At 41.3% G+C, this 129,542-nt stretch overlaps 7 protein-coding genes across 11 annotated transcripts; 3 read left to right on the top strand and 4 right to left on the bottom strand.

Annotated features, from left to right (window-relative positions):
* Positions 1-8,558: 8,558 nt before the first annotated feature.
* NFATC4 (nuclear factor of activated T cells 4) lies at positions 8,559-20,847 on the bottom strand. The gene is made up of 10 exons (XM_031955104.1): positions 20,592-20,847; positions 18,260-19,358; positions 16,392-16,554; positions 15,572-15,771; positions 14,414-14,586; positions 13,873-14,013; positions 11,360-11,415; positions 10,970-11,096; positions 10,101-10,676; positions 8,559-9,150 (listed from the first exon to the last, which is right to left on the bottom strand). Exons 1-10 carry the CDS (start codon positions 20,695-20,697, stop codon positions 9,083-9,085), a joined length of 2,709 nt encoding a protein of 902 aa, XP_031810964.1. The 5' UTR covers positions 20,698-20,847; the 3' UTR covers positions 8,559-9,082.
* Positions 20,848-39,330: 18,483 nt separating this feature from the next.
* ADCY4 (adenylate cyclase 4) lies at positions 39,331-61,376 on the top strand. Of its 4 annotated transcripts, XM_031955100.1 has the most exons (27): positions 39,331-39,566; positions 40,262-40,345; positions 41,621-41,844; positions 43,553-43,750; positions 43,976-44,137; positions 44,314-44,463; positions 44,787-44,935; positions 45,113-45,224; positions 45,522-45,649; positions 45,903-46,061; positions 46,729-46,861; positions 47,254-47,430; positions 52,641-52,684; positions 52,880-52,966; positions 53,153-53,222; positions 53,809-53,906; positions 55,079-55,163; positions 55,987-56,124; positions 56,929-57,036; positions 57,484-57,668; positions 57,874-57,958; positions 58,638-58,796; positions 59,063-59,209; positions 59,566-59,673; positions 59,966-60,080; positions 60,604-60,728; positions 60,837-61,376. In XM_031955100.1, the coding sequence occupies exons 3-27, from the start codon at positions 41,686-41,688 to the stop codon at positions 60,975-60,977; spliced, it is 3,222 nt and encodes a 1,073-aa protein (XP_031810960.1). In that variant the 5' UTR covers positions 39,331-39,566; positions 40,262-40,345; positions 41,621-41,685; the 3' UTR covers positions 60,978-61,376. The 4 variants fall into 4 exon arrangements, with proteins under 4 accessions (XP_031810960.1, XP_031810961.1, XP_003755950.1 ...); XM_031955101.1 differs by lacking the exon at positions 40,262-40,345; XM_003755902.4 differs by lacking the exons at positions 39,331-39,566; positions 40,262-40,345 and adding an exon at positions 40,884-41,092.
* Positions 61,377-62,177: 801 nt separating this feature from the next.
* LTB4R (leukotriene B4 receptor) lies at positions 62,178-64,464 on the bottom strand. Its single transcript, XM_003755901.4, has 2 exons — positions 64,284-64,464; positions 62,178-63,534 (listed from the first exon to the last, which is right to left on the bottom strand). The coding sequence occupies exon 2, from the start codon at positions 63,523-63,525 to the stop codon at positions 62,476-62,478; it is 1,050 nt and encodes a 349-aa protein (XP_003755949.1). The 5' UTR covers positions 63,526-63,534; positions 64,284-64,464; the 3' UTR covers positions 62,178-62,475.
* Positions 64,465-70,540: 6,076 nt separating this feature from the next.
* Positions 70,541-72,820, bottom strand: LTB4R2 (leukotriene B4 receptor 2). Its single transcript, XM_031955099.1, has 2 exons — positions 72,657-72,820; positions 70,541-72,213 (listed from the first exon to the last, which is right to left on the bottom strand). Exon 2 carries the CDS (start codon positions 72,210-72,212, stop codon positions 71,133-71,135), a length of 1,080 nt encoding a protein of 359 aa, XP_031810959.1. The 5' UTR covers position 72,213; positions 72,657-72,820; the 3' UTR covers positions 70,541-71,132.
* Positions 72,821-75,940: 3,120 nt separating this feature from the next.
* On the top strand, positions 75,941-82,288 carry CIDEB (cell death inducing DFFA like effector b). Its single transcript, XM_003755899.3, has 5 exons — positions 75,941-76,185; positions 76,586-76,730; positions 81,233-81,382; positions 81,670-81,860; positions 81,967-82,288. The coding sequence occupies exons 1-5, from the start codon at positions 76,127-76,129 to the stop codon at positions 82,097-82,099; spliced, it is 678 nt and encodes a 225-aa protein (XP_003755947.1). The 5' UTR covers positions 75,941-76,126; the 3' UTR covers positions 82,100-82,288.
* A 172-nt stretch (positions 82,289-82,460) lies between these two features.
* On the bottom strand, positions 82,461-92,270 carry NOP9 (NOP9 nucleolar protein). Its single transcript, XM_012545202.3, has 10 exons — positions 91,934-92,270; positions 91,268-91,708; positions 90,910-91,020; positions 90,549-90,690; positions 90,254-90,446; positions 89,982-90,122; positions 83,743-83,862; positions 83,322-83,558; positions 83,027-83,132; positions 82,461-82,721 (listed from the first exon to the last, which is right to left on the bottom strand). The coding sequence occupies exons 1-10, from the start codon at positions 92,139-92,141 to the stop codon at positions 82,564-82,566; spliced, it is 1,857 nt and encodes a 618-aa protein (XP_012400656.1). The 5' UTR covers positions 92,142-92,270; the 3' UTR covers positions 82,461-82,563.
* A 196-nt stretch (positions 92,271-92,466) lies between these two features.
* Positions 92,467-108,843, top strand: DHRS1 (dehydrogenase/reductase 1). Of its 2 annotated transcripts, none has more exons than XM_012545185.3 (9): positions 92,467-92,573; positions 93,080-93,248; positions 97,816-97,959; positions 98,204-98,283; positions 99,733-99,865; positions 100,267-100,410; positions 101,209-101,278; positions 101,607-101,687; positions 107,723-108,843. In XM_012545185.3, the coding sequence occupies exons 2-9, from the start codon at positions 93,099-93,101 to the stop codon at positions 107,752-107,754; spliced, it is 834 nt and encodes a 277-aa protein (XP_012400639.1). In that variant the 5' UTR covers positions 92,467-92,573; positions 93,080-93,098; the 3' UTR covers positions 107,755-108,843. The 2 variants fall into 2 exon arrangements, with proteins under 2 accessions (XP_012400639.1, XP_003755933.1); XM_003755885.4 differs by lacking the exon at positions 107,723-108,843 and adding an exon at positions 102,092-102,673.
* Positions 108,844-129,542: the final 20,699 nt, after the last annotated feature.

Here is a 129,542-nt window from a genome sequence, read left to right as displayed (position 1 = left end):
GCTCATGGCTCATTTTTTAAAAATAAGAGCCATTAATATAAGCACCTCTAATTGTGGGGTGGCCAGATAGTGCTTCAAGCTTCCCTTCAGCTCTCCCCTCTGACCAGGAACCCCAAGCCAAGAGCTCCAGCCTTCTCCAAGTGCCCACAGCCACAGCTTCCCTGACCCACTGCTTCTGCACTCCTGGATGTGCTGGTTCTTTCTCACTAGGGGCGGGGCATTCTCAGTCAGCTGAGGTTCACTTGGTCTTCCAGGACTCAAAACCCAGACTTCACAAACAGTCCAGGCTGTAAACATCTATATGGTTCCTGTTGAGGCTTCAGTCACACCTAGTTAACCCAAGGGATCCGCACTTGATGTTTCTGCTAAGGTAACCGTCAGGTATTTACACTTCACACAGGTTAATCACCAGTCCCAGACTTTCTTCAGAGAAAAAAAAATTTTTTTAAGGTGGGGAAGGACAAGGATCTATATGTACAAAAAAATACTTATAATAGCTCTTTTTTGTGGTGGCAAAAAAATTAGAAATTCGGGAGAAGAGTTAAACAAGTTATGGTATATGATTGTAATGGAATACTATTGTGACTTAAAAAAATGATGAGTAGGATGATTTCAGAAAAACCTGGGAAGAGTTATATGAATTGATACAAAGTGAAGAACCAGATGACCGTTGTATACAGTAATAGCAATGTAAAATGATCAACTTTGAATGACTTAGCTATTCTCAGTAGTACAATGTTCTAATTCAATTCTAAAGGACTTAATGATTAAAAAAAAAAAATGCTATCCACCTCCAAAGAAAGAGCTGATGTTGTCTGAATATAGATTAAAGTAAACTTTTTTAAACTTTATTTTTCTTAAAACGTTTATTTTTTGGTCTGTAGATTTTTTTCAATACATGAATAATATGGAAATATGTTTTATATGATTGTGCATGTATAATCTATGTCAAATTGCTTGTCTTCTTAGTAAAGATGGGGAGGGAGAATTTGGAATTCAAAAAAATTTTTAAATGAATGTAAAAACTGTTTTTTTAATATGTAACTGAAAAAAATAAAATGTTAAATGAAAACTATCTATATCCTTTGTTTCTCAATGGGAAATTACTCTTGTTCTTGAAATTTTGAATCAGTTTCTTATGCATTTTTGCATAAAAATGTTAGCAGAGAGAGTAGATTTAAATTTTTTTCCCAGTAAACTGTTTTCTTTCTAATTTCAATTGCATTGGTTTTGTTTGTATAACTTTTATAAACTTTAGGAATCTTTATGCCAATTCCCTAGGTGGTCGCTAATTATATCACCCCACCAGAACCTATAAAACAACTCCAAAATATTCGGGTATTTTTCTTGTTGGATCTGTATGTAATCTAAATTTTACTTTGATATATATGATGCATACTTATAAATATAAATGGATAGTTCTCACTTTACATAAGTGAACCCTTCTGCAGATCTCTAAGTAAAACAATTTTTACATAATGTAACTATGTGTCTGCAGACATAGTAAAGGGAGGGAGGGTCAGAGAGATGTAGGAATAGGGCCATGTATCCATGGAAAGAGGGACCAGCACTCAGTTTAAGTACACTTGGGGCCAGGGACAAAGAATGGAGAGCAGGAGGAGGAACTTGATGGATCTGAGGCAGTCCTGGTAGAGAAATGTAGGCAAAGAAATGTCAAATTAAGCTCCCTTCCTGCATGGTGCAGTGGTGATCTTTCTGGATATCCATTCCTCTGTTTCCAACTAGGGGGGTTTCTTTAGGTTTTTCTTTTTGATGGGGGTTGGACAGTGGCAGTATGTTCAGAGTCCTGAACCAAGGGTCAGGAACAAAGAGAGAGAGCATAGCACTAGACAGTAAAATTAATATAGTTGGGTATTTTTTAAATTTTATTTCTTTCAGAATTCTTTACTTAAAGTAGAATTTGTGTAATATGAATTTACATAAAATGAGAACTATTTTGTGTATATCAATATGTGTATATGTATATATTTATATCTATATATGGGGGAAGAAATAAGTCCAATGTGGGGAAATTTTAGGGAGAGAGTGGCATTCCTATCAATTAGAGTCTGGATGTTTACCAGTCAAAGATTTTCTTAGAATATATTCATGCTTCATCTAGTGCTTGGACTAAATGATCTCAAAGATTCTTCCCAATTCTGAGATTCTATGATTCTAAAAAGTGAAAAATATATCAGTAATTCTTGACAGCTTTTGAAAATGCAGGACCATAGTGCAAGGGAGAGGTTGAAGCTGGTGATTTGAATATAAGAATTATCCACACATAACAGAAGACATGGAAGTAGACCAGGTTACCAAAAGAGAATTTAAAAAAGAACAAAGAAGCAAAAATAGATACTTGGAAGAAGCTCACAATTAGAAACAATAATTGGAGAAGTGGGAGAGGAGGACTAAAGAAAAGAGTACCATCATGGAAGAGGAATGATCAATGGTGTCAAATGAAAAATTTTCTAAAGAATTCACTTTTATTGTCTTAATAAAAACAGAAACAAATAACTATACTCTCAGCAAAAAAAAAAAAAAAAATAGGGCTGGATTTGGTAAAAAGATCATTGGTCACATTTGATAATGGTCTTTCCTTAGACACAAAGAGTTGTAGACCCATCACATCAGAACAAAGACAAATGTCTCATTGCGTTGTAAGATACCTTCTAAAACTCCATCCTTTCCAGACTGAGTTATAGGATCATTTGTTAGTCTTTGGACAAGGATCTCACACTTAGAATAATAATAGTCAAGTGATAGTTTATTGATGGTCTAAAATCTGTGTGATCCTTAGTATTTTCTTTTTTTTTTTTTTTCTTTAAATTTTTTTTTTGGACCCTTAGTATTTTCTTCCCATCTTTACACTACACTATCTCCAACTCTTCAGAAGAAAAAGAAGGTTGAACAAGACTGAAGGGAACTTTTTTCTTGGGTTGTTGTTGCCAAATATATATATTATCACTTAGTGGCTAACCTGGTCCATATAAAATTTCTTCACTAAGTTCTATCTAAACTGATCTACTAGCTGTTTCCTTTAAAAGATACCTCTTCTTCTGACTCTTTGCCTTTTCCCCAGACTTCCCCTGCCACCCATACCTAACATGAATGCGCTTCTTTCCTCACCTCTACCTTTTGAAATCCTTAGCTTCAGTCATGTCTCTCTGCTCAGTACCAGATTCTGAGTTGCTAGAGAACAAAGACTAGTTCTTTTTGTTTCTTGTTTTTTGTTGCTGTCTTTCTTTATATCCCTAGTACTTAGCACAGTCCTGGCACTTAGAAAGCATTTAATAAAAGCTAAATTCAATGACTAATTAACAGACTTTTTTTGATGCCCCCTTCACCTGATTGCCTCCCTAATTATTCTCCTTTGCCCCATATATTTTATCTCTATTTAGCTGCATATGTTTTCCCCCTTTTCTCCAGAAAAGAGATTATTTTATTTTTGGTTTTATAACCCCTAATACTTAACACAGTACCTTGCACATAATAGGTGCTTAAGAATTTTGTATAATTGAAAGACAATTGAGTGAGAAGAAAACTAAAGCCAAAAAAGTTAATAGAACCAACAAAGGTGGCCCAGGTAAGTGGCAGAATCCCCAGTAGACCTGCCTTTGACTGTTATAATTCCCTTTCATTATAATAGTATGTTTCTCTAATATCTAAGACTTTTCATAATTTTTCTCCTTTATCTCTATTTCTTCTTCCTTTTCCTATACCCTGAATGTCAGTTTTATCCAAGGCATTACTGTCATGCCTCTTCTCTTATCTCTAATCCAATATGAAATTCTCCCATAGCTTCAATTATCACCCCAGTGATGATGATGTTTATACCCATATCTGAACCCCACATCTCTTCTCTGGGTTTGGAACACATAGTTTTAACTTCCTGCTAAATCTCTCCATCTGAGTGTTCCCAGGGCATACCAAACTCAACGTCTCCAAAGCTGAGATAATATCTCTGTAGCCCTCCTAACTTACCTACATCTGACCTCAGTCAGCTTCAACTCTTCTCACATCCATATCTTATCCACTTTTTTACCATAAGGTTTCTGGCACATGAGCCCTTTTTCTGCTTCCACTGCTGCTGTCCTAACTCAAGACCTCATTGCTTCTTACTTGTTCAATTCCAATGCCCTCCAATGGGACTTACCTGACTCAGTCTCTCCTGTCTCCAATCAATCCTTCTCACCACTGCCACATTGATCTGTCCAATGCACATCTGTAATCATACAATCCCCCTGCTCAAAAACTTTCAGCCTCATTGCCTACCAGAGTTGACATTCCTTAGCCTGACACTTAGGGGTCTCCAAAAGCAAACTCAAACCTCCCTTTCCAGATTTGGGTGAAAAGTAGTCAAAAGTGGAAAGTTTAAGGAGTCCAAGACTCTAGACAAGTCATTATACTCTGCCTCAGTTTCTTCATCTACAAAATGAGCTAGAGAAGGAAATGGCAAACCACTTCAGTACCTTTGTCAAGAAAACCTCAAATGGGGTCACAGAGTTAGAAATCACTGAAAAATAACAACAAAAGTCCAACCCTTTCTTTTATAGATAAAGAAACTAAAGCCCCCCTCCCCCAAAATCAAATAATTTGTTCAAGGTGACAGGCCAGATTATGAACCCAATTCCTCTGACTCCAAACACCACAATCTGTCCACTCAACGTGCTTCTTAAGTCTGTTCCCTCTCCCAAGACTGCCTAACTTCCTGATGAAATTATGTGAATCCCTCAAAGCCTAAACAATCCTACTTCTTCCATGCAACCTTCCTCTAGCCAGAATGATCTCTCCTGAACTGCTACTACATTTTGTTTTAACCTCTCATTCCACCTGGTGATCTCATCATCTCTACTAGATCAAGAGCTTCCTGGCAGTAGGGTGGTAGGATAGGTGGTAGAGTAGGTCATAGGTGGGTAAGTCAAGCATATTTTATTTATCGTGGTGTTGCTCTGGTCCAGTACCTAACATAATGTCTTACACACAGGACACATTAAATAAAAGTTCTTGAATAGTCAGAGGGGGTTTCCAAAGATTACCCAGAAAGAGAACATTAGAGTAATTATCCAAACTCTATATTAATTGTTTCTTGGGCACACCAGTGTTTAGGACCTAAAGAAGGGAAATAGGCATCCCAACCACCTCTAACCCACCAGTCACATAAATTTACATTACAGAAAACCAGGAAAGTGAGATGGGCAGAATTTTACAGACCACTGGCTTCCCAGACAAAAGTTATCCTACAAACACTTCACCCAGCTCTTGTCATATTCTCTCTCCAGCTGTTAGTGATTTCCTTCCAAAAACCACCATGTAATCATTTTGCATATACTTCTATATGCAATAAGTCCCCATCCTTATCAGTTGACCAATAAGCTCGGTCTTTATGAGCACATGTAGAATGTTCTGCTGATGCAATTTCCATATAAATCAACTAGTTCAAGCCTAGTAACTAAGTTAAAGAAGAGCTTTTTTGTCTACATAAGCTGAAACAAGGATGAATTCAAAAGGCACCAGTTACCCAATCCTAAGTCTCTTAATTTTTATCCTGTTTGGTTGAGTTCAGGTGAGAGAGACAATGCTGCAAGGCAAGAAAGCAAGGGTCTTCCCCATTGGAGGTCTCATAAATATAAACCTTTTTGCATTTATTCTTTATCATTTCAGGACAAGGAGATCTGAGATGGTTATGATCTTATCAGCTTCAAAAGTCAAGAGTGAAAACTACCAGATTCTCATAACTGGAGTTTGTGTCAGAATTTGCCAGAAGTATTATGATAAAAAGAGACATCCCAAACAACTTACCTGTCCCAGTATATTAGTAGCAGAGATCCACACTCATCCATCCATCAAGCTTGCCACCATTTGGAAATCAACTTGATGGGTAAATGCTATATAGAAATTGTGTTTAGTATAAGTCCACTGTTTCCAGGGAAAGCAATGACATAGGGGAAAGTATTACAAGAGAAATGTTTGTTACTTCAGTTCTTGCTTTTTATCTTTGAAGTAAATATATCTTTGTAAAAGTTAATTGCTGACAAAACCAATGCAACCAAGATTAGAAGGGAAACAGAAATCTGATAAACAATTTATATAGCCAGTGTTTCTAATAAAGGTCTCATTTCTAAAATATGTAATTGACTCAAATTTATAAGAATACAAGTTATTCTCCAATTGATAAATAATCAAAGAATATGAATAGACAATTTTCAGATGAAGAAATTAAAGTCATTTCTAGTAATATGAAAAAATTCTCTAAATCACTATTGATTAGAGAAATGCACATTTAGATGACTCTGAGATATCCCTTCACCTCTCAGACTGGCTAAGATGACAGGAAAAGATAATAATAAATGTTGAAGGGGATATGGGGAAACTGGGACACTTATGCATTATTGGTGGAATTGTGAACCAATCCAACCATTCTGGAGAGCAATTTGGAACTATGCCCAAAGGGCTATAAAATTGTGCATATAGTTTCATTCAGCAATGTCACTACTGGTTCTGTATCAAAAGGATCAACAAGAAAAAAAGGACCCATTTGTAGCAGCTCTTTTTGTAGTGGCAAGAAATTGAATGGATGTCCATCCATTGGGGAATGGCTGAATAAGTTATGGTATATAAATGTAATGAATTATTATTGTTCTATAAGAAAGGAGTAGGCTGATTTCAGAAAAGCCTAGAAAGACTTATATGAACTCATGCTAAGTGAAGTGAATAGAACTAGGAGAACATTGTATACAATAACAGCAAGATTATGTGATAAACAATGTGATAGACTTGGTTCTTCTTAGCAATGTGCTGATTCAAGACAATTCCAGTAGAATTGGGATGGAAAATGCCATCTGCATCCAGAGAGAGAACTATGGAGACTGAATATGAATCAAAGGATAGTATTTTTTACCTTTTCTGTTTGCTTTTTTTTTCCTCATGGTTTTTTTTTTTTTTTTCTCTCTTTTGGTCTGATTTTTCTTGCACACTATGAGAAATATGGAAATATCTTTAAAAGAACTGCACGTTTAACCTAAAAATAGCTAATTGATGTTAAATGGTTAAATAGAACTGGAGTACTATCACTGATCACTAATGATAGAGCAGGCTGAAATATACTAGGACGGGGATTTGAGCAATAGCTTTAGAAAAGAAATACCCATACACCCCATCAACACCTCAGAGAGTAACTTACCCCTAAAACTGTGAGAAAGCAACCTAGCTAACTGTTCTAAGAGAATAGGGCCAGAGTCAATTATCATATGGATATGTTTCCCAGTAAAAATGCAAATTTAAGGAGGACAAGGATTCCATTTTTATTGTTGTATCCCTCAAGCTTAGAACAGTGCTTAGCATATGGCAGTCATTTCATTAGATTGATAAGGGTAAAACCATTAATGCTATTTTTTACAGCCCAGGATCCTAGCCTCCACCTGAGAATATCATGTAACTTTTTGATGATAAGAATTTGTAAGGATCCCTCCCCTTCCCCAAATCAGCCCTGGAAATAAAATCACAAGATTAGCACATCTAATTATAGGAGAAGATATTCAAAATGGTAATTGAGGCTTAGCACTGATTAATATATAAGATATATTATATCTTATATATAACTAAGGTTATAACTTAGGTCTTCTAATGCTCCTATGCAACCAATGGGAGGTATCAATGCTGCTGACAAAGAAATTCTTGCATTAATTAAGCTTGCCAGAGTATAATACCAAGGAGTGCAGTGCTGGACTAGTAGCTTCTCTCTTTGATTTCCAGCTGTAGTCTATTTCTCTAATTCTGCGTGTGTGTGTGTGTGTGTGTGTGTGTGTGTGTGTGTGTATGTGTGTTTTCACTAGGAATTGGGATGAGGAGCCAGGAATATTAGAGCAAATATATGGACATTCCTAGGAAGTCAGTTCAAAGAACACAGATTTCACTGACCACAGACTGAGTAGCATCACAGCTTCAAATGTTCAGAGAATTGGACTGAATTATGAAAGATCCCTGGGTTTGGTTCTAGTCCCAGTTCCATCACTGATCATGTGAGCATGATCAACTTATTTTGCCACTCTTATCTTGCTTCCTTGTCTATAAAATGACAAGGTTGGGCTTGAAAATGATCTCTGAGATTGGAAGGGACATTGGTCTAGAGCCTACCATTAAGTGATGAAATGCCCCTTGTCTAGATGAATCTTTGGGGACTCTCCCTCAAGTGGGAGACAGATAGTAAAGCTAAACCTTGAAGGTTCACCTCTTTCAAGAACCTTCTATCTGGTAGTAGAGCTGTAGGAGCTGTAGTTCTGATCGAATAGTGCTTTAAAGAGAAACATTCCTTCAACCAACAACCCCACCCCTTACTCCCTTTCCCACTCCCAAACTCTATGAGTTTCAACAAAGCAGATCTCCAGTTCCTTCCCTCACCAAGTTCACTTCCTCCCAGAAACCCTCGAGTTCAAGCCAGTAGTTGGAGACCCACCCAACCTTCCTCTTTTTCCTCCACACAACTGGCTTCCTGAAATCAGGGTTAGAAAACAACCTATCCCAATCTCCCCTTCCCCCAAATAACTCTGAGTCAATCATGCTAACCAATGAGCAGTTTATTATTAATACAGAATCTCCCCTGCCATCCAATATACCATATCCTGTACATATGATCTATATACACCCCTTAGCCAGAATCCCAGGGGCCCCCTCTATCAGGACCAGGAGTCATTTCACTCTCTAGTCAAGGAGACCATCCCCCAGAAGCTCCCTGTATCTTCCCAAGCCTCCTTCTCTCCCACCACTTGTTCCATCTTCCCACCCCAGTCTATTCCCTCTCCCCATACCAAATCTTGTCCTCACTGCCTCCAGGGCTTCCTAAGTAGCACCACTTGGTGGGGTGAGACCATAGGCTAGAGTTGGGGCCAGGAACCCAAAGGTAGAATTAAGAAGCACCAGAGGAGGACTCTACCCCAAAACTATAGAGGGGGAAGGAGGGCAGGGAAGGGAAGGGAGGAAGGAAGAAGGGCAGTGAGGGTGTGAGAGAGGGAGGGGAGGGAGAAGCCACCATCCAGGCAGAGGGAGCTTGGGGGCAGGTGGAGCACACCACCACAGCAACAATTCAGGCAGGAGGCTCTTCTCCAGGGGGTACAGGGAAGCCACTCAGGTCTCGGCCAATGATCTCACTCACTGGAAGGGAGAGGTGGGATGAGGAGCAAAAGGAAGTTGGAATAGGTCCCCTCTCTCCCCAAAGGCCTCAGACCCTTCTAGGCAGGCCATAACCTAAAGACTCTTAGGTCCTATGCTTAACTCAAGGTATTCCCACTATGTCTAAGTTTCTCCAACAGATAATTGAAGTAGATCCTAGTCCCTCTTTTCTCAAAGCTATCCCACTTTTACCAGTGAAGTTCTCCAACCCCCAAACCCTATCACATCTCCACTACTGCAGAGAACACCATCCTTGTTCTCTAATCCAGGATCTCTAATCCCCTTCCCACACCCTTAGCCATAGAATAGAGTCCTGTGCATGCTACTTCACTCAGGGGTGAGGATAATCTGAATGGCTCATAGGTGGCGAATTCAGATCTTCACCACCATGTGTGAAAAAGGAGAGAGAGATTTTCATGCAGCCATTTGTGGGGAAAGGGGAAATCTCAGCCAAAAACAATAGCAAAGTATAATCACTTAATCCCCCCTTCTCCATCCTGCTGGCCATTAGCATGAGAAAAGCAGAGTTTTAATAGTTGCAATAGGGCTGGGGTGGGATGGACAGAGCATCACATATACCCCTGAGTTTGGAACCACCCCATACTTCCCCTAGGGCAGGTACACTCAAGAGACCAAAAGAATCTCATTGTACACATTCTCTGAGAGTATCCCAGAATCTGCCTAGTCCCAACTTGACAAATAGGCCGATAATATCTAGAGGAGATCCCCAAAGCCCATTATAACCTCCCTCCCTATAGCACCCTCATCCAAGTCCATTCTCAAATATTAGCAGGATCAATTCCCTGGAAGCCATATCTTTGTCACTAAAAAAAAAAAAAAAAGACTAAGTCCCATTCTATTTGGATAAGGCCTCCTCCCAACTGTAAGACAGACACAGAGATATGTATCCCACCCAGACCCCACCTACCCACCTTCTTCCAATGTGATGCCCTGGATGGGGACGCTCTCTCGGAAGCCACTGCCATAGCTGCCCCTGTCTTTCTCCTGTTCTGGGGCTCCCTCCCCTGTGCCATATCCTGACCCCACTTCATCATAGCCCTCAGCAGCAGGGTGGGCACCCTGGGGTGAGAAGGGCCCCTCAGGTTGGGGAGAGGAGGGCAGTGGAGGTTGGTAGGCAGCCGTTGGTGGGAAAGGCAGCCCCAGGGAGAAGGGTGCCCCACCTCCTCCATAGGGGTCAGCAGAGAAAGGTCGAGGAACAAAGCTATTAGGGGGAGGAGGACGGGGGCAACCAGGACTCCCAGTAGGCTCTGGAAATAACCTCAGGCCAGGCCTGTAAGAAGGAGGGCCTGTCTGGGGATAGAGTGGGGGCGTCCCAAAGTTGAACCCCTCAGACAAATATGGGGGTTCATAGGAAGAATCATCAGGGGGATAAGAAGAATAGGGGGGTCGGGGTGGTGAGAAGTCCATGTCGGTACCAAAAGGAGGGCCAGGAGCTGAAGGAAAACCACGGATTGATGAATCTGGGAGTGGCTCTTCTTTGAAGATCACTGGGAATGGTGAGAAGGAAGCAGGAAGGACACAAATATAACAATGAAAAGGGGTTCTAGGTGAGGGGCCTTCTGCTTTAGTTTCTCCCCCTCCCTGCTACTCCTTTAACTCTCCTTCACTTCTCCCTGGAGTGGGTGGAGGTCATTTCTCTGGGAGGTAGGGGGAGGAAGGAAGCCCAGTCAAGAGGCAGGCACCCCAGGGCTCATTCTTTGAATCAGGAGTCAGTGTTACTTCTCTCATCAAGCGCCCACTGAGCCTCCCCATCAGACCTCGTGCCCTCCTGGCATCATACCAGGCAGGAACTTGAAGCTCTGGGTAGGACTTCTTTTCCTCCTTCCATTGGAGACGTAGAAATAGACCTGGACAGGTCGTGAAACTCTTTTATTGCTATACTCAGGTACAGCCAAAGTCAATGTCACCTGGGAGGGGGGGGCAGGAAAAGAAATGAGAAACAGAGAACAGCCCAAAAATCCTTTCCTAGGACACTAACCCCAGGCTCCAGCTTTTTTTTCATCTCCTGTAGAATTCATTTCCAAGGGAGATACCCAATTCCAGGGTTCCCAGGCTGCCCTCTTGTGGAGAGAATGTAGCCCACACGGCATAGTGGGCTGGAGCAGTGGGGAATTTCCGGGCTATCCACTTCCCCCAAGCAAGTGGGAGTCCCCCAAGAATACCATATTACCTCATTGCTTTTCAGCCTGTTCACAGTGGCCTCCTCCTCCCACTGCAGCTTTCCATCTGTGAAAAGGGGACATGGAACTCAAGCTCTACTCAGGGCCCCCTACTCCCCACTCCAGAGAGAAGAGAAAGGTAAAACATACAAAAGGGAACCCCCACAATGTTATTGGATTATCTCAATTGGAGGGGAATTTGGACTGCTCATGACCAGAGAAACCAAGAATTAGCTCAGTGTATCCCAAACTCAAATAATCATATTTCATTGAATCACAGCTTTGGATGGGACTTTTGAGTTTATTTAATCCAATCTATAACTGAACAGGCAGATAGGTGGACAGAGGGCTGAGCCAGGGCTCAGAATGACTCATCTTCCTGAGCTGAAATCTGGCCTCAGACACTTCTTAGTCATGAGACCCTAGGCAAGTCACTGTACTATGTTTGCCTCAGTTTCCTCATTTGTAAAATGAACTGGAAGAGGAAATGGCAAAGCACTTCAGTATCTTTGCCAAGAAAACCCCAAATGGGAGCATGAAGAGTCAGACTTGATGGAAATGAATGAATAACAATACCTGAACAGAAATCTCTTTTACAACATGCCTGATGAGTAATCATTCACTCTATTTGAAGGCCTCCTCTAATGAGGACTAATAGCTCTTTTGGACCATTATAAAGTTAAATATTTAACTTCAAACCTAAATCTTACTCTTTTCAACATACACTGATCTGTATCAGTCTTAATTCTTTTTTACCTCCAAGGTCAAGTATAAAATCTAACCAATGACAATCCTTAAAATACTTGAAAGCAGATAATATGTCCTATTCCCCCCTGACCATTTCTTCTCAAGGAAAGATATCCCACTGCTTTGAGTTCTTTAATCATTTGGTAACTGTCCTCTATATATTCTTTTGACAATGTACTTCCTGATATGTAGCATCCAGACCCAACATTGTCCAACTGTGGTCTGACCAGAATAGAGTGAAAAAAAGCTTATCACCACTCTCATTCTGATCACTTATCTTCCATTTATACATTCATCTATTTGAATCTAAATTTATAATTCTCTTTGTAAAGACTTAGTGATCTCATTTGATATTTGTTTTAATGAAGGGACAACTACACAGTATGACTTTGAGGTACAGAAAAGTATCGAACTACAATCAGACCCGATCAGGTCTACAGGTCTGAGATCAAGAGCTAGACTAGTGATTTTTAAGGTGCCTTGCCAATTTAAAATATTGTATACTAGGAATCAAATTCAATTTTATTACTATGATACAGAAAATTAAACTAAGGATAATCAAGGGAAAGAACCAATGTAGGATCAGTGGTAGATCCAGATACAGAACTCATCAACCTTAATATGATTCTATAACTTGCACAATGCTTTGCCTTTTGGTAGAAACCAGATTATTCCCCAATATCAAAAACATCACTTCGAGGGGGAGGGGCACTGGAATCTCCTTTTCTGGACTACAGGACAAATGGGAAAGAAAGAGCTGTCTCAACCTAAATGAGCGCCTTTTCCCTTTTCACAGGTCTACCTACATGTACTCTCTAGATTTCATTCTAGCTAGGCTTTAGGATTAAGCAGAGCCTGTCTTTCACTAATGATAGAAATAGGGTTCTTGGGAAACTAAAATAAGTAGAAGCAGATGTCTAGGCCTTCAAAGTTTCAGAATGGAAAGCATGGTCCTTAGAAATCCTTCTATTTTCCTTCTTCAGATGTGTCTTACCATCCTAGCCCAGAAATACTTTCTCATTCCACCCACCACCAACAACCTGAGCAGGTTTCATCTTTGGGAACCATATGAGGCAATCTCTGTTTCATAGCATGTTTTGTGCTATTGAAGCTACAATGTAGGATGGAAAAGGTATCTAAAATTTGGAAGATGGGGGTTAAGAGGCCCTCGATCATCCCCTTCATTCAATCTTATCCCACCTCCCACAATCCCATGGAAGCCAATCATCCTCAGGTTGGCTCTCTCTTAATTATAGTAAATAAGTCCTTGTAGAGAAAAATAAAAAATTAGAGAGTAAAATTCAAATAGATGAATGATATAAACTTTAAACAAATCCCCAGAAATGACAGTAGTGCTATCTTTCCTTTATTTCAATATCATCTGGAATAGTGGGTGCCATTATTATATATATATATATATATATACATATATAATTTACATATTATATATATAGAATTAGACTATAATATAAATTATTTCTAACTTTTGCATTTTATTCAGCTTTCCCAAATATTCTTGCACATACTATCTTATTTTATCCATTTGGGGGGGTGGGGGTGGAAGGAGTCATGTAACCCTCCAAGTACTAAATTTTCCTATCTCTAGAACTGAGTACTTGGAGGGGTAGTTGACTCATCCCCTCCCCCCACCCAGTCACACAGATAATTTGTTCCAGAATCCTAACACTTCCCTTAGTCCTAGCTTTTCTCCCATATACTAGACTTTTCCTCCCATGCTTCTCTAGCATGGGTTCTACTCACTCCCTTGAATACTCACCAGGGCCCCTCTCAATGAAAACCACCTTGGAGTCCGGCAAAAAATTGGCTCCTGACAGTACCAGCTCCTCACCCCCACGGACAGAACAGGCACTCAGGTTATAGGCTTCTACCTGGGGCAGCTCCTGTGCTGAACGCTGGGCTGCAATCAGAAGGGGTGAGGGGCTGGGCAAGGATGTGGATAATGTGAAGCAACCTCCCCTTTCCCTCACCACTACCTGATTCTAGAGTTGGGCCATGACAGGAAATCCTACCCTTCACCCTCATGCTAGGGCAAAGCAAGCATAGGCATCCCAGCAGATCTGTGGACATGCAGACGGGGGATTCCAGGAAAATGGACTATTGGACCCCAGCAGGGTGGAGGGGATCCACAGGCAAGTAGGTGAGTTGGAAAGCCTTCTGCAAACAGGCAGAAAGACTAACGGAGAAGCAGGTGGGAAGGTGGGACAATAGGAATGGCATAAGCAGGAGAACATGGAAGCATAGAAAAGCCTAGCTATTCTTCCAGAGTTCCCCTGACCCAGCCCTCTCTCTTTGCTCACAGCACTCAATGGGCACTGAAGCCACCTGCACCGACACGACCTTTCCGCCACCCTGTGGCACGTGTACACGGAACACTAGCCGGACCCTTGTATTCTTGCGGCCAATATCTGTCTCCCCCTTGCGTAGCTCTATGTCTGAGTTCCGAAGCTTCAAGATTCCAGCGCAGTCAATGCTGTCCACGTGGGGTCAGGGGAAAACGTTAAGAACCACTTTACTCTTTCCTTCCTGGGGCAAGATGAACTTCTCCAAGGGAACACATTCATGACCCTTCCCATTTCAATCCATGCCCCACTTAATCGCCAAAGTGATTTTCCAACAACCTCCAGGTTTGACCATGTCACTTCCCTCTCCCTCCCATCCACCCATTTAATAAATTCCAGTTACCTCCCTATAGGTAATAACCTCTAGAATCAAATGAAAACCCCTCTGTTTGGCAATTAAAGTCCATAATCTGTCCTCTTCCCAGTTTGCTTAGGGTTCTTATATTTTGTTCTTCTGCATAAACTCCCAAACCAATGACATGGCGCTTTTTTGCTGGTCCCTCATACCATCCCCCTGAATGTTGCTTTTGCCTGGATTATCCTCCATACTTGGAATACTCCCTCTTCTCACTTCTACATTTAAGGCTTAGCTCAAATCCCACCTTCTATGGGATGCTTTTCCCAGCCCCTCCCTTTTCCTACTAACTTTCAGAGATAATCATCCATTTTATGTGCATCTAGTTATTAGACCAGGAACTCCTTAAAAGCAGGAAGTTGCCTTTCTTTATGTCTAGCATTTAGTAAGTGCTTAATAAATGCTTATTCATTGACAAATATACTCCCCTTTTAATTTCCTGACTTATTTGAAGGACTGGAAACTAGAAACCCTAATTCAGAAATGAACTCCTCAAAAGCAAAAGTGATATCCCCACCCCAATTGCACCTCATCTCATCCCCAAATAGACTTCGCTAAGGGATTTGATGACCTAGAACAAAGATACTTGTCCCACCTCCTAGAAATAGTCTTGCAGGAACACATTCTTAACCCTTTTTGGAGGAAGGGAGTAAGGAGAAAAAAGAAGAGGAATGGATGACCTGATCCTGGATGCTGGGCCCCCTTGAAGGCTCCTGGTCCCCAGGCCCTGCTGGCACTAAAGAGTGTAAGTGAAGACTCACTTGGCAGCCATGTTGTTCTCAGGGAGCAGAGTCATCTCTAGCACCTTAGTACCACTGACCACAGCCTCATAGCTAGCTGTGGCTACCATCTTGCCAGTGATGCGGTGGACTTGATAGAAGGCGTGGGGCCTCAAGTTCCGCTCATCTGCTGTACCAATGAACATCTGCAGAGTTAATGGCTTCTCATTGTAGCCTAGTAGCTAGTGGAGGAAAACAGGCAGCATGAGTTAGAGCTTACTACAGTAACATCCGTAATATATCCCAAGATTTTCAGGGATTGAGGTTGAGGGTGAAGAATAAAAGAAAAACTGGAATATATTTCTCAGGGGAGGTAGAGCATGGGCTATTGGGAAAAGATGGCCTGGAGTAAGAGTGTTGCTCTTGGAGAAGGGCCCAGACTTGGATGGGGAGATGGCAGAAGAAAGCTGAAGGAGACATTGGACTCAATGTAGTGACAATCTAATTCCCAGTGACCTCTGACTTCACTCTAACCTTACCCCCTGACATCTAGCTGACCATCCTTCTTTAGAGCAAATCGTAAAGACTCCCAGGGGATGAAATGAGGGGGAAATGGCATGGGGGGAGAAGGGGGAATGGGGAGGGGTTAGTATCAGAGAATCTGAAAGAAAGAGTACCCACTCTTATTCTCCTCCTTGAAGCAGTCTAGCCCCTCCTCCAGTCTGCTAGCCAGGCAGGTCAGAACTGCCAGGGATCGTGGGAAAGGGCATGGTTATGGGGCTACACAGCTGGAGCCCATCTGTCCTAAGGGCTGAGAGTAGAGAAGAGACAGAATGCTTCTTTCAATAAAGCCTCTGGTTACCTTGACCACAGGATGTCCCCCTGGTGTGGCTTTGACAGCACCTCTGCTGCCCTCTGTCTCATAGTGGGCACGGTGATGGGCTCTAGGTTGTACTTCAATTCTCAGCTCCAGTTGTTCAAATTGGCTGGGCAGGGGCCAGTCCAGGGGGGGTAGTGCTGAGGCCCTGGTAGGGGAGGGGAAAAGGAAAATTGATATCCCTCTTCTCCTGGTTTTAAAACCAGGATAACCTTGACCTAAACAGCCTTACCCCTACTCCCACCCCTGAGCTCCCTAAGAATTAAGACAGAAATAGCTATGGAGGAACACAGGAGACAGAACACCTGGATCCACTCAGAGCTCTGGAAGAAGTAGCAACATGACAGGAACAAGTGTTTTCTCTGCTTCTTCAAAGACCCAGAAATTAGAGCTCTAGAACATTGTGGATTAGAAAGTTAGGAAGGAAAGTTGGACTTTTCATTTTCTTACATATGTAATTGTTTCTCTAATCCTTCTACATTTCAGTATGAGACAGAGAAAATAAAAGTATAAATCAATTTTTTAGAGTGAGAAGAGACCTTGCAGGTCATATAATTGAAATAACTTTATTTTGCAAATGAAGAAATTTAGGAGTCACATGGGCTAAGTGACTTGACTAAAGTCATTGAGTTAATAGAAGAATACAGGTCTCCTGATTCACAGTCTAAAGCTCTTTCCAATAATAATAAGAATAACAATAAAAGCAATAATATGCTTATATAATCATTTAAAGTTTCCTGGGAAACTTTATGAGATAGGTGGTATATTATTATTGCCATTTCAAGATAAGAAAACTGAGTCTCAGCAGAAATTACATAGCTAATGTTAAAAGTTCAAATCCGGCTTCAGATACCTTCTAGATGCATGACCCTGGGCTAGTGACTTAGCTCTGCCTCAGTTGCTTCATCTGTAAAAGGAGAGGGACAAGGAAATGGAAAACCACTCCAGGATCTTTGCCAAAAAGACCCCCTGTGGGGTCACAGAGAGTTGGACATGACCAAAGAACCATAACAACTAATGTCACAGCTGAAATTCAAACCCAGGATTCTGATTCCAGGTACAACATTCTTCTCACTCTGAGATGTCCCTTCTTACTACTCTGAGAGCTCTAAAAACAGAGTCCTTTGTATCACCCTAACTGCCCAGAATGAAGGCTTGTGAAATGATAGGTTCTTATAGAGCTCATGAGAAGGAATCTCCTTCAAACTTTCATCTAGATGAGACAGCCAGCAGCAAGTCCAACTGTTTCGTCCAGTTTGGACCAACTCAATCACACGTGGTAGAAATTAAAAACAATTATTAGCATTTATTTAGCACTTTATGGTTTACAATTTATATATATAATTTGATTTTGTTCTTATAACAACCTTGAGAGATAGGTGTTATTATCAGACTTATTTTACAGATGAGGAAACTGAGATTAAATAATTTGCTCTCGTTCATATAGCAACCAAGTTATCTGAGGTAGGATTTGAACTCTGTTCTTTCTGTCTTCAGCTTCTACACACAATCTACTCTGCTATCTAGCTATTTCTAGATAAGTATGGAAGTAAACAAGGGTCTTGACAGGCAGAAGGATTGAGGAAAACAGCATTTTTAAAAGTCAAAATAAAGTAGCATGAAATTAAGTTGCAAAGTTGTATGCATTCATAAATATCCATTTTTGTCACCAAGTTAGTTCTAGCCTAACATGTAGGAAGCAGGGAGAGAAAAAAAATCTCTTGATGTAGGATGGAAGGAGTCTTCTCCAGCCCCATCCCCTTCTCCCTGCCAGTCCACTCAGCAGAAACAGACAGCAGATGGCTTGCCTCCCCTTCCCCAGGCTTACAGAAAGGGGACTCTGGTACCCTCACCTGAAGATGGGGCTATGTCCTCCAATACGGGCCTTGGACCAGGACAGTGGGGAGGGCACAGCCAGGTAGTCCATGCCAGGTACATCTTTTCGAAGAGGTCCAGGAGGGGCCACAGCTTCCTCCCCACCTGGCACAGGTTTTCCATTACATGGAGTAGAGTCTTCAGGTCGGGCTAATGCCACTGCCTGTTCACTGGATGTCCGTCGGGTCTTCTGGGGGATACTCTCAGCTGGTGGGGCCCCTACATAGTCGAAGGGGCCAGGGGAGCCAGGATCCCGGGCCAGAGGTGGTGGTGGTGGGGGAGTTGGCTCAGGCCCTTCATCCCCCAGACTTCCTCTGCGGGACAGGGCAGGGGAGGCTGAGGATGGTGTGCCAGAGCTGGAATAACGCCTTTTGCCACAAGGAGAGGCTGGTCGGGGGGAAGCTGGGGCTGGGCCTGGGGCACTAAGGAGCAGCCAGCTGTCCTCAGGCCCCCGACCTCCAGGACTGGGACCATATACACCCCAGGGATCATCAGGAGTCCAAGGCCGAGGGGAGGCTCGAGGTGAGGGCAGTGGGGACCCCAGGCCAAATCTTGAAGCTGCCTCATTCAGTTCTGACTCTACTTCATCACAGGCAGCATACAAGGCTGCCTCATCAGAGGCATCTGAGAAGAAACTCCAGGAGGACAAACTACTGCTCCCAGGACTGGGACTAAAGAAGGAGCCTCCACTGCCAGGACCTCCAGCCTCTCGGTAGCCTCCAAAGCCATCAGGTGGTGGATAATCACGGGGAGAGCCATCACCCCAGTTGTCTGGGGCATCCTCTAGTGAGGGTGGAGGTTCAGGTGTGGGGGAGATTGAGGTGATGCGAATGCTTGGGCACTCCAAGATTCTGCCCCCTCCAGCCCCTCCAGGTCCCCCACCAGGTCCCCCCAACCTCACCAATCGGGCTGGCTGACTCTCCCAGGTACCAGGTGGTGGTGCAGGCCTCGGGGGTGGGGAGTGCATGCCCGGCCGAGATGGTGGGGGCCGAGGGATGCCAATAGGAGAGGCACCATAGGGAGGAGGTTCACCCAGAGCCAAACTGCAGCAAGAGGGAGAATCTTCTGTGTCCAGCTCTGTGAAAGAGAAGGAAAGAAAAGGGGTGGGGGTGGGGAGCAGGAGATGGAATCTTTGTCCCAGAGAGGCTTCTGACTACCCAAGTTCTCTCTATCCAACAGGCTCCACAACATGGAAAGGTTCCTGTGGCATCCCCAGACATGACAATAAAGGAGATGTGCCCTCCAGTTACAGGTGTCCCTGTAGCTCTGGAAGCCATCCTGCCAACCAGACTATCTCCTTGAACCCTGAAGGGGTACCAGGGAACAAGATATCTTCAATTTCAAGGTGGGCTTCGAGAGGGTGGGGCCACGAGGAAGGGGGTTGGACTTAGGCTTCGGGGGCGTGACTAAGAGGGGTTGGGTTGGGGTGAGGCTTGTTAAGAGCAGAGGAGGGTTTAGGGCGGTGTTGGGCGGGGCCGGGGGCGACACACACATGAACCCAATTAGCAGCGGTTCCCAAACCCCCAAACTGCGCTGGCAGGCTCCTCGGTTACCATCGTAACCGTGGCCTGGCCCCGGGGGCCCAGGGAAGAAGGGGGGGCACCAGGACTGTGGTGACTGGGGGTGGGCGGAGAGGGCGGGGTCTCCCCTCTTCCCCTTCCCCCAAATCCGGAGGAGGAGAGAAGGTGGTTGCGTGCCGGGACGAGGAGGGGGATCGAGGGGGGCCGCGGATTCCGTGCAAGCATCGGCCGCCGCCCCCGGCTCTTCCCAGCCATCTGCCTCTCATTGCGGCCAGACGAAGGGGGGCATCCTCGAAACTCGGAGGGGGAGCTCCGGCGGGACCTGAGGTTCCCTCTCCACCCTAGTTTTGTTCCGTCCCATCCTGCCCCATCTCCCGGGCCTAGAGACTTTCTGGTAGGAAGCATGGGATAGGACGAGACCCAAAGCAGGACTTCATCTTCTCCGGCGGATGTCCCAGGTCCCCCAGATCTCAACCCGGTTGTGTCCGTTTGTCAGTCCCTCCCTTCTTCCCTCCAGTTCCCCGTCCTAGTGACAGCCGGCGCTGGAGGCGGTGCGCCGCGGACCAGCCGGCCCCCACCCCCCACCCGAGCCGCGACCTAAAAAGGAAAAAGCAGTGCCCATGCCCCCAGCCCCAACTCTACGACCCCCAAGCCCCACGGAATCCCTCTCATAGCTTCCTCAAATCTTTTATCCTCCCGCCCCAACATCCGCAAGCCCCTAGACTCACAGACCCCAGCCCCTCCAACCCCCCTCCCTGGACCCCAAAACCCTTTTCGACCCCGCACTAACCTTCCCCAGGCCCAGGCCCCCCTGGCCCCAGCGGGGGGGCTTCTTTCTCCTCCCCGAACACCAGTTTAAATTCCAGCTCCTCATCCTCGCAGCTTGCAGCCCCCATAGATCTGGCCAGAGCCCCTAGGCCTGTACTCGGGGCTGGAGGGGGGGGGGCTTCTGCGTCCTCACCCGGGGCTTGCCCCCGCCGCCGCCGCCTCCACCCTCCCGACGCCCCCTCTTTATTATAGAAACTTTTCCAAACTTTTTCCCCCAAACTTCTTCAAAGCGGCCCCCCCTCAGCTTGTCTCTGATTGGCTGTCCGGGATGCTCCAGCTCCTCCTCCTGGGATGAGATGGGAAAACCACGCGCCCCTCGTCCCAGCCCACCCCCCCCCCCCCCCCCCCCACTAGTTTTCTCCCCCTCCCTCTCCTACCAAAAAAAATGAATTGGAAAATGGTCCCTCCTGCACTCCTCCGCGTGGTACAATCTTATTGACGCCTATTGGCCAAAAGCCCTGACAATTACAGCCCAACCTGACCTCCTGCTTCCCTCAGCCCCTTCCCCTAGTGGTTTAGATTTTTAGGTCGGAACCTCTTAAAGTCTCCAAATCACTTTGCCCCTGGAGACTGGATACTCCAGGATTCTCCTAGTCCCCCCACAACTATGTTGTTTTGTTTTGTTTTCTCCCTCGGGGTCTCCCTAGGACTTAAGTGTAATACAGGCAGTCCCACTCTCTTTTCTGCAGACCCAAGGCCCTAGGAATGCTACAGGGAAAAAGCCATTCGGTTCTAGGGATTATCTAGGGAATAAACGTCCTGCTCCGAAGCTTGAGCCCAGACTAAAAGCCCTTACAACAGTCAGCCCCTCCATCTCTACTAATCATTTCTCCCCTCCCTAGTAAAGTGAGGAGATCAATCTCATAAAGCTCCCCCAGGAAAAGTTAGAGCTGAAGGGACCAGAGCCTATGGCAATTGGCCGTTTAACAGCGCTCCAGACTGGCTTTCCTGTTGTTTTTGCAGCCCCCATCAAGAGAATGGCGTTAATTAACCTCATCAGCAAGCTGTTTCCCCATTACCCACTCCGAGCAGAGCCTGGCCTGGACTCTCCAACTTGGGGGAGGGAGGAGTTGAGCTTTTCTGAAGCCTTCTCTTTTTTCATCCTGTAATCTTGACTGGTTTACTGAACGTCCCTAGCCACTGGTGCTTAGGGTGGCCCCCAAAACCACCACCTGTCATCTGGACTCTAGGAGAAGGCAAAAAATCACATATTGGCGCGTCCAAGAAGCGTTGTAATAAAGTAGCTCAAATTTAGGCATTGGAACTTGGGAACAGAAAAGTTAAAAATGAGATCTGTGGCTTGGGCTAGGAAACACTTAGCTTCCTCCACAACTGGTTGCTAAAGCCTCTCCAACAAGTTCAAGTTTCCTCTATTCCCCAATTCAATAGTGCTCCCAGACCAGTCCGGGTCCTCAGTCTTGAACGGGTTAAGTGACTAAGGCCCCCAGGTCAGACATTTACAAACACTCTAGCGCCGGGCGGGGGCCGAGCTCATTACACTAATGAGAACCAGGCTTCGAGTGTGGGAGGGGGGAATGGGAGGGGGAAAGGAGGAGAAGAAAAAAAGCGGGGGGGGGGGGGGGGGGGGGACGAGGGAAGACAATTAAAGGGGGGAGAAGATGAACTGGACAGGCTTGGGGTTGTCGGGTCCAGGCTCAGAAACTCCATAGGAGACTCACGCTTCCTCCTTCCCAGTCTTCCAATGGACCCGCCCAGGGGGACCTTCCCCCTCCCCAGCCCCGGGGGACCCCTCAGTGACGTCGGGAGAGGCCCAGGCTCCGAGCCCAGGACCGCGGTGCGCTGGCTGGGGGCGGGGCAAAAAAATGTTCTGAGTAGAGCGAGGCCGAAGGGGGAGGCGGTCTGGTTTGACTTTTTCGCAGTCCTCCTCAAGTTACATTTCCCTTCCAGGCTCATCTTGAAATAACGGAGGAGGGAGGAGGGGAGATGGAGGAGGGCAGTTTAGGGGAGGTGGAGAGCGAAAGACAACACAGACAGACATAGGACAGATACACATTGAGGAGAGACTCAAAAGACAGTCCTGAAAAAACGAAGCTAGCAGACAGGGAGCAGAGGGAGACAAAGACCTAGGAAGACAGAGAAGAGAACCAGTCCCCTCCTGCCCCTCACCTCCCCCCTCCTTCTAACACACGTACTCTCACATTCTTTTCAAATGTCACTATTTCCTTTGATCCTGGGCAGCATTTCTCCATGTGTCTGGCTTTACTCCCTGCCCAGTCTATCCTCCCCCTTCTTCCCTCCCTCCTAACTTAGTCGATTTTTCCCTTTTGAGCTTTTGCCCTGTGCCTTCACTCCCTGCATCTGGGAGGTGATCCTGCCTGCTCTGTTCCTACTGGTCTAATCCTTCGCAGAGAGCAGTTTCCTTTTCCAAAATCAGGACTTCCACCTAGTATCTCTACATTTGGGGGGAAGGGAGGCCGGGGGCCGAAGCTGAGTACAAAAACAAAAACCGTTTAAAAGAAAGGACTTCCATAATACTAAGCTATCGGAGGTTAGCTGAAGATATTCTTTCCTTGAAGTTTCATTAACATGAAATAAAACCTGGGTTCAAGAAGAAGCAATCTTGAAGGAAATGGACTAAATGACCTTTGGAAAACTGTGGGGGTTTGGGAAGAGAGGAAACTGGATCTCTATCTTCCCACTCCCTGCTGCCTCCTGGTGATCCTAGTTATTAGTCATCCTTTTCCTCCTCTCAAACTCTCCATAACTTCTCTTTCCTAGTATTTTCTTCTCTCTACTGCCACATAGTGTCCATTTCTGAATTTAGCTCATTTCTCCTCCCCCGCCCCCCACTTCCCCATGGTAGTAAGTACTAAGGGAGGTACAAAGTTGAAATATGAAATGGTCCTTTCGCTTTTGGAAATTATAATCTAAGAAGGATGAGACAACCGCAATTCACAATAAATACACACCCAAGAAATGTGATAAGTACATGAACAATGAAACAAAATATTGTGTATGATCCAAGCAGGTAGATTGTTACCAGTGCAGGTAATTAGGGGAAGCTTCACGGAAACAGTAGCATTTGAATTAAACTTTAAAAGGTAGATAGAAAGTCAATTAGTGAAGCAGGAGAGGAACCAGGGAACATTATGAGCAAAATTACAGGCAGGAAAGCACAGAGCATTATTGGAGGAACAGAGTCCCATTTGGTTAGAATGTAATAATAATAGCTGGCATTTATATTACTAAGTGCCAGGCGCTTTACAAATGTAAAGCAATTGTGCTAAGTACTTTACAATTATTATTTCATTTTACATGCCTTTATATGTATAATCAATATCCAATTGCTTGTCTTCTGGAGAAGATAGGAAGGGTATGACAGAGGGAGAGAATTTTTAAAAGATGAATGTTAATATATATATATATATATACGTAATTGGGAAATATTTGATGAAATAAATAAAAAATATTAATTTTTTTTAAAAGTAAAAAGAAATTATTATCTCATTTAAGCCTAATAACCATCTTGAAAGATCAAGCAAATTTCTCAGAGCCACACAGCTAATAATTTGAGCCTGAATTTGAACTGGGGTCTTCCTTATCTCATATCCTACTATTTACTCACTGTGTCACCTACCTGTATAAATTTTAGGAAGGAGAGAGAAATGAGTTTAGGCTGAAGGACTGGGCAAGAAGACTCTAATTTAGGTTTAATAAAAATTTTATTAAGAACTTGCTATGTGCAAAAAGCAAAGCAGTTTTTGGAACTGAAAGGCTTAGAGTCAGAAGATCTATGTTTGAATTCTGATTCTGACACTATAATAATTGTATGGCTTTGGGCAAAGCAATCCATTTTCTGGAGGCTCAGTTTTTACACTTATAAAATGAAGAAGTTGAACTAGATAGTCTTTAAGGTCTCCTGCAGTTCTAGAATTATATGATCTGATCTGATCTGTTAGGCTCATCTGATGAGAGTGACTGGATCAGGGATGTTGAAAGTAATCAGTCGGGAGATATTGAGATTTGTTGAGTTTAAGATATCAGATGAACTTCTAAGTAGAAATATCCATTACACAATTTAGACATATAACACAGCTTGGAAGAGAAGTCAAAACTGGAGATATTTGTAAGAGAGGTGGTAGTTTCTGTTTTGCCAGTGGATAAATTCTCTCAGAGGGACTTGAGACAAAAACCTTTATGGTCAGTGCAGTGGTGTCAAATGAAGACTCCACAAAATACTGGAAGCAGTAAAGACTAATATTATTCCAAAAAAAAAAAAAAAAAGGTCTAATGTTAGGGGCAGCTAAGTGGCTGCTCTGTGACTCTGGACAAATCATTTAACCCTGTTTGCCTCGGTTTCCTCATCTGTAAAATTAATTGGAGTAGTAAATGGCAAATACTTTAATATCTTTGCCAAGAAAACGCCAAATGGAGTGCCAAAGAGTTAATTCAATATCAAAAGAAATGATAAATTTCATTTAGAAATCAGTGGAAATAAAGATGTAATTTTTTCCCCATCTAAATTCTTGGGTATCAATGAAATATATCCATTTGCTCCTTTGTCTATAGTATACAGACAAACTTTTTAGTCTGGGATTTAAAGCCATCCATACTTCTTCTCAACTTCATTCATACTACTCTCCTGAGAAAATTCTATGTTCTAGGCAAACTACTGGTGAGTATTACCCAAACCCAACCTGTCACCTCCATTCATTCACACAAGTCTTGTTTCCTTCTTTGTCTGAATCTCTTAAAATCATTGTTTTCCTTTGGGGTAAGCTCAGTTGACACCTTTTCCATGAATCGATCAATGCCTGATCATCTTCTAGTTGTTTGTGTCCTCTGTGTCTTCAGTTTTCTATGTAATGTACTTATTTGTGTATGTCCCAACTTAATGCACTCTCCTTAAAGGCAGAAATTGTTTCATTTGAATCTTTACTTCTCAACTACCTAAAACAGTGCCTTTTACATAGTAAAGATTTGTTGAACTTACTTTAAAGAAGTTAAGAAGAGCAGGAGGGATGAAGGATGAACCTTAAAGAATATTTCTGTTTAGAAGATGGAAAGAAGAAAGGGATCCAGTGAAGGAGACAGAGAAGGTATAGTCAGAGAAACATTGGAAGAAAATCAAAATTGTGAGTCCTCATAGGAGCCAAGTAATGGGAGAGTTTCAAGGAGGATGCATTCAATGATATAAAATGCTTCAAACAGGTAGTCAAGAAAGAAAAAGACTAAGAAAAAATTAGATTTATTGACTTTAGAGGTCATTGGTGGTATTAAGCGAGTGGAATCTATTGAGAGTTAAAATCATATTCCTGGATTTCAAATGAGCACTAGGTTTAGCACAGTCTTTGACTTTCTCTTCCTTCACCCTTCATATTCAACTAGTTTTCAACTCTTACTAATTCTTTCTTTGAAACAGTTCTTATATCCTTCTTCTCCTTTCCTTTTTTTAGGCCCTCCTTACCTCTTGTATTTGAAATGGCCTCCTAACCAGTTTTTCCACCTCCAGTTTTGTCTCCTCCTCTCCAATGAATCTATCCTTCAAACTCAGAGCCAGGGCAAGGAATTTTAGTGCCACAGTAAGAGTTTTTATTTATTTTAAAATATTTAAATTTCATTTATTTATCTATAAAATATTTTATTATTTAAGAGATCTTTACATACATTTTATCATCATAAAAAAATCTTCTGAGGTGAGTTGTATAAGGGCTATTATCACCATTTTGCTTATTTACTCCAGCTCCATGAGTGAAAGTCCCTTGAAACAAAGCATACCTAGGAGGAGGGGAAGATAGGGAGACATGATTGACTGAGTGACTTCTGAGAGCAAAGTATCAAAAAAAGAATGATGTAGAGTCAAAGTATAATTATTCTCCCAGGGGGGAAGAATTCATCCCTCCACACAGCTGGCACATAAGTAAGGCATAGATCTGATTGCATTCCTTCCCTGATCAAAAGTCTTCAGTGGCACATAGTGATTATTCTTAATTTTTTATAGTAATGAACTCTTTTGGTAATCTGGTAAAGCCTGGAGTAATATGGAATATGGAGTAATATTAATCCCTGCTGGAGTGACCAAGGAGATTGGTTTCATCTCAAATCTCAAAATAGCATTATATCCTTTGACTACAAAATCTAATATTACCACCAATACTCCTCCTGAAGTTATGAGAGTAAAAGAGTGATTTGCCAATCATAGCCATCTTCCAACTCTCAACAAAGGTGGAAATTGAAGATACCTTCAGAGATATGGAATGGGCCATTCCAAATCACTTCTAGCTAAAAGTTTCTACATTGGCTATCCAAGGTCCCTGTGGCCAGGTCAAAACATACAAACAAGAAAATTGTGATTCAATGACTTGTCCATGGTCACACTAATGAGTGAATAGAAAAGCCAGGACTATAATTCACATCTTCAGACCAAAAATTCAATGCTCTTTCCACTCTATTATAATCTATTCCGGGCCAAGTTTGAAAAAGGTATTCCTTGAAAAAGGTACTTAGTAGATGTTAGAGACTTTGAACATTCATTCAAACATACCTTACTCATGGAGTACAGAACATTCTAACATTTAAAAGTGAGCCTTCATTTACTTCTTTTTGTCCAATTCAATTTTATTTTATTTTTATTTCCAAATTCTATCTCTCTTCCTCTTCTTTCCAACCCATTGAGAAGGTGGGGATGAGGGTGGAGAGAAGCTTGATAAAAATATGTACAAAACACAAATATGAATTCTCATAATTTTAATCATGGAAAGAAGGAACAAAAGAGAGAAAGACAAAGAATAGAGGAAGAGAAGAAGAAAGGGAAGAAGGGGGAAAGGAGAGAAGAAAAAAGGAAAGGAAAGGATAGAAGAAAAGGAAAGAGGAAGGAAAGGGAAGCGGAAAAGGAAAGGGACTGGAAGGAAAAGGGAAGGGAAGGAAATATGCATTGATCCGCACTGAGTCCATCCCTTTTCCATCTAGAAGTGAATAGCATTTTTCATCATGAGTATTTTGTTATTATAGTTAATTATTGTGTTGATCAGAGAAACCCAAAGGTTTTCCTTTACATTATTTTTATCTTTACATTATTGTTATTGTATATCTTATTCTCTCAGTTCTGCTCACTTCACTATATATCAGTTCATATAAAACTACCCAGGTTTTTCTGAAATCCCCTCTTCATCATTTTTCATAGCACAATGGTATTCCATCACATTAATATAACATAACTTGTACAATCATTTCCTAATTGATGGACAGCCCTTCAGTTTCCAATTCTTGGCTATCCCCCCAAAAAGACCTTTTAAATATTGTGTGTGTGTATACAGATGGATCCTTTCCCTTTTTCTTTGATCTCTCTTGGATATAGATGTAGTGGTAATATTGCTGGATCAAGGGGTATGCACAGTTTAGTCACTTTTGAAGCATAATTCCACACTGCTTTCTAAAATGGTTGGGCCAGTTTACAATTCCATTAATATTGCACCAAAGTACCTGTTTTCCCAAAACCCTTACAGCATTTGCCATTTCCTTTTTTGTCAACTTAGTCAATAGTGTGCATATATGTTTTAAAACACATTTAAAGCTATCTTTCTGAATACCCTTAAATATTGAAATATTCAATATTCTTACTTTGCCCACTCTCAGATGCTGTTCTTCAGATGCTGGGTGGGAGATATGGTTATGTATTACTGAGGCCTTTCTTAAATTCGATCAATGTGAGATGACCTCTATCCATGTCAAGGAATTCATGTTTCTTAAAATTCACCATAGATTCTAGTATACAAGAGGATGTAGCCTACAGCTCTTACTCAGGGTTTAGTTCCCTTTTTTGGTAATCCACATACAAAAGCCACCTACAATTTAGTGATTGAGAACCTGCTAGGAGTGATAAGGAACAATGTCTATACATGACTATCCCAACCAAAGACACCAAGATTTATGTAATTCTCATGAGTGAGACTTATTGGCAGAAATTCAAACTGAGAGAAATAGTACTATCTGGAATGAATGTGAGTTTTGCTGGTATTCATGGAAGTCAAGAGCCCAGGCATATTTCCTAACTGTTCCTATTTCCTAACACTTTGATTATGCAGTGTGTAATTTAATTCCTAGAGGGAAATGGATTCTGTTAGCTCAGGCATGTAGGGCTATTTCTTCTTCACTTCAACCTCCAACCTGCCCTTTCTCTCACTTCACTATTTCTACCATTGGCAGCACTATTCACCTAATTTCCCAGATTCAAAATCTCAGTCATGTTTGATCCAAGCAGTTACCAAGTCCACCAGTTCTACTTCTATAACATCTCTCAGTTCATCCCTTCTCTCTTTTCCTATGGCTATCATCTTATATTAGCCTTTATTACCATCAGCCTGAACCATTCTAGGAATGTTCTCGCCTGACTGTCCACCTCCACTTTGTTTTCTCTAATCCAGGCTCTTACCAAATTACCTTCCTTATTTAAAGAACTTGTCAAGCTATTGTAACTCACCTTGTAATACTCACAAGAAATGACCACATAAACTGAGCTTTCATAAAGCAATGTCTATAGGTATGGCAAGGCAGGTTATATTGGCTTTGCTGACCAGGAGGTGGACTCAGAATACAGCATACTACACACACACACACACACACACACACACACACACAAAATGAATTTATTCTTAGAGTACTTTGACTTCAGATCTGAGTTTTAACTTATGCTTAATCACTTAACCTAAAATCTCAGTTTCATCTTCTGTAAAAAAAAAAAAAAGGGGGGGGTGATTATTAATATTACTTGAATTACCTTATATTTTTCATTATGAGGAAAGTCATTTGTCAACCTTTAAGCATCATACACCGTCATGTTATTGTTATGATTAAAGTCACATTTTCCTACTTCTTCACTTAGACTGTAAGCTCCTTTGGGCAGAAAGATGCCACTTTTTAAAAGTTCTATTGCCAATACCTTATCCTCAATAATAACTTTGCTTAAAATAAGCTTGAGTAAGTATTTCTTTAACAAATCAATGACTCAATCTGTCAATCCTATGACAATTACACAGATATTATATACTCTTTTTGTTGATGAAGACACTGAGACTCAGAAAAATTGTTACTATCCCAAAACTAGTTAAGTGGTAGAGCTGGGACTCTTAATTTAAGTGTGTGATTCTAGTCCAGTTCCTCCTCCCTTCCAAGTCCAAATCCATTTTTCTGTCTATTATATCATTCTGAAATTCTTCTGCATAGTGAAAAATTAATCTGGAGATAAGGTGTAGAAATTGTATTTTGTAGAAATTGATTTAAAATAAAACATTTCTAAAATCATCTTCTATCTTTAAAAAAAAAAAAAAAAAACTTAGAAACTCCTGGCTTTATATCTTCTCTCTCTAAAAAGGCTTCTAGAATGTTTGCTCTAAAAGTACCTTCCCACTTTTTTCCAGAAATGGGGTACTATTATAGATGTGGAACAGAGCCTATAATGTAATCAAACTTTTTCAATGTGTTAGTTGATTTGGGTGAACTTATTTTCCTCTTTTTTATTCTTTATATAAGGAACATCTTTCTAGAAATGAGGAGTGAGAGATAAATTGAAAAATGTGGGTAATATAAAAACAAAATATATAAAAAATATTTTAAAATTCTTTAAGATAGGCATTCTTTACCTGGTTGGAAGAACTAAATGGATTAATGAAATGTTGCTAGAATTAAAGTCCCAGATCAGGCCTTCCTTCCAAGGGGAAAGAATTTTGGGATCTGTATGCGAAAGTATCATCTAGGAATATAAAGATATATAAATATATAAAGAGGCCAACAGACTTGACAAAGCAGAGATCATTTTTTGGTTTTGGTGCTATAGGGAGGAGAGAATAGGGGGAAGGAATCAAGAATGTGAGATCACAACATAGAGAATGCAGCATCTAAGCTCCCTCTGAAGAAGAATAAAAATGCCAAGAAAGATGAACATAGATTGAGATGGGAAAGGAGGGGGGATTTGAGATGAAGTTTGCCTTTTTCCTTCCCTCTTCTTCCTTCCCCACACCTCCTCTCTTCCTACCTTCCTCCTGTTCTCCCTCCCTCCTTCCTTCCTTTCTTCCTTCCTAACTTTCTTCCTTTTTTTTTTTTTTTTTTTTGGGATTGAGGGTGAGTATGTAATTCCTACCTTCCTCCTGTTCTCCCTCCCTCCTTCCCTTCCCTTCCTTTCATCCTTACTTTCTTCCTTTTTTTTTTTTTTTGATTGAGGGTGAGTATATAATTCCTACCTTCCTCCTATTCTCCCTCCCTCCTTCCCTTCCCTTCCTTTCTTCCTTCCTAACTTTCTTCTTTTTTTTTTTTTTTTTTTTTTTTTTTGATTGAGGATGAGTATATAATTCGGGCATGAAGAAAAAGCAAATGCAAAGACACAGAACCTGGGACAACGAGGCAAGATGATATTTCATTTTCTTGGAATTTATTCCTATTTTATGAAAAAAAAAAAAAACCTCTTTCTCCCAGCCCTTATCTTAGAGATCACAAAAATGGTTAGGCTCATGGTTATAGATCTGGAAAATATCTCTTAAAGGACATCCCATTTAAACCTCTTATTTTGCACATGTTATCAGTGAGGCCCACAAAGATAAATATCCAAAGTCACACAGGAAGTTACTAGCAAAGACAAGATACAAGTCAGCTTCTCTGACTCCAAATTCAGTATTGTCCTAGTTTTTTAATTCATGTGCAGAGTTGAGATGACATGGCACAATTGAAGTCCTGAGCTCAGGGATGGCCTCCAGCTCAGGTTAGCAACTCTGCTGGTTTGGCAAATGACTTTTGATGTCCCATCCTTTTTTTGACTCCAGTGCATTATTGTCCAGAATCCTATTGTTGCAATATAATAATATTAAAGCACTTCCAACATATAATATTTGTCCTCACACAGAAGAGCTTAGTGCAAATAGTATCAGGCTTAAGGAAGCATGGGTTCAAATCTTGACTATCCCAACTGAGTTGTACAACCTGGGATGAATCCTTTTGCCTGTTTAGATTTCTATTTCTTCATCTGCAAAGTGATGGGATTAAACAAGTAACTTCTTATCATTCTAGCTCTAGAACTTTTGCAATTAATGAGTCCCAATCACAGAAGACCTTGTGGAAGAAGCATCTGGACCACAGTGGTATAGACTGTTGCCCCACAAAAAGGAAGTAGCCGTAGTACTCTTACTTCACACTGTGCCCCCACTATCTCCTGTTTTCTTTAGTTACTCTCTTTGGCCTCCCTTTCCCCTAACTCTTGCCTTAATTGCATAGGAGCAGGATCTCTTCTCCTATTGGATGAGAACCCTGTTGTATAATCACAAATTGGAGTGAGTAGATAACCATGTCTAGGCCCCTGCTTCTAAAATCTGCTTTCCACAAATCCCTCTCACTCTTCCCTCCCCTATATCACTGCCCTAACATCTCAAGCAAGGCTAATATGTACAAGGCAGGAATACACTGGGGAAGTTTCAGGCCTGCAGAAGAATAGAATGGTGCAGTGGTGAATCCAGGTTCAAATCACAATATCCTCCTCTATCATGTGGAGGAGATGAATTAATGATTTTTAAGGTTTCTGCCAACTCTGGAATTCTATGTATTGTTACTACTCAGTTGAGCTTCACTGTTTCGGGCCCCTGTGAGGAAGCAAAAGGTGAAAAACTATGGGTCTTGAAAATTAAGGAGCACTTTCAAACACAGAGAGGCATTAAGTCTTCTATGTTAATGTATTGAAATTCAATTTTATGTAAGATTCACATTCTCTCCCTTATCCCTTTTAGAAAACAAGAAACACAAAATTCCTGTTACAAATATTAATGTTCAAGCAAAATATTCCAAAGTCAAGTCCGAAAAAAAAAAAGTATCAATCTGTGCACTGCTCTATCAAGAAGTGGATAGCATGTTTTATCTTGAGTCTTCTGGAATCCAAGGTTGCTCAATAAGTTGATTAGAATTCCTACATTCGTCAAAATTGTTTTTTGTTGCTATGATATTGTTATTATTGTGTAAATTGTTCTCCTGATTCTGCTTACTTCATACATGTTTTTCAGCTTCTCTGAAACCATCCTCTTCATCATGTCTCAAAGCACAATGAACTTCATCACAGATATATACTGCAACTTGTTCAGTAATTCCCCAATTGATGGGCAATCCCTCAGTTTCCAATTCTTTATCATCATACACACACACAAAAAAGCTGCTATAAATATTTACATACATATGGATCAATCCTGGTACATTTAAGCTGCTAGTCCCCTGCCTGTCTCCTGTGAAGGCTAGCTGTAGATTCAAGTACTGAGCCTTGAGCAATACAGTTATAGACAGGAGAAAACTAACTATAAGAAAGGAGTTAGAGAGGAGGAGCTGACTCAACCAGTTCAGCACAAAACCATTTCCATCTTCTAGAGCCAGATAATACTCCATTCTTTCATGTTGGAGAAGCTGTGGCTGAGCCCAGAGAATGTCTGCAGAGTAGTGTCATATGTGTTCCAGGGGCTTCACAGGAGCTTTGACTGTGACTTGGTGGTCAAGATCATCCAAGTGTGAATGGCACTTCCAGGCAGACTGGGAAAAGAAAAAACCAAGCAACATAAAAAGTGGGCAACATGGAAGAATCCTCCTGAGTCATCTGGATGGGCTGGGGTTTTTGTCTGACAATTCTCATCCTCTCCTCCCTTACTTACTCCTACCATCCCTTAGGGCAGGAAGATTATTATTGCATTAACAATTTAGGTCCTTGCTGAGCTTCAATACCTCTTCCTCCTGAGACAGCTGGGTGAGCAAAGAACTGGAATAGGTATGTTTCACATATCTCAAGTCCAGCTCCTGATCTCAAAGTCCCACTGTCCTTCCTGTTCATAGAACTGCCATTTTCAAAGATGACAGAGACAGAAGGGATGGCCCAAAATCTGAAACCATTGCACAAATACTTCAAATCCACCCATCTGTGGCTTGAACTCTCTACCTTGGGCCAACCCTGGACCTGCCTTACTAACCAATTATAGCAAACATTTATAAATGTGTGATTGATAGGGGAAATACAAAGGTTAGGGAGGAAAAAGAGTCCTAATCTTATAGGGATTGTAATCTAAAACAGATTAGAAAACATCACCAAAGGTAGCTACAAGTACATTAGAAATTTCTCATATCAAAGGATCTCAAGATAAGAGTCAATAAGAAGACTCAGTGTGAAAGAGCAAGTTAACTGGATTATGGAATCAGAAATGTAAGGAACCCTGGGGATCATGACAAAGGAAGATGTTATGGTTAATAGGCCATCACTCTCCTTTCTCTCCCTTCTCCACAGACTGTTAGGTTTCAGTTTGTCCTTGTTGTGGACAGAGATACAATCAGAGTCAGATCTAGAAGCCCAAAATAGGGGATGAGGGGTGTACACAAAGTAGGCCAATAAACTACCTGGCTTCTACGATACTGAAGGATGTGAATCAGAGGGTGAATTTTCCCACCAGTGTCTATAATTGTGTATAATGAGATTGACCAATATCCACCCCAATACATATGCAAATGAAAACCCTATGTTCTCATTCCCCACCTCAATTTCTCAATACTCTGTTTTCAAGTAAGTCCTCAATAAGCCACAAACTCTCTCACTACCCTTTCTTAGATTCCCTCTCCTTCAAAGTTTGGAATAGAGCTTCCTTTTTCCTTCCCAGTGACCAAATTGGAGGAAAGAAGAGCATCTAGGGGGAAAGAGACATTATTCTGAGCTGCAACTCCTGGCTTCAATTTCAGGATCCTGATGTGAACAGAGCTGGCAAAGAAGGAATTATTTGAAAGTGAGTGCCAGGATCTAACTAAAGTCCTTAGGCCTGAGTGCCCCCTCCCTTACATCAATCCCTTGTTTTTCCCTCTTCCCAAAGTCTCCAGAATCTTCTACTTTAACCCCTTTTTCTCCTCAACCCACCTAGCCAAAATTAAATCTTATCTACACTAACTTCCTATGCCCAGGATGACTGGGCCCCACCTTTCCTAGCCACCCTCCACTTCCAACTCCCAAATGTGTTCCACATCTGCATGTTCAAGTTTAAGATATATGAAGAGGACTAGCCCTCCAGGGAAGAACTGCCTTATAAATCCTAGCTACCTAGGCTGGAAGAACTAAAGAATTAGTGTTAACAGAATTCTGCTGGAACTAAGATGTCTACTATTCCAGGGTGCAAAAGGAGAAAAGAGACCTGATTACAAAGGTATTATCCAGGTATATGAAGATTCTATCTGGCGAAATGTCTGCCTGACAAGAAAAGATTTGCTTTAACCTACATTCCATTGTGGTAGAAACCACTAAAGTGTTCTTGCTACACAAGAAAGAGGAAGTTGGTGAAATAAAGATACAAGTTAGAACATCCTGGGGATCGTAGCTGACACCAATCTGAGATGGAAGGAACTCATATATCACCTACTCTGGACCCTCTTATCTTATAGATGAAAAAGCTAACAAAGCCCAGAAATTTCGCCACGTCTTCCAATTCCACAATTCCATCCACCACATGCTTCCCCCAAAATTCTCTGACATCCAGTGATCCACATCTATAAATGTTTCTCCACATGTGGGAGAGTGACCTCTCCTCACCTACTGACTCTCTTCCATACATAGTGACCCTCACACACTAGCTTCCATAAATATCCATGAAAATTATCCCCAAACTGTAATCCCCCACTTGCAAATATCACATATAAGGAGCTAACCTAACCTAGGCGTATTTGCCCACGAAATAATTCCCCTATCCCATCACACATACATGCCACATACAGACTGACTCCAACCGACTAACATTCTCCTTTCAGATCCAGATCTGGATCCAGATCCAGTACAGATACCCAAAGTAGTAGACACTCACTCATTCTATCCTAGACCTTCTTCTATTTGATTCCAACAGAATTTTTTCTTTCCCTAAAAAATAAAGTTAATGTCTAATCAGGTTATAAAGAATTCAACTGCCAAAAATCTAGTTCCTCTGAGATTTCTGAATCCTTGAAGATTCTGCATATATTAGTGCATTAAAAACAGTAAGAGTGGATAAGACAAAGGGCTATCAGACTGTGCATATCCTTTGATTCAGTAGTGCCTCTACTGGGTCTGTATTCTAAAGAGATTATAAAAATGGGAAAAGGACCCACATGTGCAAAAATATTTGTAGCAGCACTTTTTGTAATGGCAAATACCTGGGAACTGAGTGGATGCCCATCAGTTGGAGAATGGCTGAATGAGTTATGTTATATGAATGTTTTGGAATATTATTGTTCTATAAGAAATAATGAGCAGGACACTCCTAGAGAGACTTATATGAACTGATGCTAAGTGAACTGAGTAGAACCAATGGCAATGGCAAGATTATACAATAATTGATTCTGATGGATGTGACTCTTTTTAATAGTGAGGTAATTCAGGCCAGTTCCAATGTACTTGTGATGAAGAGAGCCATCTACATCCAGAGAGAGGACTGTGGGAACTGAGTATAGATCACAACATAGTATTTTCACTTGTTTTGCTGTTGTTTGCTTGCATTTTGTTTTCCTTCTCATTTTTTTTTCCTTTGTGGTATGATTTTTCTTGTGCAGCATGATAATTGTAGAAATATGTAATTGCACATGTTTAACATTTTTGGATTACTTGCCATCTAGGGAAAGGATGGGAGGAAGGAAGAGGAAAAAATTTTGGAACACAAAATTTTGCAAGAGAGAATGTTGAAATCTATCTATGCATGTGTTTTGAAAATACAAAGCTTCATATAACAACAACAACAAAAAAAAAAAAAAAAAAAAAGAGTGGGACAGAGCCAAGATGCCAGAGAAAACACAGAAACTTGACTGAGATCTTCTAAATTCCCTTCCAAACAACTTTAAATAACACCTCAAAATTAATTCTAGAGTGGCAGAACCCACAAAGAGATGGGATGAAAACATTTTTCAATCCAAGCCTTCTAAGAAGATTGTCAGGAAAGATATGTCATAGCAGGGTGAGAGTAGAACATAGTCCAGTTCAGACCACTCTCCAGCAAACCAGCCACAGGACTTAGGCTCACTGAATCAGTTTCAGCAGTTATGGATTCCAGATCTCTCAGTCCACAGACAGTAAAGGAATCAGTAAACAGGTTAGAAATTAATTACAGGAGACCCTTTGCTGGCACTAGATGCTAGACTCCATTGCATTGCCCATACTTGCTTTTGAGTCCCAGGACAAAAAGAAGCACTAGCACACCAGAGCTTACAGCTATAGAGAAGCAGGAACTTGGTCACAGTTTTAGGGTAGAAAAGAGCATAGACTACAACAGAGGCCAGGAGAGTAGCAAACACACCTCTCCTTAGATCATACTTGGGAAATAGTACTTTATTGGGAAAACTGTAAATTTACAGACCTGTATAACTATCTCTGAAAACAACTGCACAAAAACACTAAAGCTCAGGACAGTACACCCTCTTTCCAGAGAGCACTGTCCAACTTAAATATAAAGTTAAAAGTTAAGAAATAGAAAAGAGCAGCATAGAAATAGAAAATAGCAGATAACAACAAAACTGCTACATCCAAACATACAAAGAAAAATGTGAATTGGTCTGAGGTACCAAAAAAAGAATTCCTGAAAGAGCTCAAAAAGGATTTTTAAAATCAAGTAAAAAAAAAAAAAAAAAAAAAAAAAGACAAATTGGGTAAAGAAATGAAAGTGATGCAAGAAAATGAAAAAAGTCAACAGTTTCTTTAAGGAGAAACAAAAAATATACTAAAGAAAATAACACCCCCCAAAGCAGAATAGGTCAAGTGTTAAAAGAAGTACAAAAATCCACCAAGAAGAATTTCTTAAAAAACAGAATTGGACAAATAAGAAAATATGTACCAAAATTCACTGAAGGAAAGAATTCCCTAAATAGTAAAACTGGTCAAATGAGAAAGGAAGCATTAAAAAAAAACTCACTGAAGAAATTTTATAAGAATACAAGTCATGCCCCAGTTGATAAATGGTCAAAAGATAATGAATAGGCAGTTTTCAACCAAAGTGGTCAAAGCTATTTATATATGAAAAAATATTCTAAATCTTTTCTGATTAGAGAAATGTAAATTAAAACAACTCCAAGATACCAACCACTCCACACCTGTCAGATGAGCTAAAATAACAGAAAAGTACATTGACATATGTTGGAAGGCATAGAATTTTAAATTGATCCAACTATTCTGGAGAGCAAGTTGGAACTATGCTTAAAGTATTATAAAATCTCACAAACCCTTTGACCCAGTAGTATAGGTATTAGGTCTATATTTCAAAGAAAGGAAAATCAAAAAGGAAAAGGATATGTATACATAATATACAAAATTATTTATAGCAGCTCTTTTAATGATGAAAGAACTGGAAATTGAGGCAATGCCTATCAATTGGGGAATGGCTGAACAAGTTGTGGTATATGATTGTGATAGAACACAATTGTCCTATAAGAAATAATGAGCAGGATTCTTTCAGAAAATCCTGGAAAGACTTATATGAACTGATACAAAATGTGGTGAGCAGAACAAGAGAACATTGTACGCAGTAACAGCAATATTCAAGAGAATTAAGTTTCAATCAATAGCTAGACTTAGCTTTTCTCAGAAATACAATAACCTAGCACTATTTCAAAGGATTTATGCTTTAAAAAAAATTGTTAACCATCTCCAAAGAAAGAATTGAGGACGTCTGAATGAAGATCTAAGCATACTTTTTAAAAAAACTTTCTTTTACTTGGTTGGGTTGGAGGGGGAGGAGGTATCTATGTTTTCTTTCACAACAAAGACTAATATGAAGATGTTTTACATTATTGAACATGTATAATCTATATCAAGTTGTTTGCCTTCTCAAAGGAAGAGGAGAAAGGAGAGGAGAGAATTTGAACTTAAAATGTTTTAAATGAATGTTTAAAATTGTTTTTACTTGTAATTGGGGAAATAAGACCCCACTCACAGCTCAAGCAGAGAAGGGAGAAAAAAAAGTGAAAGTAAAGATGACCAAAAGAAAGGAGAGAAACACTAGGAGTGGTCATGCATCTGGTTCACTGCTAATCAACATACTATGATTTTCTTTACTAAAGGCAGCACCTATCAGGATGCAGAGCCTAAACCTCCATGCCCTTTACCCAGAGGAGTTTCCTAAAGGGAGCCAGATATGGCACTTTAAGTATAGGCTAAGGCAGAATGGGGGGAATTTGTAGGGTCTCTAGAGCTTCCAGTGTATCTCAGTTGCTATGAAATTTGGACAGATTAGCCCCAGGATGGGTGCCTGAGATCTCTGGGCTTTCAGGAAGCAGCTATTTGTAGTAGTAATACCCCATGAGGATCTTCTCTTTCCATATTTTTTTTTCACGTTCCTTTATTCGTTTTTGTTTCCCAACCCCCTCCAGTCTCCTGTATCCCTTCAAGAATTCTTTATTTTACCCAGAGATGTTGCCTTTCATTGGGGAATGAAGAGGTGGTTGGAATAGAAGAAGCCTCAAGGTGTGTCTCACTAGCCCTCCGTCTAGGCTTCCAGAGCCCTCACCACTTCTGAGCTTCTTGCCCAGAGCTTCTCTTAAAAGCCCTTCTTAGGCAAGCTGGAACTCAGATATTTTTTACCCTCTGCACTGGAGGTAGGAACCAGCACCTGCATTTCTCTCTAGTGGACACAAGGGGCCCTTATTCTTCTGCGTAAAGAGGCTTCTCCACCTCCGACCTTCCAATCACTACATAACCATCCTCGTACGTATACACTCCCCAGGCTTTTTCCACGCTTTCATTCTGAGGGATCGTCTGATAGGGAACAATAACATAGTGATGATTCAGAGGAACTACAACTGGCGCCGGTGACAGGCTCTACCGAGCTGAACTGGTAATGAGTCAAGTCAACAAGCATTTATTAAGCGCCTACTAATGTACCAGGCACTGTGTTAGGCGCGGGGCACAAAAATGGGCAATAAACGTGTCCAGATGACCGACTGTATGCTCTCTTCGCTGCTCACTCATGAAGCCATCTGGGTAAGGGGATTGGAACTGGCATTATCCTAGGCTAGGGAGGGACATGCAGTGCAGAAAGGTGGGAGTGGATGAGTGCGTGGGGAGGGTGATATGATGAAATGGGAGCTCTAGGAAGCTTGCGGTGAAATGGGATTGGGAATAGCCTGGGGTCCCGTTCCTGTCCCAGGGGACCCTCCGGGCAACAACCTCTAGTGCTCCAATCTGGAGTGGTGAGATCTGGAAAGGAGGGAGAGAGAGAGGCTGGGGAGAAGAGAGAGAGAACAGAAAAGGGGGTGGGGGACGTTGTAAGAAACAGCCTTCCCTTTGTGGAGGTCAGGAAATGGAGGGTAATGCCGGGGGCTTAGAGCCTGTGGGGGTGGGTAAAGTGGCACCAGGTCAACTCCCAGCCGGCGGCAGGAAGGAATCCGGGAGGCCTGATTCCCCAGCCTCACTCGTAGGGCTCCTCTTATCTGAGGGAGGAGCTCTTCCTCTGAAGTAGTACGGCAGGGACCCCACCCTGATACCTCCAGGGAATGGACTAAGGGAAAAAGGGAGGAGGGGAGGAGGACCTTTTGTGTCCAGGTCCCCGAAACAAAGAACTGGGGGTGGGGAGAGGACTTGGGGAGATATCTGACAGGCTACGACTGGGGCACTTGGGAGACCCTTCTGTAGGATTTTTCAGACCACAAATTCTTGCTTCATTCCCATTCACTTAGTCTCCTAGGGTCCCTTCTCTACACCAGCGTTCCTCTCTGAGACATGAATCACTTTGACTCTCAGCTGACGTCTTTTTTTACAAGGTATCCCAAAAGTCTTGGTGCAGTTTTAATCTTTAAAAGCTTAAGTCTTTTGATTAGGGGATTGATTGATTGAGCCTGTACTTAGGGTGTTATTTCCATATAGCTGTATTAGACGCAAACTCATTTTATAAACTATATGCCTTTAATCTCCTGCCGTCACCATTCTTTCCCCAGAATCCCTTAGCCCTCCCCACAAACAGGAGCATCAATAATGCAGTTGCGGTTGCAAGTGCTAGGAAGCTGAGATGAGGCAGGGTAACTGGCCTCCTCATACCTGAAACCAACATTCTTAATTCTATGTGTATCCTAAATCCAACTTGGACTCAAGACTCCAATCCTTCTCCAGATTCCCACACAGACTCTAAGCCTCAGTGTCCAGACGCACATCCTGGTTCCCAGTTCCAGTCACACCAGCCCCGCCCCAGCAGCTTCTCCAGCTGCCCCGCATCTCTCTTAGCTAAAAGAACGGAAGGGGAGGAGGGGGACAGGCGAGAAGGAGATGATTGTGTGTTAGGGGTAACAACTCAAAGGTGTATGGGGGGGTGGGGGGTGGAAGAAGGGTAAAATTCAGAGACTGGGAGGGGCTCAGCTATCCCGTTGGGGAAGTGGGAGGCGGCTGCGGCACTGGAAAGCTCTTGTAGCCCCTGGAGCCTGGCCACTACCATCCCAGCTTCGTTTTCCCTGCTGTAGAACTGCCCAAGTCTTTTCCTGAGTCCTCAGCACTAACCCCAATAGGGGCACCACGCAGTGAGTATCAGAGATGTATAAGAGGGAAACTCAGAGACCACCTCCTATTTTGCCCCACTCTTCATCCTCTTTTCTTTGACCTGCCCCTCTCTAAGCTGATCTGACATCGTGGAGACCGAATTGTGAGGTAGAACCCTAAAAAGGAGAGGAGCAGGAGGCTTGGGAGGGAAGGAAGGCCAAAGTGACCAAGAAACTCTGGGACTGAGAGAAGGGCAGGATTGAGATTAGAAAAGATGAGGATCTGCGGGAGAGTAGCCACGATAGAAATGAGAGAGATATTAGAAAGTGAAATAAAGAAATAAACTAGGGAAAGGAAAGATGGGGCAAAAAGGAACTGGACTAAGGAGAGAGATGTGCTAAGAAAGAAAATTGATGGGAATACTGGAGAGGGCTGGGAAAGGGGCTACAGTATGGTTGAGAAGCAAGGGAAAGAGAGCAAAGAGCAGTAAGAGATGGGGGGAGGTCTATTTTTCTCTCTGGAGGAAGTAAACTATCAATTTCTTCCCCCTACTCTTCCCCAACTTCCAGCGGTTCCCTCGGAATCCCACCGTGACTTTGGGCCAGTTAGAGCAGGGGGTGAGGGTGAAGAAATCATGCCCCGGCTCTTCAGTCCCCGGCCTCCCCCCAGCGAAGATCTCTTCTACGAGACTTATTACAGCCTGAGCCAGCAGTACCCGCTGTTGCTACTACTGCTAGTCATCGTGCTTTCTACACTTCTGGCTCTGCTTACGGTCACATGGGCCAGCGGTCGGGTGAGGAGGGACCCCTTTGCCCAGTTAAGGGAGATAAGATTCCAGGTTTTCTCTCCTTTTTGCCTCCAATAGAGAAAAAAGTGACGGGTAATCTTGTGTTTGGGTGAAGATGACTAAGAGGAAAAGGTTGATTATGGGTTTAGGATTGTGTTGGGGTTGGATGACTATGAATCCAGGATCAATCTTTTCCCGGGTTTTACATTTTTCCAGGAGGGGAATTCTACTCTGGCCCCTGGGAAATCCATTTCCTGATTTTCTTTCCCTCTTAAGGAACTTTTGGGGGCAGTTGTATCCACAGCCTGGCTCAAAAGGCAAATGTATCTAATGGATTTTTCTTTCACACAGCTCCTAAACCCATCCCAACTCTATTCCAAAGAAACAATCATCTTGCATCTCCAAATCCAAATACTAATCTTTTATTTTCTTCATCCTGGTTTGAGGCCAATCATTTTGGAGCAGAGATAATCAGTAAATATTTATTAAGCACCTCTTATTAGCCAGGTTCAGCACTAAGGATTAGGGATAAAAATAATAATAGAAAAAAGACAAAAGAGTGCTTGCTCTAGCTTACAATCTAAGCGAGGACACAACTTGCAAACAACTATGTACAAATATATACTGGATTAATTGGAGAAAATCAATGGAGGGAAGGTACTAGGAACGGGAAGAACTTTAGGGACCTTCCCTAAAGGTGTCCTTTGAGCAAGGCTTTGTGACAAAGTGACAAAATTCATACTGGAATCTGGGTTCCTCTGAGTATTAGATCTTTTTTCAATATGCTATACCATGGTAGGACAATAGAAAAGGCAACTGCCTCTGGAGTCAAAGAAATTAGGTCTTGACACATGAAGATAAGTCTTCATTACTTTGTATAATTTGGACAAATCAGTTAACCTCCAGAGACCTTGAATTCCTCATCTATAAAATATTAGTATTGGACTTGATGGCTTCTGATATCTCTTCCAGCTAGATCAATAGATCCTAATCTTTGGATTAGACTGGGAAGCCTTGGAGGGGGAGGAAGAAGAGGGCAGGAGAAGGGAGGAAGAACAAGATTTCAAGACAAGTAAAATTAGAGTCCAAGTTGAGTAGTCAGGTGGCACAATGGATAAAGTATCAGACCTGGAGGTAGGAAAATCATCTCAGTGAGTTCAAATACAGCTTCAGACATTTGCTAGTTGTGTGACCCTGGGACTTAATCTTGTTTACCTCAGTTCCTCATTTGTAAAATGAGTTGGAGGAGAAAGATAGAAAAACATTCCAGTATTTTTGACAAGAAAACTCCAAACAGGGTCACAAAAACTCAAGACAGGGAACACCAACAAAAGTCCAATCAGAGCCCAAGCAGGGTTCATTAAAACTACAGAAAAGTGCTACCAGTCAGTATCCTTTCCAACCACACCTGGTGTTTGCCCTAAGCAAATTTCAAGACCCACCACATCTCCCTAATTCTTGCTCAGAAGTTAATGGGAAGCCAGGAAGAGAGGAAATAAGTAAAGGCTTTGGGGGAAAATCTGCATTTAAAATGAGATGTGAATAACACTCAAAGTTGTCCTGCCTACTTTTTCGTTCTGTTTACTTTTTTTGAGCATCCCTCTCATTCATCCAAGGTTTTTCTACCCAATTCCTTACATCCCCAGTTCCAACTAATTTCTTTTTCTCTAGTCTATATCTTCCACATGTCTTAGGCCCTATTATCTCCCTATAGGCGCTGGGCTCAGACCCAGCCTTCCTAGCTGGAGTGCTCTGCGCACTAGGGGGCTTTGCGCTCCTGCTCTGCTTGGCTTCCCGGGAGCAGAGACTGCAGCGTTGGACCCGCCCGGTATCAGGGCTCGTGTGGGCCGCCCTACTGGCCCTGGGCCACAGTTTCCTGTTCACTGGCGGTGTGGTCAGCGCCTGGGACCAGGTCAGAGGGAAGTGAGCCCTTAATGAGGGAGGGGAAGCTGTGGAACAAAATTAAGCCAGGAGATCAGCTGGGGTGGTATGAAGGAAGGTTGAAAGTAAATCATTGAGACAGGGAGAAACTACTCCTACAGGTAAAAGGAAATAAGTATGTTAGATGCCCAGGGATTCTAGGGACATCATCGGAACACCTGGGAGAAATTCCTCTTCCTATTTTCATCCCTTTCAGGTGTCCTTTTTCCTCTTCATCATCTTTACGGTGTACACCATGCTGCCTCTGGGTATGCGGGACGCAGCTGTGGCCGGCTTTGCCTCTTCTCTGTCCCACCTTCTGGTCCTTGGGCTGTACCTTGGGCCACAGCCTGTCTCGCGGCCCCCGCTTCTCCCTCAGGTGAGCCATCAGGAACATAGAAAATACTAGGCTCTGGACAGCTTCAGCCCAAGGAACAGGTTCCCTCGGATTTGATTGATGATTGCGCCCTCTCAGACAGTACCCAGTATCTAATCTTTGACCCCATCCTACACACAGATGTAGTACATCTACACATCCTTTCATTTCACTTGTAGCTGGCTGCCAACGCGGTCCTGTTCTTATGCGGGAATGCGGCAGGAGCCTATCACAAAGCGCTAATGGAGCGCGCACTTCGGGCCACATTCCGAGAGGCTCTGAGCTCCCTGCACTCTAGGAGGCGATTGGATTCTGAGAAGAGACACCAGGTCAGACCCGGAGCCTGGGACAGGGACCTGGCCCTGGGAGAGACAGATCAGTGTTGGGATAGTTATGTGGGAAGAACAGGATCAGGGGAACTGGGGACAGCGATTACTTACTACTGAATGTGGTGAGGAGTGATGGATGAAAAGAGTACTGGTTTTGGAGCCTAAGGTTGGAAGGCTTTGCCACTGAGACTTTGAATGAGTCACTCTGACTTTCTTGCATTATAAAAAGAAAATAAGTTTTCAAAGAGCTAGCCCGCAGGCTTGTTGCAAGTCTCAAGTTTTATAAACAGCACCTACCCTCAAAGAACTCCATTCTATTCTAGGAACATCTCTTGCTGTCCATATTGCCGGCTTACTTGGCCAGAGAAATGAAGGCCGAGATCATGGCTCGGCTTCAGGCTGGGCAAGGCCCCCGACCTGAAGGCACCAACAACTTTCACAGTTTGTACGTGAAGAGGCACCAGGGGGTCAGGTATGCTCAGAGACAGAGACAGAGACAGACTGACAAAGACAGGGAGCAGATAATTAAGACAGGCTAGGGTGAGGGGGAGTGCAAAAAGGGAAAAAAAGAAGGGAGCCGAGGGAACGCGGGCAGCCTGTTCCGTGGGTTGGTAGGGTTCTAATTTTCTTCCTTCACGTCCTACCTCAGCGTGCTGTATGCTGACATTGTTGGCTTCACTCGACTGGCCAGCGAATGCTCTCCCAAGGAACTGGTGCTAATGCTAAACGAACTCTTTGGCAAATTCGATCAGATCGCCAAGGTCAGAGCTGTTGAGGGACTATCGCTTTAGAAAAACCTCTTTGCCTTCTGAGACCCCATTTCAACCACGTCCAGGCCCCCAGGAGCTCACTACTTCAGAGAACCTCAATTCTGGGAGATTTCCTGATATTTGAGATCCGCAGTCCGCCCAGCTTCCCAACCAAGACAGTTCGAATCAATCCTCGTTAATCTCTTTGCTCTCTTTCCTCGTGTTGCCTCTAATCTGGTGCTCTTTTTTTTTCTTTTTCTTTTTTTTTTTTTTTTGCGTTTCCCTTCCCCTCCCTTGTTCCTTCCCCAGGAGCACGAGTGCATGCGGATTAAGATTCTGGGAGACTGTTACTATTGTGTGTCTGGTTTGCCACTCTCTCTACCGGACCACGCACTCAACTGTGTGCGCATGGGGCTGGACATGTGCCGTGCCATCCGGTCAGCGCTCGGGAGACACCCTGGGGTGAACCGAAGGATGGAGAGAACAGGAAAATCAGAGATCTGGGGAGCTGGGGTCCAGGGAGGGAAGTCGGGCGGACGGGAACGCTGGGTTTACCCTAGGGTAACGCTAAAGTACACAGTGTCTGTAGGTGGCGGGCTTTAGGCAAAATCAGAATTGACGCCTCAAGCAGAGAACCTAGGTGCCGATTAAGCCCCATATGGAGCCCGCCCTCTTTCTGCCCTTCCCCAGGAAGCTGCGGGCAGCCACTGGAGTGGATATCAACATGCGGGTGGGCGTGCACTCGGGCAGCGTGCTCTGCGGTGTCATCGGACTTCAGAAGTGGCAATATGACGTCTGGTCCCATGATGTCACCCTGGCCAACCACATGGAGGCAGGAGGAGTGCCTGGGTGAGTGGGTCTGCTCCATTCCAGACTCAGGCTCAAAGTAGCCGGGCTGTGCCCAGAAAGTTTTAAGCTTAGGGCAAGTCACTGTCTCCCTCTCCCCACCTCCCAACCAATATATCTCCTTTAAGGACCTGGCCTGGGGCCAAGCCTAAACATGGATGTGTGTGCATATACACACAGATATGTGCATATAGAGAGTATATATGTGTACAGTATGTGTGCATATGTTTATGGCTTATGTAACTATATAATATAAATGTGTATATATTTATATGTATGAATATGTGTCCAGTGCAGACTGAGCCCCCATGATCGGGGGAAGACACTTCTTACTGGAATGAATTAACTGCAGAATGGAGTGAGAGGAATGGCAGGCAGGATGGTTGGAGGCCTGGGCACAGAGTTCTTAAACCAAATGCAAGTACTTTGTATATCACAAGTGCTCAGGATGAACATTTCAGGTGGAAATTGGTCAAGATGATCTGGAAAGGAAGGGAGTTGGATTTGATGGCTTCTGAGGTCCTTTCCAGTTCTAGATTTGGGAAACTATGATCTCTTGGGTCTCTTCCAATTCTTAATATTCTATTATTTTTGTAGTGGATAAATAAGAAGCCTGGGGCTACTGACAATCCACTTTCCCTTCTTGTCTCCCCTCTCCCTCCTCCCCAAGTCGAGTGCACATCACAGGGGCAACCTTGGCCCTGTTGGGAGGGGCTTATGCTGTGGAAGATGCAGCCCCGGGGCATCGGGACCCTTATCTTCGGGAGCTTGGGGAGCCCACTTACCTGGTCATTGACCCAAGGGTGAGATCCCCCACCCCAGCCATTAGCACAGTTGATAAAACCTAGATTGACTGAACCCCTGAAGCATGATAGTCTAATTTGGAATTAAATAACCTAGGTCAAATTCCTGTTCCTCCACTTACTATCATATGTGTCCATGAGCAAATAATTTCTCTTTCTAAGACTTCAGCTTTCTCATTGTACTACAGAGAGCACCAAATCCAATTAAGGCCCCTTCTCTTGACTTCCATTGGAGATACATGGTCAGAGTCTGAAGTAGAATGCAGAAAAAATTTAGAACTGGGCTTCTTCAATTTCCTGAGGAATTTGAATAAGAGGGGAGGGGGGAAGAGGTGGTGTCATAATAGTGACGAGGTCTTGCCATCAGCCCACCTTCCTCTGAAATCTTTCAGGCAGAAGAGGAAGAAGAAGAGGAAGTAACTGCAGGAGGCCCATTGTCTCCTCCTGAAGGACCCAAAATGCGTCCATCACTTCTGATGACCCGATACTTGGAGTCCTGGGGTGCAGCGAAGCCTTTTGCCCATCTCAGCCACCCAGACAGCCCTGTGCCCGTTTCACCCCCTCTTCCGGTACGTCCCTTATAACCCTACTTATTTCATAATACTCCAAGATTCTGAGTCCATCCTCTAACTGGATTAACCAGAGCTTAATCTGCTCTTCCAGGGAAAGAGCAGAGTTCCCAGCTTTCTAAGTACCTGGCTTCTAAGATCACCTCAACAAAGATTCCCAATCCTAAACCTCCAAAGGTGCCGGGTTCCTCAGGCATGATATCAATTCCCTTCCAGTTCCACTTTCACCTCCAATTACAATATTCCTTTCCCTAGACTAGACAAATGTACAGAGACAGAGATGCCAGTGTTTGTCAAGGTCGTCAGTTCCAGTATTACACACCTCTTCCTATCAGGAAATGTTTCTGCTTAATTAGAATACAGTCTGTTGCAGCTTTAAAAAAAAACACACAAAAAAACTAGGAGCCTATTCAGTCTTTCTTGGAGGAGAAAAGATTTTCACAGCAATCTCCTTAGGAGAGGAAAAAAAGAATGATGAGGCTACTACATATAATATTATCTCAATATATTAACAAAGGTGAAATCAACTTAAAAACAATATCTTTTTAAAGCTATTTTTTCTTCCTCTTCCCCATTAAAAAAAAAAAAAAGAAAACAAAACCATTTACACACATACACACACACACACACACACACACACACATGTACTCACACGCAGCCAAGCAAAACAAATTCTCACGTTGCCATGTCCAAAAAATATGTCTCAATTTGCATCCTGAGTCTATCACCTCTCTCAGGAGATAAGTAGCAAGTTTCATTATACTTCCTCTAGAATCATGATTAATCACTGAGTTGATCAATTTCCTCACCTCTTTTTTATAAAGAAGACATCTGGCATGAGAGAATGCTCAGCAGCATTGCTCTAGATTTGATACAATATGCTTCTGCTCTCCTGCCCCCTTTCTCTTTCTGTCACTCAGAGCCCAGTCACAGTTTTAGCCATTATTTCTTTTGTCATAAATTCCTATTTGAGATCCAATCTACTTAGTTAGAGAGTTCCTTTGTTTAGGAGTAGTTCTTCCCTCAATCTATGTTCCCACTAACTGAACTTTCTTTTCTTTCTTTTCACTCATTTCCTGTTGAGTGAAATGTCTTTTTGCACACAAATTATCTATGGTATTTTCCCCTCATTTGACCAAGGCAGATAAAAGTGAGATTTAAATGTCACCTTTTCCCTTCTTTTCTTCTTCCTTGTTTGAAGAGTCTTCTCTACTTGTTCACACAAATTATGAGATAATTTCCCCCACCCTCTCCCTTCCTTCCCCCCATTCTGTTCTTTTTCTCCTCCCTTTCCTTTTTTTCTTTTAAGATCATCAAACTATAAATAAAAAACACACCCATGCCCCTGTCTTGTTAGATTTCCTTTATGATTCCTAGTGATGTTAGAGTTTGGAGGGAGTACGTGTATCATGTCCCCAAATAAGAGTGTAAACAGTTCATTCTTGTTTAGTCTAATAGGATTGGTCCTTTGTTTTTCTTGACTTCTGTACATATTTTTAAGTTTTTGTACAGTTCTACTGTTTTATCAGGAATGTTTAAAAGATCTCTATTTCTTTGAAAATATATCTACCCCTCCCCATAGGATTATATTCAAATTTACTTGGTAAGTTATTACTCTCAGCCTGATGCAAAAGACCTTTTGCTGACCTTCTAGTTGTCTTAAGCTGAAAAATTGTTTCACTCCATTTGTGGGTTCTGCTGCTCTGGAATTTGTTTTGAGGCATTATTTAAAGGTATTTGGAAGTGTTTTGAGAAGACCTCAGGCTAGTTCCTGCCTTTTCTCTATCATCTTGGTTCTGCCTCTCCTTTCATTTATGAAATAATGTAAAAAATTAAAAAAAAAAACACACCTTGAAAACCCTTTTTAAAAATCTTGCTTTATCTCTTTCAGGAATTCTAATTGAACTCCTTCACAAATTTTTTTTTTTCTTCTCTTGTATATGTTTTAGAATTACATTTTTCTTCTAGGATTCCATCTTGAACATTCTCATTTCTGTAACATATTTTTTGGTAGTATTATTTTGTTTGTTTGTTTCTTTGTTAATTCTTCCAATGTTACTTCCTGACTCTGGACTTTGTTTTGTCTGAGCTCTGCTGTACTTCTGAAGGGAATGACTTGGCATGTTTCATGTCCTCTTGACAATCCTAATTAGTCATAAGAGGCCAAATGTACTCTAGATTTGGGTTTGGGTAAAAATTAGGGGGCTATTATTTTGCTCTCATAATGAGGAAAGGGAGTATTAGAGGTATAATAATAATAATGTCACATTCATGCAATTGTTTAAGTGTTCCAAATGTTTTCATGTTAGCACCATCAGATAATTATCTCTATTTTATACATGAATAAAGAGTGGCTCAGAAAGGTTAAATTACTTGTCCAAAGTCACACAACTAGTGAGTATCAGAACAAGGGTTTGAACCTAAATCTCTTGAGCACAGGACTGGAGCTTCTTTTACAATATCAAGCATATATGCCTTGTTCTTTTTCTTAATAAAAGGTAATAGAGCTATGTTCTCCTCACCCAATTGCCTTCTGGACTGTAATCCAGTGTCAAAACCAAAGAGATCAGGGTGTTTTTTAATTTTAATTTACCAAATATTAGAAAAATTTCAACCCTTATATCATTACCTCTAAACATCTTTAGTCCTGAATTCAATTCTCACTGAATCCTCAAACTTTTTCATATTTTATGATTTTCTTTTTTTTTTAATTGTGTTATATAGCACATGCATCTTAGTAATGCAATGATTTAAATCCTGTATGCTTAACACATTATTTTTTTCAATAAGTACCAATCATACATTTCCAATAACAGTAATAGCAATAGCAGTACTATCCCATTAAGATAAGTACATTGAAATATATGTGTGTGTGTGTGTATACACATATATGTATGTTAGTCGCAAGATGATATAATGTATTTTCATCATTCTCCTTTGGCAACATTGGTTTAGTGCCTGAGTTTTAATTCAAAACACCACCACTGTACAAAAGCCAATTATATTAAAATAAAATAAATTAAAATAACGATTAATTCTTTGGGCTTTTTCTTTTATTATACTCTCCCTTCTACTATTTCCCTCCTTTAGCAAATAAAATATATAGAACTTTTATTTGTATATATTTATGTATATATTTACAAAATATATACAAGCTGCATAGTCCAACATAAACATATTCCTACATTGGTCATATCTGAAAATGTGTATTTCTTTCTGCATTTTAAGTTTGGTGAGCTTTCTATCAAAAAGCAAGTTGCATGTTCATCTTTACTCTTAAGACCCTTAATCATTGCATTGTTCAAAGTTCTAAAGTCTTTCAAAGTTGTTTTCCTTTATAATATTGTTATTGAATAAATTATTCTAGTTCTGCTCACTTTGATCAGTTTATAGAGGTCTTCCTGGCATCTGGATAGATTATTCGACCAGGAGTAGGGAAATCTGAGTTCCAATTTAGTCTCAGACACTTATTAGCTGTATTACTCTAGCCAAATCTTAACCTCTGTTCACCTTAGTTTCCTCAACTGTAATAATAAGGATAATAACTTTCTCACAGGGTTATCAAGAGGATCAAATACCTGAAAGATAGGAGATACTATATAAATGCTTATTCTGTTCCTCCTTCCTTCCCTTCCCAGGTGTCTTTGAAACTATCAGTTTCTTCATTTCTATGTCACAACAACATTGCATTGCATTCATATACCACAACTTATTAGCCATTTCCCAATAGGAAGACATCCCTTAATTTCCATTGTTTAGCTGCTATGAAAAGAGCTGCTATATAAATAAATACTTTTTCTCTTTTATTTCTTTGGAGTATATTGACCTAAAAGTAGAATTGGTAGGTTAAAGGGTTTGTACAATTTTGTGACTTTGGAAGTGTAATTCCAAGTTACTTTCTAGAATGGTTGAACCAATCTCAGCTCTAACAGTAGAATATTAGTGTGCCTGTTTTCCTGCATCCACTCCAACATTTGTCATTTTTCTGTTTTGTAAATTTTTGCCAGTCTGATGGATGTGAAGAACATCAAAGTTTCTTTAATTTGTATTTCTTTATTAGTGATTTGGAGCATTTTTTGTATATAGTTACTGGTAGCTTAGATCTTTTTCTTTGAAAATTCCTTTCATATCTTTTAGTCATTTATCATCTATTCTAGAATGACTCTTTAATGTTATCAATTTTAATTTGTTTTACATGTATCTTGGATACAAGACCTTTATCAGAGAAACTTATCATAAAGATTTTTTTCTAGTTACCTGTTTTCCTTCTTATTTTAACCACCTTAAATCTGTTCAAAATAAAAATACTTTTTTTTTTATACGAAAAGCTAATAAAAGCCCTAAATTAGAGTGGTGGCAATGAACATGAAAATGAAAGGATGGGTATGGGAGATATTAGAAAGAAGATTTGTTGGGATTTGGCAACTAAGTGGATATGGAGGAAGAGGGTGAAGATGATATTGATGGTCTTGAATTTAGGAGACTGGATGAAAGATGATAGCATTGAGAGGATGGAAAAGTTTGAGAATAGTGATAGGTGTTGAGAGAAAGAGAAGGAATTCAGTTTGGAGCATGCTACTTTTGAAATGCTGGTGGAATATGTGGATAAAGATATTCTAAGGCTGCAACTTGAAAAAAATGATCAAGCCAGGAGCTAAAACTATCCCTGTTCATCTTAGTTTTACTACTAAACTCTGTCTCTCTCCCTCAATTACCTATTTTGGAAAAGGCAATCTTCTGGGATTTACTTTCTGACACAGTTAGGCATCCAAACTCCTGGAAACTTTGAAAACCCAATGACTTAAAAGTAAAACAAACTATGCAAACCAACAAACATGTATTAAATACTGTGCTAGATGCTGGAGATACAAAAACAAAATGAAAAATTCTCCCTTTCCTTGAAGATCTTATGCTGTAGTAGAGCAACTCCAGGGTAGCAGCAGGGCAAATAAAGATCTGCCATCAAAAAGGACTTCCTTAGGTGTGAGACACTGTAATAAGGAGGGGCTTGCAGACATTCTTTTCTCAAGAAGTCCTCATCAGTCTGGCAGTGGGAAAAGGTAACAAAAAAGTGAAGGGGAGTAGGACAGCTTGATTGGAGACATTAGTGATTGTTTTTAACTTAAAATTTCCAGCTTATGTTGCTGCAAAAAGAATTGAGGTACACTTGCTAGCAGAGTTTCCTCATTTACTTTATTTTACCCTAACAGGAAAATGCCTTGGCCTCCCTGGGCCCTCAGAGGAGCCTGGATCGGTGAGAAGAAGCCCAATACACATTAACTTAACTGACCTTGGGAGCTGGGATAAGGATAGAGGTAGCTTAAAGGGCAAAAAGTTGAAACAAATCTCCATGATCCTATGTTCTTACCACACAATAGCACCAGTTTAGCCCAAAGACATGAGGGAAACAAGACAGTTTCTCTGGTGATGGTCTGAGGTCTCCCAACAGGACCAGAACTCCTAGAGGACTTGAGGATGAACTGGACACTGGGGATGAGAAATTCTTTCAAGTCATCGAGCAGCTTAATTCCCAGAAGTAAGTAGAAATCAGAGTCCATATCTCAGGACTCCCAATATTGAGGGACCAGGGGATGAGGGGATTGGGAAAGAATGGGGATAATGGCATGGTGCATTTCTATATGGGCTAGAGTGAGTGAGAGAAAGTAGGGCATCTAACCATTAAAAAACTAATGCTGTGCCTTATCCCCATCTGCTTCTCCAGACAGTGGAAACGATCCAAGGACTTCAGCCCATTCACCTTGTACTTTCGAGAGAAAGAGATGGAGAAGGAGGTATGGAAGGACTGAATCTAAAGAAGGAGTGGAGGGGAATACTAAGGGGATGACTCAAAGACTCTTAAAGAACTCCCTAGCCAGTTGACCCAAAGTCCTTGCCCATGCCCAGTCATGGACTAGTCAGCCAACCAGGATTAAATCCCTCCTGTGTACTGACTACAGAAGACAGTTTGGGGGTTGGGTTGGGAACATTTTATCAGGTATGTTTAATAATTCATACTTTGATATCACTTAATTAAAACCTGATTTGGAATTTTAATGTACCTCTTTGTGTGAATGCACATACACACACACACACACACACACACACACACACACACACCTTTGCTCAGAAGGAGCCTTTTTTCTCTTTTCACCAATTTATATACCCAGATGTGGCATATATATATTCCTTCTTGGCCTAAGTTTCTACTCCAATAGAGGGGATATTTTGAGAACTGAATTGAGGGTATGTTAAGGTGGGGGAAGGATTACCCTGTGAGTGGTGGAGCTAAGAGAACTTAGGTTAAATTGACTCCTTCAGAGTGATGGACAGCATTGATCCCTTGGTCTGAATCTCCACATCCAATCCCTTTTCCCTTAGTATCGGCTCTCAGCTCTCCCTGCCTTCAAGTATTACGCAGCTTGTACCTTTCTGGTTTTCCTCTCCAATTTCACCATTCAGATGCTGGTGGCCAACAGGTGAGCTACCCCTGCCCTTGCCCCAGGCCTCTTTGGAGGAACCTGAGCAAGAAAAGATGTTGTTCTCTCCCACTGAGACATTGTAGTGAAAAAAAATACTGAACCTAGACTCAGAAGAACTACACCACTAAAATTTATGTCCCCAGGGAAATCACTTAAACTCTCCAAACCTTAGATTCCTTCTTTGTCAAATGAGTTCCTCCCTCAGAAGATTGTTATAAAAATGTTTTGTAATTGTAAAGTCCAATGTAAATGGAAATTATAATTATTGTTGATTCTCCTAGCTCTTCCCTCTTTCTCCTCTTTTTAATTCATCCTTCTCATTCCCCATGGTGACAGGTACCAAGAGGTGGGAAACAGGTAGCTGAGATGGTAATATTGAGGTGGCTTGGGAACTTATCATAATTATTATCCTCACATTTCATATACTTTCAAGAACCTTGTAAACACACTGTAACAAAGAGCTGAGATTTCATCAAGATAGATCACAGTCTCTTCATCTTTTAGGGGATCTGCATGAGTTGCCCTGACTTGATAATTTCCCACATATGGTGGCCAAGTCTCTGACAATGTTTCTTTTAATGTAACTAGGTTGACCCTTAGGTGCCAGGACTATACCTGTAGCCTTTAAAACTTCATGAGATTTGCCAGAGATCCCTATTTTCAAGAACCCAGTGTCCCCTCCAACCATAATATAATAATTGCTGGTATTATATAGAATTTTAAGGTTTATAAGGTGCTTTATAAATATTATCTCATTTTACCCTCACAACAACCTTCCCTCCTCTCCACTCTCCTAGACAACAAGCAATCTGTATTATTCCCATTTTACAAGTAAGGAAATTGATATAGACAGAGGTTGGTGAACTTGCACAAAATCACAGCTAGTAAGTGCCAGATTTGAATTTGGATCTTCTTAACTCCAAATTCAATGTTCTCTTCATTTTGATAGAAAATAACTACCTTTCCAGCTCTAGTCTTTCCCTAATCTCTTTTTCACTTCTAGCCTTGATTTGATAGCTATTTCATCTGGTCCTCCTGGACACAGAATTCAACAATGCAAGATTGTATTCCAGAATCTTCTCCCAGGCAGAAAGCTCCATCCAGACAGCCCATCAGAATATTTGTCCAGGAGAATCATATGAGTGGTTTTTTTTCCCTATCTCTGGTAGGCCCCCAGCTCTGACTGTCACTTATGGCATCATCTTCATCCTCTTTTGCCTTCTCCTCTTCATCTGCTTCTCAGAACACATGACGGTAAGAGAAGACTACAGAACCCCAGGCCAGATTATTATTATTATTTTTTATTTAATAGCCTTTTATTTACAGGTTATATGCATGGATAACTTTACAGTGTTAACAATTGCCACAAACATTCGTGCACATACAGGTCCCTTTCCCTTCTTTATAATCTCTTTGGGATATAATCCCAGTAGTAACACTGCTGGATCAAAGGGTATGCACAGTTTGATAACTTTTTGAGCATAGTTCCAAACTACTCTCCAAAATGGTTGGATTCGTTCACAACTCCACCAACAATGCCAGATTATTATTATTTAAACTGCCCCAGTAACCTGGGGAAAGCTGGTCTTTTTGTTTCAGATTTACCTGCAGCTTGGGGCTTTGTTTTTGGGGAGCCATATCCACTTTTTTAATTCATGGACTGGGAAAGGGCAGAGAAAAGGAATAATAGGAGAAGAAGAATGAAAAGAAAGAAAAATGACTGTAAAAACTCTTGGACTTGGGACTCATTTTAATTTTTCTTAACTAAGTGAGACTTAGACCAGGGTATGAAGCATTGATTCTACCTAAGGGAATCTGTCTAGAGTTTTTGCTCCTATTCTGGATCTATGAGACTAAGCACCCTAGAGATATTCCAGAAACCTACTCAGATCCTGCCAGCCTGGGAACAGCCTGGAACATAGATTATCCCAAGGGAGTGGGATCAGGACTTCCTACTTCATTTAAGAGAGGCCATCAGTACATGTGGGATTTGGAGAACCTGAGCAATCCTAGTCATAAACTTTCCTGCAGACAAAGCCTCCACCTTATATCTAACTCAGTTTTTTCTCTACCCCAGAGATGTGTCCTGAAAGGTCCCAAGTTTCTGCACTGGCTTCCAGCTCTCTCAGGAACAGTAGCCACAAGACCCGGTCTTCGAGTTGCCCTCGGCACCACCACCATCCTTATTGTCCTCACCATGGCTATTGTCAACCTGGTGAGTGAACCTGAGCTGCTGGGAAAAAACAGCTGGCTGTGAAAGTGTGGTATAAAGAAAAAAAAAAAAAGAAATGGGGGTGGGGATGAATAGGAGGGTAGCTAGGTGGGACAATGGACAGAGTACCAGTCCCAAGTATCATGAGAATCTGAATTCAAATTCAACCTCAGACACTTACTAGCTGTGTAACAAATCATTTAACCATGATACACACACACACACACACACACACACACACACACACACAACTATACCTAAGTGCAAAACCCAGAAGCCTATAAAAGGTTAAAGGGGACTGTATCATTGTGGTGGGTCAGTTCTCTGAAAGCCCCCACAACTGTGAATAATAACACCCTTAAAGGAATTGCAAATCAGCCTTTACTGACTCAGATGCTGTTTGTGAATTGGGAATGAAATAAATGAGAGGCAAGAGGGAAGAGGAAAGAGGTCAGAGAACACAACTGCCTCTTGGTCTCCTTATTTTATCATCTTCTCACATGAAGGGATTTTTTCTGCTGGTCAAAATTAGATCCCAAGAAGAGCAGAAGTAGAGAATCAGGGTCTGGGAACAAGCTGATTGATAACTGGGAATTTGCTAGTACTCTTATTAGATCCTTAATTTTATTATTTCTTTTCCCCTAGCCATCCCTAACCCCAACTAAAAACAGTGAACTGTTTAACTAGGACCTGACCCAATATAACAAACATAACATCATTACTCCAGGACAATTAAGGGTCAATCCCAGCCCATTTTTGTGCTCAAAAAAATTTCTTGCTCTTTCTCAGCTCTCTCTCTTTTAACAGTTCTTTCAGCCAGTGTCCGACTGCTCCTTCCCAGCCCACAATTCCTCTGCTGCTGCTCTCAATAGCTCCTGGGAAATCTCTGGTTCCTTGCCTCTCATCAGCATCCCGGTGAGTCTTCTGCCTGACTCCACCTAGTAAGCACTGTCCCAGGCTCTGCTTAAAGACCACCTAACCTTGGACGCGATATAATCAGGACAGAGGAATACAAATTTGGCCTCAAAGCTTCATCCTGTTTGGGGAGGGACACTAGAGAAACCCAAACTTTCTGAGTTCTCTCTTGGTTCACAGAAATAGGAACTGGGAAAAGGAGGGGGACAGGAGGAGGGAAAATGGCAACCTTAGGAGTCAGAAAGGAATGGAACTAGAAAGGGGCACACACACACACACACACACACACGCCATTTGGCATAAAGGTCATAGGGTCTAGAGAAGACTTTATCAATCATCTCATGCCATGCCCTTTTATAGATAAGGTGATTTCTTCCCCTGACCCCTGCCTCTGATTCTTTTCCCTTTCTCTGATACCACCACCTCCATCTGCCTCTATGTCTCCAGTACTCCATGCATTGCTGTGTGCTGGGTTTCCTCTCCTGCTCCCTCTTTCTGCATATGAACTTCGAACTGAAGCTGCTGCTGCTACTGCTCTGGTTGCTGGCCTCCTGCAGCCTCTTCTTGCATTCCCATGCCTGGCTATCTGACTGCCTCGTTGCCCACCTCTACCCGACTCACAATGCTCAAAGGTACCCAACCCTGAGGAGTGAGCCCAGATGGTAGCCAACAGCTTTCTGATGGGTGAGGGGGAAGGGCAAACTTGGGCTGGTTGGATCTGTCCCTAGTGCTGACTGTTAATTGGGGGGAAATGAAAAGAGGATGGAGAGGACTTGGAAAATGGGGGAGGCTGGGGGAAGAAGTGTGATGAGAAACTCTAATGTGTGGCTTCCCCAGGCCTGGGGTGCTAAAGGAGCCCAAACTGATGGGTGCCATCTCCTTCTTCGTCTTTTTTTTCACCCTTCTGGCTCTGGCTCGACAGGTCAGTTTACCAGTTTCAAGTCTCTGTACTACCCAATTCCATGGGGGGAGAGGAGAAAGAGGGAGGGAGTATATACAGTACTCTGGGTCTACCTAGAAATGGATGATGTTGAGTTTCCCATATCTGTAATTTGGTATGCACCTTGCCCTTGGCTATATCCCTCACTTTCCCCTCAATAAAGTCTCTGTTCAATCTCTATATCCATATTCATTCCATAAGGTTAGTCCCAGAGCAAAATTTCAAAGAAAGTAAAGTTTGTCTTCTGGGTGACTTCAAGTTCACCCTTCTTCATCTTCACCCCACTGTTGATTTTCTTTCTGCTCACAATCTCCAGGAGTCCAGTGTCCTTAAACTCTTTCTTCCCTTCTCCAGACCAAAAAGGAAAGAATGTGGTAGCAGTCACATCTCAGTGTAAATTTTAAGTCCCTTGGTTATCTGCTCTGGGAAGTACTTGTACTCTAAGATTTCCCTATTATTATGAAATATAAATTTAAGCATCATGAAGAAAAGGGAGATATGTTTTAGGATGTGTGTGTGAGATGAGGAGGTATTCCTCCTTTGAGGAATGAGACGACTTCCTTTGTCTACCTACATGGAAAGTCAACCCTACCCTGACCCCTGGGTTCTTTACATTGATACTTCTCTTCCCCCACGTCCTATGGTGGCAAACTCCTCCCAGAATGAGTATTATTGCCGATTGGATTTCCTGTGGAAAAAAAAGCTTCGTCAAGAGCGAGAGGAGACAGAGACAATGGAGAACCTGACTCGACTGCTGCTGGAAAATGTGTTGCCTGCACATGTTGCCCCCCAGTTCATTGGTCAGAACCGGCGAAATGAGGTGACCTTGATAACTGCCACTATAGAGCAGCTCTTCTTTCCTGCAATAAATTGACCTTTTCCTTGTTCACAATGAGTATCCCAGTCTTTACTTTCCCCAAACTACTTCACCAAATTGACCTGTTTCCCTTCTCCAGTATTTACAAAAAGTTAATGGACTGGGATAATTCCATGTAGTACATAAATAAGGGGAGGAAACCATCCCACATAGACAAGGAATTTGAGGTGGGCATGTGCCTCATCTTTCTGATTCTTCCACTCACTCAGGACCTCTACCACCAATCCTATGAGTGTGTCTGTGTCCTCTTTGCTTCTGTCCCTGACTTCAAGGAATTTTACTCTGAGTCCAACATTAACCGCGAGGGGCTAGAATGTCTTCGGCTGCTGAATGAGATCATTGCAGATTTTGATGAGGTAAAAAAAAAAAAAAAAACAACTTCCCATCTTTGTGCTTCAAGCCCCATTCCCCAATGTTTCCCAGTGATTCCCTTCTGAATCTTCCTGATCTCTACTATTACCTGACCAAAAACTAGCAAACTTGTTTTTCCCCAACCCAAGACTTCCCCATTTGGGTCTTCTACTTTCTTCTCTCACAAGTATCTTAGTCATCCAGTACTCATCATCTTCCCAAACCCTTTACTTCCTTCCTATTGCACCTCTGCTCCATTCCAGTTTCCCTTTCGAAAAGTTAAGTTTTTAATTGTTGGGATTGGGATAAAAATAGGGAGAGAGATCTGGTTCCTAGTCAATACTACTACTGTCCCCCACAGCTACTCTCTAAACCCAAGTTCAGCGGTGTGGAAAAGATCAAAACTATTGGCAGCACATATATGGCAGCTACAGGGTTAAATGCCACCTCTGGACAGGACACCCAGCAGGTATTTAGTCTTTTCCCTTCTGTGTTCAGTAGTTTCTACCAGTTCTGGAAAACCTCTTGGGATCAACCCCCTTTGGTCAAATCCCAAGGGTGAAGTCTTTTTCTGTTCTCTTAGTGGTGGTTTCATGGAAAATGATCCTCCACCTACCATCATTGATATGTTTAATGTCATTTTCCTTCAATGGTGCATCCTAGATAAAATACCTCCCCAGACCCTCACTAGTATATGCCATAAATATAACCTGTCTTTGTTCCTTTGCTGGTTCATTCTGTTGGGTGGCACTTGTTGCTAGGACTCTGAACGAAGTTGCAGCCACCTGGGCACTATGGTGGAGTTTGCAGTGGCACTGGGGGCCAAGCTGGACATCATCAACAAGCACTCATTCAACAACTTCCGTCTGCGTGTGGGTGAGGAAGTCATACTCTTTCTCCTAGCCCACCCACAGGGTCCCTCCCACCACACACTCTCCCCCAACTCTCTCAAATCTCCTTAGGGCTTCCTTAAGACATTCTTTCCTTACCAACTCAATCTGCACCTGTTGTACCAGAGGTAGAAGAGTGATACCAAAACCTTTGAAAAAACAAACCCAATTCCTCACCTTTCCCATAAACTTAGAGTTAAATCATGGTGGGGTGACTAAGGCTTTCTCTGTGGGATGATGACATCTCAGCATCACAGGGCAGCTAGAGAAAATACATTTACCCTCCAAAGTCCTGAAGAGTTTATATGTGGTCATGTTGGCAATCATAATTTCTTTCCCAATGAATGATTGGGTAATGAAATAGTATCCTGCTTAGATTCATAACTTAATGACCCTTTCAGCTAGAGAATAAGTCTGACCAGTGTTTGGTTTGTAAATCATACCCTTTCTGTACATCAGCATTCAACTACATTTCCCTTAGGGGTAAGAATTTCTCCCTCCTATTTCAGGGTTGAATCATGGGCCAGTCGTGGCTGGGGTAATTGGAGCACAGAAACCACAGTATGATATCTGGGGCAACACTGTGAATGTGGCTAGCAGAATGGAGAGCACAGGGGTTTTGGGCAAGATCCAGGTAAGGGGGGTCAAGAGAAATGTGATGAGTAGACAACACATAAGAGGACAGGACACAGAAAGCAGGATCCCACCCATAGCCCATCATTATCTCTTTTATCATTTCCAGGTAACTGAGGAAACAGCCCGGGTCCTACAGTCTTTGGGCTATACCTGCTATAGTCGAGGAGTAATCAAGGTTAAAGGCAAAGGACAGCTCCGCACCTACTTCCTATCCACAGAATCGGCACGGATTGGGCCCAATACTTAGCTGAAATATTTCCACTCCCCTCTGTCCTTTCTTCTCTAAAATACTAAATAAAACAACACTGCCTCATCTGGAGTAACTAGCACTGATTGCTGCTTTCTGACATCACCCCATTCATCATTCTGTCTCTGAACAAATGGGGGTTCCTTCCCAAAGACAGATAATAGAGTTGGGGGATGGAGTGGTGGTGGAATTCCCAGCTTCTGAAAAAGAGAGCCAAAGTATCCTTCCCTCACCCATTCCAACTTGCCTCATTTAGTATCTTAGGAAGGAGAAGGCCTTTATTTGGAGGCATATTGCCTTCTTCAGTTCAGATAAGCAGGAAAGTCCCTTTGTGGCTTTGTTTTCTGACTTCAGGCATTTGGCCCTATGGCAGATGCTTCCTCTCTACTTTCCTACCAATGCCAAAGGAAAAAAATTGCTTTCATAACCAACCATTAGTGCCCCAGATCAAGATTTAGACAAAGGCTCACCATCAAACTTTCCATTCTGAATCTACAAGCATAGGTTTTGTTTGAGGAGTCTCTGAGGCCACTGTTCGCACCTAGGGAATCAACAGAATAATTTAAAAACAGAAATTGCCTCAAACTAGATATGAAAGGAAACTTTGGAAGCTGATTTGTTAGCTATTTTATTACTCTAATTACCTCCTGGGTGGGACTAAAGTGATTATCAGCAGGAAATCTGCCAATTACTGATAATCACTATGGGTACCATTCTAGATGGAGGTCACAAATGTGCCTTTTTTGTTCCAGCTATGCAGGGCTTCCAGAAAGGGCCAGCTGTGATGGGTAAAATATGTATGGGCATATATATGCACACATATACACATATGTAATCAATGGCAACATCTTTCTTCATTTTCTTATGAATGATTTGGAATTATAAGGCTTGCTACACATGGGTTTCCTAGTTCAAGGCGATGATACATGTATGTAAGTATAAGCATGTATATGTGTACGTGTGAGCTTATGTATATGTCTCCCATTACTAGGATGCCTAGTTTCCCCCATTCTGTTACCAGAAGAGTGAGTCATCCTCAAACCCAGTTATGTGGTCATCAGATGGCTTCTTCAGAACCTCGAATTTTCAATATTCTCACCTCTCTACCCACAATCTCATCAATCCATAGTAACAAGATTTGTTGGGGAAAAGTCTAGATTGTCTCTGTTAACACTCCATGGAGCATCCCTCATGAATAAACATGTTTTCAGACTTTCATTTTTAATTTTAAAAGCTGTATGAGGAGACAAATCAGAATGTGGTTATTCTGTCATTTATCTTTTTTCCATTTCTTCTCCTGTTGTCCCACAGCCTGTGTCAATTCATCTCCTATATAAACAGACTGTCAGTCCAAACTGAGAGGTTCCTCTGACTCTATGTCCCCCAGGGGAAATGACTGAGCTGGTATGAGACAGCATTTTGCTTCAGTCATCCCTGGGAACAAGAAAGCTGACCCCAGCACAGGCCCGCCCCAACCACGCAGGTCTTACTCTGTAGTTCAGTCAGTGGGATTGGTGGAGAGAGTCATGGTCTCTGCTGGGCCAGGTTCCAGAGGACTGTTGGGGTTGTTACAGGGTGATTGAACCTGGGTGCCCCTCCGGGTGGTGGATAACTCTGAGCCAGTGCCTTCAAGCAACTTGGCTACAAAGCCTACCCCAGCTGAGCGGAGTAGCCCACCACCAGCACAAGCATACAGGAGAGGGTTCAGACTACTACTCAGAAAGGCTAAGGCAATAAGAACATAGCGGGCCAACTTCAGCCGCTGTCCTACAGAGCCCTCCCCTATTTTATACCCACCCAGGGCCCTGGAAGCCTCTCCAAAGTTCACAGCATGGTAAGGCAGCCAGAAAGCAGTAAAAGTCAAAATGATCAACACCACTAGGCGTCCGGTGCGGCGTCTCCGGTGGAATTTGGTGGCTCGAAGCCGCCGACTGATGTCTGAGTAGCTGCCAACAATGGCTATAAAGGGCAGCACAAAGCCTGTGATGGACTCAAACAGCAAGTGAAAGGCCACGTGGCCAAGAGTGGAGTAAATGGGAACACAGATCTCTCTGTCTGGCTCTTTATGTACCACTTGTCGGTACACGATAACAGGTACTGCCAGAAAGAAAGAAACCACCCAGATGCCCCCCAAGACTTTCCAGACAACTGCCTTGGTTCGGAATTTCTGAGAAATGAAAGGGCAAGCCACAGCCAGGGAGCGGTCGACACTCATGGCTGTGATGAGAAGGACACTGGCATACATGCTGACTCCACAGGTGTAGTGGCAGAGGCGGCAACCGGCCAGGCCAAAGGACCAGGTTCCCTTGGCCAGGAAGTGGAGGAAGAAGGGCGCAGTAAGCAGCACCGCCAGATCAGCCAGTGCCAGGTTCAGGACCAAAAGGGCAGTGACAGAGCGACGTCGCATTTGGACCAGGATACTCCACACCACAAAGCTGTTTCCTGGAAGTCCCAATGCCAGGGCCAGTGAGAGCAGTATGATGGACAGGGACGTGATGAACATTATACTGGATGAATTTGCATCAGGGGCTGTGATGTTGGTGGCCATTGGGAAGACCTGGATGAAGAGTTAAGGAAAGAGAGGGAGGACTAAACATAGGACAAAGGGAGAACTCTGTCAGCCTTCACCTTTGTTTGGGGTGCACCTACCCCATAAGGTGCCAAGGGCTCAGGACCTTACAGGCTTTCCCTAAACTTTGGGAAGTCTTCTATACCAGGAGGCACAAACTTTGAAATTCTGTCCTGTTCTAGTATCCAAGCCTGCTTAACAGGGGCTGTCCTACCCTACTCCACCCATCTCTACCCCACCAGTTAGCTACCTTAGGAGAGAAATGGACCAGTTTCTTAACTGGGCCATAGGATTTCCTGCCCACAGAATCAAATTGCTAAATTTGCAGTGGTTGCATTTCTACACCTCTATAATCCTTCTTCCTTTCAGAAAGAAGTTGTCTCAGGGTAAAATGGAGTTTCTTCTTCGCCAACCCTGTCTTGTAATCAATCTCCCCATTCTCTTGTCTCCTCTTATATCTCTTTCCTACAGGAATAACTTACTGTACCCTTAGAGCTGATGGTCCAATTCTTCCACCATGCTACCCTCTCAGTTTCCCTCACTCCTCGTTCTCTGATTATCTCTCACCCCATTTTCCCTACATCCCTCTTCCCCCAAATTTCCCTAGAATATCTGAGATGCTACCAGTGTGGGAAGGCTGGAACACTGAATAAATCCAAATATTTCTCATTTTAAGTCCTCTCTCACTTATGGATTAGACTTTGTTTTCTTTATCCCACCCACTGTCTTGGACTTACCTTCTTTTCCAAAGGTTGGAGGCCTGGGAGGCTTGGGGTTTGGGTGCTACTGTCTTGTCAGTCAGTGGGGAAGGAAGTGTTGGGGCACTAAGGGTGGAGAAGGGGGAGGGGGCAGGAAGAGGATGAGAGAAAAACTCTTCTAAGAGGGGGGTGCTTAATGCTATTTCCCACCTCCAAGCAAGAAATAGACCATTGTGCCCCAAATACGCAAGTAAGGAGGGAAGAGAAGTCAGAGAGGGTGGGGCCAGATGTGAAGGGAAATGAGAAATAGGGAAAGGGGAGGGCAGGTAGAGGTTCAGCTTTAAGGAGCATGTCTGAGCTCATCTATGATTGGTATCTGGGAAATAGTAAGAGGGTGAGTCAAATGTGGAGAGCATGGTTTCCTTAGGACAATATTAGATTTTGATTTTTTTTTTTATTAGAATATGGCTAGCGGGAGCTATTTAGAGAGATGAATCTTATCTCCCTTTCCCTTCCCCACTTTAAGTGTTTTCCATCCTTCCTTTCTGATCTCCATTTTGTCATCCCCATATCAGCATAAAATTCAAGCTAGAATGAATATTAGACATGATCTAGTTCAGTTCACTCATTTAAAATTTCCAAGTCAGCCAAGGATATGACTGGGAAAACCCAGAATCTTTTCCCTCTTCAGCCCATTAGGTTGAATCCAAAGGATTTGTTGATTTTAAGGCAATCCCAAGATTTAGATCCATTCTTGTTTACAATGTAAGTGGAAGAAGACTCCCAGACTAAAACAGACTAAGATTCATCTGAAAGCCAGTCCATCTTCCCTCAGGAGATATTAGCTCCAATTTACTTTCCTGAGTTTGGATCAAAATTCTCATTTGCCCTCCAGTCCCCATCATTTGTCCTTAAAGCTGATGTGCAAGTATATATATTCTCAAAATTATAGATCTAGACATCTGGAGGGTTAGTTAAGGGGCATAAAACTAGGGAGCAGCATAGCATAACAGAAAGAGTATTGGCATTGGTTTCAGAAGTCCTGGGTTCAAGTCCTTGTTCTGACAATACCTACCTATAGGTAATTTGCCTAACCTCTCTGAGCTATAAAGGTAATGATATATATATATATATATATATAAAGGTACAACTCCTTACCTCACAGAATTATTGTATGAAGGCACATTATATGAAAGTTATTAACTCTACCAATTTGGCAGCCTCTGGATTCTTCCACACTGATCTGCCCCACAGAGAAAATGAAAGAGGTTTTGATTTTGAGTAGGAGCCTAAGTAGGTTCTTTATTAAGAAGAACGAGATTCTCTTCATTGTGGCAAAGAATTGGAAATTGAGCAGATACCTATCAAATGGGGAAATGGAACAAGTTGTGGTATATGAATGTAATGGAATAATGTTGTGCTATAAGAAATGAGCAAGATGATTTCAGAAAATTCAGTTGTGCTGTAAGAAATTATGTCAGAAAAACCTGAGGAGACTTACAAGAATTGGTGCTGAGGAAAGTGAGCAGGACCAGAAGTATACAATGTTCATACACAATAACAGCAACATTGTGACAATCAGCTATGATAAATTTGCAGTAATACAACGATCCAAGACAGTTCCAAGGGACTATGATGGAAAATGCCATCCACATCTAGAGAAAGAACTATGGAATCTGAATGCAGATCAAAGCATAGTATTTTCATTTTTTAAACTTTTTTTCCTTTTTCATTTTTGTCTTGACTCTTCTTTTACAACATATGTAATGAGGAAATATGATTAATGTCATTATTCATGTTTAACATACAATAGACTGCTTGTTGTCTCGAGAAGTAGGGTGAGAAAGGAGAGAGAGGGAGAGAAATAGAAAAATTTGGAACTTAAATTCTTATAAAAGTGAATGTTGAAAACTATCTTTACATGTAATTGTAAAAAAAAAAAAATACTATTAAGTAAAGAGAAAAAAAAGTTGAGCCTGAGACCCAATTGACAATAGAAAAGGTGGAATTGGCCAATCAGACCAAAGGCAGTTAGATGGCATAGTGCTAGACTTAGAGTCAAGAAGACCTGAATTCAAATCCAGCCCCCAACACTTATTGTGTAAGCTGTATAAACCTGGGTGAGCTACTTTATTTCAATTATCATCAGTTTCCTCATCTATAAAATGAAGATAATAGCAGCACCTATATTTCAGAGCTATTGTGAGGATGAGAGGATGTTTGCAAAGTACTTTGGTAACTTTAAAGCCCTACAAAATGTTATTATTATTACAAGGACAAAAAGATGGAAAGTATCTCAAAAAGGATTCTGGGTAAGACATACCATCAAATGCTACTTTGTCCCTACCTTTGCATCAAGGTAGGGTGACTATCAGAATAAAAGGGAGCCTCCTTCATTTGGAGCGCTTCCCTATGCAGTTGTTCTTTTGTCCCAGAGGTTATTTTATGTGAGGACTTTCTTTTATCTGACTATGATCCTTCTTGCTATAGTCTCAGCAACTTACTTCCTCTTGTTTCATTCTCTGAAAAGATGCAGGAAGTAAAGATGATTGCCGGGTAATTTTACCCTCCCCCAACTCTGTTGTTTTACTGGAGGAATGGGGGTAAAATGACCAAATAACAGTCACTCAAAGGATATGAAGAAAGACTTTGGGCTGAAACCACAAGGACTGAGTTCTGAAGTGAAAATTTTCAAACACTGAAGAGATACAGTATGGGAGACATAGTGTGAGAGTGAACTATGTTAAATCTCTGTTTCAAAAATCTTGAACAATAATCTGGGCTGGGAAAGAAACCACTTCACCCAGAATCAAATTGCTTCTAAAGAAACCAGTCAATGATAGTTTTCATAAGATTATAGGATTAAGAGATGTAAAGAGAGTTAGAGGTCATCTGTCCCAGCTCTCTCATTTTACTAATAGAAGAAAAACCAATCCACAGATTGGTGACTATCACACAGATATTAAGTCTAAAAAAAATCCCTCATATATTCCCTTTCAACTCTTCTTTCCTTCTCACCAATAAGAAATAGGCACAAAATATTCATCTCCTTTCATCTTAATGTTTTGCAGCACCATATTCCAGCCTAAGCATCTGAACAATTCATGTGTCATGATTTTTTAATGTTACATAGGCATCCATAGCATACTAAAATTGTTTGGATTTTCTCCTTTACCTTTGCCAAATTTTAGGCAAGGAGTAGTCACAGAGGTTGATGTGGGAGGGAAGATGCTAGAGTCTATGTATTCATATGTGTATGTCATGTAGACATGTCTACACACAAGACATTTCTACACACAAGTGTAGACAACAAATTTCTCTCTTCCTCCTTTTCCCCTCCACCCTTTATCTTGATAGGTACACAAGTGTATCTCATCCTAGGAAGATGCAAGAAGAAAGGACTCCATTTTCCACAAGACTCCATGACTCAAGTATGGGCCTAATTGAAGAATCTAAGACTTCAATTCCTCTGTGGTACATGAATGGATATACTTAATTTTTGTTTGAACCAAAGGTGATACTATGCCTTCCCTGTACCAGAGAAAAGATTGCATTCCTCCCCATTTCTTGGTAATAAGACCCTAATCTTTTACTAATTACTCAAGTTCCAGCTCTTAGCACAGGTCCTGAAACATAAGGAAGTTAAATCATTTTTCAATCATATCTGATTCTTCATTGACTCATTTTGGGGGTTTTCTTGGTAAGATACTAGAATGGTTTGCCTTTTCCTAAGCCAGCTCACTTTATAGATAAGAAACTAAGGTAAACAGAGTTGTAACTTGCACACAGCTGATAAGTGTCTGAGATCACATTTGAACTCAAGAAGATGAATTTTTCCGACTCCAGGCCTGGCGTTCCATCCAGGCCTGTGCCACATAACACCCCAGACTTTAATTTCATTGGCCAGAAATAGAAACTGAGTCAATTGCTTTAAAGGCAGACATTCTCTGTTTGTGGCAGCCCTCTTTGTAGTGGCTAGAAACTGGAAACTGAGTGGATGCCCATCAGTTGGAGAATGGCTGAATAAATTGTGGTATATGAATATTATGGAATATTATTGTTCTGTAAGAAATGACCAACAGGATGATTTCAGAAAGGCCTGGAGAGACTTACACGAACTGATGCTGAGTGAAACGAGCAGGACCAGGAGATCATTATATACTTCAAGAACAATACTATATGATGACCAGTTCTGATGGACCTGGCCATCCTCAGCAAGGAGATCAACCAAATCATTTCCAATGGAGCAGTAATGAACTGAACCAGCCTCGCCCAAAGAAAGAACTCTGGGAGATGACTAAAAACCATTACATTGAATTCCCAATCCCTATATTTTTGCCCACCTGCATTTTTGATTTCCTTCACAAGCTAATTGTACAATATTTCAGAGTCTGATTCTTTTTGTACAGCAAAATAACAGTTTGGTCATGCATACTTATTGTGTATCTAATTTATATATTAATATATTTAACATCTACTGGTCATCCTGCCATCTGGGGGAGGGGGTGGGGGGTAAGAAAAATTGGAACAAGAGGTCTGGCAATTGTTAATGCTGTAAAGTTACCCATACATATAACCTGTAAATAAAAAGCTATTAAATTTAAAAAAAAAAAAAAAAAAAAAAAAAGGCAGACATTCTCACCACAATACCATTACTTTAAAACTATTCTTTTTGAGTCCCAATTAGGAGCTTTGCTTTTTCTAGCTTTATGGGACTTGAGTTTAAGTGGAAGTTCCCAACCAAATTAGATAGAGCAAAATTATTAAGCAAACTTATAACTAATAATTAAGCAAAATTACGTTTATTCAAAGTATTCTCTATAGAACCCAATAATCTGGTTGAATTCATAGTAAAATAGCATTTGGTTTCCATAAGTTTGAGAGAACCAGATATAGGAGGTCTATGGATGACAAGTGAGAAAGAATAGCAAGGAGAACTTAAGAAGAGGGAAGGGAAATTCCAGGAAAGGAAGCAGCATTTGCTGTCTTTAAACAGATCCCAAATCTTATTTTGGTGAATACATGAGAGCTACTTCACCCTTTGTTCCTTGCTATGTCACATCTAATCTCTTTATTACTTAGGTCCTCTCCTTCCAAACCCTTGCAACACACATACACACACACATCATCATCATCATCATCATCCCAGCCTGGCTTTCACCCCTATTTTAATGGCATGATATTTTGTCTCTTGGTTCTAGCCCTGTTCGATGCCAGATACATGGATATTTGCAGGGGTCTGGAAAAAGGACAGTGTCAGGTTAAGGAGGGAATTAGCTTTTCTTCTGAATCAGAACAAATCTATTTTGTACACTCTAAATCAACACTTTAAAATTACTTTCCTATAACATGGCCCCAATACTTTCTTTTTTTTTTTCTTTTTCTTTTTATTTAATAGCCTTTTATTTACAGGATATATACATGGGTAACTTTACAGCATTAACAAGGCCCCAATACTTTCAATTTTCTTTGTAACAAGCAATCCAACTTTCTTGGATAGATGCACCACTTTATTCCTTTAGCCACAGAGATCACAAACTTTTCATGCCTTCCATCCTGCATGAGTCTTGTTTATGCTTTTCTAGAAATCTCCTCTTAGCGGGGCATCTAGGTGTCCCAGTGGATAAAGTACGAGCCCTGAAGTTAGGAGGACTTGAGTTCAAAATTGGCCTCAGACACTTAACACTTCCTAGATATGTGACCCAGGGCAAGTCATTTAACTCCAATTGCCTCAGCAAAAAAAAAAAAAAAAATCTCTTAGGAGTTTACCATTTTTGAAAACCTTCCTCAGATTCTTTTAGCATCACAGGGAACCAATATAACACTTGGGCTATCTATCTACTTTCTCTTTGTGTGTGTATGATATGACTAATATATTTCTTTTCCAAATTATAAAAATCCTAACTTATCCCTACCATTTCTTCAACAGAAATCATTGCTGGCAATATATTGCAACTTGTTAATACAAACTGTGTTCTTTCCATTGACTTTTGGATTACTTATCATTTTGATTCTTCTGAGCATTAACAAGAGGCATGGTCATGCTTTGGGAAATCCGGTTGAAAGCTGAGAAGAGGATGAATTAAATAGGGAGAAGACATAATACAAAGTCTTAAACATAATGGCCCTAAATAAAGGTTGAATTGACTTGATTAGGCAAATACTGATATTAAAGGGAGAAGCTTTTATGGCAAGAAGCATTTTGGAATCATTGTAACAGACCAACTCACATTTGGGTAATCAATCAAAATAAATGTTTTTCTTGTTTTCTCAATGGTGGACACAGAAAAAGGAAAAGAGAAAGGGTGGATCTTGACTTGAAAAACAATTTAATGAAAAAAGAATACCCTATGTGCCATCTGGCAGGGCAAAATTGGGGGGTACTAAAACGATTTTATATAATCTTGCACCTCCCTATGTTGCTCCCTAGATGGCTGTCTAGTCCCAGCTTTTATGAGAGAATTTCCCAAACTAAGATAACCCAACCCTAGCTTTACAGTTGTGGAGGAGAAAAGAGACCTTTAAAATATCCTTGAATTTTTATGTTGGCTGGAAAGAAGACACAAACAATAGGAATAACGTTGTGTAAATGGATCCACTGTATTTACAATCTGACACCTCTGGCACTATTGGTCAGCATAGCTGGGCACATACATAAAAATAAGCCAAACACAACAAATCCTGCTCCCTGAGTTCTGTGGGCCTGGAGTGACTCCCCCCTTAGGGCTGCACAGTAAACTTCTTGTCACAAGTCTCTGGGCCAGTAAGGAGTCGGGCAGAAGTGTGGGGGGAGGAGGGGTAGTACCCCTGGATTCTGGGTTCAAACATAGATAGGGAGCTGGTAGGGAAAAAAGTGTTGGAGAAATAGAGGGAAAGGAAGATGCAACTTCAGCCTTTGCAATCTGAGCCTATCCCTTGGACTCCACCGCCGGGGTCCCCATTCCCTTGATCCTGCCCTGCTCCTCCCAAGCGCCTAGTAGCTCGCAGCTCCATCGTTCCTTCGTGGGAACGACCTTCCCCCCGTGCCTCCCCTGAGCCTTCGAAGATTCGGGTGAGGAATCGAGGTCCAGCCCGGGGCAAAAGGTCCCCGGCAGCAAAAACGTAGAGAATGGGGTTGACGCTGGAGCTGAAGAAAGCCAAAGCTGTGGTCCCGGCCCTGGCGGCCTGGCCTGCCCCCCCAAGTCTCGCCAGAGACCCATTGGAAGGTGCCAAGGCGGCCACTGCTTGCAGCAAGTTGACAGCGTGGTAGGGAGCCCAGAGCAAGCCGAAAGCCAGCACGATGGCACTCACTAGACGGCCTGCGCGCACGCCCTGGCGTCCGGCCCCCCAGCGCCCGCTCCGCAGCCGGGCCAGAGTCACTCCGTAGCAGCCCAGTACCAAGCCGAAGGGCAGCACGAAAGCCGTCAGGGTCTCCAACGCCAGGTGAGCTGCGGCCGCAGCAGGTGAAGGATGGCACAGCTGGCACACGCGTCCCCCCCACAGGTGTCTGTAGGTGGCTGCGGGCAGCGCCAGGAGCAGAGCGGCTGCCCAGACGCCAAGCAGCAGTCGTCGGGCCAAGGCCGGGCTGCGCAGAGTGGGAGCCAGGAAGGGACGGGTGACGGCCAGGCAGCGCTGCAGGCTCAGCAGGGCGGTGAGCAGGACGCTGGCGTACATACTGACCGCGCACACGTAGTACACCGCTTTGCAGCCCGTGTGGCCCAGGGGCCACGCCTGGCCAACCAGAAAAGCCACGAAGAGTGGGGTGAGCATCAGCACCGCGCCGTCGGCCAGGGCCAGATGCAGCACCAGGGTGGCCACCAGGGGCCTTCCCCGCGCCGGCCTCCAGCCCGCGAGGCTCCACACCACGAAGCCATTGCCGGGCAGCCCTAGCACGGCAGCCAGCAGCAAGAACACAGTGCCCGTGGCCCTCGAGGCCGGGGAACTCAGAAGAGTCTCATTGCCCGGGGGCTGGAGGCAGAACAGCTTCATCCTGGGAGAGGGGAGGGGGAGAGGAAAAAATGGGGACTGAAGGGTAGAGATCAGGATGTCAGAACTGGACAAACGTCTCCCCTGGTGCTTCTCATTCTCCTTGCCATAGTGCCACCCGTAGGACCAACCTTGCCCACAGCCTCCACGTTTCCCACGTCTCACTCTTCCCCTTCCTAGAACTCAGGTGTTCTCTTCTTCACCCTTCCTGCCACCCCACCGCCTAAGCTTTGGGGCATCTCCCCAGCCCAAGAGACTTGTGCTCCCCTCTGAGAACCCGAATCCTGTCTCTCTCAGCTTGACTCCCAGGGCATAGGAGATTTGACCCCTTCCCCACTCCTCTGCTCAGCCCCTCTCTCTTAACCCAAGCCTCCTCTACAGGGGAAGGACGGAAGGGGGGAGGGGAAGAGTTATGCTGTGAATGAGGGAGAGAGCTGGGAGACTCACCAGGCCGAGAGAGCAATGCTGGGGGGCGAAACTAGGTGACCCCAGAAAAAAGCGAAAGGTGGTGACCCAGGGTGGCCAGTCAGGTACTAAGCCTGTCAGTTCGCTGGGGCTGGGGCTGGGACAGGTGGGAGCTGGGGAAGTTCGGGTGGAGCTCATCCCTGAGCCTATCCTGCTGCCCCTCCCTACCCTGAGTTCCCGCAAGTCTAGGCGTGAAAAAGAGGGCTCCGCCTCCCCCAGGAAACTGGATGAACTGAGGGGGTGCAGATAAATTTCCTCGGTCTGGGATGTGTGAGTAGAGTGCCTCATTCCTTTTTCTCCCCAGCGCCTCCCCCTTAAAAGACCGAATTTCTGCCTCCCCTTCCCGCCCCCAGCCAACCTCTGTGCCTTCCTTAGTTTTTACTTCTCTCTTCCGTGTGTGGAGGAATGGGGGAAGGAAAAAAACAGAAAAGGGAATCCAAAGCCTTTCTCCCTTTTTGGCCTCCTATCTTCCCGCGCTATTCATCGTTCTCCAGTTCCCAAATGGTGATCCGCTCCCCAGCTTCCAGTTCTCCAGGTCAGGCTCATGTCAAATCAAGCAATTCAGTTCTATTCAACCAATTGAGTGCCTATCATGAAAAAGTTTTTGTGTTACCGTCTGTGGACCTCAAGGAGCTTAAAAATCTATTTGTGAAACAATGCATACATATGCCAACAAATAATAAAACCTAATTCTTAAGTGTCGTCTATCTGGTCTAGTGTTAACTATTAGAGGATGGGAAGGACTTTGAGGAGGTAGTACTTGAATTAAACTTTTAAGAGTGGGTAGAATTCAGATAAAGTAGAGAGAAGGGGAAGAGGGAATACTTGGAATGAGACAGTGAGCAAATAGAGGAGATAGTGAGCAGTCTGATTTGACAATTATATAAGAAACTATAAGATTAAAAATTCAATTCTTCAGAACCCCATCATCACCCTCAACTCCCAACTTTTAGCTTATTTATAGGACAGATTGTGGATAAAATTAATAAAATAAAAAATTTAATGAAATTTCAAAAAACTTTTACAAAATAAAATGAAAAAAATTTCAATTCAACATTTATCAAGAGCATATGCAGTATCTTAAGGAAGTGGACAGAGAGGATTTCTGGGTCTTTCTAAGATCATAAGATTTAATCAGTGAGATAGCCATATGCTCTAAATGAGGAAGCAGGGATAGGAAAATATTGAGTGAATTGATTGAGCTCATATGTGGTAAGCAGAGAAGCTAGAATTTGAACCTAGAGTTTCTGGACATCTAATCCAAGTACATGGAAAGTTTGGAAGAGGGAATAAACCAAGAGCCTGAGAAACAGATTTTAGGGGGAATTACACATGCCTGGTATGATTTTCCTTTCCACCTCCTGGCTTCCCCGGCTTCTTCAGGTGTCAGTTCAAATCCCATCTTCTCCAAGAAAGTTTCTCTTTTCCTTTCTCTCCCTTCCTGCTCCCCACCCCACCAGTGTTTTTCCCCCTATTGTTGTAGTCCTGTCTGACTTTTCATTTGGGGTTTCTTCAGCAAAGACACTAGGAATGATTTGTCATTTTCTTCTTTTTTACAGATGAAGTAACTGAGGCAAACAGGGTTAAGTGACTTCTTAGGGTCACACAGCTAGTGTCTGAGCCCATATCTGAACTCAAGATTTTAAGTCTTCCTGACTCCAGATCCTGCATTCTAGCCACTATGCCACTCAGCTATCCTAGGGTTTTTCCTCTGAGATTATCTCTGATTTTTTCTGTTACATAGATTGTATATAATCGTTTGCATATTCTATTAGAATGGAGTCCCTTCAGAGAGCCTGGCTTTGTCTTTCTTGTATCCCCAGCAGCCTTAGAAGGTAGTAAGTATTCTTATAGACAGGCTGATGTTACCCAAACCTAGTATTTCTGATTTTCCTCCAGATATTCAGGCTTTTACTTTCAATTGGCCCCTGGACCATTAATGACAAATCTTTCTATTCCCATTAAATATCTATCACCTATCTATCATTTATCTTAAGGGCAACTAGGAAACAAAGTAAACAGGGGTCAGACGTGACAGAAAAATAATTTAATAACAAATATATTGCCAATTCTGTAGACTTCTCAAATTGCAAACATCATTTCCCCATCCCTCTAGTTGAAAATTGTAGTTTCTGTGCATATCCTTTAACTCAGCAATGTTACTACTGGGCTTATATCCCAAAGAGATTTTAAAGAAGGGAAAGGGACCTCTATGTGCAAGAATGTTTGTGGCAGGTCTCTTTGTAGTGGCTAGAAACTGGAAATTGAATGGCTGCCCAGCAATTGGAGAATGGCTGAATAAATTGTGGTATATGAATGTTATGGAATATTATTGTTCTGTAAGAAATGACCAACAGGATGATTTCAGAAAGGCCTGGAGAGACTTACATGAACTGATGCTGAGTGAAATGAGCAGGGCCAAGAGATCATTATATACTTCAACAACAATACTATATGATGATCAATTCTGATGGACGTGCCTCTCTTCAATGATGAGATGAACCAAATCAGTTCCGATAGAGCAATAATAAATTGAATAAGCTACACCCAGCAAAAGAACTCTGGGAGATGACTATGAACCATTACATAGAATTCCCAATCCCTCTATTTTTGTCCACCTGCATTTTTGATTTCCTTCATAGGCTAATTGTACACTATTTCAAAGTCCGACTCTTTTTATACAGCAAAATAATTGTTTGGACATGTATACATATATTGTATTTGACTTATACCTTAACATATTTAACATATATTGGTCAACCTGCTATCTGGGGGAAGGGGTGGGGGGAAGGAGGGGAAAAGTTGGAACAAAAGGATTTGCACTTGTCAATGCTGAAAAATTACCTATGCATATATCTTGTAAATAAAAAGCTATAGTAATTTAAAAAAAAAGAAAAAGAAAAAATCTTTATCTTTTACCAAGTGAAAAAAAAAAAAGAAAATTGTAGTTTTTAGCTTTTAACTTTTGCAGCAGATAGAAACAAATCCTACAACAAAGACTATTGGTGAGGGAACAGAAGGTTGGGGATTCAGCCAGATCACTGGGCAAAAGCCATTCCTAGAAATTACTTCCAAAGAAACTGATATGTAAGTACTATAAAATCACTGTTCCCTTTCCCCAATTCCCAATTACTCGAATTGCTCCCTTCCCATTTTTAGCCCAAGAACATCAAAATCCCACCAGATTTGGTTCGTCCACCAACTCCCTCTAGGCCCCTCCCTTTTTCTCTTCCCCCAAGTCCCAGTTCTCTTGGACTTTGCCCTACTTCCTGTCCAGGTGGGGAGGCCAGAGTCCGACCCTGACTCATTCCCCACAACATCTCCTGGCGCTTAAATCCCAGGCCTGGTAACAGAAATCAACAGCTGTACCAATTCTGAACCAGTCTCTCAAGAGAGGAATCCCCTAGCAAAAACTGTGGGAGACTGTGGTGCTACCCACCACCTCCCTGATCATGGAATACACCAAAGCCAAGGATTATATCTCAGCTTGGAATCCTACTTCCTTGCTCAGGTAAGTCCTTTCCTATGATCCTTTCTCTTCTACCTCCCTCCCAACATCAAACAAAGCAAATGTGATATGGGCTAGACTACTCCCTAGACAGAAATAGCCCCTCTTCTATGCCCCTGGGTACGCCACCCAATTTATGCCATTAATGCCCCATTAAAGAGGGTCTCTCCACTCAGCACCACCTCTTCTCACTCACAGTTCTGTAATGGTTTTGTTCTCCCCTCACTTTTCCCCTCAAGTTGTATGATATTTCCATCTTTTCTTTTCTAAGCCTATCTCAGAATCATCTCTCCTGCTTGCCTGTTTCCTCCAACCTGTTTTCTCCCAATGCTGTGGCCCTAGTCCCTGTGCCCTGCCCTGATCACTTCTAACATTCCCCCCCCCCCCCACCCCTGACTCCCAGGTCAGTATCCAATGTGGGTTCCGAGTTTGGTCGTCGGGTCTGGGCATCCGCTCCGCCACCACAGCGTCCTTTCCGGGTCTGTGACCACAAACGAACTACTAGAAAAGGTCTGACTGCTGCCACCCGTGAAGAACTGCTAGAAAAAGTGAGTAGGGACTGCATGTCTGTCATATCTATAGATCTGTGTCCTTTAGACAGAAAATGGTGAGAACATGAGATAGTACAGTAAAAAGGATTCAGATATGATGGATTTAGGATATGAGATGAGATACAAACATCTTATGTATAGCTATTGGGAGTTTGTTTTACAAAATAATATATATTTGTTAAAAGAAATTTGGTTTTTTTTTACCCCCAGTAAAGTGGGAAGTAGCAGAGAGAGAAGATAGATTTGTTATTCTTTTTTTTAATAGAAACATAGGGAGGGATGTTGTATGAACTTTCAACTTTCACTATATTATTAGTTTTTACCACAAATCAGGAATAATCTTTTAATTATATGTGATGCATAAACAAAATGTCAATAAAACTGAAAGTAGAAAAATATGTTAATAAAAGTATTATTTTTAAAATGTTAAAAAGTATGAAAGTGAGGATATGAGACACTAACGAGGGAGATCACAGACTTCTTACCTTCAGTTTAAGAATCAATCCAAAAATCAGCATTTATTAAGCAATTATGTGCCAGGTGCTGCTGATATATTGGGGGGAGGCAGGGAGGGAAGAGACACATACATACCTAAGAATACAGAATAAATATACAATAAATATAAGACAGCTAAATACAGGGAGGGAAGTCACAAGATGGGATTAGGAAAGGCTTCATGACCTACACAAAAATTGACCATATATTAGGACATAAAGACCTCAAAATTAAATGCAGGAAGGCAGAAATAGTAAATGCTTTCTTTTCAGATCACAATGAAATAAAAACTACATTCAACAAAAAGTTAGGTGTAAATAGACCAAAAAGTAATTGGAAACTAAATAATCTCATCTTAAAGAATGATTGGGTGAAACAGCAAATTATAAACACAATTAATAATTTCACTCAAGATAATGACAATGGTGAGACATCATACCAAAATGTGTGGGATGCAGCCAAAGCGGTAAGAAGGGGAAATTTTATATCTTTAGAGGCTTACTTGAATAAAAGAGAAAGAGAAGGTCAATGAACTGGGCTTGCAACTTAAAAAGTTAGAAAAAGACCAAATTAAAAACCCCCAATCAATTACTAAACTTGAAATTCTAAAATTGAAAGGAGAAATTAATAATATTGAAAGTTAAAAAAAATTGAACTAATAAATAAAACTAAGAGTTGGTTTTATGAAAAAACCAATAAAATTAATAAACCTTTGGTAAATCTGATTAGAAAAAGGAGAGAGGAAAATCAAATTAGTAGTCTTAAAAATGAAAAGGGAGAACTTTCCATCAATGAAGAGGAAATTAAAGAAATAAGGGGTTACTTTGCCAACTTTATGCCAATAAATTTGATAACCTAAGTGAAATGGATGACTACCTCCAAAAATATAGGCTTCCCAGATTATCAGAGAAGGAAGTAAATTGCTTAAATAGTCCCATTTCAGAAAAAGAAATAGAACAAGCTATTAAAGAACTCCCTAAAAAAAAATCCCCAGGACCAGATGGATTTACATGTGAATTCTACCAAACATTCAAAGAACAATTAGTCCCAGTGCTTTATAAACTATTTGAAAAAAATAGGGAATGAAGGAGTCCTATCAATTTCCTTTTATGACACAGACATGGTACTGATACTTAAACCAGGTAGGTTGAAAACAGAGAAAGAAAATTATAGACCAATCTCCTTAATGAATATTGATGCTAAAATCTTAAATAAAATATCCATTAGGAGATGGATACAAGAAATCAAAAAGACTACAGAAAATCATCCCCAGGATAATATACCACGATCAAGTAGGATTTATACCAGAAAGCAGGGCTGGTTCAATATTAGGAAAACTATCGATATAATTGGCCATATTAATAACCAAAGTAATAAAAACCATATGATCATTTCAATAGATGCAGGAAAAGCATTTGATAAAATCCAACATCCATTCCTATTAAAAACACTTGAGAGTATAGGAATAAATGGACTTTTCCTTAAAATAATCAGTAGCATCTATTTAAAACCAGCAGTAAGCATCATATGTAATGGGGACAAACTGCAACCATTCCCAATAAGATCAAGAGTGAAACAAGGTTGCCCACTATCACCGTTACTATTTAATATTGTATTAGAAATGCTAGCTTTGGCAATAAGAGTTGAGAAAGAGATTAAAGGAATAAGGAAAGGCTTCATGTAGAAGCTTGACCTGAGTCTTAAAGTAAAGGCAAATAGGAGTTGCATTGCAGGCATGGAGAATGACCAACAACATGAGGTCAATTGTACTAAGGAGCTAAGAGAAATCCATTTTGGCTGGACTGTTAAGAATAGGAAAGGGGAATAATGTATAGTGAGGCTGAATAGACTGGGATCTGTAAAGTATTTTAAAAGAAGTATCTTATTTCCTTCCCCTGGTTATTCTAAGTGGCTACCTACTTTTAGCTCTCATGAGGGATTTTAACCCAAACTAAGATAGTTCAACCCCAGCATATTGGTATGAAGTTTTTAGTGAAATGGGGGCATTCATATTTTATCCTAGAAGCAGTAGGGAGTCATTGAAGTTTATTGAGTAGGGAAGTAACATAGTCTGATTTGTATTTTAAAAATACTCATCATCTGTGTGGAAGACAAATTAGAGGAAGGAGAAACTTGAGACGTGATACATTAGGAGTCTGTTATAGTCCAGCAGACAGGTGATGTGGGCCTAAATTAAGGTATAAGGAGTTAGGAGATGGATACAAGAAGTATTGAGGTAGAAATAACATTTGGCAGCTGTCTGAATATGTAGAGTGAAGAAGAATGAGTCAAAGTTAATGTCAAGGTTATAAGATTGGTGGTGCACATAATAGAAATAGGAAAATCTGGTAAGAAAAGTAAGTCTGTGGGGATGATGTGGAGAAAAGATAATGAATTCTATGTTGAGTTCCAAATGTCTATGGGACATCAAATTTGAAATGGCAGTTGGTGATGTGGGACTAAAGGTCAAGAGAAGCTGGGTTTTTGGATGATCTGTGAATCAGTTGCACAAATAAGATAATTAAACACATGGAAGCTGATGAGGTCAGGGAGAGAAAAGGTAAGAGAGCAAAAGAGACAGCAACAGGAGAGACAGAGCAAGAGATAGGTAAAGACAGAGAGATAGACAGAGACAGAGGCAGAGAGAGAAATTAAAGCAGCACAAAACTTTGAGGTTTCCCCAGAATTAGGGGATCAGTGATGAGCCAGCAAAAGAGAACCAGGAGTGAGGAGTCATTAAAACCCAGCAATAGTATCCAAGAGGAAAAGGTGCTTAACAGTACCAAATGCTGCAGAGATTTCAAGATGGATGGGACCTGAGAATAGGCTACCAGATTTAGCAAAACGGGGAACTTGGGCAACTTTGGAGAGATTTCAGTTGAGTAACAAGGTTGGAAGCCAGGTTGCAAAGAGAAGCTTAAAGTAAGAAGTACAAATACCATAAATAGATTTAGAGCTGAAAAAGGTATCAGAGATCATCCTTACTTTATAGGTAAAGAAACAGAAATTAGAACGGTTGTTACTTGTCCAAAGTTATGTAGATATTAAGGGACAGTCTAAACTTGAATTTCAATTTCTCAACCAACATCTTTTCCTCTGTATAATGTTGCCTCTCCAAACTGAATTAGGGACTATCATGCCTGTTGTTGTTCAGTCATTTCTAAGTCTTTATGACTCCATTTGGGGTTTTCTTGGAAAAGATATTGTGGTTGTCATTTCCTCCAACTCATTTTATAGATGGTTAACTGAGGCCAGGATTTGAATTCAAGTCTTCTGACTCTCTTTCATGCTACCTAGCTATCCCTGTCATACTCAGCTGCAGGAAAACAGACAAGGAAACCTCTAGAGCCATGGTATCAAACTCAAATAAAAGTAGGGGTCACTAAATCAGTCCCGAGTAATGAGGATTCATGCTGTTCACCTACAGACTTAGAAATCCTATATTAACATTATGTTCTATTGCATTATTATTTTGTTAGCTATTTCCCAATGACATTTTAATCTGGTTTGGGCAGCCTTAGGGAGTACCGTAGCCAGCAGACTTCACATTTGATTTCTGTGCTATAAAGGAACTGATCAGACTGTAAGATAACAGTGTAGGTGTGGTAGGAGAGTAAATGTCAGTGGTGTGACAATTAAAAACAGGGAAGCCAGGAAGATGTCCATGTTCTTGCTGGTAAGAGAATACTATTGATTCTAGAGCACTTCGGCGGAGGGGGGGGTAGCTTTGTAGGGGAGAAGTAGAAAGAACCATAGAAGAGTAGATGGAAGAGATAAAGGAGGGAGTTCCAGGAGGGGAAAGAGTGAGTCCTCAGGATGGCTGGAAACAGAAGCCAAAGAAAAGAGTAGCACGGAAAAAAGACTAAGTAGGGAGAAGAAAAAGTAGTAGCAGGCTGGATGAGATTCGGGATGGGCAAAGAAGAGACAAAGAAACCAATAGGTTTTATGCTGAAGAGAGGAGAGTGCTTGATGGCATCTGTTTTCATATGAATTTTACTGGGTAGGCACTTGAAACCTTGCTACTGAGCGGTGTGCTGACACTGGTGCTAGAGGAGGATGGGACGTGTGTGGAGAGTGAAGAGTTCTTTCAGATGCTGGAGGATGATACAAGTCTGATGGTGCTGGAGGCAGGACAGACCTGGAGCCCCATCAGAGTGAGTACTACACACAAGGATCCTACATTCCCACCATCTTGTCAATCTAGTCCCTAATGGGATAGTCTACTCTCTACTACTTTAACTTAAAAGGAATCCCAGGGGAATGGCCTAAACATAGAGAGGTGGATAAGGAAGTTAGGCATTGTGTGGATGGGAGGTGAGGGAAAGGTTGGTGAAGAACTAGCTTATGTGAAAGGGCCCCCTGTAGGAAGTGCAAGAGATCATATCTCCAGACCAAGGCTGTTGATCCGAAGGTTTTATTAATCACAATGGTCCTCCTCTAGAGCGGGGTGCTTTCCTATGGTTTGGGCCGGGAGAAGCCAAAGCACAGCAAGGACATTGCCAGCATCACATTTGACGTGTATAAGCAGAACCCCCGAGACCTCTTTGGCAGCCTCAATGTCAAGGCCACGTTCTATGGGCTCTACTCCATGAGCTGTGATTTTCAAGGACTTGGTCCCAAGAAGGTGCTCAGGTCAGTAAACAATACTCTGGACTCTCCTTACCCTAAGAGTGGCCAAGGGCACCACCTCTCCTGTTCCCTACCCCTCTGACTTTCTTTCTTTAACTTCTTTATTTAGAGAGCTTTTGCGGTGGACATCCAAGCTCCTGCAGGGCCTGGGAAACATGCTTCTGGGTGTTGCATCTACCCTTCGACACGTAGTGGAAGGTGCTGAGCAGTGGCAGCGCCAACGCCGGCTCCATACCTACTAAGTACTCTGCCCCATCCTCAGTCTAGAAGATGGATTTAGCATGGAACAGAGAGGAATTGTGGTTTCCTTATCTGCACCTACTGTTAAAACTGGACATATTCTCCACTAACATCCATATCTGATATTCTCTATTTAGCCCTGGTTCCTAGGAAGGCCCCCACACCCATCACCCCCCTCCTCCCTTTGTTGCCACCACTGACCAAGGGACTATATTTTAAATCCCCTACCAATTCTTATCCATGAGCCTCCCAGACCTGTTGACAAGTTCTCCCTGTTACGTCACCAAAGGGTCCCATTCCTGCTTTCCCTTTAACGGTGGCTCCCCCCAAAAGGGGAGAGGAAAAAAAAATCTAACACAAACATCATTTCCAATAAAAATAGAAAAATATTTACTATTAGAATTTTGGAGTCAAATTAAGCCAATTCCCACTTCCCATCACTGCTTCACCCCTAGGTCCAAAGGCCTCAGTCCCCAAGTATGGCACTCAGGGCTTTTCTCCGCTTAGCCACTGCCTCTTGCTGCTGTTCCCAGTCTCGTGGTCGCTTCAGGAAAGAGCCCAGTGCTACATTTCGGGCCACATGATGGCCAAAGGGATCTCTCATCAGCTCCTGGTTCTGTTCCCCTGTAAAAAGAATCACTTCCAACATCAAAATCACCAGACAGCTAAGCTCCTGTGCCTGAAGTAAAGACCTTGCCGAGGGTAAGGCTTCTTTTCTTTCCTTTTCACTTTGAAACAGGTCCTAGAATGAAGCTGACATTTCACTACCCCTGAAACCCAGGTGAGAAAGAAATATGGGCTGCAAATAGAAAGTTTGGAGACCTCAGATCTAGACCACCCTTGTTACCCACAGTTTAACCCCATTCCCACAGGTGTCCAGATGCGTTGGATGACAAAAAGGAAGGTCAAGGAAAAGCTTGAGTATTTACCTAACTCAGCAGCAATCTCCTTACGGTTTCCCAAAGTTGCTTCATTCCAGATGGCATCCAGCACTCGACTGCCATGACGGCTGCAGGCCAGAGCCACATAGTGTCCCTGGGGAGGGAAAAACAAAGAGAATCAGGTCTCAGGACAGCTCAGGTAAGGAAGGTAAAGAGGGCACTGGAGAGAAACAGTGTTCCACAAAGTGGCCAGAAAGTCAATCAAAAAGTCAAGTAATTGGTGTGCTAAAACTGGAAATCTGGATCAGATAGAGTAATGAAGGAAGGCTGCAGGAAGCCTGACCTTAAGAGGCCGGAGGACTCTGCGACGCTGTTTTCTGGTCAGAGTAGAACTAGTCAGCACAGCATCCAGGACATGGGAACCAGCAGGACTTTGGGCTAGCGCCAAAAGCTGTGCTCCTTCCATAGAAGTCAGACTTCGAAGCACAGGGCCTGGGGTTGAGAAGTGCAGCAGGTGCTGAAGCAACAGTGACCCAGGAACAGTCATTTCCCCCAGGGGGCGAGCTACAGCCACCTCTACCTGGTAAGAAAAAAATATTAAATCCACGGTCAGAAATGTCAAGTAAGGGTATATGCCCAGTTCCAATTATTCAAATTCAGGAACTTTACAACCCTCACTTATAGTCAAGAGTTCAAAATACAAGTTTCTTCCTAAGAATCAGAGAATCTGCTTCTTTATTAGCCATTCAGAACTCTCATCTCACCTTGTGTTCAGAAGGTACATCCTCTTCCTCTAATTCATAGTACACCTCATAGGCTGTCAGGGAGCCAAAGAGGGGTACACATGCCACCTGCCGGGAAGGGGGTTCCGCACAATGGAATGCCTGTAGTATGAAGAAGGAGGAATCTGAACTTTCTCCACACACTTTAAGGCAGGATTTATTAACCTAAGTTTCATGAACTTTTTTATGCATTTAAATTTTATGAGAAGAGGTCCATAGACTTCACCAGAATGCCAATGGGGCCTATGGCACAAAAATCCCTGCAAAGGGAATTTAGAAAGCAAAACTGCCAGAGAAGCACACAGATGTATCTAAGTATCAGGAGAACTAGAAGAAAATAAAGTGGGAATTGGGGAAGGTAATTAAAATTTAGATACAGCATCAATAATAATAAAATTCCTTGGGGAATCTGAGAGTTGGTTCTCTCTATATTAAAACCTGGCAGGAATATGCTAATTGCCAATCAAATAAGCCTTGGCTTAAAGCAGCCAGCAAAAATAGCAAAACCTACCAACAATCAACCAATCAAAACCAACAATCCTTAATGAATAGAAAACTAGCTTCTAAACCAGAAAGGTTCCAGGTTCAAGTCTCACCTCTGATAGATATTAATTTAACATTCAGGACTCCTGGACTAAGGAGACACCCAATGGTACTGGTGGTGAGTTTCCTCTTTGGAAAGTTCCCTGTAACAATAAAATCACAGGTGCAGTCCTTATCCCCTTTATAAGTTCTAAGAAAGAGAGTCAAGGATGCAATGCCTTTCACATGTGGACAACAGCCTGTGCAAAAGCTTTATTACCACTACCAAGGAACTCAGGTACAAATTGGTTTCTGTTTTAATGGAGATAAAAGGCTAAAGGAACAAATCTTGACCTTTAGTTTATTATGGAATTAGTCTTCTTTAAAAACAAACAAAAAAGAACAAAAAGCCTCAAGAAATAGAGGGAAATAGAGTAGAATCTTAACCCATCAAAAGGCTGGAAGTTCAAAATATGTGACATAGGAGAAGGGAAGGAAGAATGACCATTGGAACATCTGGGGCTAAATAACAAATACAATGTTATTCCTGCAGCAGAAGGAAAAGTTAGAAATTTCCAAAAAGGAGGAGCTTCTTGTGTTCCGTTAAGAGATGATGTGGAACCACAGATGCCATTAGGAAAGAGATCATGTAGTAATAGCCAGAAGAAGCCAGTGAAGAAATCTGTTAGATCTCTAGGGCATGGACCCTAAACAATTGAGAAACTTCCAGCATTAGTCAAATTTATGACCTTTTCTATTCAGAGTGCCTCATGTGAAAATAAAATGATTGTGCCAAAAGCAATCTAGAAAGCACTGATAATTATGAAATTCTGAGCAAGACACTGAAGACCTTAGGGGTGTAAGGAGTTTTCATCACTACTGTGGATTGTAAATACGTAAGATCTAGGAAGTGAATAGCTGACTAAGAGAATGAGAATCCATATAGATGGATTTCTAAATCATGATTTAAAATATAATAATGAAGAAAAAGATTAATGTAAAGTATAACACTGATGAGCTCTGACTAGGGATGGAATGTATTCTCATAAGAACTTATGAGAGCTTAAGTATATTTACTTGAAAGTCTTTCAAATCTGATCAAGAGGGCTTTAAATTTCTCAGTATCTGCCAAATCAAGTATCAAAGCCAAAGCGCTTAATCACATGGAAACGATGGCAGAAAAGAGAACTCCCCAAAAAATATCAAAGAATGCCAAGATTAAAACTCTATAGTTCAATTCTTACAAGCTAAGTGGTGAAAGGATATGAACAAATAATTCTCAGAAAAAGAATTTCAAAATCTTGACAATCAGAAGAATATTCCAAATCATTAATAACAAGAGAAATGCAGATCAAAACAGTGAAATTTCATCTTATACTGAGCATATTGATAAAGATGACAAAACAGAGCAGTAGTCAATGTTGGAGACATGGGAAAATAAGCACATTGGTACATTGTTGTAAATTAAAATCAGCACAACTATTTTAAAAAGCAATTTGGAACTATGCAAATAAAGTTACTTTAACATATCATTCCTTTAGACCCAATAAATCCATTACTGGGCTACATTCCAAGAAGGTCCTTGATAAGATTTGATTGATAAGAAGAAATTAAACTATATACAACACAATGTTTATGGTAGTGCTTTTTGTGAAAGCAAAGAATCAAAAACAAATAGAAGTTCACTAATTGAGGAACTGCTAAACAAATTGTGATACATGAGTATAATGGAATATTACTGTACTATAAGAAAAAATGAATATGAATAAATACAACATATGCAGAGTGAAATAGAGCCAAGAAAAAAATTGTACCCGATTATAACAGTGTAAATAGAAGAACCAAACACATTAAAAATTAACGTGTACATTACAAAACTATAATTTTGTAGTTATGCTTTAAAAAAATGCTTATTTTTTTATGCTTAAAAAAAAGAGATATTAGAAGATACCTCCACCAAACCCACCAGTTTGCAAAAGTGAGAGGTCCAAAAGTGTTAATTAGCATAGCACATATTTTTAGACTTTTTCAATGCATAGATTAATTTTTTCCTCTTTTATTCTATTATTATGTTATATAACATTAATAATAACAACACATAATTATATGTATTATTATATGAGATGTCATCCTGAGAAGGGGAATGATACTGATGCTATGGTGATGTAAAAAAGAAAACATCAATAAAAATTTACTTTAAAAAGTCTCCATGGGTTGAATTGTCTTTATGCTAATGCACAGAGGATAAGTAATAAAGAAGGTGGACCAGAGATATTAATAGATAAAAGCAATATTAGCAGACTTGGCAGGACCAGAATATGTTGTAACTGAAATATAGATATGGAACAATGCCTTTATTTAAAAAGAATAAAATTTATAAAAGAGGAAGTGTGTAGTATTTTATATTAAGAAGTTATTTCATATGAAGAAATTTTAAAAATTTGTAGAGAAAAGTATGGTAGTGAAAGAACTTGGATAAGGATTAAGAGTAGAGAAATAAAAGCAATATTATCCTAGGAATATACTGTAGACCACCTAGAGAGGAGGTAATAGGCTAGAAGTATGAGAAACATCACAAACTTGGCAGAAGCATGATCTGGATCTGGTAATGATAGGAAAATTCAGCTAGCTGAATCTATGTTGAAGCTCTCACTGGGAAAAAGGAAAGTTAAAAAAAAAAAAAAAAAAAAAAGGAAAGCAGCTAGTAAGATCTTGATTTGTCAAAATGACGTCACACTTAGAAATTTAATTTTAAAAATTAATGGGAAACTACTATCCTGGACAGAGTTCTGACAAAAAGAAACTTAAAATGGAAGTAAACATAATGAGAAGCAACCAATTTTAGAACTCATTATAAAATAAGAAAGAAAAATTAAACAATCTGATATAGCCTTGATGTGAGGTAATCATATTTTAAAAGATTCAGAGAAAAAATTAGGAATCAGGACGGGGAAGGGAGAGAATTTGGAACTCAAAAATTTTAAAAATAAATGTCAAGTTTTGTTTTTACATGTAACTGGGGAAAAATAAAATACTAAATAAACTTTTTAAAAGTATCAAAATGCTCTACACTGAGAACCAGACTACTGAATAATTATACTGCAAATTGTTAAACCACGATTTAAAAAAATGAAACTATCAATCATGACTCCAACTAAAATATTATTCTTTTTAGTGAAAGTAAGTAGGTTTTGAGTTCTATTAAATAAAACAAATATTTACCCTCCTCCAAAAAAAAAGACAGTAATTAATATGAAAATTCTGTAGAAAAAATCAGAGAAGGGTGGGGTTATTACAAATAAAATTTTAAAGAAAAAAAGAAATTATTCTAAAAAAAAAAAAAAGGAAACTGTCTAAAAATATTGTGATTTCAAGGGAACACTCACCAAACAACTTAGTTTTTTTTTAAAAGAATCAATCCTCATTCTCTTTGATCCAGCAGTGTCTCTAATGATTAACTCAGATTCCATAAAAAAGGAAAAAGAACCCACGTGTGCAAAAATGTAGCAGCCTTTTTTGTAGTAGCAAAGTACTAGAAACTGAGTGGATGCCCATAAGCTGGAGAATGGCTGAATAAGTTATGGTTTATGAATGTAATGGAATATTATTGTTCTATAAGAAATGACCAGCAGAATGATTTCAGAAAAGTCTTGAGACACTTACATGAACTGATGCTAAGTGAAATGAGTAGAACCAAGAAAACACTGTACACAGCAACAAGATTATGTGATGATCAACTGTGATGGAAGGGGCTCTTTTCAACAATGAGGTGATTCAGGCCAATTCCAAAAGATTTACAATACAGAGAACCATGTGCATCCAGAGAGCAGAATGGGGACTGAATGTGAATCACAACATAGTATTTTCACCTTTTGCTGTTGTTATTTGCTTGCTTGTGTTTTTTTCCCCAATTTTTCCCCTTTTGAGCTGATTTTTCTTGTGCAGCATGATAAATGTGGAAATGTTTAGAAGAATTGCACATGTTTAACATATATTGGATTATTTTTCTATTGGGGGGTGGGAGAAAAAAATCTGGAACACAAGGCTTTGCATGGGTGAATGTTGAAAACTATCTTTGCATTTTTCATGTATTTTGGAAAATAAAAAGCTATTATATAAAAAAATTTTAAAGAATCAATCATTAAACTTTTATTAAGCACCTATATGTCAGACACTGTTTCATGAACAGGCAATTGAACAAGAGTGGGTAAAGAAGACTATCAGGAGCATTTAAGCCCATAATAAAAACTGAAGTGGCTGCAGAGGAATGCTGAAAGCAACAAAATAAAGCTTTGTTTTTAGCTATGGTGGAGGGCAGGAGGAAGATAAAACAAGGAAGAAGACCAATACCTAGAATGAGTAGTGTGATAAGGGATGGGCAAAAAAGGACAGAAACTACTTAACTTTTACTTTATTTCTTTTTTCCCTTCCAAAAAAGAAAGATCTTTGGACTGAAGAGAACAGGACAATAATGATTCGTAGAGAATTGAGAATGGAAAATAAAGGAAGCAAATAGCCAACTCTTATTAATAAATTCAAACGACCAAACTAGGATGAACCATATCTAAGATTAATGACAGGACCAGCAGATATGACACTTCAAAGCTTATGGGAATGAGAATGTATGATAAATACCCAGAGAAGGGTCAATATTTACCAAAGGAAGAAAAAGGTTAATAATGAAGCCTGCAAATTATATGTCAGGAAATGACAAAATTCTAAAATGTATTATTAAACGGGTGAATTATGAGCAGTTAGGAAAAGAAATGGTAAATCACTAAATGCCAGGATGGCTATATCAAGAATAGATGATGTTATTTCGTTATGTTATTTCATTTTTAAATAGGAGAAATAGAATCACTTATCAGGAGAATAGTATAGACCACTGGCTTCCAAAGAATGGTCCAGGAATACCTGAGGGTCTCTGAGAGTCTTTCATGGTGTCTTCAAGACAAAATTATTTTCATAATAATATTGAGATGTTTTAATTTCTAATGTATGAAATATCAATATAATTCACACAAGCTTTGTGGGTGGGTCTTCAATTTTTTAGGAGTGTCAAGGTGTCCTAAGACCAAAATTTTTGAGAACTGCTATTGCACACAATTTGACAAAGGATTTGAAGCCCATTTATCCTCATAAAGCATCCAAAGGTTCTATCCTTGGCTTGGCATTGGTTAATATTATCTGTGATTTGGATGAAGATATAAACTGCATGCTTGTTAAACAGATCTCTTCTCAGAAAAATGTTTTTAAATGCATAATACAAAATACATAGAATTGTAAAAAAAAAATCATTTATATTGAAAGTTATAATATTTCTTTTAAAACAAGTTTATAAATTCCACTTTTAAACCATCTTCTTTATCTAGAGGGTGAACAATATGTAAAAAAACAAAGAACATACTATCTGAGGAGTCACTATTTAGCAGAAAAATCTTTAGAAGAGAGTCACACTATTTTCAAGTATCTGAAGTATGTGGAAAAACTAGACATCGTCCCATAGAAAAGTGGGGAAAGGGAGAGAAGTTGCAGAAAAAAATTATTTTTGCTTAGGGAATCTCATGAAGAGATTTGTTAGCTATTGGACCACGAAGTCCCTTAGGGACAAAAGAGAAAAAAATAAATATGGGGTAAGACATGAGAGGTGGTGGTCTGAAACAGGAAAATGTCAGAGATCTGAGCTATAGCTCACTCACCTCCAGAAGCAACTGCAGAATCTGAGCCTGATGAGTCCCCACTCTACGACAGGCACCCACTAAGGCAATAATTACACCGGTATGGCCTTGTGCCAGTATAGCTTCGAGGGCAGGACTCAACTCCTCAAACACTTGGGACAGCTGAGGGTGAAAAATAACATGGAATCACTTACCACTCCTCAAATATAATTCAACTTTTTTTCCCCAACTTTATCTCCTTAACCCACCTCTCCAGGTTCTCTCTACCTTGTTCTCTATCCCACTACACTTACCAATTGGGGGGTGGTAATGGCATCAAGTAAACGTTGCAAGGGGAAGTTGGCGATTGGATGTGATGCCAGAGCTTGTAGCTGCCCCTGAAAGTGATTCTCAAAGAGGGTCTGTAGCCATGAAGGTTCTGACACCAGCAATACCTGCTCTAGTAGTCTGGAGCTGGTCTGGTCCCGCAGAAATAGCAGCAAGGGACTAAGAGCAGGAAAATCACAATAAATCCAAATTAATTCTGTGCATCCTGTGTAGCACAATTCATTCTTACCAACTTGTGAAGACTGGAAGCTTTCCTCTAACCTGCCATCAGCTGCAGAGTTTCGAGTACTCAAGTATTTGATTACAGAATCACAAAGACGAGCACAAGCCTTGGGAAGCTTCCGATGTAGTACCTGCAGTGCTACTTGGAGGCAGAAACTGGAAACTTTGTCAGTAATGAACACTGTGAGAAAGAACAGTAACATACATAATTTCTCTGACACTGTCTTATTCCTCAAAAAGAAACAGAATAAGAAATGAAAATGAGGAATTCAGGGAGAGTCATAGCTGCTACCTGGATAAATCCCATCAAGGAAATGGGGCAGTACCTCCCTTCTACGTTCATGCTCACCCCTGCCCCAAACATGTTTTCTTGTTCCGTCCCTCTCTCAAGCCCCCTCACCAGAAATATCCTTCAGAAAACAGGTACTCAGTTCTTGTAAGCAGCTCAAGAAAGTTCCAGGAACCTCAAAGCTGGCTGGTTTCCATTCCTGAACTGGGGCCCGCTGCCCTTCTGAAGTAAAGAAAATATGCTTTCAGAAAATAGGAAACTGCTTCCCAAAAGTCTGTGAGTTTCCACAAATGAAGAAACACAAGTTACACTTAAAGAAAATAATATAGATTTGGGAGTGATTGTTTTTCCTCCTCCATTCTAGGTGCCTTCAAACCGGAATAAGAAACCCCTTTCCCTCTCCAGTATAAATAACCACGGGAAGTCCCACCCTGTCTCCACCACCACCTTCTTCCCCTGGAGAACTCACCAAGTGACTGGGGACCCCGAGGTCTGGCTATCTCAGACTCCAAGACTGTCCCCCCTAACACCTGCAGCAGAGTCCTGACCACGAAGCTGCCATGCGTGTCTCCGCTGTAGAGGACGAAGGCCTCGCGAACCTCTGCCGCCAGCTTTAGCACCAGCTCCTCCAGAGTCCCTGGGTCTCCATCCTTTCCGTCTCCCTCCTCCTCCTTTGCAAGAGCCCCCGGAAATCGGGGCAGCTGCAGCAGCACACTTTGCAACACGTGGGCCCCGCTTCGATGACAAGCCACCGAACGCAAGTGGGGTAAGAGAGCGGCCAGCAACCGGCTCAGAGGATCGGGGGGGCTGCAGGACAGGAGCTCCTGCAGCATCCCGCTGCCCACCCTGTCGGTGGCCAAAGCCTGCGCCTGCGGCTCTAATTCCTTCAGCACATTATGTATCAAAAGCTCTAGATAAAAACAAAAACGAAAACTATTTTCCCTTCTGCTTTGTGGGAGACAAGCGCGGCACTACAGGCACACAAACACCTTTTTCCCGGTCAGGGCCCACGCCGGACTCCTTTCCCCACCGGTCTTTCACACATCAGTCTCATCCCGGGGAACACAGGAGCCCCCCCCACGCCCGTTCCCGGTTAAAGCCGGAGTACCCGCTACGACCCCAAATCCCCCCGTACCGCGCTCCTCCCCAGTCTCCGGCGCCTCCTTTAGCGCCTCCAAGGCCCGGCGAAAGTAAGTCAGAGTCTCGGGGGCCGGCCGAGGAGGTAGGTCGGCAGTGGGCCGAGGGTGAGGATCACGGCCCCGCTCGGACCGCGTCCGACCTCCGCCTTCTCTGCCGGGTCGCCGACGCCCTGCCTTCTGGGGAAAGTGTGGGCGCACCCCCATGGGCGCACGCGCAGAGGTGGCCCTAGGACCCCGGCCCCGGCCCCGGCCCCTCGAACGTCCCTGGGGTCCCAGCTCGGAGGAGACGCCTGAGCTCGTTTCCTCACTGCCGCTGTCCGGCGCCGCGGTGCTTCCGTCATTACTCCGCGCCGGCCGCCTCCCGGGCAGAAAGGATCGTCTTCCTCGGCCGGGCCCCGCCCGCCATACCCGCCCTCCTCGGGCCAGGGTGCAAAGTGTTCTGAAATTAGACTAAAGGTTCCTCCGCCTGCGCTCGGGCGGGTGCGCGCGGGAGCGTGGCTGCGCGCGCAGCGGGAGGCGTGCTGCTGTAGTCCCGGTTGAGCCTCGCCCCCGCATGCTGCTTTCTGGGACTGGGGTTCGCCGTGTCCGGGAGCCCGGCTAAAGCCTCCGAGGCGCTTTCGGCTGTCCGGGCTTGAGGTACCTCCCCCCACCTCTGGGCGCTGCGGCTGCGTGCTTTGATTACCGCCAGGCTGAGCCCCGCCTTCGCAGTACTCAGTCCGGGGCTTCGGCACTCTGCAACGCGGTCCGAGGCTCCGAGGCCCGCGCCCGCCCGTCTGGGCACGAGGGCCCCCTCCCCCTTCCTTTCCCCGGGCCGCGGGCTTGGGCTCCTGCGCGCGTTCCGGCCGGGCCGGGAAGCTCCCCTCCCAGGGGCTTTGGCCGCGGGCAGTCTTCGGCCGCACCGCCTCCGTGGGATGGCGGGCTCGGGGGGAGCCCGGAGCTGTGCGTAGCCCGGCCGCGGAGAGTGGTCTGGGACCCCGTGCGTGAGCCGTGGGAGAAGGTGTGCTCAGCCCTTGCGGCCTCAGGTCCCTCTGCCCACCCCGCGGCCGCCCAGCCTTGCCTTTACCCCAGTGCCCTTCCTCCCCAGCTTATTTTCCCTGTCGCGTCTGCAGCTGTCGCTGCATTCCGTCGCTTTACTTCCGCAGGTGAACTTTCTCCTTTACCATGTTAGGCCCCCTGCAGGGCCAAGTGTGCGTGGTCACAGGAGCCTCCAGGGGCATCGGCCGGGGCATTGCCTTGCAGCTCTGCGAGGCGGGAGCCACTGTCTACATCACCGGCCGAAATCAGGACACCCTGCAGGCTGCCGCTCAGGAGGTGAGCGCCGTACCACCTTGTGCGTCAAAAGCTTAACCTCACTTTTTGAAGTGCCATTCAATCAAACAAGCAGATACTTGGCAAAGGAGAATTACAGTGAAAAAGCAAAATGGGGCCGGCCCTCAGGTAGTTTGCATTCTTAGGGGGCTGTTGCCCCCTTCTGTGCTGGCACAGAAGCCGTATAAATCCTTAGGATCCTTATCCCAACTATCACTCTCATAGTTGGATCCCACAGCAAGGGTGCATCTTCCTCTTGGGGTTCTGGGAGTATCTACTACCAAGGAGTGTGTATGGGGTGAAGAGGCTAATGCTATTGACATGCTCCCCTACTTCTTCCAGTCCCCAATTATCAGCTGAGAATCGGGATTCAAGCAGCCTTAAATAGCTTCTAAAACTTTAATAAAGTGTCCCAGTAACAACACTTGACACAAAAACTTATAAATCCCCTTTTCCCCCATGTTTGTGACATTTCCCACAAAACCATATAATAGTGTCTATGGTAAAGTGCGCTCAGATTTTGGAGTACCTGTGGTTAAAGAGGTAATTCATAGCTCTTGGTTGTTGAAAGTTTTCTTCCATTCCTGAAATACTCTAGTTTCCTTTAAAGGCAGGCCCAAGCCACTATGATCCTTTTAGGATAATACTAGAATGCTTTATTTTTGATCCTAAATATAACAGGGAGCTAATGGAGTATATTTAGTGGGCAGGAGAGGATGACACTGCTAGACATTCTCTTTAGGAAAATCTACTGGTGCTGAATTGAGGAGAGATTGGAGTCAACAGACATTTATTCTGTGCTAGGAATCATGCTAAGTGCTGTAGATACAGAGAAAGGCAGAAACAGTCCCTAGCCTCAAGGAATCCATCTGCTAATGGGGAAGATAATGTACAAAATACATGCCTATACAAGATATACACAATGTAAATGGAGATTAATCTCAAAGCAAAGGCATCAGCAATATAGGAGACCAGGAGAGGCTTCTTATAGAAGGTGGGATTTGAGTAGAGGAGAAGAGAGCAATGCAAGATAAAAAAAACCAAACTGAAAAAGCAGTCAGAGATTAAATACCATATGTGAAAAGCAGCAAGAAAGTCTATGTCATTGGATTGTGGCGTTTTTTTTTTTTTCTTTATTAAAGCTTTTTATTTACAAAGCATATGCATGGGTAATTTTTCCAACATTGACCCTTGCAAAACCTTTTGTCCCAATTTTCCTCTCCTTCCCCCTACCTCCTCCCCAGATGGCAGGTAGTCCAATACATGTTAAATATGTTGAAATACATGTTAGAGTCAATATATGTATACATATTTATAGTTATCTTGTTGCACAAGAAAAATCAGATCAAGAAGGAAGAAAAAGGAAACAAATTGTAAGCAAATCACAACAGGAGTGAGAATGCTCTGTTGTGTTCCACACAGTTCCCACAGTCCTCTCTCTGAGTGTAAATGGCTCTCTTCATCACTGCATAAGTGGAACTGGTTTGAATCATTTAATTGTTGAAGAGAGCCATGTCCATCAGAATTGATTGTCTTATAGTCTTGTTGTTGCCATGTATAATGATCTGGTTCTGCTCACTTCATTCAGCATCAGTTCATCTAAGTCTCTCCAAGCCTCTCTGAAATCATCCTGCTGGTTGTTTCTTACAGAACAATAGTATTCCATAGCATTCATATTATGTCATTGGATTGTGGAGTGAAATAAAGCATAAGAAGACTAAAAAGGTAGAAAGAGTACAGTTTATTAGGAGCTTTAAAAGTCATACAGGATTTTATATTTGGTCATGAGGTAATGGGAACCACTGGAGTTTATTGAATTAGAAAGACATAGTTAAGGTACAGCTAGGTGATGCAGTGGATAGAGCACCAGCCTGAAGTCAGGAGGACCTGAGTTCAAATCTGGCCTCAGACTCTTAACATTTCCTAGCTGTGTGACCCTGGGCGAGTCACTTAATCCCAATTGTCTCAGCCCAAAAAAAGATGACATAGTCAGACCTCTACTTTAGGAAGATGACTGGCAGCTGAGTGAATGGTGAACTAAAGTGGAAAGAAAACTGAGGCAGAGATATTAACCAGTAAGCTATTAAAATAATGCAGGCTTTATGTGATAAGGATCTGCACTAGGTTGGTGGTTGTTTGTAGAGAAGGGAACATAGTGAAAAATATTGTGAAGGTCAATAAGAATACTTAGTAACAGGTTGGATATAAAAGGAAGTGAGTGAGACGTCTCAGATGACATTAAGGTCACAGGTCTGGATAAGTAGGAGGTTAGTAGTATCCTCAACAGTAATAGAAAAGTTTGGAAGAGAGGAAGATTTGAAGAAATAGATAATGACTTCTGTGTCTGATGCCTATGAGACATAAAATTTGAGATGTCCACTAGGCAATTAGTGGTGTCAAACTGGTGGTGAGAAGATTTAGGCTAAATTAAATAGATCTTGAGAAACATCTTTATAAAGATAATCAACCCATGAGAGCTGATGGGTTCCCCAAATGAGATAGTGTCTCATTCTTCAAGCCAAGATGATTGCTGTCATTGGAAGCATACAGCCCACTCCCACATACTTATTCCAGCAAAATCCTGAAGTTGTACAAGAAATCAGTTTGAAGACCCAAAGCATAAAGGGTCCTACTATGAGCTTCCCAGTGGGACTATAGATAAATCAAATACAGACTTGCAAACTCTGTGTCCATAGACGGCAAGAATAGAAGGTTTCATCAAGTGTAGTGTTCTCTTCTTTTTCTAAATTATAATGGTTCTCTCTGGGAACAGGTTTCTTGGGGAGGTTTTCTGGAGGCAGCCTTAGTTTCAGTTCAGATCAATAATCACCCCAAATGCAGCCAGGGATTAAAGTACAGTCCTTTATTGTCTCTTCCAAAATAGCCCGGTTAGTTTCCTTGGTTCCAAGATTAGCTCTTGTTGCCAGTCCTTTGCTTCTTCCTCTGCCAGCTTCAGCGTCTCCTCTTCCGAATCCCCAGTTCTGCCCGATTGCAGTCTCTAGCTTCTCAATCTCTTCAATTCCCAGACTCCACTGACTCAGCTCCTTTTATGCTCTTAAAGAGGTGTAAACTCAAAGGTTGACTCCTCCTCCGAGAGTGGGATTGTGGGAGGTATAAACTTGTGAATCTCATATTGAATCCTAACTTGTGAATCTCCCAAACTTGTGAACTAATGTGTGAGCTAATATGTGAACTCTCAAAGGTGTAAACATATGCATTGTTTCTATCAATTCTAGTGATTTAACACCTTGTAAGGATTCTAACAATCAAGAATTCAGAATGATCCACAAAGCCCCAAGGAACAGCAATTCAGTGAGCAATTACCAATATACCATGGCAGTCCTCAGACTTCAACCTTCCCCTTAGAGCTCGAGATTTCTCACACACTCTGTCCTTAGAATCTAGAAGCTCAAGTGCTTTGAACCTTCAAGATTCATAGAGTCCTGACTCAGGAAATGGAGGCCAGCATAGGACCATATATAACTCCAGGCCAGCCATATCATTCTAATGTGCAGCTGGGTACAGGACCTGGCTTTGGCAAAAAACTCATCCAGGAACTAAAGCTGAGTTTCTTGAGTAAATCAAAGAAAATATAATTTAAATATTATATATTTACAAATATAATAAAAATATAATTTATCGCAAATCTAGAGATCTTCAAAAAGGAGAGCGAAACTAAGACAAAATGGATTTTCTATAAGAATTACATATAAATGCCTCTAAAACATTAAACAAGTTTAAAAATTTAAAGCTCTTGAAAAAAGTGAATAGAGAACAAATAGTTTGGGAGAGCGATAAATCATCCATTAAATAATAAGTTCCCTGAAAATTAGATTAAACAGAAACCAATGATTTCATCCAAGATAGCAAGGGATAGAAAAATATAATTTATCTAATGTAAAAAATAACTGATTTGCAAAATAGATCAGGGAAATGTAATTTAAGAAACATGATAGGGGTGGTGTCCCTGAAAACTATGATGGGGGGAGGGGAGAGGGCTAGATAAATGCAACTCAAGAAATCATAATGAAAACTGCAAAAGAATTGTTACAGCCAGAAGACAGTGATTTATCACGTTAGGAATAGCAAATTCAGTTTGGTTGGGACTGCAAAATGCATGGAAAGTGATAGGTCATAAAGTTGGAAAGGTAAGAGGATACCAGGTTGTAAAGAGATTTAAATAACAAATGAGTTTATAGTTGATCCTTGAAGCAGTAGTTCTCAAAGATTTTTGCTTCTGCTTTGTCATGGGGAATCAAAGTGTACTAATGGAAAGTCAGATTCCCTGTCTGTGAGATTGCAACTATGATTGCAGTTGTAGCTGTAAGCCGTACAGTTAATTCACTGTACCTACCTTTCAAGAAACCTAAGAATTCTCAGGAATTCTTTCTTTGTACCTGCAATTTCTTGTATGAACACCTGGGGGTAACCTTACTCCATTCACCCAGATCTGCTAGACTCAGAGCCAGTTGAGTAAGGAAGGAGGAACCTGGTGTCATTTGTACCTAAATATCATTCTGGGGCAAAGAGGTTTCTGATATATGGGACTCTTGTATCCATTCTACCCTAGGCACAGTCCCGAGGGGGTCGATGCCTGCCTGTGGTTTGTGACTCAAGTCAGGAAGATGAAGTTCGGAGCCTGTTTGAAAGGGTGGATAGAGAACAAAATGGGAGATTGGATGTACTGGTCAACAATGCTTATGCTGGGGTCAAGGTAGTGTCTTACCCTCACCCCTGTTCTTTTGATTCCTTGTCCTACTGTTTGTTCCACTTTTTAAAAAAGTATTCTAACTCCATGCTAGACTCTTCTAATTGACCCTTAGACCCTATCAGCCCCTACCTTATCCCTCTATACTTGAAACTCTTCTACTTTTCAAGTTTCACCCCTCATACATGTACCAACACCTCCACCATCACCTACCTTTCCCACTTCTCATTTCATTCTTCATTCTTTTTAGGCCCTCATTTCCCATATGAAGAAACCATTCTGGGAGTGCCCAGCCTCTATATGGGATGACATCAATAATGTGGGACTCCGGTGAGTATGACCTTCCTAATTCAACCCATAAAGGACCTTTTCAGTAAGTCTGGTAATTCAGAATTTTACCCATTCTGTTATTTCCTCCTCTTCTGCTTGCGTTCCCTCATCTTTGTCTTCTCCCTTCAGTTCTCATTGCCCTCACCACTGAGAAGCCCATCAGATACCCTCACCTATTCTTCAATGTGCCTTTCATCCATCTGAGAGAGCCTTCAGCCTTCTCTCCACTTGCCTTTATTAACACCTTTCTAGAAAGCTCACCCAAATCAGTAAGGCAAGAAAATACTACCTATCTCCCCTCCAGTCTACTTGCTAGCTATGGTTTTGGGGTTTACTTTTTTAGTTATAGAGAGTACAGTGTTATAGAAATTTATCACATCTCTCATTTGAGAATTACACTGAAGTTATGTCTTTCCCTCCATCCTTTCTCCATCATGTAAACATACTCTGTTCAGTTTTAGTAGTGTACAGAAGTTGGTTTGAGGAAAGTACACATCACAAATTTGAGGTGAACACCATAGCATTTCAAACTTATTCTGGATATATTAAATGGACAAATTATGTCTATTTTCCACTTTACTGAAAGACATTATGATATTGTGGATTGAATATGGGACTTGCAGAAAGGAAGACATGAATCCAGGTCATAATGCTTTCTTAGTACCTTGTCACCTTTCTGAATTTTCAGTTACCTTTTTGAGTGAAATGGGAATTATAAGGCTTAAAACACATATCTCACTGGGTTATCTTAAGGTTTAAATAAGAATATGTTTAAAGTATTTTTAAAATCATTAGGGTATTTTAAAAATATTGAATAATTATTACTATACTTAACAGTAATATTTCCTGTGTCTAATTAGGACCAAAAAAAAAAAAAAAAAAAGGAATTAGAAGTATAATAAAAAGAGATACAGGTTCCATATAAGCAAGAACATCCTGAGAGTAAGAAATGAGGTCTTATAAGATCAGAGACCAAGGGCAGCAATTTGGCTTCTTTTTCTGGAGGTCTTTGAGAATAGAAGTCTAAGTTGTCTAGGCCAAACTTCTTTGAAGATGAGGTTAATAAAGTACCCTCTAGGGCCCAGTTTCTTAAATTGTGATTTGTAACCCCATAAGGGATCTTATAACTAAATGTGGGGGTTGTGAAATTTTGATTGAGTATCAGTAAATGTTTGATTTTTTTTTCCAATATCTATTTTATATACTTATATAACTCAGTCATATAAAAATTTCTCAGGGTCACAAGCAGAAAGTTTTAAGAAGCCCTGGGTCTAGGCAAGCTTCTTTGAAGATGAGATTAATAAAATATCCTCTAGAAGGCCCCACCAAACAAAGTGAGAAGTGATAAGAAGTGCTTGGTTCTCCCAAGGTTAGGCACTTTCTGTCTGCTCTGTGTAGCATGTAATTAAGTGCTGTCACCATCTGTACTTCACTTCCTCTCCCCTTCAGAGGCCACTATTTGTGCTCAGTCTATGGAGCCCGCCTAATGGTGCCTGCAGGACGAGGGCTTATCGTGGTCATCTCCTCGCTCGGTGGGCTGCAGTATTTCTTCAATGTAGCCTACGGTGTGGGCAAAGCAGCGGTGAGATCCTGATGGCTGGGAAGGTGGAGACTAAAGCTTGACAAAATTTGGGGAAGGAATGCTCAGGCCACTGTAGTTCATTATCTTCATCTTTTTCCAGATTATGTTGGAAAGAATAGCTCTATCCTCTCATATACTGACCTACCCTTTTGGACTTTTCAGGAAACAAAAAACCCCATGCCCCAGACTCTTTCCTTCAGTTAAGCTGGTGCTATGCTTAAGAAATAGGAATTTCCTTAGGAAAAGGATATCATTTGGGGGTTTCTGGGTAGGAGAGGCATTTTTGTTGAGGGAAGGCTCTGAAGTTGGGGACAGGATCACTTAGAGATAAAGCTGGAAAAACAGTAGTGAAATGAAGATAGGGGATCATGACTTTCATTTCTATCCTCTTTCCTTCATAGTGTGATAGGTTGGCCACGGATTGTGCCCAGGAACTACGACGTCACGGTATTGCCTATGTGTCTCTCTGGCCTGGGATGGTGAAGACAGAGCTAGTGATGGAACACCTGAACAATGAAGAGGATCCGGATCCCATAGCCCGTAAGGTCAGCAAGAAAAGGGCATAAGGGTGGTCACTTTTCCACCTAATACCTAATAGGTGCAGAACCCATGGGGCACTGCTAGATTCAGCTTCAAGATAGACCAATTTAACTTCCATTCAAACATGCATTTATTAAAGCTTGTGTGTACAGAGCACTGTGGTAAGGCTATAAAAGGATATAAAATTTAGAGAAGGTATAGTCTCTGCTCTCATAGATTTATAATCTCACGTGAATTCTTAGAGAGAGCTGTATTTAAAGTCAGAGAACACTTACTACTGTAGCCTTGAGCTAGTAGTTTTACCTGTCTTTGCCTCAGTTTATCTTTCACAAAAGGGTTTGGAAGATAAGACTACTAAGGTCCTTTTCAGTTATAAATCTGTGATCTAGAACAGAACTTCCCAAACTGTGGAGTACAACAGCATAACTGAATGGGAGGGTTGCGAAATTATAATTATTGTCAGCAAATGTTTGATTTGTATATCAATTTTTATATTCCTATATACCTGGGGTCATGTAAAAATTTCTTGGGTGAAAAAGGCTTACAAGTGGGAAAAGTTTAAGAAGCTTTATCTAGAAGAAAGGCAGTATAGCTCTTGGAAACTAGCATAATGGGACTCTATTTCATTGAATGAGGGAAAGGCAAGAAAGAGCTCTTTTTCAGACATAAGCATTTCTAAAGGGAAAATGCATTCTTCTTCACTCTTAATTTGGCCTTAGTGGAAAAGAATGACACTAATAAATAGACTTGGGATGCTGCTGCTAGATTAATAGTTCATATCTTTTGATCATGCAATCATGAAGCTGAAAGAACGTCTTCCAAGTGGGGAAACCCCAGAGCTGAGTGGCAAATGTGTGGTGGCCCTGGCAACAGGTAATTGGTGGGATTAGGGATCAGGGTGGAGGTGGGAATCTGTATAACTAATTAGATTCTGCTCCTGCCTTTGGAAGCAAGAGGGAGGCTGATGTTGTTTGTTAGAGACCTTGGGAACTATATTAGGTAGATAAACTTAATTTGATTAACAGTAGTGTTCTCAGATCGCACAATATTACATACTAGAGTATATCTCCCCTAAAAGGAATGGACAGAAAGACATTGATAGCCCTGGAGCTAAAAAGTCATTCTTCTGAAATTTTTAAGATAGATACTTTCTTATTGGATTGCCTCCTTCATTCTATAATTGATTGCTTTCTATCCTCAGATCCTAACATCCTGCAATTGAGTGGTCGGGTTCTTCCATCCTGTGATCTAGCTAAAAAATATGGATTTAAAGATGTGGATGGTGAGAAATTTGGATGGGGTGAGGGAGAAAGGGAGTGGAGGGGGAAATGCCCTGATATTCTTTTTTTTTCCTTAATTTTTTTTTTCATTTACAAAGATACTGTGTTTACTTTAATCAAAGTTTTATTAACCCTTATAAAACAATTGGTTTTGCTTCATTAACAGCATGCATATTTCATTGTGTCTAGCTCAAGGAGGAAGGGGAGAGAGAAAAAACAGATGCCCTTATATTCTCAAACTTTCCTTCTTCATTTCCCACTTTTTTCTTCTATTTTCCTTTCCCACCATTTCTTTTTATCCTCTCCTTCTTTCTTTATGTCCCCTTGCTTCCATTCCAAGGTTCAGGATTGCTTACGGTTGGGGAGTGAATGTTTAAACTCCAACCCTGGTTTCCTGTTGTTTCAGGCCGTCCTGTCTTTGACTATCTATCCCTGCAATCAGTGCTTTCTGAGGTTCCCAGACTAGCCTGGCTGGCCTCCTATGTGCCCAGCTTCCTCCGTATACCCAAGTGGATTATGGTCCTCTATTCCAGTAAATTTTGATCTTACCAGCCAATCAAAATGAAAGGGCAAGACTTCCTGTCTTCTCAAACTTAACACAGTTGCTTTCTACTCTGCTGCATTCATCAGCCATGGGTCAGGGAGTGATTTGATGTTTGGATAAGAAAAGTTACTGTTTCTTCACATACTTGGAATGTTGAGCAACCCCTGCCTTCAAGTGAAGACTTCACCTGGGTTCTTTACTATATCACCTGTATTCCTCCCACATGTAGTCAGAGGGATTCCTGGTGACGAGCACTTGAGATATGACAAATTCTAATCTCATCTGGAACGTTGACTAATTCTTGTGAACTCTTATACTACTAGAGTGCTTTTGCTTTTATTTCTTTTCCTTGTTGCTGTACCTTGTTTTACCTTTTAATGGAAAAGACCTCGAGTAATAAATAACTTGATTCAATTATTACTTTAATAAATATTTTTAGAGCCAGCTGGTCTGTACTCTCAAGAAACTTATAATTTAGGAGATAACATATACAGAGAGGCAGCAGTATAATGGAGAGAGAGCCTTGAAGTTAAGAAAGATGTGGATTCAAGTCCTACCTATAGCACATGTTCTAAGACTCATTCCCCCAACTTCCCCTGCACTGGCAAGTTGATTACCCAGAGAGTCTTTAGTGCCTTTTTTCCCCTCAGGATCCGAGGAGAAGGGGATTGGGACTTCTAGCACTATGGCTTATAAATTGATGTTCCTGTGCTTCCCCCAGTGATTATCAGTTGATATAAATTAGTCAACTGGCCTAAACATGTAGGAAAGGGTATTGACTGAAGTGGTGTGGCAAAATCACTAGATAAAAAGTATCCTTCCAAGATTCACATTCTGTAACTTCTGTAATACCCAGTTAATAGGGAATTGGGAGGGACATGTTTCAGGATAGGAAATAAAATACTACCTTTGCAGAGTCAAAAGTGTGTTTACTAGCTCAGATACCCATTCTTGAAAGAATGTAAAATAAAATCTTTCTTGAAAAACAAAGTATCCCCCCAAACTAAGTGGGGAACTTTGACAAATAGGGCTCAAGCCTACAACCACCTGTGGCAATAATGGTAACGTGCAGCTCCTGGAAATCTGCTGGATATTCTTTTGTTTCCTTTATGGTCCTTGTAAAGGCATGGCATAATAACAGTTTTATGCCAAGCTCTTTGTAGAGTCCTCAGGCTGCTTTTTCTCAGGAAATTTCATTTATCCTTGGCTCTTTTTGAAGACACTGCTAAGATGTCCAAAATCTTCAGACCTTTGGAAAGATCACAAGGTCCTTTTCTTGAAAGGGCATAGATCTTCACCAAACAGTTCCCATTAAGGGATTTGGTTAGACTGCTCTCTCTTCTGGGCTGGCCAGATATTCAGATGCCCAGATTCCATGGTCCACAGAATTATTGAGTTCCCTCAGTCAATTCCAATATACTTTCTGTGTAAAGTTAATTTACTTCATGCAGTGGCTTTCATTCCTTCCAAATTAAGGAATTTCCCCATCTAGTTTATTGCCTTTGATTGCAGCATAAGTATAACTTAACAAAGTTAGTTTCTCTGAGTGAAGAAAGATGATTGCTTCAGTGGATACCTGTTCCTCCCAGATACTAACAGATTCTAAAAATCTAAGTGTACTGAGGCAACATCAAGATTTCAAATTGCAAAGTTCTGATCTCCATTGAAAGACTAAGTTCTTCATTAATACCTGATGAAATCATAAGTCCATTTAGGAGAAGGACTGGATGGACAGTTTTAAGAATCTAGTATCCTATGATTCTTGCTCTTTTAGCTGCATACAAGGAATTCTTGACTAGGATAAGGGGGAAACCCTACTAATCCCCTAGGATTAGTCCAATGGGAGTTTATAGAAAATAACAGGTGAAATAAAAGTATTGCAAGAACTAGTATTACCTGGATTTTGCAAATGATTTTACAAAAGCATCAGTGTTATAGGCCAGATTTGACTCAAGGCAGTCTGATGGCTTGTGTTTAGGGTTGAAATGAAATAAGACAATAGTTAATGAGAGGAAGTTTACTCAGCCATATTATTGTTAGGTAATTCATCAAGCTTATACATTGATACAGTTGGGTTCCACTTCCCTGCCAGTGAAGAAACTTGTCAAATCTGCAGTAGTCGTCCCTAGTGGCTTTTGTGCTTACATCACAAGAAAATTATCCTTACTGATTTTAACCTAGTTTCTTGGACCAATTAAGTCCTGAAGTAGTTTCAGTACCATTTAAGGGAAATTAAGCAGGTGTTATGCCTATGACAGCCAGCATGAGAAAAACGAAAATGGATTGTTTATAGAATTGCACATTCAGCTCACTACAGAAAATATGTTGAATTCTGTTAAGATTAGAGTCATTAGAGAAGAGAAGGAGAGTGGGAGTAAGAATGAAAACTAGGAAGACGAGGGTTGGAAAGCCTCAGGTTATTACTGTTGTTATTCCCAGGGGTTACTTCCTCAGAATTAAGAGTGGACAGACTTTTACCCACAAGGAACTTGGGAGGCTGTTAGAGAAGGTTATAACAGTCATGAGTCATTAGAACAGTGGTTAATGAGAGTATAGTCTAACAAGGTCAGTTCAAAGCATCTCCTAGCTATGGTTCCATTAATGTGAGGAACCTCAAAGTAGATGTACTTTTGCAAAACCTGTTAAATCAGGTAAGTATCCCTGGATGGAGACTGTCTTTTGTACTTTTTTAGGTAACCAAGATGGGAACTTCTTCATATCCAGAATTATAAAAATGGATTCCCTCAATCAAAGATATCTATAGGCATATGAAAAGATATTCTAAATTACTGATTAGAAATGAAAATTAATACAACTCTGAGAAACTACCTCACACTTATCAGGTTGGCTAATGTGACAAAAAGGAAAATAAGTGTCAGAAAGACTGTGAAAAAATAATACACTGCTGGAAGAACTGTGAACTGATACAACCATTCTGGGGAGCAATTTGGAACTATGCTCAAAAGGGTTATAAACCTGTGCCATACACTCTGACCCAGCAATACCACTTTTAGGTCTGTCTCCCAAAGAGATCAAAGGAAAGGGACCTCTATGTACAAAAATACTTTTAGCAGCTTTTTTTTTTCTTGGTGGCAAAGAATTCAAAATTGAAGGGACGCCCATTAGTTGGGAAATGGCTGAACATGTGGCATATGGTCATGATGGAATATTATTGTACTATAAGAAATAAGGAGCAAGATGGTTTCAGAAAAACCTAGGAAGATTATGAATGATATATTTATTCTGACCAATACAGTGATCCAAGAAAATTCCAAAGGACTAATGGCAAAAAAAAAAAAATAATAAAATACTGTCCACTTCCAGAGTAAGATCTGATGGAGTCTGAAGGCAAATTGTAGCATTATTTTTCACTTTCTTTTTCTTGCTTTTTTTGCAAAATGGCTACTATGTAAATAGGTTTTGCAGGATTTCACATATATAATTGATACCACATTTCTGATGGGTAGGTGAGGTGTGGGAGAAAGGGATAAAATTCAGAATTCAATATTTTAAAAATGAATGTTAAAAATAATACATTTTTAAAAATTTGAATGAATCCCTTCCATGGCCAGTTCCCCAGGGGCTGTCAGCAAGGGATGTGGTGAAATTCTTAGAAAAGAAGGGATTTGCCTGACTAGATCTATGCCACCCTACTACATGACCAACATGTGTCTTAACAGGGCTAATTAGATTTTGTCTTTGGGACTGAGCCCCAGCTGGGTGACATCAGCCTTTAACTGGACTTCCACTGCCATACCACACTACATAGGCCTGGGCAGATCAACTCAAGTTTAAGGAGATTGGGGCAGAATTAATAACGATATAGGCAAATGTGCCACATACACAAGCATACTAAAAATGATGAGAAGAGATAATTTTCCCGTTCCTAGATTAAGTACTTGAAGGGTGACCTTTTCCCATAAGCAGTTCTGGATGTGATTTTTGAAACATGAGGTTTTGAAGAGAATTATTGTGGGGAGGCAGTAAGGGTCCTACTATCTGTCCAAATTTAGCACAACCCTGAAAGCTTCCAGCATCATTTGATTATTCTGAATTACCTCAATCTTTGTATATAGACTTGAGCATTTTGGGGCTGTCTCCCTAGGGCAGGGACTAAGGTTCTAACTTCAGGACCAGGAGATGACCAAAGTTTCTTATATACCCAAGTCTTGATACCTTACAAAGGGCAGAATACAAATATGTTAGGAGCTGCTAGATACCCAGGCAACTACTATATCAGAAGATGAAAAGGTCACTACTTTTCTGAGTTCTTGGGATTCGATACTTGTATAGGTAGGTATTTATGCCAACTTCTATACCAGTTATTGTAGGTAAAGTCAAGTGGAAACCTTTGAAATTATCTGAACCATCCTGTATAGTTAATATGGAAATATTAGGTATTTGTAGGTGTGTGTGTGTGTTTGAGACTGGGTGAAATATTTTATCAAACAAACTTTCTTTATAATAACCTTATGTGACTGATTAATGGTAATTGGTACCTTTCAGTGAATTACAGAAAGCTAAAGACATTATACCAATTACTGTACATATTTCTGACCTTATCAATACATTAAACAAAGTTGCTTGAGACTCAGAATAATGGCATAGAGCTATTGACCTTGCCAATGTCTTTTCCTTATTCTCTTTTCTGAAATTAATCAGAAATGGGTTTTCTTTTACCTGAGGAGTAAGGTATACTCTAACTTAAACTCTTTATAATACTATAGTTTAGTGGACAGGGACTTGAAAGAAGCTCCTGAGGTCATTGATGCCCACTATAAATTAGTGATGCAATGCTGACTGGACTGAAGAAAGCCATGGCAGCAGATAAGATGATCACTTATCTGAGAGGAAAAGAATGGGAGATCCTACTCCACTGAATTGTGGAGAACTGGAAAGAACCTAGATGATTCTAAAATGTAGTTCACAATAAGATACTAATACTCCCTCAACAAACTAAAAAGGAAGCACAGTAACTTTATTAGGTTCTTAACAATTCTTGCCCTAACTGGGTATTTAGATGTTTCCCTTTCACTGAGTCACTTGTTAGTCTACCTCTTTCAAGAGGATCCCAGAACAGACTCTAGTCCAGAAAGGGTTAAGAAGACGGACTAGCAGGCTTTCTCCTTAGGTCTTTAGGATCCTATAGAACTTCTGTTTTTAGAATGCTCTGTCTGTAATGATCAGGCTGAGAGGAGCCTTTGATAGGCACAAAGAAGTGGATAAACTAAATAAGTGTTAAGTTTCTACAGCCATAATCTCCTTGAAAAGGCTTTTCATTGTATCTACTTTTAAAAAGCAGATGCTTACTTGTTATTGTGTCCTACTTGCCACTGAATGGATGATACAAAGTCATACTGTCACCCTTCATCCAGAATTTCCCATTAAGAGTTGGGTTATGCATGGTGGTCCTGTAACAAGATCTCCAAAAGGCTTCAATTGTTCAATAAAAATGGAATATTCATGATGTGTGCCTGCCCTTTACTTCTCCAGGACCAGTCCCAGTGCTTCATCTTATCTGCTAGCCCAAAAGGATCCTATTTTTGAAGACTTGGTTCTTAAAAAATGCTATTGCCATATCGGCTGATGACTGCCTGCTAAGAGACAGACATACATAATTGCACTTCTACAGCCATTAATCTAATATCAAGATACTCTGATGAATGAGGTTCCTGCAAAGTTCTCCCACTGGGCCAAGATATGGGCTGCAGGATTGGAATGGGAAAAGGCAGTTGATATTTATTCAGGATATGATATTGCAGTGTCAGCAGCCAACATCAGAGCTCTTGGAGAACGTGTCATTTTTCGTTATCCTCCCACCACCCCCTTGTTTTATTGCTAGATTTTCTGAATGTCTGAGCTTGACTCTTAAATCATAAAGCAACTGGTCTTGATGAGTGCTAGAATGGACTTTTGGACCATGAACTCTGTGCCTATTCCTGATTGCTAGAGTTGGATGTCTATGATGACTTGGCACTACACTGAGAAGGGGATAGACTCTCCAGCTCAACCGTTTTTAGGATCCTGCCTTGAGACTTGCCTGAAAAGAATGGATTATTTTTAGAAATAGTCCCAGGCTACCCTTTCCAGCCTTTCCTTACTTGGTCCCCTATAAGGAATTACCCAACATTCTGCCCCCCTGAAAAGGCTCTATACATCTAGGAGAGGGTTCAGGTCTTGCTTAATGGGCAGATCTCCTTTCCTCTGAGATGATCACTAGATGATTCTTTCTTACAAAGGACCAAGGAGTCCTTTCTAGCAAGGAGTAGAATTGTTGGGAAGCACTTTGCTTTCCTTTCTAATGACATGGAGAAGGAAAATTCAACAAAAGAGAGAGGATCCCTTAGCTGATTTAGCATTGCCTGGGCTTAGTTTTTAAGCTAAAGATCAAGTTAGTGGCAGTAATGCCACCTGGTGGTTAAAGTTATATTGCTAATAAAAGTATGTATTTTTATGTAATGATCTGTAATGATTTATTGTCACTTTCTTCACCTATAAACTATCTGTATACTTTGACTACTGTTCAAGTGGAATCTTGGTATTTATTTTATTTGTTTGGTTCAATGGACAGAATGCCATATTTGGAGTCTGGAAGACCTGACTTCAAATCTGGTCTCAAGACACTTATCAGCCATGTGCCCCTGGGCAAATCATTTAATTTGCCTCAGTTTCCTCATCTACAAAATGGGAATTATAATAGAATCTATGAAGTTGTAAGGATAAACTGAGATAATGATTGTAAAGCCTGCACTAGCTCTTATAACAGAAGAAAGGTAGAAAAGATCTGCAGAGATTTTAAGAACATTTTTTTTACCATTAATGAAGGCATAAATGAATCTCATCAAAATTAAAATTAATTAAAAGATAGTAGAAATTAATAAATTCCAAGATTGTTTCCATACTTTTGACATCTTCCCCTTTTTCAAATAACTGAATTATTTCTCACCACCTTTACAATATTGCTGACTCCATCATGAATTTGCTGTTCATATATGTGATCTAATCTACCATTTTTTCAGTATTTTTTAATGCTATTTCTACCTCAATGAGTGGGCAGCTTTCTTATTCTTTTCTGCTTTCTTTTCCTTTTCAATGGGTGCTTAGCTCAAAAGAATGTAAATATTGATAATGGAAATATCATAAGACATCTTGAAGTTCAATGGCTAGATTTCTTTAAGGACCATGCCTTAAATCCAAATCATTCTTTCACTGATTGACCAACAAAAGGTCCTACATTGTTTGGGTCCTTATGGTCTCAGAGTGAATATAGTGTTTCTGTTTTGGCCAGAAAACCTAAGGGTATTCCCTTCCTGGTTTGGAGTTTAGTGTTTTTCTGGTTTTTGGACTAAGGAAAAAAGACCATTCTTTGCCTCATTTCTTTCTTATCTAGCCTTAACTGATGAGGTCCGGGATAGCTGGGGATTGGCAGAGAGGGACTTGGGGCAGACAAGAAAAGGGCTCTGATAGAGATCAGTTTAGCTTAGTGGCTCCCACCTTGCTGTTGTGTCCAGCCAAGAAATACAAATTATGTCAAGCCCCTGAGGCCTATCCTCTGTGATGGTAGTAAGCAGCCTCACCTTGCTATGTTCTGTCAGAAACCCAGTTCTGTCCCTGAGATTACATTTCCCCTATAAATCTGTTTATGGCCCATGCTATCTTTACTGCACTCTTTTGGGTCAGTCCTCCAAGACATTCTGTCTCCTAGTGTCTTTCCCTTTATCCTTCCCCCTTGCCCCATGATGTCATCTCCTAACCCCACTGTACCTTATGTTATCTCTCCTCTCAGATCCCACTTCTCCTCCTTAAAGCTAACTCTTTTAGGGTAATAAAGGCCTTTTAGGATTTAACTTCCCAGATAAGGGTGTGCACTCCAACCTCATGGGGGGTATGTTCCTTTCTCCTGGCTAATTGCAAATTCCACTAAGAAATTTGTTCTTTTCATCATTAATTGTTAAAACCCCTTTCTTCTATGCTCTCCCATATTTCTTATTTACCATTCCTGGTTTCTATTTGAATCCTTTCATTTTGTCTGTAATCTCTTCTCCTAAATAAACCTACCTTTTGCCAAAGAGAATGGCCATTGTGAGTTCTTCACATGACCAAACTCCAATATTTGGTGCTCTCCTAAAGAATGTCATCATACCTACCATCATTTGCTACATCAGCCGCATTATTAATCACTGTGAAACTGAGACGGACGAGCTTAAGAAGGCTAAGGGCTTCCACTGTATCCAAGACCCTGCAGTCCTCCTGATCTGTATCTGGCCACTGGATCCAGATGGCTCTGAAGGGGAAAGTGAGGCAGGTGACCTGGCACAGTCCTTCCTCACCTAGATCCATGTCATGGTATCATCTCCCTGGCATCATGGTCGTCTTTGAGAATGAAGGACAAAAAAAACTAATGATCAACAACAGGGCATCGATGCAGTGCATAGAGAGCTAGACCTGGAATCAGGAAGACCCAAGTTCAAATCCAACTTCAGGCTCTTACTAGCTATATGATCCCGAGAAAGTCACTTAAGGCTGTTTGCCTCAGCTACCTCATCTGTAAAATGAGCTGAAGGAAATGGCAAACCACTCCAGTAGCTTTGCCAAGAAAATCTCAAATGGGATCACAAAGAGTTGGATGTGACTGAAATGACTGGATAACAACCACTTTAACTTTATATACTAATGGGGGAGATAAAAGGTACATGTGAAAATATATACTGCATAAAATTTACATACACTCAAAGTAGTTAAAGGTGAAACATTCTGAAAGGGAGGACACTAGCAGGGGGAGGAATTAGGAAGTTTTCTTTTGGACAATGGAAGAGAGGAACTCTATGAAAGAGAGGTAAGAAGGGAATGGGGGACCAGGTACAGGCGATAGTCAATTTAAAGTAATAAAGGCAGAAGATGGAGTGTCCTGAATGCAGAACAGAGAGAAGGTCAGTGTGGCTAGATCACAGTATATGGCAAAGTAGAATTCTGTCCAAAGAGTACACAAAGGTAGGTTAAGACCAGATTGTGTAGAGCTTTAAAAACTAAACAGAGGAGGTGATATTTCCCATTAGAAGCCAGAGGAAACACTTTAGGAAAACTACTTTAGCTACAATTTATAGGACAGACAAGAGTGAAGAGAGACTGAAGCAGGGAGAGTAATTATGAAGTTAATATAATAATCTAATGAAAGATATCATTTATATAATCCATCAGGATTTGCAAAATGTCTTACATACTTCTCATTAGATCCTCATAAGCCCTCATTTTACAGATGAGGAAACTGAGGCAGTGCCCCAGAGCCACAGCTAGTGAATGTCTGAAGCAAAATGTGACCTTTGTCCTTTTGTCCCAAAAGAATTTGGGTTTCAACTGCTTGAGAGGGGAATGATGGAGTGCAGCTTCTAGAAAAAAAATATACCAGTAATTCTTAGGCCCCAACATCCTATGAGTGTTATTGTTCTAATAATCTGTCAATGATCCTAAAGTTTCCTGGCTTTAGGAATACTATAGTATAGTCCTAGAAACTTTGCTGACTGCCAGATAACAACCTTTTGGGATCTCCCTTTTGAACCTCAACATTTGGTGGCCCATCTGGGGAGAGTCTGATCTCCCCTGGCTTCATCCCTTTCTTGTCAAGGTAAGCCCCCCCCATTTTTTCTCCCTCAATACTATAGCTGGGACATCCCAAGCAACTGGGAGAAGGCTTCTCTGGGCCATCTTGAGCTCCACGCTCAGCAGATTTCCCTTGACTGGCGATACTCAGACTTCGAAATTCTTGCAATGTCCAGCAAACTAATCTTTGCAACTTTTTTGCTCTCTCTGGGATGCCAGAGGAGAATGAGACAATATAATGTAAGATGACTTTTGGCAAAGAACTAACCTTTGCCACCTTTTTCATACCAGAAGAGAAATTGTATGGCTTTTAGAAGAGATGGGATAGTCCTCTTTCAGTCATTTTTGTCTACATCTCTGTGCAGAATTGTCTATGTCATGTTTGTTCTGTTAGCTAGATTTTGTTACCTGAAAAAATTTAAAATGCAGCTAGCATGAAAAAACTTCTATGCTTTAGTTAGAAGTCTGGGAAATTTTTCTTAACATCCTTGACTCACACTTTAAAAAGGAAAAAAAAAAAACCTGACATTTTCCTGTGGACCCCAGCTCTGACCAAGCTGGGAGTACAGAAATAAAGTTGGCTAATTAAAATTATAGAACTGCTAAAATAATATCTTAACAGATTCTCAAGGTTTTGAGAGCAATGATTAAGGAGTTTGGCAATTACTCATTTTAATATGGCAAGGAAAAAAATTCTTAAGACATTGAGGTAATTCCAGGAATTTACTCCATTCTGAAAGAAGTGAAAAAGAAAAAGAAAAAATTAGGTAAACAGGAACTTTTTGCTAACCTTTCCTTGATTCCTATCTTATTCATAGTCCTTTTCTGCTCCATTGGGAAAATACCCCAGAAGGTATTAAGGGTCTCTCTTCACAACCCTGATCATTCAGCATGCTCCATTCCCTGGAGTCTTGGTACATCACAGTGGTAGGGACTGCTAACAAGACTGGTATAACCCAGGTTCTGCAGTTTGCTAACTCCTCTCATCTCAGATCAGAGTAAGAAAAGAGATTGCTAAAGCATTATAGGGAAACTCAAATTCTGCCCCATCTGTAGATATGGGGGAAGTAGCAACACCCAGCTTGGGGGAGTAAGGATAGAGTGGGAATCAGACTCCATGGTCAGCATTTCCTGAGCCCTTGCACTTGAGACTACCATCAAAGGGAGATCCTGGCACCAGTCACCCCAATCTTCAGCAGGTTCTGTCTAGTAACAGCCTGGGAAGAATCCAGGTACCCCTGGAAGCACCAAGTATGGCAGTGTGAGGTGAGAAAGTCGGTCAGCCTCTGCATTTGGTAAGCCCACCATCGTCTGTTTCAGTTACAGATATGTTTTAGCTATGTAATTTATGGTAAATTATCTAATCTCTGCACAGTTTTCTGATTTGTAAAGAGAAATAATAATGATTGTTGTGAAGATCACATGATTGCAAAAGTGCTTAGAATAAAATAAATGCTATATGAATGTTAACTGCTTTATTGGATATAATTGCTTTATATATGGATTTTTAGATGTGACCAAGGTATTAGGCCCATGTTGAGATAAATGATGTATGTATGTGTAAAGTAATTTAGAAGCAAATTCAACTAAATTAAGGCCTCCCCAGGACTAGGAAGATAGTGCATAAAGGAAAGGGAGTCTCTTTCTCTTTCTTCCTCCTTATCTCTTTCCCTGACTGAAGCAAGGATACATGGACAAAGGGAAGAGAGGGAGAGAAAGAAAATATACTCAGTTCAGTGAAATCTATTATTTGAAATACGATAAAAGCAGTTTTAAAGAAGTTCTAAACAAAGCCCACTAAAGGGATTTGTACATTGTAATTTATTTTCACTAACAGTGTTAACGGAAGATTTAAGAGTTTGGGAAAGTTAGGAAAACAGAAAGGCAGTTTGCTATTACTTTAAAAACTCTAGCAACAAATAGCCTGCTTTTGAGTTATCAAAAGTCAGACCTGTGAGGGCCCCTGTCAGTAAAAAATTGGCAATGTAATCCTTTCCTGGCTCACAAAAGAGATATGGTTTGTATGAATTGGAAAATAATTGAATGGCAATTCAGTTTGTCTGAGAGATTTAACTAAAATTTAGGAAATCTCATAAATTAAAGTTGTCGATAACTTCTAAAGTGATATATATGTTAAAATTGGAGATTTAACTGTAAATTATATGAGACTCCTATTCATTTAGCTATAGATTCTGTTCTGTCCTCCCTGAGAACTTCCAAAGCTACAACAGCTTGAGAATAGACAGCCCTCATATATTTGCACAAGTGCTGACTTCAGATTTAAGAGATTTGGAGCTGCTTGATAGTAGCTTTAACCAGCACGTGGATGATATCTTGATATGCAGCCCACCCCCAGAGGCTTCTCTGCCTGCTGCCATAAAAACCCTTAACTTCCTGGCCTACAGGGGCTGTAAAGTTTCTTTATCTAAAGCCTACGATGCCGGTCAATCGGCAAAGTATTGGGGCCATGAATTAACTCCTACTTCTAATTTGCTCCAGGTAGAGACAAAGCAGACAATTTTATCACTCCTTGAGGCTGCCTCTAACAAACAGCTGCGTACCTTCCTGGGTATGGCCGGATTTAGTAAACTCCGGGACTAACTTTGGTTATTGCCAAACCTCTCTGATTCTATATTAGGAGCCTGACACAATTCGCCTTGAATGGGTCCTGATCAGGCTAAAGCTTTTAAGACCTGAAACATAAACTTCTTTGCCCCGCCTTAGCCCTACCTAAAGCCTTTCACTCTATGATTGTTGAAGGCGGGGCCAGGTCCTAGAGCTTTTGACTCAGTCTCTGGGATCCGATCCCAGACCCTTCGCTTACTTCTCAAAGAAGCTTGGTGTCTTTGGGGTGACCCTCCTGCCTTAGAGCAATGGCTGCCACAGCTCTTCTAATGGAGGAAGTTTCCAATCATTGGAGGTTCTAATTTCCCCACCAGGTTCGGAGCATTTTTGCCCTCACAGAGTTTTAGAATTGGGGAATGAGAGTGAACATTTATACTCACTCCAAATATGCCTTACATGTTTTGCATGCTCATGGGGCTAGATTGAAAGAAAAGGGACTTTTGACTACTAAAAAAAATTTTTTTTTCTCCATTTAGTATACAGAGGAAATTCTATAATTAATGCAAACTTTCTTTAGACCTAGAGAGGTTTCTGTTATGTTTTGTAAAGTACCCTAGAAACAGGATTCACTTCAAGCCAAGGAAAAAATAGGCTTGCAGATTCAGCCACCCCTGCTGCTCCCTGTTTGCCCCTGACCATGGTGCCTTTTATTGGAATACACAGGAGAGCTGTTGGAATACACGGGAGCCACCTGCCAGTGGCTGCTTGGAGATCCAACCCAGACCTGCAGAATGGATCTCCTCTTGTGAAGGGATGATAAAAGGAGACCTGAGAGACAGTTGCTGTTCTCTGACCTCTCTCTCTTCCCTCTGCCTCCAAATTATCTCATTCCCAGTCCGCAATACCTGTGTCAGCAAAGGCTGCCCTGCAAGACCTTTCAAAGTTATGATCCACAGCTGTGGAGGCTTTGGGGGGGGGACAGGGAAGGGGGGAACTGACCTGTCCCTTAACACCTTTAATTCTCCAACTTCTGAACTCCTTCAAAGCTCCCAGGAACAGGGGAAAATACATACCCTTTCTCTTTCTGGGAGGTTCCAAACATCTTCAGGCCTACTTCTAATCCCAAGCCAGGCAGTGGAAACTTCTCTTTGATCAACACCAAGCAACTCACTTGGGAAAAATGTTCTCTAATCCCTTGTAAATTGTGACCTTCACTGGTCACAAACTAAGAGAAACAATTAAACAGGTCTGCTGGGCCTGTCCTGTTTCTGCCAAAGTAAATCTCAAATGGCCTAGTCACCTCCACCTTCCATAAGCCTGTCCAGAGAAGAGGTACATGCTTAGGAGAGGACTGGCTGATAGATTTTATATACATGCCTCCTTGCAGGGGATTCAAACTGCTTTTAGGCTTTTGTTGACAAACTTACTAGTTGATGATTTACTAATAAAAATCTTCCCCTGAAAGACTGAAAAGGATCATCTCCACTCTGCCTGTCATCCTCTCTACCCAATGCTTAACATTTTAAAACATTATGTTGCTTGCACCCTAGGCCACCTGAGCACTCCTTTCAGTGTGTATAATGCTACTGTTCCACCCATTGCCCCTATTCCTTTGAGAAAACAAAAGCAGGGATTTAGGGGAAATATTCTTTGGTATTTATCCTATTGTGTGTGTGTGTGTGTGTGTGAAGTTGAAGAACTTCCAGCAGCTGTATGTAATAAAGATAAGGTGAATTTCCAGCAGCTGAACTTCCAAGGACATTTAACTTCCTCTTCTGTATTTTTAGTTTCTCTAGGTCTCTGTGACCTGCGTGAGTATGTTGAGTGGTAGCCAATATATACTTAGATTTTAGACATATGTATTTAACCTCGAATGATGACATTTATCACTGTTCAAGTTACCAACATCTGGCCAATTAGTTGCCTGATGTATGGTTCCTCCCAGAACTAGGAATCTGCTGTTTTTGGCACGAATAACATCCAATTAAGGGGTGGGGTGGGGGGGCACCTATCTCTTAATGTTCTCCAATTCATGATGTAATCCTTTGTATCTAAACCCTATAAAAACTGTATACCTTATCCCCTTCTTTAGCCCTTCTACTGTGAGCTCTCTCTCTCTCTCTTTTCCTCCTCGAGGTGGAATTGCTCATTCTCATGAGAATTAATTAAACAACTTTTCTGCTTTTTACTTCTGAGAGGTCTCTGAGTAGTCATTTTTAGATAGGATTTTCTATCCCTCACATTAAGAAAAGCTGTCTAGATGTGAGACATCTATGCCCCCCCAAGTCTTCCTCTAGGTGGGGTTCCAGGTTACTGTGCCTAGTAACCCCCATACCAACTCCACTTTTAATTTTTCTCTCTTTTTTGGCTCATATTTGGCCCCAGCATTTTTAATCTACTTGTAAGAGTTGTTTCTTCCAGACTTCAAGCCATGAAATTCCAATTACTTGGTCAACCTGAATATCAGCTGATCCCCGATTCTGACACTCAGCACACCCTGTCACCACCTTCAAGTCAGTCTTGACTCTCCTCTGTCTGGCAGGGCCAGCTCTTATTAGCCTGAAGCAACTCCAGAAGATGTGACCAGAAGATCCCTTTGTCCCAAATAAATTTGGGCTTCAGCTGCTTGAGAGGGGAATGATGGGGGTGCAGCTTCTAAGAGAAATATAGCAGTAACTCTGAGGCCCCCCAAACATAGGAGTGTGATTGTTGTAACAATCTGTTTTCAATGATCCTAAAGTCTCCTGGCCTTAGGAATACTACAATGGATTTTAAATAACCTCTAAGATCTCTTCCAGTTTAAATTTATGGTCCTATTAACACTTATTACAAAAATGGATTCAATGACAATTTAAGGCAATTCCCACAACATACAGAAATGCCATCTGATTATGAAAGTCTCTAAGATATCTAAAAGGGAAGAAAATCCTTGTTAAATGAAGAGAGGCATGAGTAGTGATGGGGTGAATAACACCCCAACAAAAAGACCTTAGTAACAGGATCGAATTTTTATTTTCCAAGAAGGAAGAAGGACTGACAGGATTATCTCTCCTTATGAGGGGCTTTTGTTGTCAAATAGACCACCTTAAGTAGACCTTTATTGCAGTAGGTCCTAGTTGAATTCCTTGTCCAATTCCTTGCATTGACATGATCTCACAGTTACTATATTCAATCAGAAGGCCAAGTTATGATTTCAACCCCCTTGGTTGTTTTCCTGTGATAAAATAATTTACTTGTATCCCACTTCTCTGTGGGTTCATTAGGAACTATGCCTTATGGCAACAAGTTTAGAAGTTTTGCCTGCCTTATAGCATCTTTTCCACCCTGTTATGGAGTCTTTCCTCTTGTTAGTCACTAAAAAATCCTAGATGGAAATTAGCCTGTTATCAACAGTGTAATGAAATCTTTGCCTCTTGATTTGCCTACAAATCCTTCTGAGATACCTTGTGACACTGGCCTTAACCCCCAATATTTTTGGAGTCCGATTCCCTAATATTTGAGGGAGTCCTGAAACCCCAATATATTTCTGGGAGTTCAGTGCTTCTGAACCATATCCCATCATTAGGGAAGAAAACAAAGCAGATTTTAAGTGAGAGAGGCTAAAGAGCTGGAACAAAAGGGATTGGTTGGACTTCTCTACAGCAAAACACATTGAATGATAGGAAACTGAGCTCTGACCTCTATCCTTTCTTCCAGTTCAAGATCTCATCTCATTCCCATGAATTATTATCCAAAATTCTTTGGGAGCATATTTTTTCTTCTCCCCTCAAACTTTCATTTGCCTATTTTTTCACTATCTTTCCAGTCCATCTTACATTGAGACACGCTCAGATCTATATATTCAGAGATTGAGTGACACTGGATTCATTGCTATTTCTCACTGTAGACACTTCCAAATTCCCACCTTCAAGGAATGTCACTTGCTATGACCCATTCCTGGAACTCTCTCCTTCTTCAGTTCTCCCTCCTGGCTACCTTCAAATCTCAGCTGAAGTCCCACATTCTCCAAGAAGCTTTTCCCAGTTCCCCTTAATGTGGGGGCTTTCCCTCTACTGTTTTATCTCCATTTTGTCCTGCATACATCTTGTCTGTACATAGTTGTGGGCATGTCATCTCCTTCCCCTCACTTAGACTTAGATTGAGAGCAGAAATTGTCTTCTGCCTTTCTTTGTATCCCCAAAGCTTAGTACATTTAACTAGAACATAATGGGCACTTTGTTGTAGGGGCAGCTGGGTGGCTCAGCAGATGGAGTACTGGCCCTAGAGTTGGGAGGACTGGAGTTCAAATCTGGCCTCAGATACTCATTAGTTATGTGACCCTGGGCAAGTTACTTAACCCCAATGGCCTCCCTGTCCCTCCTAAAAAATGCTTGTTGACTGACTGAATGTCAAATATGACACAGGTTCAAAAACCCTTCCACCAACTATACATGAATAAAAATTGAGATAATAGGAAATCTTGACCAGATAACAGCTCATATGAAAGAGAAATGAGTACTTTAGAAGACTAAAAGGATGTCTTGACAAACAAAAAAGGCTAATTTGATCTTGGGTTGTATTAATAAACTTATACACACAAGGGAGATGATTATCCATCTGTTCAGACACATCAAGAGTACTGTATACTGTTTTGGATACTAGGTTTTAGGAATGAAAATAATCATCTAGAGCATGGCTCCTTAAACTTCTCACCTAAGAAATTTTTACATGACCCTGGGTATATAGAAATATAAAATAGATTTACAAATCAAACATTTACTGATAATAAAAGAAAAATTATTTCAAAGCAATTTTTGATATACATATAATTTTACTACTTATTAAAGCTGAAAGGAAATTTGCATACTAATAAGGTAAATGTACTTGTTTATTTTGCTTACAGAATTAAATCTCGGTGGAATATTTGATATCCTTTACTGTTGTCAAATTTTTCACAACCTTCACATTCAATTATTTGACACAATTTTAGAAGCTTTGATCTAGAGAAATATGCCCAGCATGGTGAGAAACTAGAAATCATTTTGCCTTATTAAGATTGGTTGAAGAAATGGGAGCATTTTCTTAAAGATAAGACTTGGAGGGGTTGGAGGTGGGATATACTAGCTACCATCAGACACTTAAAAGATTATTATTTTTTGGTCCCACAGAATAGAATAAGGAGCAATGGATAAAGAAAGAAAAACTGGGGGAAAAGTACTGGATTTGGAGTTGGCCTAGGTTCAGTTCTCAGCTTTGCTGTTTACAGATTAATATAAGATTTGGAACATCATTTCATTTCTGGGGTTTGGTTTGACCATCTGTAAACTGGGGAAAGAAGGTAAATTAGATGCCTTCTAAGATTCCTTCAACAGTAGTGATAAATTCAATCCTATTATTATTCTAAGTAGGAGGGGAATAAGATTTCTACTTGATACAAGGATGTTTTGCCAATTTAAATTATCCAAATTGAGGGAGCTTCCTGAGCGTAGTGGGATCAAATGAGATAATATATTTTAAATCCTTTGCAAACTTTAAGGTATTATATAATGTTGGCTCTTATCATTTTTAAACAAAAGCTAAATGACTAGCTGTTGGGAAGTGTGAGAAGGCCAATCCCAACACCCTGTAATAATTCAGGTTCACTTTTGGAAGGAAAGGAGACACTTAAAAGTCAATGAACAATTAAAAAGGAAATATATTTATTTAGTCCTAACTTACAGGGATATGCAACAAGGATACAATAGTCCTTGACCACTTTCCCACCTCAATACAGAAATATGTTTGTTTAACAGGTATAGTGACTCATGAGGTCTTCAGAGTCCACTCAGTCTGAGGGACACAGACTCCCTGCGGCTAGAATGCTTTGTGCTCAGGGAAGATGGGACTAACTAGATTCCAGGAACAGCTTTATCTCCTTTTAGGGAAAATGAACCTCTGTTAAGAGTAGGGAGGGGGAAAATTCTGGTATTTATTGCTCCTCTTATCATATATCAGGCAGCTATGAAGCACTAAACGGAGCTGGACTTGCAGTCAGAAAGACCTGAGCTGAAATCCAGCCTCAGACGTGGAATTATGTGACCCTGAATAAAACTCTTAATCTCTGTCAGACTACAGTTTCTTGAACCCCAAATAGAAATAATAATAGTACCTCCCATGCAAGGTTGTTGTGAGGATCAAATGAGAAAATATTTGTAAAGTGCTTAGTCTAATGTCCTACACATAGTAAGTACTTAATAAATACTACTTTCGTTCCTTTCTATCATAAAAATGTTGCAGATAGGATTCTTATTGGGCTAGACAGTCTCTGGAATTATTTACAAATCAAAGATTCGATTATTGTACAGCATCTAAAAAGTCTTGGTGCAGTTTTAGGTTTTTGGTTTTGGATTTGGGATTTTTTCCAAGAGTTGTTAAAATTTAAAACCACACTGGTATTAAGGGACTGGGCAATGAGGAGCCAGCCCTTGGAGCATACACTATAAGAACTAATGAGCCTGCTTCCAGAAATCCATGATGATTGACAAAAGGGCCTCTTGCCTGATTCAGAACTGTTTCCTATACATTTATTGCACGGTGATGAAAAACCTTTTAACTGGCTACTGAGTCAATATGCAAAAAGCACAGAGAAAATCTCCTCTTTTTCTCCCTGATGTATTGAGGAAGAAAGAAGCAGCATTGTAAATCTCTGGGTTGGAGGGAGGTGAGGGAATCCCTTTTATCCAGTTATGGCTATAAATGCCTGGTGCTGCTTTTCTTCTGTGTTGTTTCCTCTTCCTATGTTAGGTAGAATGAGTCAGAAAAAGAATAGAATAGGTGACAATCTTGTGAGTTTTCAAAGGTCATAAGAGTCATCAGAGGTCCAGAACCTGGATTCTGAAGCAGATTGTCCTGTTTACCAAGCCCGGTGAGGAGTCAGCTCTGAGCACTGATCCTCTTGACCCAGCCTAGCAATCAACTGAACTAGGAGCTAGGTTACCAAGCCCTAAGCACAGGAGCAATTCTTCCATCAGCTATTCTATGTCCAGAAGGATGATTATCTGATGGATATTTTGGTAGACATGGAAAGTTTTTCTGTGTTTGGCCTACTTGGGTTATATAATGGGATCTTTGCATCAAGATAGGGACATGGCAGTCACTTTGGAGGCATAGTTACAAATTGCTTTCCAGAATGTTTGGAGCAATTCACAATCACACAAATAACATACTACTTTTCCATGACCTTTTTGACACCATTTCCATTTTTTAATCATTGCCAATCTGATGTTACTCTCTTGTTTTTCATTGGCAACAAGAATTTAATACTAGGCCATGGCAGTTCACATTTGTTATAGAAATAGAAACTTTCTCTTAAAGTTTGTACAATACCTGACCTAGTACACTTAGAAAGGTCTTATAAACCTTGCCCAATGAACTCACTTTACAGATGAAGAAACTAAGGACCAGACAAGTGAACTAAAATTCAAATCCTTTTTTTCTGACTCCTCAATCAGTGGTCTTTTGAGGACAATATATTCCCCTTCCTTTCTTCAACTGATTGATTCTAGCTGTATACCTTTAAGGGCTGAGCAGAAAAACTTGATCTTTCACACAAGACACATTTTGTGACTTGAATTACATTTATTATGATCTGGAAGACAGCTCCTGCTCTCAAGAAGTTTAGAATCAATTAACAATGGTTAACAAGATCAATACACATAGAATTGCAGGAAAATGTTATAAAACAAATAATCAAGCACTAATTGGTGTGGAACAGATTCCAATGGGATAGGATTAGACATGTTATTTATTTATTTATTTAATAACTTTTTATTGACAGAATCTATGCCAGGGTAATTTTTTACAACATTATCCCTTGCACTCACTTCTGTTCCGATTTTTCCCCTCCCTCCCTCCACCCCCTCCCCCAGAGGGCAAGCAGTCCTATATATGTTAAATATGTATATCCTAGATACAATATATATGTGCAGAACCAAACAGTTCTCTTGTTGTTCAGGGAGAATTGGATTTAGAAGGTATAAATAACCCGGGAAGAACAAAAATGCAAGCAGTTTACATTCATTTCCTAGTGTTCTTTCTTTGGGTGTAGCTGCTACTATCCATCCTTGATCAATTGAAACTGAGTTAGATCTTCTCTTTGTCGAAGAAATCCACTTCCATCAGAATACATCCTCATACAGTATCGTTGTTGAAGTATATAATGATCTCCTGGTTCTGCTCATTTCACTCAGCATCAGTTAAAGTAAGTCTCGCCAATCCTCTCTGTATTCATCCTGCTGGTCATTTCTTACAGAACAATAATATTCCATAACATTCATATACCACAATTTACCCAACTATTCTCCAATTGATGGGCATCCATTCATTTTCCAGCTTCTAGCCACTACAAACAGGGCTGCCACAAACATTTTTGCATATACAGGTCCCTTTCCCTTCTTTAGTATCTCTTTGGGGTATAAGCCCAGTAGAAACACTGCTAGATCAAAAGGTATGCACAATTTGATAACTTTTTGAGCATAGTTCCAAATTGCTCTCCAGAATGGCTGGATGTGTTCACAATTTCACCAACAATGTATCAGTGTCCCTGTTTTCCCACATCCCCTCCAACATTCTGCGTTATCTTTCCCTGTCATTCTAGGCAATCTGACAGGTGTGTAGTGGTATCTCAGAGTTTAGACATGTTATTTTAATCTCATTCACATATAGAGAACTCCTTGGTAAAAATAAAAAAACTCCCTTTATCAATTGCAGGTTGTCATCTTCTCTGTATGTTAGAGTCTTATAAAGATTTCTGGCTCAATGAAAGGATAAGTGACTTGTCTGGAGTTTCACAGCTGCAATACCATGACAAAGATGGCAATTGAACTCTTGTTCTCCTAACTTTAAGGCTGGTCCCCCTCCACTACATTACACTAGATTGTCTTTCTCTATAGAATTTAATAATTCACAGTTGATCAGTCCGTAACCATTTATTAAGCATCTACGATGTGCCAGGCACTGTGGTAAGGACTGGGGATACTAAAAGAGGCAAAATACCATCCTGCCCTCAAGGAGCTTATAATCTATTGGGGAGACAACTTGCACAGAGATATATACAAAGCAAGCTATATATGGGATAAAAGGAAAATAATTGTGGGGAGGCCCTAGAATTAAGAGATTACCTGGAGAAGATAAGCTTTTAGTTTTATAAGTGTAATAAGAATCTGATAGAAGCAGACTATTCAATTTTTTTGCCAAAACAACAATTATTTTAACTGCCCCACATCAAGAGAAGTCTTGCTTTTCTTTGCCCAATCTTATTCCTTCATTCCAGCTCAGATAAGGTGAAGATATAGTCCAACTCATCTAGGTAGTATAATTGGAGTATCCAACATATCTATGTTCTATTTCCTTTCCCCACTTCTCCACTTGTCCTCCTCTGCTCCCTGCACAAGCATGCATCCATTCATACATATATCTCAGGAGTCACCCAATGTCTACATCACTTTCCTGCATACACCTACTAAAAGTGATTGAATGTTTGTCTGACCTGAACTTGACCCATACATTGGTAGAGGGAAGAACAGACTTACTCTAAGACCTAGTAGAGGGAACAGAGGAGATAGGGAAGAGTGATGCATTACTTCTGACAAATGAGACCAATGATGATAAATTAAAAACAAACCAGGAGACTGGGGGGAGAGCTGGCAAAAAATATACTATCTGTGCAACTTTATTCTATGGAATCTCTTTTTCCCCTTCCCCAAAGCTAACTAAACCTACTTATCTACTATAGGGTTTTCCAAAGGAACCAGTACTACTACATCTGTTATGGCTGACTCAGTAGGACCAAACAATGAATTTTACAAGGAATCTCAGAATCTTCAGAGTTGGAGGGGCATTTGGGAGTCATGTGGTTCCAACACTCACATTATGTGGTAAGAAGTATCCCTGGCAAGCAGCTCTGACCCCACTTTAGATTTGTACCTGCCTTATCTGAGCAAGATCAGGAATTAGAAGGACCAGGGTCCTTCCCTCTCTGCCTGCCACCCTCTCCCATGCTCAGCTGTGAATCATTTTTGATCCATTCACTTAGAGGGGTTATTTGTGTCTTGTGTTGCCAGGGAGGAGCAAGTGTAAATTCCAGGTGCTCTTATCTAGAACTGTTAGGGAAGCCTGAGAAATGGAAAAATGCCATGACGGAGGCTTAAGGAAGTGGTTGGGGAGGAAATGAAACAAATGAGCTTCTGTTGGTAGAAAGTGAGCAGGTGAAGAATGATGATGTCATTCACAGAGTCAGAAAGATTACAAAAGAGTGAGTCGCCCCTGAGAGCTGAAGAATCAAGGATCAAGAGGAACAAAAGTGAATCAGGTTTTAGCTTCATACTGACACAGTCTTGGGCTGAATCTGCTAGTTGACATCTCTATCTGGGGCAGGAAATAGTTCATAATTGGGAATACTGAGAATAGATTTCTGATAAAGATACTGACTCAAAACCTTGGAGTAAACTTTGACCTTTCTTTCTTGTTTGTCCTTAAGTTCCAGGAATTCTTTCTCTCCCACATCTGGCTCACTGGTTTCCATCCCTGGAGTCATATCATATCAGCTTAGTTCAGACCTTCATTACATTATTATAGCCTCCTAAATGCATTATTATTGTCCCTTATCTTTAATCTTTCCCCTCTCTAATCCATCCTAGAAAATGCTGCCAAAGTGATTTTCTAAATGTTCAAGTCTAAGCACATCCCTGCCCCTCAAAAATCTTCAGAGGCTCCCTATTGTTTTCAATATCAAATATAATTTCCTCACCATAGCACTGGAGATCCCCCTTTGTCTAGTTGCAACCTGCTTTTTTTCCCCCTGAGGCAATTGGGATTAAGTGACTTGCCCAGGGTCACACAGTCAGGAAGTGTTTGAACTCAGGTCCTCCAGTCTTCAGAGCTGGTGCTCTATCCACTGCACCATCCAGCTATCTCCCTGCAACCTGCTTTTTACATGAGTTTCACAAACTTTATTCACATTAATCCTTTTAATGCATTTTGTATTCCAGTTAGTACTAGTAGAGTACAAGCTACTCCTTAGTCCCAACCTACCTTTTCCCATATCTCAGGATTATTTGTATAGGTTGTCTCTCATGCCTAGAATGGACTCTGTTCTCTTTCTCAAACAAAATCCTCTCTTCAACTTCAGGTGCCAACACTCCCAGAAAATCTTCTTTGATCAATGCTCCACTGCCTGATGAAAATTATTTCTCCCACATATTCTTTAGTCATTTGCCTAGATCAATCCCCACCCATCCATCCAGATAACCCCTCTCCCTTCTCTAGGTAGTTCAGGGCCCCATCCTGAGTCACTGTGCCCCAAGGACCCTGCCACAAATGCCAATTCTCCAGCTATTAATCCTAGAAAATCTCCTCAGCATCCTAACACTCTGTGCCAAGACATGTCTCTTCCTCTCCCTTCCCTTCCCCTACCACACCTTTAAGATAGAAAGAGTCTTTCTTCCAGTGTCCAGTCTATCTGACCTCTCCCAATCACTCACGCTAGTGGGATTAAAGCAATCTCCTGCTGCTCCTCCCTCTAATCTCCCCCTTGGGTGTGGCTTGCCATGCCCAGTTGCCAGTGGTATTGGATTAGAGGGAGGACAAGAGAATAGTTGTAGAAGAACTCAAAGAGTTTAGCCCAGGACTTCACTCCCCCTTCTAAAATGGGATTATTTGTCCAAGTCCTCTCTGTAGGACCCTGTCCCCAGAACTCATCCCCCAAGCCCAAGGCAAAGAACTTTCTCTGGAGGATGCTCCTTAATCCTCCTCTTCTCCAACCCTGAACATTCTCTGCTCTCAGAGTCCTCTTCCACTTCCTCTAGGACTCAATCTCTCACTGGGAGCAAAGAGTTTCTATTATGGGCTAGAAGGCAATTGAAATTTCTTGGTTTCTGGGTAACATCATCAAAGAAGCTGTCAAGCACCTTCGGTCAGCTTCCTGATCTGATTGAGGGAGTTTTTCTGGTTCTTCAGCTCCATTTCACTTTGCCAGATCCCTATGTCTCAGTCTTCTTGACATTTCTTCCAGGACTCTGAATGAGCTACTTCTCCTGTAGGTCTTCCTCATTTCTCTGAAGTTCTGCCTCAGCTTCCTCCCAGATCATTCATTCAAAGTGCCAGGCTTGCCAGCAGGCAGGCAACAATCATGTCCAGGCACACCAAGGCAGAGCCCAGCTTGGTTCTGAGCGAGTTTTTCCATTCAACCATAATTTGAACTGTAACAAATGGTGGGGAGAAGGTATATAGCAGAGAACAGGAGGTTGGGGAGGCACAGAGAGGGGAGAAGAAAGTCAAGGAGGCAATATTAACGTGCAGGAAAACCACAAGAATTCTCAGAAGACAGAACCAAACATGGAGTCCTATGGGTTTTTTGGTTACCAAAGATGCATGAGCTTCTTAACCTAAAGTCTATGAACTTGAACTTTTTAAATAGAGAGGGTAAGGGAGGAGGTAGGGAAGAAGAGAGGGAAACAGGAAAGGAGGGAGGAAGAAAAGAATGAAGAGGGGGAGAAAAAAATATATTTCAGTATAACTTCATAATCCTATGCATTTAAAAAATTATTTTGAGGGGTCTGTGACTTCATCAGACTACCAAAGATATACAAAAATGGTTAGGCCTAGAGTCACCACAGAGAATCCCAGTCAATCCTGCATCATGACAGAAATGGAAAGAACTTAGTCCTCATGAATTCTTCAGACCAGGGATGAACTGGGACTGGATGAGAGTGGTTTATTTAGAACAAGCTTGGCGGTGACATAAAAGATAGTGTGATAAAGAATCAAGAACACTAGTCTGGGAATCAGAAAACAGGTTCTAGTCCTTGCTTGACCATCACTCAGCTCTAGAATCTTAGGCAAGTCACTTACATATATAATGATACTCCATCCTAGCCTCCCAGTACCTCAATTTATTCATTTCACATAATTTATTTCTCCACCTGATCTCAGACACAGAGAGAGATGGTCGTGTCTTTGACTTTGCCATCACCCCAAAAATGTAGCACTTCTACATTCATGAACTCTGAAATTCTCTTGTCTGATAATTTATGGTTGTTCCACCTCTCCACTTATTTTGCAATCCCAAATCCTGTTGTTCATCCTCATTGTGCTATTTAATTCCCTTCAGTTCTTCCCCAGAAGAACTTACACTGGCTATAGTCTCTTCACTTTATAGTGACCCTTTATAAATCAGTTCAATTTTACATTGTTTTCTTTTATTAATTCCTTGACTCCTTAATCTACTGAAGATCTGGTTTTACCAAGCCTCAGCCTTGGATTATTCACACCATTCCATGCTTTCACTTCTGTTAATGGGCTATTGAATGAAAGTGGAGAAACCATGCTGATAGGATCCAATACAAATTTATTTTACATAATTCCAACTGGGCCCTTACTGCAGCAAGGCAATCCTTTTACACTTCCCTAAGTGACTAACTATCGCACTAATTGTAATGATTTTTCCAAATGTTTTCCTTCTTCCTCAAGCTTTTCATGGCTTCCCTTCTTTCACCTTCTCAGCTATTAAAGTGCCTCATATTTCACTTTTGAAAAATTGAGGCCATTCACTGAGAGCTGCTTCTTTTCCCATCTTCCTACTCTCACATCACTCAGATAGTTTTTGCCATTATCTTGCCTTTCATCTCTGCCTCACATGAAGTGGCCCTTCTTAGTAAAGCAAACTCCTATCTTCACAGTGATCCCATTCCATCTTGTCTTCGTCAGAGCTTTCAGTCTTTCACTTATCTTCATTCTCTCCTTACTACCTACAGATACACTTGTGTCTCCCCATCCTTGCTAAGTGTTTTCCTGTATTTCTCCTCTCTTTTATGGCTAAAATCCTTGGGAAGGCTGTCTGTAGGGAGTGTCTCCGTTTGCTTTTCTTTCACTCTCCACAGGCCAGCTCCTGATCTCATCACCCATCTAAAGCTTGTCTTTTCAAAGTTTCCAACAATTTCCTAAATTGAATGGAATCGTCTTTTGTCATTCCTCATCATTCTTGACTTCTTGGTAGCCTTGACACTATTGTATCACCCTCTTCTCCTCAGTGTCTCTTTCTCTAGGTTTTTATTATATTTATTATTCTATCTAGATATTTGAACACTTTTTCAGGCTCCTTTGCTGGATCTTCATCCAGATAAGAGTTATTAAAGGTAGATGTCTTCCAGGGTTCTATCCTGGGTCCTCTCTTTTCTCTTCTATTATTAAATAATTTGATCATTTCATCACTATCATGGATTCAATTATCATTTCAATGCTGAGGATTCTCAGATCTACTTTCCAGCCCTAACCTCTCTTCCTTAATGGGTGTCTCTGAAAACATCTTAAACTCAAAATGTCAAAAACTAAACTCATTATTTTTCTTTTTTTTTAATTAAGTTTTTTATTTTCAAAACATGCACAGATAGTTTTTCAACCTTGATCCTTGTGTTCCGAATTTTCTACCCCTTCCTCCCACCCCCTCCCCTAGATGGTAAGTAATGCAATATGTTATACATGTTAAAATATGTTAAATCCAATATATGTAAACTTATTTGTACAATTATGCTGCTGTAGAAGAAAGATCAGATCAAAAAGGAAAGAAAATGAGTAAGAGAACAAATGTAAATGAACAACAACAAAAAGAGTGAGAATATTACGTTATGATCCATAATCAATTCCTGCAATCCTCTAAGAATTAATGGCTCTTTTCATCACAAGATCACTAGAACTGGCCTGAATCATCTCACTGTTGAAAAGAGTCACGTCTATCAGAATTGACTGTCGTATAATATTATTGTTGCCGTGTACAATGATCTCCTGGTTCTGCTCATTTCACTTAGCATCAGTTCCAGTAACTTTCTCTAGGCCTCCCCCAAATCATCCTGATGATCATTTGCTACAGAACAACAATATTCCATAACATTCATAAACCATAATTTATTCAGCCATTCTCCATGATGGGCATCCACTCAGTTTCCAGTTTCTTGCCACTACGAAAAGGGCTGCCACAAACATTTTTGCACATGTGGGTCCCTTTCCCTCCTTTAAGATCTCTTTGGGATATAAGCCTAGTAGAAACACTGCTGGATCAAAGGGTATGCACAGTTTGATAATTTTTTGAGCATAGTTCCAAATTGCTCTTCAGAATGGCTGGATGTATTCACAACTCCAC

This window comes from Sarcophilus harrisii, chromosome 2, assembly GCF_902635505.1.
Source record: "Sarcophilus harrisii chromosome 2, mSarHar1.11, whole genome shotgun sequence".
In the NCBI taxonomy this organism is placed as follows: Eukaryota; Metazoa; Chordata; class Mammalia; order Dasyuromorphia; family Dasyuridae; genus Sarcophilus; species Sarcophilus harrisii.
This window is presented reverse-complemented; position numbering and strand designations above follow the sequence as displayed.

Coding starts and splice junctions, on each gene's coding strand:
- CIDEB (XM_003755899.3), top strand. CDS start 76,127: ATGGAATACACCAAAGCCAAGGATTATATCTCAGCTTGGAATCCTACT. Junction 76,186..76,585: donor AATCCTACTTCCTTGCTCAG/GTAAGTCCTTTC, acceptor CCTGACTCCCAG/GTCAGTATCCAATGTGGGTT. Junction 81,861..81,966: donor GGTCCCAAGAAGGTGCTCAG/GTCAGTAAACAA, acceptor TTCTTTATTTAG/AGAGCTTTTGCGGTGGACAT.
- NFATC4 (XM_031955104.1), bottom strand. CDS start 20,697: ATGGGGGCTGCAAGCTGCGAGGATGAGGAGCTGGAATTTAAACTGGTG. Junction 15,772..16,391: donor GGGGACATCCTGTGGTCAAG/GTAACCAGAGGC, acceptor TTCCTCCACTAG/CTACTAGGCTACAATGAGAA. Junction 14,014..14,413: donor TTCAGTGCCCATTGAGTGCT/GTGAGCAAAGAG, acceptor TTCTGATTGCAG/CCCAGCGTTCAGCACAGGAG.
- DHRS1 (XM_003755885.4), top strand. CDS start 93,099: ATGTTAGGCCCCCTGCAGGGCCAAGTGTGCGTGGTCACAGGAGCCTCC. Junction 98,284..99,732: donor ATCAATAATGTGGGACTCCG/GTGAGTATGACC, acceptor TCTCCCCTTCAG/AGGCCACTATTTGTGCTCAG. Junction 100,411..101,208: donor CGGATCCCATAGCCCGTAAG/GTCAGCAAGAAA, acceptor GCAATCATGAAG/CTGAAAGAACGTCTTCCAAG.
- LTB4R2 (XM_031955099.1), bottom strand. CDS start 72,212: ATGAAGCTGTTCTGCCTCCAGCCCCCGGGCAATGAGACTCTTCTGAGT.
- LTB4R (XM_003755901.4), bottom strand. CDS start 63,525: ATGGCCACCAACATCACAGCCCCTGATGCAAATTCATCCAGTATAATG.
- NOP9 (XM_012545202.3), bottom strand. CDS start 92,141: ATGGGGGTGCGCCCACACTTTCCCCAGAAGGCAGGGCGTCGGCGACCC. Junction 91,021..91,267: donor TCGGGGTCCCCAGTCACTTG/GTGAGTTCTCCA, acceptor TCTTTACTTCAG/AAGGGCAGCGGGCCCCAGTT. Junction 90,123..90,253: donor CCATTACCACCCCCCAATTG/GTAAGTGTAGTG, acceptor TTTCACCCTCAG/CTGTCCCAAGTGTTTGAGGA.
- ADCY4 (XM_031955101.1), top strand. CDS start 41,686: ATGCCCCGGCTCTTCAGTCCCCGGCCTCCCCCCAGCGAAGATCTCTTC. Junction 43,751..43,975: donor TGGTCAGCGCCTGGGACCAG/GTCAGAGGGAAG, acceptor CATCCCTTTCAG/GTGTCCTTTTTCCTCTTCAT. Junction 60,081..60,603: donor CAACTTCCGTCTGCGTGTGG/GTGAGGAAGTCA, acceptor CTCCTATTTCAG/GGTTGAATCATGGGCCAGTC.